This window comes from Blastomyces dermatitidis (assembly GCF_000003525.1).
Source record: "Blastomyces dermatitidis ER-3 genomic scaffold supercont1.10, whole genome shotgun sequence".
NCBI classification, from domain to species: Eukaryota; Fungi; Ascomycota; class Eurotiomycetes; order Onygenales; family Ajellomycetaceae; genus Blastomyces; species Blastomyces dermatitidis.
Window position 1 is genome coordinate 2,780,860 of NW_025544783.1, and position 117,275 is coordinate 2,898,134.

The 117,275-nt window shown below is 40.2% G+C and overlaps 19 protein-coding genes and 1 non-coding gene across 25 annotated transcripts; 8 read left to right on the forward strand and 12 right to left on the reverse strand.

The window, feature by feature from the left end:
- Positions 1-16,450: 16,450 nt before the first annotated feature.
- BDCG_17753 lies at positions 16,451-16,576 on the forward strand. Its single transcript has one exon. It is a non-coding gene; the product is annotated as a tRNA-Ser (tRNA).
- A 564-nt stretch (positions 16,577-17,140) lies between these two features.
- BDCG_08260 lies at positions 17,141-21,742 on the reverse strand (the record flags this gene model as incomplete). Of its 2 annotated transcripts, XM_045424036.1 has the most annotated exons (6): positions 21,144-21,742; positions 20,849-21,076; positions 19,847-20,260; positions 19,736-19,765; positions 17,657-19,651; positions 17,141-17,562 (listed from the first exon to the last, which is right to left on the reverse strand). In XM_045424036.1, the coding sequence occupies exons 3-6, from the start codon at positions 20,142-20,144 to the stop codon at positions 17,441-17,443; spliced, it is 2,445 nt and encodes an 814-aa protein (XP_045282477.1). In that variant the 5' UTR covers positions 20,145-20,260; positions 20,849-21,076; positions 21,144-21,742. The 2 variants fall into 2 exon arrangements, with proteins under 2 accessions (XP_045282477.1, XP_045282476.1); XM_045424035.1 differs by lacking the exon at positions 21,144-21,742 and having other exon boundaries at positions 17,441-17,562; positions 19,847-20,916.
- Positions 21,743-22,595: 853 nt separating this feature from the next.
- On the reverse strand, positions 22,596-26,300 carry BDCG_08262. Of its 2 annotated transcripts, none has more exons than XM_045424038.1 (6): positions 25,014-25,918; positions 24,625-24,939; positions 24,088-24,539; positions 23,836-24,007; positions 23,602-23,764; positions 22,596-23,525 (listed from the first exon to the last, which is right to left on the reverse strand). In XM_045424038.1, the coding sequence occupies exons 1-6, from the start codon at positions 25,117-25,119 to the stop codon at positions 23,147-23,149; spliced, it is 1,587 nt and encodes a 528-aa protein (XP_045282478.1). In that variant the 5' UTR covers positions 25,120-25,918; the 3' UTR covers positions 22,596-23,146. The 2 variants fall into 2 exon arrangements, with proteins under 2 accessions (XP_045282478.1, XP_045272845.1); XM_045424037.1 differs by having other exon boundaries at positions 22,756-23,525; positions 24,625-24,942; positions 25,014-26,300.
- Positions 26,301-37,169: 10,869 nt separating this feature from the next.
- BDCG_08263 (uncharacterized protein) lies at positions 37,170-40,223 on the reverse strand. Its single transcript, XM_045424039.1, has 3 exons — positions 38,574-40,223; positions 38,220-38,488; positions 37,170-38,128 (listed from the first exon to the last, which is right to left on the reverse strand). The coding sequence occupies exons 1-3, from the start codon at positions 39,017-39,019 to the stop codon at positions 38,061-38,063; spliced, it is 783 nt and encodes a 260-aa protein (XP_045272846.1). The 5' UTR covers positions 39,020-40,223; the 3' UTR covers positions 37,170-38,060.
- Positions 40,224-43,198: 2,975 nt separating this feature from the next.
- BDCG_08265 (uncharacterized protein) lies at positions 43,199-46,733 on the reverse strand. The gene is made up of 4 exons (XM_045424040.1): positions 45,895-46,733; positions 45,696-45,813; positions 44,116-45,630; positions 43,199-44,027 (listed from the first exon to the last, which is right to left on the reverse strand). Exons 1-4 carry the CDS (start codon positions 46,078-46,080, stop codon positions 43,264-43,266), a joined length of 2,583 nt encoding a protein of 860 aa, XP_045272847.1. The 5' UTR covers positions 46,081-46,733; the 3' UTR covers positions 43,199-43,263.
- Positions 46,734-46,871: 138 nt separating this feature from the next.
- On the reverse strand, positions 46,872-48,962 carry BDCG_08266. Of its 2 annotated transcripts, none has more exons than XM_045424041.1 (4): positions 48,790-48,962; positions 48,559-48,724; positions 47,782-48,447; positions 46,872-47,715 (listed from the first exon to the last, which is right to left on the reverse strand). In XM_045424041.1, exons 1-4 carry the CDS (start codon positions 48,828-48,830, stop codon positions 47,461-47,463), a joined length of 1,128 nt encoding a protein of 375 aa, XP_045282479.1. In that variant the 5' UTR covers positions 48,831-48,962; the 3' UTR covers positions 46,872-47,460. The 2 variants fall into 2 exon arrangements, with proteins under 2 accessions (XP_045282479.1, XP_045282480.1); XM_045424042.1 differs by having other exon boundaries at positions 47,180-47,715; positions 48,530-48,724.
- A 128-nt stretch (positions 48,963-49,090) lies between these two features.
- BDCG_08267 (G2/M transition checkpoint protein Sum2) lies at positions 49,091-53,205 on the forward strand. The gene is made up of 4 exons (XM_045424043.1): positions 49,091-49,392; positions 49,468-49,503; positions 49,566-49,809; positions 50,048-53,205. Exons 1-4 carry the CDS (start codon positions 49,370-49,372, stop codon positions 51,530-51,532), a joined length of 1,788 nt encoding a protein of 595 aa, XP_045272848.1. The 5' UTR covers positions 49,091-49,369; the 3' UTR covers positions 51,533-53,205.
- Positions 53,206-53,258: 53 nt separating this feature from the next.
- Positions 53,259-55,933, forward strand: BDCG_08268. 2 transcript variants are annotated; one of them, XM_045424045.1, is made up of 4 exons: positions 53,259-53,766; positions 53,981-54,144; positions 54,224-54,296; positions 54,461-55,933. In XM_045424045.1, exons 3-4 carry the CDS (start codon positions 54,244-54,246, stop codon positions 55,518-55,520), a joined length of 1,113 nt encoding a protein of 370 aa, XP_045282482.1. In that variant the 5' UTR covers positions 53,259-53,766; positions 53,981-54,144; positions 54,224-54,243; the 3' UTR covers positions 55,521-55,933. The 2 variants fall into 2 exon arrangements, with proteins under 2 accessions (XP_045282482.1, XP_045282481.1); XM_045424044.1 differs by having other exon boundaries at positions 53,981-54,094.
- Positions 55,934-57,174: 1,241 nt separating this feature from the next.
- BDCG_08269 (uncharacterized protein) lies at positions 57,175-59,012 on the reverse strand (the record flags this gene model as incomplete). The annotated part of the gene is made up of 3 exons (XM_045424046.1): positions 58,444-59,012; positions 58,038-58,256; positions 57,175-57,295 (listed from the first exon to the last, which is right to left on the reverse strand). Exons 1-3 carry the CDS (start codon positions 58,728-58,730, stop codon positions 57,175-57,177), a joined length of 627 nt encoding a protein of 208 aa, XP_045272849.1. The 5' UTR covers positions 58,731-59,012.
- On the forward strand, positions 58,249-61,551 carry BDCG_08270. 2 transcript variants are annotated; one of them, XM_045424048.1, is made up of 9 exons: positions 58,249-58,581; positions 58,643-59,073; positions 59,234-59,781; positions 59,925-59,958; positions 60,228-60,333; positions 60,459-60,494; positions 60,610-60,661; positions 60,763-60,821; positions 60,978-61,551. In XM_045424048.1, the coding sequence occupies exons 3-9, from the start codon at positions 59,720-59,722 to the stop codon at positions 61,172-61,174; spliced, it is 546 nt and encodes a 181-aa protein (XP_045272850.1). In that variant the 5' UTR covers positions 58,249-58,581; positions 58,643-59,073; positions 59,234-59,719; the 3' UTR covers positions 61,175-61,551. The 2 variants fall into 2 exon arrangements, with proteins under 2 accessions (XP_045272850.1, XP_045282483.1); XM_045424047.1 differs by having other exon boundaries at positions 58,643-59,781.
- BDCG_08271 (NADH-ubiquinone oxidoreductase 20.8 kDa subunit) lies at positions 60,047-62,518 on the reverse strand. The gene is made up of 4 exons (XM_045424049.1): positions 62,294-62,518; positions 61,954-62,181; positions 61,744-61,876; positions 60,047-61,652 (listed from the first exon to the last, which is right to left on the reverse strand). The coding sequence occupies exons 1-4, from the start codon at positions 62,314-62,316 to the stop codon at positions 61,554-61,556; spliced, it is 483 nt and encodes a 160-aa protein (XP_045272851.1). The 5' UTR covers positions 62,317-62,518; the 3' UTR covers positions 60,047-61,553.
- A 47-nt stretch (positions 62,519-62,565) lies between these two features.
- Positions 62,566-66,163, forward strand: BDCG_08272 (uncharacterized protein). The gene is made up of 8 exons (XM_045424050.1): positions 62,566-63,122; positions 63,178-63,200; positions 63,291-63,395; positions 63,447-63,656; positions 63,729-63,871; positions 63,941-64,545; positions 64,611-64,910; positions 64,972-66,163. Exons 1-8 carry the CDS (start codon positions 63,082-63,084, stop codon positions 65,564-65,566), a joined length of 2,022 nt encoding a protein of 673 aa, XP_045272852.1. The 5' UTR covers positions 62,566-63,081; the 3' UTR covers positions 65,567-66,163.
- Positions 66,164-66,242: 79 nt separating this feature from the next.
- On the reverse strand, positions 66,243-67,161 carry BDCG_08273 (prefoldin alpha subunit; the record flags this gene model as incomplete). Its single annotated transcript, XM_045424051.1, has 4 exons — positions 66,243-66,313; positions 66,394-66,511; positions 66,666-66,982; positions 67,107-67,161. 4 exons carry the CDS (start codon positions 67,159-67,161, stop codon positions 66,243-66,245), a joined length of 561 nt encoding a protein of 186 aa, XP_045272853.1.
- Positions 67,162-67,478: 317 nt separating this feature from the next.
- On the reverse strand, positions 67,479-69,717 carry BDCG_08274 (prolyl-tRNA synthetase; the record flags this gene model as incomplete). Its single annotated transcript, XM_045424052.1, has 7 exons — positions 67,479-68,866; positions 68,928-69,057; positions 69,116-69,195; positions 69,253-69,343; positions 69,398-69,438; positions 69,497-69,569; positions 69,631-69,717. The coding sequence occupies 7 exons, from the start codon at positions 69,715-69,717 to the stop codon at positions 67,479-67,481; spliced, it is 1,890 nt and encodes a 629-aa protein (XP_045272854.1).
- Positions 69,718-69,976: 259 nt separating this feature from the next.
- Positions 69,977-73,938, forward strand: BDCG_08275 (CCAAT-box-binding transcription factor). The gene is made up of 4 exons (XM_045424053.1): positions 69,977-70,794; positions 70,850-71,973; positions 72,041-72,581; positions 72,645-73,938. The coding sequence occupies exons 1-4, from the start codon at positions 70,024-70,026 to the stop codon at positions 73,566-73,568; spliced, it is 3,360 nt and encodes a 1,119-aa protein (XP_045272855.1). The 5' UTR covers positions 69,977-70,023; the 3' UTR covers positions 73,569-73,938.
- Positions 71,226-76,096, reverse strand: BDCG_08276 (lanthionine synthetase C family protein). Its single transcript, XM_045424054.1, has 4 exons — positions 75,545-76,096; positions 74,939-75,482; positions 74,781-74,794; positions 71,226-74,726 (listed from the first exon to the last, which is right to left on the reverse strand). The coding sequence occupies exons 1-4, from the start codon at positions 75,726-75,728 to the stop codon at positions 73,927-73,929; spliced, it is 1,542 nt and encodes a 513-aa protein (XP_045272856.1). The 5' UTR covers positions 75,729-76,096; the 3' UTR covers positions 71,226-73,926.
- Positions 76,097-77,877: 1,781 nt separating this feature from the next.
- Positions 77,878-80,774, forward strand: BDCG_08279 (uncharacterized protein). The gene is made up of 2 exons (XM_045424055.1): positions 77,878-78,709; positions 78,814-80,774. The coding sequence occupies exon 2, from the start codon at positions 78,948-78,950 to the stop codon at positions 79,827-79,829; it is 882 nt and encodes a 293-aa protein (XP_045272857.1). The 5' UTR covers positions 77,878-78,709; positions 78,814-78,947; the 3' UTR covers positions 79,830-80,774.
- BDCG_08280 (RNA export mediator Gle1) lies at positions 80,490-85,560 on the reverse strand. The gene is made up of 3 exons (XM_045424056.1): positions 84,291-85,560; positions 82,341-84,193; positions 80,490-82,159 (listed from the first exon to the last, which is right to left on the reverse strand). The coding sequence occupies exons 2-3, from the start codon at positions 83,172-83,174 to the stop codon at positions 81,365-81,367; spliced, it is 1,629 nt and encodes a 542-aa protein (XP_045272858.1). The 5' UTR covers positions 83,175-84,193; positions 84,291-85,560; the 3' UTR covers positions 80,490-81,364.
- Positions 85,561-85,937: 377 nt separating this feature from the next.
- On the forward strand, positions 85,938-93,245 carry BDCG_08282 (cell wall biogenesis protein phosphatase Ssd1). Its single transcript, XM_045424057.1, has 6 exons — positions 85,938-87,003; positions 87,204-87,507; positions 87,597-90,300; positions 90,370-90,729; positions 90,834-91,846; positions 91,944-93,245. The coding sequence occupies exons 3-6, from the start codon at positions 88,318-88,320 to the stop codon at positions 91,981-91,983; spliced, it is 3,396 nt and encodes a 1,131-aa protein (XP_045272859.1). The 5' UTR covers positions 85,938-87,003; positions 87,204-87,507; positions 87,597-88,317; the 3' UTR covers positions 91,984-93,245.
- A 52-nt stretch (positions 93,246-93,297) lies between these two features.
- On the reverse strand, positions 93,298-95,852 carry BDCG_08283 (ubiquitin conjugating enzyme E2). The gene is made up of 3 exons (XM_045424058.1): positions 95,442-95,852; positions 95,008-95,346; positions 93,298-94,881 (listed from the first exon to the last, which is right to left on the reverse strand). Exons 1-3 carry the CDS (start codon positions 95,442-95,444, stop codon positions 93,514-93,516), a joined length of 1,710 nt encoding a protein of 569 aa, XP_045272860.1. The 5' UTR covers positions 95,445-95,852; the 3' UTR covers positions 93,298-93,513.
- Between the last annotated feature and the right edge of the window lie 21,423 nt (positions 95,853-117,275).

Genomic DNA, 117,275 nt, shown 5'->3' on the forward strand with positions numbered 1-117,275 from the left:
ACAGTTAGTAATAAATATTGCAAAGACTCTGAAGAGTGAGTATTTTAAAAATACTGTAGCTCTGTAATCTTGATTTTTTTTATTTTTATTTTTTATTTTTTTCTTTTTCTTTTACTTTTTCTTTTCTTTTTATTTTTTTTTTCTTTTTTTATTGTGATTTTTTCTTGTTTTTGTTTTGTTTTTTGTTTTTTATTTTTTTTTATATTTTATATTTTTTTATAATTAAAATTACATAAATTATGATCTGTGTTCAGAAAAGTAATAATATTTAATAATACTCTCTATTGAATTTTCAACAAATGAGTACTATATTATAATATTATATAAGTAAGAAATGATTTCATAGTTCTATTTAATATCATTCTCAATAATGAAATCAGAATGAAAATGTAACTAAGAATTTAAATATATTTTTTATCTGAGACTAGATTTTTATTTGAAAAGTGAATCTGAGATCTTTAATATTTAAAATAATGTGATTTAAGATTAATGTAATAAATACAAATTATGATCAGAAGTAATACTTTTAAATAATATAATAACTATAAAGTTTGATTCTGATCTCAGACACGGTCACACAGTCAGTCTAGAAATATTAATATAAAAATATATATACATACACATAGAAAAATTGAAGAAGAGTGTGAGACTCACAGAATCAGAAGTCAGAACAGAGAAAATAGAGATAAAAGAAATGAAAGAAGAAGAAGACATAGAATTAAATAAATAATAACAGAAGTTACTCAGAGCTGAATACTTATAACTCAGTATATGCATAACCTTCTCTGCAGAGAAGAGAGAGAAAGTGATAGAAAAAGCTTAAGAGCAGAAGAAGATAGTCTCAGTAGTATTATTATTTTCAATTAAAATAATCTCTGACACTGAAGTAACTAAGAACTATTATTAGTATATAAAAGTGTAAAAGCAGGAATAACAATTACTGAATGAATATCTGTTAGTTTTAAAATTATACACATAATTACAACATACACAAGACTTCTCAGAAAGAGAGAGAGAGATATAGAGAAATACAGAAAGTAGAATATAGTATGTAAACAGCTCATTCTCATAATGACATCTCAGATAAGACATACAAGTCTCATACTCACAAGTGTAAAAGAGTATAATATTCATATTTTTATTTCTGAAAACACAGATATTCTTCATCTGTATCATGAAGTTAGATAATAAATATCAGAGAATAGATTAATATAAATTGATTATACTGAAGATATTCATCAGAGTGAATATACTTATAATATTGAATTTAACAGTTATAAAAAGTTTCTTGATATCTGTGAACATTATGAGTTTATATATAATAAAACTCATAATAATTTCTCCTAGAAAAATCAGTGTTAGAAGAGAAGAGAAAAAAGAAAAAACTTATAATCTTAATACTATTAAGAAGAGAAGTGATTCTTCAGTATAAATAAATGATTGTTCTATTACAAATATTTAAAATAAACATAATAATCAGTGTCTGTGACTGAGCTTTAAATAGTTATATTATACACTGTCTTTATGTAATAAATTATTCTAGAAATTAGTAAGAAGAGCAGAAGTGTATACACTGAGAAACATGATTTATCAAGTCTATACAATATCTTCTTGAAATGAGAAGAGCTAGTAATGAAGACAGCAGCAGAAGTAGAAGTAGCAGAAGTGAGAATCATGAGAATAAAGATAGTAGAAGCAGAAGAATCAGATATAGAGATAAGTGTAGAAGATTAAGAGAGAGTAGTTAGACTAGTCACTGAAATCATGAATTTCACATTTGATCTCATTTAATCTGATCTCATACATTTCTTAGTGTGAATCCCGCTGGGACTGACTATCAAAAAAACATGCAAAGTGACTATATATCAGATTTTAAAATGAGACCATGACTTGAAAAAAATGAGAAAGTGATCTCATTTAATCTCATTTAGTCTCATTCTTGACATAAAGTTACTATTTTTAGGCATTTTAAGGTTTTTTTTAGACTATTTTTAATTTTTTAAAAAGTAATGCTTTTTGATAATACTCAAATGAGATTTAAAGTCATTTAAAGCAATAAAAATAATTTAAATTGAGAAGTGAAAATCATGATCTTATTTGAAAAATGTGATAAGAGTAGACAGTAAGTCTCACTGAGACAGTATAAAACTACTCTCTAATGTTAAAACTGTGTAATGAGATCAGTTGAATTGATAATGAGACTATCAAAAAATCTGGTTCTGATCTCAGACACGGTCACACGGTCAGTCTAAGAGTAGTAGAGAAAGAAATAGAGAAGAAAGCAGTAGAGAAAGAAGTAGTTGAAAAGATAGAGAAGAATATAAGAGACTCAGTTATATATAACACAGATAATTTCTTTATTATTATATTCTTCAAGTTCTTAATCAATGATTTAATATTGAGTTTACTATTATCAGTGAATACAGATCTATCAATATATAAAGATTCTATATAAATAAAAAAAATATATCAGCATCTGTGTTCATATAAAATTATGTTAGAAAATACAATCAGAAGCTCACTAAGAAGAAAAACAGTCAAGAATATATAAGAAGATAAAGAAAATATATTATTTATAATAATATATTCTGATAATTATTAGAAGATAAACAAGTTCTGATTATATTTCATAACATATTATACTTACTACTAATAAACTACTCAGTATAAGCACTACAATGATGCTTATTATGAGAATAAGAGAATATTATCAGAAATATATACAATGTAATAAATAAACAGATAGAAAGAGTTAAACAGAAGAAGAAGTAAAAATCTTAAATAAGATAATAATATTCAATAATGATAATGATGAAGAAGATGATTGAAGAATGAGAAAAGTTAGTAAATAAGAAGTGTAATATAGTGAAAGTTTCTTTATAAAAGTGTATATAGAATACTAGCTGAATTAGAAATAGATTATATAATTGTAAAACATTAGTAGTAAGCTAATCTGTATGAAGCTAGAGTGTATAATATGATTATATAAGTATGACTGAATCTGATAGAGAAGAATGTGATTTAAAAGAATATATAACTACTGAATAATAACACAGCTAGACTAGCTGCTGAGATTATGAATTTCATATTTAATCTCATTTAATCTGATCTCATACATTTCTTGGCGTGAATCCTGCTGGGACTGGCTATCAAAAAAACATGTAAAGTGACTATATATCAGATTTTAAAATGAGACTATGACTTGAAAAAAATGAGAAAGTGATTTCATTTGATTTCATTTAGTCTCATTCTTGACATAAAGTTACTATTTTTAGACATTTTAAGGTTTTTTTTAGACTATTTTTTAATTTTTTAAAAAGTAACACTTTTTGATAATGCTTAAATAAGATTTAAAGTCATTTAAAGCAATAAAAATAATTTAAATTAAGAAGTGAAAATCATGGTTTCATTTGGAAAATTTGACAAGAGTAGACAGTAAGTCTCACTGAAACAGTATGAAACTACTATCTAATGTTGCCCCGGTGGCTGAATGGTTAATGCGGCCACCTGGTAGCACCTTGGTGTGGGAAACCAAGGTGTGTGAGTTTGAAACCCGCAGGGAATACATTAAATCCGGAACTCAAGCACCTCAGGTTTCTAATAAATACAGAGGTGTACAAAATCGCTCCAATAAAATTGCTCTATGTTCCTGGGCTGGGAAGTTATTATCGCATGTATCTAATTGTCACTTCTTTGTATTTTCTATGTTCTTGTTATCTTGGTGTGGTCTCAACACCTGTATTTCCTTCTGTATAATCAACACTTGACCTGTATTTAACATCACGCAAGGACTCATCATAAGCTCCGCTTGCATATGAGTATAATGAAAGAATAATAATAATAATAATAACTATCTAATGTTAAAACCGTGTAATGAAATCAGTTGAATTGATAATAAAACTATCAAAAAATCTGATTCTGATCTCAGACATAATTATATAGTCAGTCTAAACACAGCTGCTTCTGAACTTGCTTATAAATGTAAAGAGATTATAGTAGTCATTAGACTGACTGCTGAGATTATGAATTTCATATTTAATTTCATTTGATCTGATCTTATACATTTCTTGATATAAATCTCACTGAGACTGACTATTAAAAAAACATGTAAAGTGACTATATATCAGATCTTAAAATAAAATCATGACTTGAAAAAAATAAGAAAGTGATCTCATTTAATTCTATTTAGTCTCATTCTTGATATAAAGTTACTATTTTTAGACATTTTAAGGTTTTTTTTTAACTATTTTTAATTTTTTAAAAAGTAACACTTTTTGATAACACTCAAATAAGATTTAAAGTCATTTAAAGTAATAAAAATAATTTAAATTGAGAAGTGAAAATTATAATCTTATTTGAAAAATGTAATAAGAGTAGATACTAAGTCTTACTGAGATAGTATAAAACTACTATCTAATATTAAAACTGTGTAATGAAATCAGTTAAATTAATAATAAGACTATTAAAAAATCTGATTCTGATCTCAGACACAGTTACATAGTCAGTCTAGTAGCCATCAATTAATTTAGTATATAATATATAAGAAGTCAGTGTATATCTGTAATTATATACTGACTTAAGTAATCTTTGAATTATATAACTGTTTAATCTGAACTTCAGACTTTATACTATCTAGACTGATTATATAACTGTGTCTGAGATCAGAATCAGAATATTTAATAATTTTATTATTAATTTAACTAATCTTATTACACAGTTTTAATATTAAATAGTAGTCTTATACTATCTCAGTGAGACTTACTATCTACTCTTATTATATTTTTTAAATAAGATTATGATTTTTACTTCTTAATTTAAATTATTTTTATTGCTTTAAATAACTTTAAATCTCATTTAAGTGTTATCAAAAAGTGTTACTTTTTGCAGCATACATCACCTGTAGTGTATGCCGATCACGTATCGTACATGTAAAAAGGTAAATCTTGTCTTATTCTTCAAGATGGAGATGGGCGGACGCCTCTATATATATATATATACATGCTTGTTTGTTTATTGTGATTGACTTTTACAGAAGGAAGGAGCAGAAGTCTCAGAAAGAAAGAGACAGAAGTCTCAGAAAGAAAGAGATGAAAGTCATATAGAAGAAAGAGATGAAAGTCTCAGAAAGAGGCAGAAGCCTCAGAAAGAAAGAGGCAGAAGTCTCAGAAAGAGATAGAAGTCTCAGAAAGAAAGAGACAGAAGTCTCAGAAAGTAGTAAGAGTGAATGTCACAGTCTCTCTATCTGAAAAGAAGCAGATGCCTGAAAATGAGATGATGAGAAAAAAAGCTAAATCTAATAAGAAATGAGTTAGGCATTTTTCAGATGTGAGTTAATATTCTTCTTGTATGAGGAGCAGATAAAGGAAGAAGTTGAAACAATGAGATAATAATGACACAGTGATAAAGAGTCTGAGACAATAAGATGATAAATATCATAGAGAATCTTTGTCTTTCATGAATATCATACAGATACAATGAGACAATAATGAAACAAAGATAAAGAGTCTGAGATAATAAAATAATAGAAGTCATAAGAATGAATAAATAGATGAAAGATGAAGAACTGTAAAATACAGAGTGAACACAGACAAAAGAGAACAAGAGAATTGAAAATGATAAAGAAACAGATCTTCTGTCAGAAGACTGAGAGTGATGTGAGTGAATAATTTGTAAGTATATAATGTGATCAGTTATCTCTCTCTTCTTATTTTTCTTTTCTCTTTCTTATTATCTTTTCATCATTATTCTCATTATCATAAAAAATTTTCATTGAAATTCAGAGAACTTGCAGCAATGAGTTTAAGAAAGATATTCAGAATATCAGATGTGAGAGAAGTAATTGATCAGATCAATCATCTTGACAGAAGTGACACAAGAAGAGTATTGAAAAGATTATTTCAGTTATTAAGTCAGAAAGAGTGTAATGCTCTTCTTGAGACTGCAGAGAAGACAAATGAAATCAAAGAGTCAGAATCTCATTCTTCAATGTCTAAGATAGATTCAAGAAGTGATGAGAAAAAGATGATTGTGCCTTATCATCAGTCAGCTAGATTACATGATCAGGAAGCTGTGAATAAGTCAGTGAAGAAATCTGAGAGTGAAAGCTTAAAAGATTCAGATGTGACTGCAGAGAGATTTAAATGAAAGTTTATTACATCATTCATTAAGCTGAAGAACTCATAGTCTTCAAATACATGTGAGTTCTCTGACAGAGATACAGATGTGAAGACAGTGACTGAAGATAAGATGAAGTCAGTAGCTCAGATAGAAGTGAAAGTGAAGTCAGTGACAGAAGACATTTATAAGAAGAAAGATGAAGAGAAACTGAAGCTGACTGAAGCAGATAAATAGTGATGAAGAAATAGTTAGAAGTAATGTAGCACATTAGAGAATAATGTGCTGAGAAGAATGAGATGAAAGAGAGTTATTGAAGATGATCAGATGTCTTGACTGTGAGATATGACTTGTATGTACTGTCTGCATCATGATGATAAAACCAATCTACACTTTCAGAAGAATGAGAAGCCAGCCTGACTGAGTGTATCAATAATGCAGAATTCAACTGTAGAAGGACTTGCAGATACTGTATCAATTATTAAAAGACTCACAGAATACAGTGAGAAAATGCTGTTTGTGAACTGTGAATTTTTTATTCTGCTCAGTCAGCAGTTGATCAAGCAGCTGAAATGAATACTTATACAATGAAAGTTACAGTGATGAATGACAAATAATAACTTAATTACTCTGAGAATAGTTGATTTCAAAGATTCAGCTAATCAGAATGTTATTGTTCTTCAAACTTGTGAGAAAGTAGCTCTCACATCTTATCAGTCTTGTACAGCAGGTCACAGATGATTTAAAGAGTGTGTGATTGCTTCTTCAGATGATAATCAGACTTAGCAGAGACATAGCACTTATATCAACTGTCAGTGAGATAACAAGAATGTCTGCTGTTCTTTAAATTATTATAGCTGATATGAGTTTGAAAAAAACACTGACAATCTGCTGTTTGAGAGAAGTGTGCTGAGGTTTGAGAAGGCTGTGAGTATGAACAGAGATGACACTATCAAAGATAGTGATGCAGATAAAAATGATTTGATCTTTGTCTCTGCTGAGAAGACACTCACTTCATTGAAATGAAAGACCTTGAGTCTGATTGCTCTGAAACCTATCAAGCATGTCTGAATTAGTGAGAGAGATGCTAGTTCAACTCCTGTCAGAGTGATTGAGAATATCAAGATAAGCAGTGAGTGATAGTCATCAATTTTATCTTTCAGAGATCAGACTATTAACTGTATGATACAGAATCTAAAGATGTTGAGATGATCATCTAATCTTGATAAATATAATCTGAACACTGTGCAGGCTGCTTGAAAGAAGTTAGACAAGATTAGAGAATTTGCTAATGTGATCTCAGCTGCAGATGACATCATCAATGATAATCATTTCTTCAAGCTGTCTAGTGAGACATGCTTCAGTGATCTTATAAATGATGATCTGTCAGTGAACATTACATTCTGAGACATATATCTCACTAAACAGGAGATGAAGCTGCAACATGAGCTTGAGAATGATTGATAAGAGACTTGAGATGAATGTGACAGATAAAAGATCTCTGATTTTACTTTTCTTTGTTCTATTTTCTTCTTTTTTCTTTTTCTTCTGCAGTCAGTAGTTAAAAATAGTGATAATAGATTTTCTTTTCTTTTCTTCTTCTTCTCTTTTTTCTTATTACTTTTACTCATGACATTCTCTTTCTTGTCTGTTCCTCTTAGGCTTGACATGATCACCTGTGAGATCTCTTAATCATGAAGACTTTGACAAGATCTGGAGTATTCTCCGCGATCATGTTGAGAGATTCTCAGGTCAGATCTTCATATTCTCTTCACTTAATCTGAAGATATGTTTTTTCCCTCTCTGTGTGTTTGCTGATGATCTTTTTGATTTCAAATTGAGACTGATTAGTCATGATGACTGACTCTGAGAGTGAATGTTTGAGATCTGCAGAACATAGAAGTGTTTTTTTCAAATGAATGATAGAAATAACAGAGTGCATGCATCACTTGAGAAGAAGTAGTAGACAGAAGACAACATCAGAGACTTTTATAACAATCTTAAACAGGTCAGTTTGCAGAGATGAGATCTTTAAAGATTCTTGAACAGTATATTCTTTTTCATTCTTGCAGACCAGGTTAAGAAAGACAAAGTCACTCATCTTGATAACTGATTAAGTGTGGAAGTGATTGAAGAATTTCATCATTTTGACCTTTATAAGAGTGTATAAATCTAGAGTATTCTGCTGTACAGTGTCATGAACTGTGATGAATTCAGCTGTATCTGTCAGAGCTTCTTTATCTCTCAGTGACAGCTATCTCAGCTTGACTCTCATGAGCAATTCAAATGAGAAGACTATCACTGAGTGAGTGACTACTGAGTTCAGAGCTCTTTTCACCTGATTGAGTAGAGTTCTTCAAGATAATTCATACTTGTCTATGAGAAGCACTTGCAAGGTGATTTCAATAGTGAGATTGATTCACTCACTCTGATCATTTGAATGAGAATTGTAGACAGTTATCATTCAGCTCTTGATTTTCATCTGTTGAAGAATGCTCTTTCAAAATTGCAATGTGAATTTGAGATCTCTATCTGAGATAATAATCAGTGAGAGCTGTCAGTGACAGACTACTTCTCTATAGAACTCTTTCACTCATTATGAAGTGTCTTATTTCTCTTACTCAGCAATCAGAATGACAGCTTTTGAGAATTTATCTGTGACTGTCAGTATTGTATCACAGTCATTGCTTATCAGCAATTCTGTAATGAAATCAATTGACAGAACCTCAAATGATTCTTTTAAGAATGAGATGAGATGTGATTTCCCTCACTGAGAGTGATTGAGTGACTTAGACAGTTGATAATTGAGACAATGTAAGATGTGATCAAGAATTCATTTATAAGCATGAGATAAGAAGAAGAATTAATGCACAATGTCTTCTATTCAATGAAGACCTGAATGTTCAGCAGTATTGTGACATATGCAGATGAGATCTTCTACTAAGATCTGTGTAATACAGAGATGATCATTGACAAAGAACAGAAGATCATCTTGAAGTGTGAATGAATGATATTTTCTCTCTCACATCACTTTATAATAGATCTTTTTCAAGGTTGAATCAGCTAGTAGATTCTTACACAATTGATCTTTGATATCATTTGAGAGAGTGATGTCTATATTGAATACAGCAGTGATAAACTCATTCTTGATTTCATCAGCTTACTGAGTGAGTGCTTGATGTATCTTTTCTTAATTATCTTACAGAATCTCTTCAGAATTGTCTGTATGAGTGTGTAATTAAGAGAGAGTATTAACATTGTAATATAAAGTGTCTTTGTGATAGTGAATTTTCATGTATGAGATATACATGCTAAGGGTCAGAGCTTAATTCATTAATTAATTACTCTGATGACCTGTGACAGATGACTGAAGAGTGAATATAAGTACAATGTAATTGATCACAATGATGAATTCACTGTTAAGATATTAAGAAAGCTTTTTCAGAGCTCACATTAATTCTAAGCACTCTAATTCAGTCACTCAATATCATCTCTCTACTGAGTTCAATTGTCATGATAGAAATAGAATGAGCCTCTCAATCTCATCAGTGCTCATCTGATGCAGTGTGATTCCTATTCTGTGCTGTTTGCTAGAATTCACATACATGATGAATGATTGCTTGAAGTCAGAGTATACTCTTGTGAGAGTGTTCATTAAGGCCTGTTTAACAGTATTGAAGAAAAGTTAAGCCTCTGTGAGTAGAACTTAGAATTGCAGAGATGCTTCAAACTCAATTAATTTAATTCTTGCTGTGTACAATACTCTTTTCTGACCTGTTCAGAGGCTGTTGCACAGCATTCTGATTTTGAGTGTTTTCAGTGCTTCTATCTTATCTGTGTAGAAGTTCACAAAGTTACAGTAGTAGTTGAAGAGGCTGATAATCCTCTTCAGCTTCTCAAGAATTATAGAGAAGATCAGGTTTATGATAGCAGCTATCTTCTTCTTCTGAGTGAATATTCCCAGTCAGTCAATATGATGACTCAGTAAACACATAGAGAGATAGATGAAATGACATTTAAATAAGAACATCATCACTCTGAATATCTTGAGAGCAGTGAATACTGTCTGTATGTGATGAAGATGATTATTTAGTGAATGTGAGAAGATGATGATATTGTCAATATAGATTAAGATAAATTATCACAAGAATTGTATCAGTATCTCTTTCATACATTGCTGAAAGAATCTGAGTGAGATTGTCAATCTCATTATAGTAACTGTAAAGTGTTTGAGCCCTTGATACAGTGTGATAAAGATGATTTTGAAGTGATTAGAATCTTCTATAAGCTGTTAAAAGAAGTCTTGACAGATATTCATTGATAAGAACACTATGAAACTGCTCAATGACTGCAGAACATTCTGCTGTATCAGTAAAGAATACACATTTAAAAACAATTGTAGATTAATCTTTTACAAGTTCACAATCACACACAGTTTCTCTTTATATCAGATCACAAACACAGGGAAAGTGATAGAGTTCTTGATCTCAAGGGAAACTCTCTCAATTCTTTTATTTTGAACAAGTGAGTTCAAGATTTGATCAGCTGCTTCTCAATTTCTCTGTGAGAGAGAATATAATCACTGCTTCAGTCTGAAAAAATCATCTTCATTAATGAACTGTAGCAGCATCTTCACATTGTCTGAAAATAATTTCAGATTGAGATTAAAAAGTTTATAATATCAGTCAATGATCTTCTGAATTATCTTATGATCATCTGCTGCTCAGTGATCTGATATCTGTGCTTTGACTCACTCAGTAAGAGTGTCTGCTGTGAAAATCTGAAGAGAATTATCATGATCTTCTGTGTCTGTCAATAGAAATAATTTCATATACAAGATAGAAAACAGGAATGACTTCTCTATTAAATCATTATTGATAACATTGATATCTGCAGTACAGATGATAATTCTTTTTTACTTTCATAATAAGAAAGAGTTTCTACTTATATGAATAATATCTCTGATGATCTTGATATTTATAGCATATTTCTCATGAAATATAATACACTTATTATGAATATCAATGATGACTCTCACTGATGATAATATATCATTTACTATAATCATATTGTATCTGAGATATTGCACCAGGTGAAATTCACTCTTCAGATGAAAAAGAGTCTTATCATTCATCTTTAGAATAAGAGCTGTTGATATGAATAGATTCAATTCATTTGTATTCAAATCAACTTCTTGAATATATATATATCAGTCATGTAACAGAGCAGCTGACTGATATTGAGAAAAGAATAAGCTTACTATCACTGTATCAATAAGTGATATACCTGCATCTGTATCAATGCAAACTGAGAGATTGTCTCAGAGAGTATCAATGAGAATAATAAAAAAGATGTAGAATAAGTACTACAGTTCACTAATATATTCTCAATCACTTATGAGAATATCACATACTGTGATAGTGTATATATCAGTGTTAAATATACTCAGATAATTATCTGAGAGAGTATCTGTGAATAAGACAGATCTCTCAGTATCTGACTTATTATCTATTTTTCTAACTCACTGTCAGAATCTAGACTGAGATCTAGTTGTAATAGATTATCATTCTCTTCTCTATCACTCTCTCATTCAACTTGATTTACTAGGTTCTCTTTTCTGAGATAGTAGTTAGTGTAATGAGAGTCTCTGCATATATAGCACTCTGCTGCAGATGCTGATGATTTACTCTCTACATATCTAATCAGCAGTCTACTCACTGCAGAGATGCTTGTGAAGAGAGTCACTATAGAGTTCACAGCAGACACAGATAGCTTGATAGTTTTTATATATAATCTGATCAAGAGAGTCTGATAAGAGCAGTGATTATTATTTTAATCAATTCATCTAAAGTCTTATATATATTCAGTGAATTAAGTTCTTTAATCAGTCTAAGTATATTGAGTAACTGACTTATTATCTCTAATTCTTCTTCAGAAGTTATTCAGATACTTGATAAAAATAAGAGATGTGATTAGAGATAGATTTAACTTCAACTCTTCTTATAGAAGTCTCTTCATCATTGTAAAGTCAGAGATTGAGATGACTTATAGCAAGTTAATCTTCTATGAGATATACAGTGTTAATGACAGCTCATCTGACTTCTCAAAGAAGAAATGCAGTTCTTGAGCTTTTATTCAGGCTTTTCTCTTCAATAGCTGAAATTCTCATCTCAGCTCACTAATTATGATGAGAAGAGAAGTACTTATATTCTTTCTTATTTCTGTAGACAGACTGTTGTGTCATTCTAATACCTGTCTCTTTAAGTATAATAAAAAGACTCAGAGTACTGTATTCTCTCTCTTCTATATGATGATAAACTCTAGATGACTGATGAACATCATTATATCTGCTTTCATCAGATCAAACAGTATAATATCATCTGCTCTCAGTCATATCAGATATTCTTATTTATCATCTTCAGTGTAGCAGATCACATCACTGATTCATCATGAGAATGAATGAGATCTATTATCTAGCAGAAAGTCATCATGATTATAGATAAGACAGGCCTCTCTCTTTAAGAGTACTGTAGATACTTACTCTCTACAGACTTGATTCTCTTCTATATCATAGATGAAGTGTGAAATGTCTGTCTCTTATATGAAATTGAATCTATCTCTCATTATATTTAAGTGACAGATTCTGTCTCTGAATGCATCTCACTCAGCATCACACAGCTCTCTTAAGATTGCAGATGTCTGCAGAGCTCTAGAAGATGATTTGAAGCCTTCATCAAATAAGATATTCAGTTATCAGAAGAATTCAGTGAGAGAATCATCATCTTTAACTTGAGTCAGTTGTTTCTGCTGCTGTTGATTTTCATGCTATTACTCTTATCTCTGAGTAGTAAGTGCTGCTTTCTCTATACAGAAGTTGCTTTATATCTCTATCAGTCAACTTCTTTCATCTATTAAATACTGAAGATTGTTCTGAAGCTTATTAATACACTTATTAATAAGAGTGATACACTTATTCAGCTGATTCTGCTACTGATTAAGTCAGTGCTTACACTCATCTAGCTTGTTTTCTCACTGAGTCAGCTGAGACTTCAGTTACTTCAACTTCTTAATTATATCTAATACAGTGACTTTATCAGAAGAGACATGACTCTGATCATTAAACTTAACATAGCTTGAAGCTATTAATTCTCTTTCTTTCATATACTTTGTGACCTCTGTACAGAAAGTCTGTAGTTAAGAATTAATAATATTCTTTCATTTTATAACAGAAACTGAGTCAAGAGTTATCTTAATATTGTTATAATATCTGATAGACACTTTTATAAGAATGCTCTCTGTCTTAACACAGTTATATAATATGACTTAGTTCTTGATACTATCATATTATTCATTTATATTCTGTCAGATTTCTGTGATTATAACAGTGTGTTTCTCTACTGCTGTCTACAAGTAAGCACACTCAGTATCAGATCTCTGAGCAGATTCATAGAAAGCTCACTTCTCAGTGAACTTATTCAGCTCAGTGAAGTGAAGTAACTGATAGAAGCTGCTTTTAGTGAGATGTCTGTTCTGCTTCATTGCAGTGTGTAATAAATATGTATAGAGTAAGTCTATCACAACTGAACTGATTATCAGCTACAGTGTTAAAAAAAGATAGAGTAGTTAATCAGATCAATTATCAGTTAACTGAACTTTATTATCTATAACTCAGATCAATTATCAGTGTTATATCTTCTTAAAGATGAAAAGAATGTAGAGAAATCAATCAGATCAATTATTAGTTAACTGAACTTTATTATCTATAACTCAGATCAATTATCAGTGTTATATCTTTTAAAGATGAAGCAGAATCTAAGAGAACTGAGAATCTTGTTCTTAATAAGATATACTATCAAATTGCAGCATACATTATCTGTAGTGTATATCAATCACATATTATACATGTAAAAAGATAAATCTTGTCTTATTCTTCAAGATGAAGATGGACAGACACCTCTATATATATATATATACATGCTTATTTGTTTATTGTGATTGACTTTTACAGAAGAAAGAAGCAGAAGCCTTAGAAAGAAAGAGATGAAAGTCTCAGAAAGAAAGAGACAGAAGCTATACAGAAGAAAGAGATAAAAGTCTCAGAAAGAAGCAGAAGTCTCAGAAAGAAAGAGATGAAAGTCTCAGAAAGAGACAGAAGTCTCAGAAAGAAAGAGACAGAAGTCTCAGAAAGTAGTAAGAGTGAATACCACACTTTTTAAAAAATTAAAAATAGTCTAAAAAAACCTTAAAATGTCTAAAAATAGTAACTTTATACTAAGAATGAGACTAAATAAAATTAAATAAGATTACTTTCTTATTTTTTCTAAGTTATAATCTCATTTTAAGATCTGATATATAGTCACTTTGCATGTTTTTTTAATAATTAGTCTCAGTGAAATTCATATTAAGAAATGTATAAGATTAGATTAAATAAGATTAAATATGAAATTCATAGTTTTAGCAGTCAGTCTAGCACTATTTAATACAGTGACTTTTAACTGATAAGAACTATACTTACTTTCAGAAAGAGAGAATTAATATAATAAACTATATCTGATTAATTATATAGACTATTTTATTACACTTTATAGATTTCTACTAAAAGCTCTGATTCTTAGTTACTAATTAATTCTCAGTTTGAAAGCTCTGATATAAAGTTTCTATTCTTCTACTTTAAAACTTTATCTTATATATGTATAAATATTTACTCTGATTATTAATTCTTATACTTTCTCTTTTTTTCCTTTTCTAATGTTTTTTACTTTTATTATATAGAACCTATATCTTAATACTGATCTATTTAGCATAAATCTCTTATATAAACTGTTTCAGTATAATCTCAGTAACTGTAATATTTACATTTAAAATCTAAGTTAAATATATTTTTCTGTTAAATATAGAAGATGTTTTCTCTTTAATTATCTGTAAACTGCTATTTCTTAAGCTTATCTGTTTCTTTAGTCTTTTCAGTATTCTTACTCTTTTTCTTTTTAACTTCTTTTACTGATATTCTCTTTTTATTATCATTTAATCTAATAACTGTTTTGTAGCAGATGAGATCATTAATGAGATTATCAAGATTAATCTTGAAAACAGATGTCTTTGAAATTTCTTGACATAGGTTCTTAAGATAGATTTGAATGAATATTTATACATAAGTCTTCAGATTGTGAGATTTGATCAAGGATTCATTTACAACTGTAAGGTAAGAAGAAGGATTGGCGCACGATGTCTTCTGTTCAATGAAGCCTGGGGCGTCCGGCCGCATCGTGGCACAACTTACAAGCGAATGAGATCTTCAGCCAAGGTTTGTGTAATATAGAGGCGATCGTTAGCGAAGAACAGGAGACCGTCATGGAGTGTTGGCGCGCCCGCGGCGTTTCATGTTTTCCATCAGACAAGGGGACTATGGCATTCACTCTTGCTACTTCTCAGAGCTTCCGCTCCATCCTTATTCCCCTATCCCGTAGCTCCACCCCTATTCCACTAATTCTCAGAGCTTTCACTTGTTTCTTCTTTCACTCTCAATCACTTCTTCTGTTGACTCAATCATGTTAAATGAATAAGCATGTATATATATATAGGGACACCTGCTGATCTCCATCTGAAGGGGAATAAGAGAGATTTTACCACTTTACATGGACTATACATAGCTGGCATACGCTGCAATTCTACATGTAGCTGGCGTACGCCGCAATTTGGTAGCATGTCTAGTTAAGAATCAGATCCTCTGTCCCCTTAAATTCCGCTCCGCCTTCGAGAAGACGCAACACTGGTGACTAGACTGGGGCGTACGCCAGCTACGTGTAGAATTGCAGCGTACGGTAAAATCTCTCTTATTCCCCTTCAGATGGAGATGAGTGAGCACTCACTCCTATATATATATTCATACTTGTTTGTTTATCATGATTGAGTCAACAGAAGAAGTGATTGGGAGTGAAAGAAGGAAGAAGTGAAAGCTCTGAGAAATAGTAGAATAGAGGAAGAAGTGAAAGCCTCTGAGAATAGTGAAATAGAGGTGAAGCTTCTGAATAAGAGAAATAAGAATGAAAGTAGAAGCTCTGAAAAGTAGCAAGAGTAGATGCTACATCTGATCTCAGATATAATCACACAGTCAGTCTAACTGTATATCACTAGAATTATTCTGTGTTTCTCTATTTATACCAGACAGCACATTTTCTCTTATTTTAATTCAATATTTCTGTTCTGTAGTAGTTAAATTTACACAAAAATTTACTCAAAAGTTTGCCTCCCTCGCCACCACACCCAAAAGACAAAACGAGTTGGCAGAGCTAGCGGATAAATACCACTCAGCGGGCCCACAAGACATCCGCAACTTGACACGGTGGTAGAGTGGTTAATACGTGAGACTTGAATCCGCCGCAGAACTGTCGAGGTTTCCGCGGCCACTGGATACGATCATCTCATACCTTCGGGTGCGCAAGTTCGAATCTTGTCCGTGTCGATTCTTTTTTTTTTTTTTTTTTTCTCCTTGTCTTATTTATTTATTTATTTTTTTCACTCTATTATTATTTTAATTTATTTTATTAAAGGCACAGAACTGCTCTTTTCAAATTCATTCTGTCTGAGACTTCAGAAGAACTTTTTAAAAAAATAAATTAATATACCAAATACCAGTACCAACATCAATGCCAGAGAGTGTGTGGCAAGTAAGAACGCTCCCCCCCCCCCGGCCCCAAAAGAAAAAAGGGGGCAAAAGGGAAAAGGGAAAAGGGAAAAGAAAAGAAAAGAAAGAAAGAAAGAAAGAAAGAAAGAAAGAAAGAAAGAAAGAAAGAAAGAAAGAAAAAAGGACCATCTCTCTCCCCCTCTCTCTCGGGGAGGAAATTGAAGACAGAAGCCCCTGCCGATCTTGAGATTCGAGGCGGACGTCGTCTTCTTGAAACGGCCCCGAACCAATTCCCAGCTGAATAGACATAACGATGCAGATGCCGCGCCAGCCATTGAATTCATCACCAGCCTGACGGGGTAGTTAGTTATTCATTCTAATCGTAGCATAAGCTGTGCTGTGCTGTACTGTACTATAGTGTACTACTATTGCTACACGGAAAACTAGAGAGGAAAATAATAAAGTAAACCGATAATCTAACGGAGAAAGAGTATATATATATAGATATTATTTGGTATGCTACAATAAGATGTAAAACCTATGCTATGTACTGTTGCAGAGCAAGTCAAGCAAGAAACAAGACCAATGATGCCCGGTAGTGATATGCAATATTTATATTAATATGGTCATCATCACATCAAAGCCGAAAACCAAAAGACACAATCAACATAATCAAAACCAACCAACCAATCAGTCAATCAATCAATACTCATTCAACTTCAACACCTTCCCTACCAGCTTCCGCTTCGGAGGCTTATCCCGATCTCTATCTGCCTGCAGCCCCTTAAGCGCATATAGCAGCATCCCGGCATCGAAGAACCCATCTATATGTAAAGGAGTCCCCAGTTAGTATTCATAACAACGACGCAAAGAAGCCTGACAGAGAAGGAAAGAAAGTAAAGATTTTTTTGAACTTACATCCACCCATCCCATCATCCTCCGCCTCCGCCTCCGCACTATCCGTCATCGGCGTCTCCCCTCCCCTCCCCCCACCAACCACATGCTGCGGAGCAACCCTCACCATCCTTCCCTTTCCCTTCACCCGCTCTCCAAGCGTCACCGCCAGCGGCGCACTGCGAGCCTCCGCATCCATCTGCCGCTCGCGCACACTACTGGGGACGACGGGTTTGTGCTGCGTCGAGCGCAGCAGCTTGCGAATCTCGTACAGATACGCTTCGAGGGACTGGATGAAGCGGGTTGTCTGTCTATGCTTGGACGAGGCGCAGATGGAGATCGAGTCATCTTTGATGATGTAGCCGATGCCGAAGCCGTCGCCGGAGGTGGGGCCGAAGCCGAAGTGGCGCAGCGAGGGGTTGCCGCAGTTGGAAGTGGAGAGGATCGTGTTGTTGATTTTGTCCCAGCCGGCGTCGTTGAAGAGGGCCGGGGTGTGGGCGAGTTGTTGGAGACGGATGTTGCGCGAGCTGCTGGTGGAGTAACTGGAGGATACGCCGTCGCCAGATGAGGAAGATGGGCGGGAGACGGTGGTGGAGCCCTGTGCTGGTAGCGGCGAAGAGGGGTCGACCTTTGAACCATTCTCGACGGGGCTCGAATAGCCGTTCGCACTCGGTGGTCCATCATCGAAGGAGCGCTGCCAGAGGCAGTAGAGGGCGTAGAGATGTCGGTCTTGACCCTTGCCTTGCGAGCAGATCTTGGTAACTGCGGTGTGTTTTTCTGTAGCTTTTCGGAGGGCCGCTACTTTCTCCGCTGCGGGACGCTCGTCCCAGAACGTTCGCACAAACTCGACGGATTCGTGGGATACGGTTCTGACTGCCTCCGTGCGCCCGTGGAGGAAGAACTTGGTCATCGCTGGCTCGTACGTATTCTCTACTAGGCCGTAGAGGCCGTAGTAAGCGGCTTGGAACGCCATTTGAACGAATGCATCAGGCGAGAAGCCCATTGAGGTGATGAAATTCTTCCCGTAGCCGTTAAAGTCGAGGACTTGAAATTCGTGCTGATGTAATAGATCCGCAAGGTGCGATTCGGCGAATCGAAGGGCGATGCTGAGTTCCGGGCCCATGTCCCACTCGAGTTTGTGTGGGGTTGTGCTTACATTCGATGCAAAACTTTCGGGGCTGCGCTTTGATGGTGGAGGGCTTGTGGTTGCCCACAGACTAGGGGCCTGGCCGTTAATCGACCTGGCAAACCGTAGGATCGTGTCGGTGTAGACGTCACTGGCGAATCGGAGCACAGTATGACCGTCGACACCAGTATGTTCAAAGTTGATCCCGGCACTACCGTTCTTGCAGACGATGATCTGCAGCTTGTCATACCATCGGTTTGTGCAGGTTCCTATCTGTACACCTTTCACCACCTCATTGGTCCCGCATAGCATATTGGCGCATAGCTCAGCAGTGTTTGACGGTTCTGTAGAATCCAGACACAAAACAAATAGAGCAGTATCGACGATATTCAAACACTCCGCATTGTTAGATCCCGGATCTTTGGTCAGGATATCTCTCAAGCCTGACCAGATTTTCCGATTCTCCGTACTGAGCACGCCAAGCGCCCCCTTAGCAGCCTCCTGGATTGGCGTCTGCTCTGCATCTTCGATAATTACTTGAAGATTAAGAGAGATATCCCTTTCACTCATAAGAAGGTCATTATTTTCGTCAAGAACGTCGAACCAGTAAAATTGGCCTCGGCATAGGACCACCATATGTTTAGCAGCCGAATCTTGACCAATGATGCACCCATTCTCCGTTGGGACTCGTGCTGTGCCAAATAATCTCGAATATTGAAACATGCAAAGTGGTTTCCCACGGACTATATCGGGAGCCAACTCCTCTCTTCGAACAGCTCGAACGAACGATAGCGCGGACACTACCAACGACGCTGCGCGAGTGACCTGGTTGTTCCTGGAAGGAGTGGGATCATCCTCCAAGAGGAAAAATGGATTGAGATTGAGGACAACAGCTACCTAAGTGTTAGCCGCATATCTCTTCGATCCACGCCGCAGTACTGCCGAAAAAGAAACCATGTTTCCAGGAGGAAACTTACGATTGTCATAATTCAAATAAGAATCGTACCCTGAAAAAAATAGGTCAATAATTTTTCTGGAGTCGCCACATAAAGCAACAATAAATACATCGAATGTTAGAATAAACTCACAAAATTGCTCAATATAACTCGACTTCGACGTAGCATATTTCTTCAGCTTATTTTGTAATTCCGGGCCGTCTGTCCTGAGAAACTCGTGTACAGCGGCTCTCGTCTCCTCCTGCTCCCTAGCGGACTGTAAAGGAGCCAGACACTCCAGATATCTGGTGCATGTGGTTTCGAGATCTGGGATCGGGAGCTTGGGGAGCGAGTCTTGGTTTGCAAAGGTTATGCCTTTGTGGACCGTCTGAGGCGGGTTAGAGTTGGGATCCGAGTTGGAGTTGAAGTTCGCATCCTCCGCTCCAGCCATGGCGCTTCGAAGCGTTCCCTTGGCCTCCGAAATTCCGTTTGGAAGTTTGGGGTTTTTCGACTTTGCGTCTTCAGCCAGAGTCTCCCCTAAGGGTTTGGGCTTAGTAAAGAACCGGACTGCCAAGGTGGAGTATGACATCATTATTTTTTTCAACTGGTTAGCAAAAAGAAAGCGCTAGCATTAAACCAAAGGGGGGGGGGGGGGGTTCTAAGCGTAACGAGAGGCAAGGAGGGTGGGTATTGAAAGGAGTCGCAGGGCACTGCGGTAGAAATAGTGGCAATCTTGCAAACAATAAGACGGCATCGAGGCAGTTTAAAATTCTGGCAAAAGTAGAAGAGTGAAAAGAGGCAAAGTGGACATGATCCCTTTTTACAAAGACAGTATAAGTAAAGTGCCTGGTCCGGAAAAGATGGCAGATCCGCGATATTTTCTCCCTGTACGCAGTAGCCTAGAACCAGATGAGATGGGGAATAGAAAGTGGGAGAATGAAGGTCTGTGCTATATATACGAACAGCAACAAAGAGCGATACACTACTGGCGCTTCCCGCAGTTAACCCCACGACCTGGGAGAATGATACCAGAGGGCAGCAGCAGGCAACCCCGGAACACGTGAGGTTGGGGGAGGGGGGATGACGGGGCTGAAGGAGGTGCGTGGATGACGCTCAAGCCAAGCGGAGGAACCGATGAGGGAGGAGAGAGCTCACCTCTTGGGGAAGAAAACACCGAAGAGGACCGGCCAACGCTTGGGTGAGAGAGTCTGTGACCGACAAGATAACTCGACAAGGTGCGCCGTAAGGGGGAGGAGATAAGCCTGAGGCAACGCGCCTGGGGGTGTATCGGGGTAACGGATGGGATGGGTAGCAGTAGCTAGCGCAGGAGCGAAGTATATCAGACCAGCTCGCTGTGGAGCAAGCTTCACGAGGATGAGGAACCTATTCGCCAAAGTTAGACGTGGGACAAGTCTCATCGTTAGTTACAGATATGCGCGTGAGGTACTACGGGGTTGAGACTGGGAGCAAGAGTGCACTAGATGTTGGTGGTAACTAGTAGTTAGTGGTAGTGGTGTGTGGTGGTTGGTGGTGGTGGTGGTGGTGGTGGTGCAGGATGTGAGGAGTGAGTGGTTGTGGTTGTGGAAGCGGAGTTGAGGCTGCAAAAGCATCACACCCCGCCTGTCAGCTGCAGGTTCACAACTTACTGTGCCTACCTACCAGTTAGTTACAGTTCAGAACATCCCTTTGACAACGGATAGAGCTTAGAGGAGCAACAGAAGATCAGTATTATTAATAACGAGAGATTCACCCATATCTATGTATAAGGATCTGTCTATGAGAACTAGCAGAACAGATACTTGTCTCTTGCCCGCTTCAAATCCCCACATGCATATGCCAACTTGCCAAGCAGTACTCCGTAGGATCCTCTCCAAAGTCTTGGTAGTTAAGCACTAAGAATTTAAGGTGTAACTTTGTTACAGGCATAAAGTATTCCCATTCCCTTTTCTTAAGGAGGTTAATGTCTGTGGCACCTGAATAACCAGCGACAGCTTAACTAAAGCTAGCCTAAATCCCAGGGGCTGGAGAATGGAATGATAACAGTATCTTAAATTCTTAGCGCTAATCAAAACTTTTGAGAGGACCCTTGGATCCTTCGTATAATGATTGATGAAACAACCGACCTTTGAAATGAGCTTCATTCCCTGTGGTCGGATTTTCTACTCATTGCACGAGATTGAATCGGCTTAGTCATTATTCTACATAATTCTTTCTATATCATATTGTGGTTTTATGACTTTATGGTGGTTTTTTAAACCCACATAGTTACTTTCTTGCAAAATCCACCCACCCGCTGCTGTTAGAGGATGCGAATTCCCGCCGCTAAACAAAATCGCCCGAGCACACTCCGCCCTGCTTATTTATGATTATTCTAACTTGAGTAACACCCATTATTCTTGCTGCTGCAAGCCGGCAAATTAGCATCGTAGCACCGCACAATCCAGTTGTCACCACCCTTTTATCCCCGCCCGGCGCGCGCCCGTCCGTCCGGCTCGGGCGTGAGGAAAGAAAAAATGCGCAAATAGGATTTTGTGGGCGGAGCGGGAAGGGCTTCGCTTCTCCGGAGTGCTGCTACCTATTCTCAGCAATTTATACTGAGTACGGTAGTCCCCTCTTTTTGATAGGGACGGCCGCACTAAATTATAAGGCACGGCTCAGCAATTGGCTTTCCATTCATTAATACATAAAAAAAAACTGGAGGTAAAAAGTAGTGGTTGAGAAGAATAATGAAAATATAGAAAATCAGTTCTGCGGTAAGCTTGTCACAGTGGAGATCTCGTGGAACGGTGGAAGTGCTCAGATGTCCAGAGGAAAAAAGCTGAAATCTAAGCACTCATCACCGTGCACTATACCTTTTTTTTTTTTTTTTTTTTTTTTTTTTTTTTTTTGGGGGGGGGGGGGGGGGGGGATCTCAAGCCACAACCATAGCCAATTAGTTAGTGATGGAAAAAAAAAAAAAAAAAAAAGCCAACCGGCCGCATCATCCTTCTAGAACAATGAGGAACAAAGCTGAGACAAATAATCTAATTTATTTTTACCTTCTACGGTAAAAAAAACAAGGGGGGGGGTCCAATGACGTCTCCGGGAAAGTTGTGGAGTTCATTGCGATATAAGGGTTTCCAGTAGCGATCAGTCAAACACGAAACAGTGGTTGCCCAACTGGGTATATCAACTTTTAAAAGCTATAAACATGACGCCCCCGTCTTATCCAGATTAATCATTAACTGTAGATATCCTTCATATACGGCTAAATGGTATCTCAAATGTTATTAGAATATTAATGAAGGGGAAACGCCCGCTCAAAGCAAACAAGAAAGAAAGAAAGAAAAATGAAACGCCATGCAATGCAATGCAATACCGTGCCGCATACAGCAGCGCAGCCAATATGTAAAAAGAAAAACGGAAACGAGGTAGTAGAGGTAAAAAAATCTCCCAATAAAGCATTCCCGCCGATCAGGCAAGATACTTCTTCGTAAACACATTCCTCGTCCACCCGTCCTCGCCCAGAACAACCTTCCTCTCCAACCGATACCTGCCCAGCCGCGGCATCAACTGTGCCCAGATGAGCCAGTAAACGCCGCCGGCGAGCACAATCGCAATTCCCACGAGGCAGTGGAGGTAGTAAGGGAGCTCATCGTAAACGTTCTGGTCGCCCGTTGGCGGCACGAAGGGGGCGATGACGAGATACATGTTGCTGAGGAGGAAGAAGATTACCACCGGTAGCGTTGCGGAGACGGGCGGGTTCCAATTGTATTTGGCGCGGTTGAGGTAGAGGTGGATAAGGCCGGCCGCGACGAAGGTGTTGATTATGGAGAGGGGGTAGGAGATTACGCTGTGGAGTTAGGTGTTAGCTGATATACTTCATACTTCAAGGGATGGTGTCTAAGGGGCGGTTTCGTGGGACGGACTTAAGAATGAAGTTGTAGGCATCGCCCGGCGGAGGTGCTAACATGATAACGACAGAAACAACCCAGTGCTCGAACAGGCCTGCAAATGGCGCGTTGAAAGGTTTATTGCTCGACCAGAGTCGAGAGAAGGGAAGGATTCCCTCGCGGCCAAGTTCTTGAACCACTGTACATGATATTAGCCCCACTGTCTAAATTATACAAATTGATGGTGAAAGGTTCGGGGAAACGACATACAGCGGCCCTGCGAGAAAATGACGCTGAGCACGTTGCCGAATGCCGACAGCGCGACGAAGACGGACAGTGCTCTTTCGGCTTGAGGGCCGAAGACATTTCGAAAGAAAGATGCCGCAAGCACACGGCCGGAGGAAAGTATTTCTTCCTTTGGGACCGCAGCGAAATACGCAACCTATTCATCAACTGTGGTAAGCAGGGAAATCAATCACATTTTGGCGGAAGGGAGGGTTAGGGGAAAAGGACTCCACATACATTAACCAAGATGTACAAAATCGACACGAGCCCTAGCGCTAGAGGAGCAGCGATCTTCAACGTCCTCACTGGATTTTTCGTCTCGCTCAACGCATAATTGGCATTGCTGTACCCGATGAAGCTCCATATGACATTGTACAGCGCGGTGACCACTCCATATGCGCTTCCTGTGGTTCCCTCAAAAGCGTTCTCAAAATTGTTGGGCTTTTCGACTTTTAGCGCTCCCCCAAGGGCGGCCCAGCCGGCAACAACGATTACGATGATAACAAGGAGCTTGATTATGCCCAGAAGGTTCTGCAGTCGCAATCCCCATTTCATCGCAAGGCCGTGGATTAGAAAGGCGGCTGTGATGCAAGCAAGTCCGACGCCTCGCTGGTTCCATCGGTTTACCTCGATCTGGGCTGCGTGTAAGATGTACTCGCCAAATACGACTGAATTTGATCCTGCCCAACCTATTAATTAACTAGTCAGCAAGGGCAGGACTAGTTATAGGCGGGTGCCCTTTGTTTCGAGGACTGGAACGCTGGGCTCGCTCACCTAGCAAAACGACGTAGCCTGTATACAAGCACGAGGTGAGGAACCGTGGCTTTCGAAAAACATATTCCAGGTAGTTTTTTTCTCCACCGTTTCGAGGCAGCCCGGTTCCAAATTCAATGTACACCGCCATGCCCGCGGCCGCGATGATCATGCCAGCAACCCATATGAACAAGCTCAATCCAACACTTCCTGAGAGCGCGAAGATGCTACTTGGCGTGGCAAAGATTCCGGTGCCAACCATGCGATTGAAGATGAGAAACACGGCCGATGTGAGTCCGATCTGGCGGCGGGAGGAACTCGTTTGATAAGAATCACCTACTTAAAGACCTAGTCAGTGAAGCTGTACCATATTATCCAACACGTTCGTCAATTTCAAATCGTTCACTTACTGTCTGGCTGTCCCTCCTCACCGGTCTGATAGCCTTCATTGAGGCTCTCGTTGCTTGACGAACGCCTTAACCCAGAGGTTAACCAAGTCTTTTCACCAGGCGGCATCTTAGGTCTATAAAGTAATCCACGCGTAACGCTGGAATATTATTTGGGGAAACGAACGACGTGATAAAGCAAGTGAGATAAAAAATAATTATATATGTAGGTCTATAAAACAACGAGCGAGAAAAGAAACGAGCGGTATCTGATAGATTGATAAAGATAGACCTCATGCCAGCGTTCCCATCACTAATTTTTGAGGTATTTTCAGGAGAGAAGATGCAATAATTAATGCAGAGACGCAATATCGACCTATGAAGAAGTCTAGGGATAAGGCGTGTTTGAACCTACAGAAGGCGGAATAATCACAGCAATGCAGTTTGCACATCATCGTGCCCATATCCATATAAACCAAAAAATTCAAAAAATTCCAAAAAAAAGAAGCTTTCTGAACTCCAACATCATGATGTCGTGATTTAGAGATTGAAAAACGCAATGATTCGGTGGATGCGGACCACCATTTGCCCTGGTTTGTAGCTATCTCATTGGCCCGGGGGCGGGGGCAGCTGGGTCTGAAGCACCAGAAATCCACAGAATCAGGGGTCATCATGGCCGTGGTTGAGGCAAAAGTATCCAAGGATCCTTTTGTGTCCCTAGATAAAAATAGGAAAGGAGGCTGAAAAGTCAATAATTGCTTGGTTTTGTTTTGATATGAAATTATTTTTCTGATAGATTCTGAATATGTCCGAGGCAGGCGGCTCTTTGGTATCCTTCCATGATTCAATGCCCACAAGCCAGAACAAAAGTAAGGAGTAAGTAAAAAAAAGAAATGGAGAGGTGATAGAAACTGGCATCGATATCGCCAACAGAACCTATCGCTGACGTTGATAAAAGCTGCCAAGACAGGTAACTACCGATATTTTGACGAATTTGAGGTGCTAAAGGTGCTAAGCCTTGGCATCTGATTACAAGATATCAAGGGCTTGAACTTCACAATCATCGAAACTAACACCGTATCACAGCTACAAAAGATTGATTGACTTTAGGACCGTGACACAGATTCCCCTGTTATCAAACCCAATCTAAATGCACTCACTCAGGCCCTTGGTAACGGCTGTCAATGGCTGGCAAGTACTTCTTCACAGTTCCAGAACAATTACACAGAATACACTGCGTACAATTGCGTGACGTGTAAAGATACTAATTGATAAATAACATCAACAAGAGGACCACGGCGCCAATTTCCTATATAAAAATAAAGGGAGAAAATGCGAGAGACCTCGTCAAAAGAGCATGGTGGGAATTATATAGTGCGTATACCCGGTCAAGCCTTCAGGGTTGGTGACATCGCTGGAATCATCTCTGAGCTTAACTACGTCCATGACCTACGGCTTGATTCTGTGTGGTTGTCGCCTATCCTCCAGTTGCTGCAACTAGATATGGGCTAGGACCTACCCAATTTCTTTTCAGACCCATCCGCCCTATAGGACGGTGAAGGATGTGGGAGCCCTATGTTAACATAACTGGGGCTTGATATATGTTATGGACCTTGTCTTCACTCATACTTCTGATCAGGTTATATGCAGGCGTCTGTTTTGCTTAGCCTGTAGTCCATGTATATGTATGTACAGTACATCATGTTTCTCTTGATGATTTATCAAGCTGACCTTTCTGTTCAGGTAGCATGAATGGTTCAAGCAGTCGGTGTCCTCGCTGCACAATCCGTATATGAATTGGTGTATTTTGGAAAAAGCCCAAAATATGTCGCTGACGACTCAATAACTGGAAATCTCATCTCAGGGGTATTTTTTACTCCTCTCAATTGAGCATAATGCCCAATGTCCCTTCTAGAAAATATGAACGGCAGGATATATAGATACACCAATCCATCGTAAGAACTAACATGTTCCAGACTCAGCCTGGGAGCCCGTGCTCTTCATCCAACAAATACTACTACACCTCTACACGAAGGAATTAACCCGACCTAAATTGGGAGAATCCAAAAGCACGCGCAGAGGTACACCAGATTGTGCGTCACTGGCCTGACAAAGGAGTTAACGGGTCGGGTTCCCTATTGACGTGATCAACTTCATCAGCAAGGACTCAGGGTTCTCGAATGCACCGATCACAGACTCCTCCCAGTAGTCGTGGCAAGATGGTTTAATGCACTACTCCTACACACCTTTCATCTACCAAGGACAGGAATTAGATATGATTCAACTCAACGTGCCCGCCCGCCCTCCCGCAGTATTCCTTAACCACCGGGGGAGAACTACGCAACTGGTATGCGGATGAGGATGAGGCGGCGCTTCCCCCACACACTCACACGTTGGGAAGACTTTCCTCTATATCCGCTAGATAGCAAGGCGGAATTGTTGAAGTCTTCTGTGCCCGCTTGCAGGAGTGAGTCCCGGGGCGATAGAGCCGTGGGTCTGACTCCACGGTGATTTTAAGGGCTAGGATCCCTCCCGCCTGGGGGGAGGGGGGGGCTGATGTTGGGAGTTTGAGTGAGTATTGGAAACTAGTGGAACGGTTGTCGGGGGGGGGGGGGGGGGGGGGGGGGGAAAAAAACGGTTTCAAAAAGGGGGGGTTTGGGTTAGGGGATTTTGGGGGGGTTCGGATGATTGAAGGAGGAGGGACGAAGGTCCTATTGGGCCGTTAGTTAGTTAGAGGTGTTTGTGGTTGGTTATTTATTCTAGCAGATGGGAGATGCCTCCATCTACTTACGCCAGCAAAACAAACAACCAGCTACAACATGAGAGGTAGCATGCTCATGACATCAAACTATATCTTGCCTTTCTGTCCTCACCTCCATCTCTCCCTCCAGCTCCTTCTAACTACTAACTAACCATCCCGAAAAGACAGCCTATCAATCCGCATAACAAACCAACCACAAACACGAAGAGACAACCAGAAAAATCCAGATTCCCCTATACCTACCTACCTGCCCGCCCACCGCCCCTGGATATCTACCCACCTAAGTATACCGTGTCCACGACCTCATCATCAGGACCTTGCCCTGTCCAGTTAATTCTACCACCAGCCCGATCATTTAGCGCACAATAATAAGGGCCCCTTCTGAGCTCTATGCCGCGCCCCTCCCCCTCCTCCCAGCACTCAATATATTCTCCCGAATATCCCTTCTTTTCCCACAAGATTCTCGTGCCTTACGACCTTGAGCACAAAAAAAAAAAAAAAAAAAAAAAAAAAAAAAAAAAAAAAAAACAGCCAACGAAGAACCGAACCGAACACTTTTAAACTCAGTTCTCACTTCACCTTCACACGCTTGAAGGAATAGAGATCACCACATAACACCAAAGGAAGCCATCTCAATCTCAATCAATCAATTAATTTTTCTTTCAGCCTTATTTATCTCATTCCTCTCACATTGCTCAAACAAGAAAAAACACTTTTCTCTCCATGAGAGACATGTGACTTCCTTCCTGTATCCATACGGGAAGAACGTAGGGTTATTACACGACCGGATTATGGTTGTTCCACCATTTCAATCAGCGACACGGTCGCCGAGCTGTAAATCATAGTATAATGGTGAATGAATGATGGAATCACTGTAAATAAGTGATAAACTGAAAAAATCAATTATCATATTAGCAATGTCATCAAATTCAATCTACATAATCACTAATTCTTAAAACTATCTCATTTGCTGGTATCATTTTCTATTGAAAATCATGAACACTTCTATCTAAATTCTTCTGAATCAACTGAATCAAGTTTCTTTCATAGTCTTCATTTTCAGCTATGTTGCTCTCATTGATCACATCACTGAACTTATGAATTGAGGTTTACAGATTAGTCATGATCTGAGAGACACTATCATCAGTCATCTGATATTTGAAAGTTGAGGTTTTAAGATAATCAGATATCAGGCATTTGAAAGTCTATACAATTATTAATCTCTGAATAAATCTGAGAATCATTTCATCAACTCTAGCTTACTGTTTCAGTGATTATTTCATAAGTCTGAGAACTCAGAACACTCATCAGAGTCAGAAGATTGAAGAAGAAGAAGAGAGAAGAATTGACAGTGATAACAGAGAGATCAGTGAGAGTTGTAGAGAGAGAAAGAGAATTATCACTATTAATAGATTTCTTATCACTGCTGCTCTCATTGACTGTATTACTAAGAAGTTTGATAATTATTTCAAATTGATTTATTATTTCATACATTTCAATGAAAATGTGCTACACTTTCTCTCTGACACTGTTAATTAAGTTTGTGAGATTTTTCATTGCTGCTTTTTAACTCTTATAATAATTGTTAACTGATCTCAAGATCTTCTGCTGAATAGTAAGCTTTATATTTTCAATATTTAATTTTATCTTTTCAATAACAATTTTCTTCTTCTTCATAGCAATTTTCTTCTTTTTAATCTTTAATTTGACTCTTTCAATATTCAACTTAATCTTCTCAATTTCAAGTTTGACTTTTTCAGTGAAACTGATAGATGTATTTAAGACTTTCAATATAATAGCTACACTCTTCATTTTTTGATTTTCTGCTTTCTGTCAATGTGTCTTTGCTTTCTTGATTTGCTTGAATAAATCCTTCACTGTCTTCAGCATGACTGACTTAACTGATTTCTTCATAACTGTTGAAATGATAAGATAAAACTCATGAGTTCAGACTAGATTTTTAATTTCATCTTTGAATTCATTGAGACATATCACACAATCTTTCTTTTCATAGTTGCAGTTTGAATATGACTTTGTACTTTCTTCAACTTTGTCACAAACAGCATCAATATAACAGAGAAAGATATATAAGATGCAATGTTCACATATTATTAACTTGTCTGACTGATTAAGAGTTTTCAGTCTGATCACTGTCTCTTTCTCTTGTGCTTTTGCAGCTGCTGCATGTGTACACTTGAGAGTATTGCTGATTATTTGTACTGCTGTTATTATTATTATTACTGTTGTTGATGCTGTTGTTAATACTGTTATTAATGCTGTTATTAATACTGTTGTTGATACTGTTATTGATGCTGTTATTAATACTGTTATTAGTGCTGTTGTTGATGCTGATGCAATGATTCACTGATATTCTTACTGTACTGTGCACACACAGTATCTTATATTAGAACTTTTGATTCTTAAAGCTTTCTATTGCAACTGGCAGAATACTAATCTTACTGAAGATAAGAAAAGACTGAGTGAGCTGAATGAACTGATAAATCAATGTTTACATTGTGATATGATTGTGAGAAGAAAGAAGAAAGAAAAGAAAAGAAGAATGACAAGTTAACATTCTCTTTATATGTATTGTTGATTCTTTTATAATACTTTTATATTTTAGAAGACTTCTGAACACAATCAATCAGTACATCTGACAGATTCTATTCATATCTTATTTTTGAAACAAATACTTTCTGTGCAGGCTATCATTGAATGAACTACAGCTATTTTGAATATAAAATCATTTCTATTAATCAGAAACAAGTGTTCAATATACTGTCAGAAATATATCTACAGAATTTCAGATAAATAAGAAGATTTTCTAGTGCAGTGAAATCAGTGATTCTGCTGCAGTCATAATTATACAAATTTTAGAGAATATGATAATTTTCATCAGTGAATATCAAGACAGGTATATTCTAATTATATATATTAAAGTATATATTAACTAATTTATATATAAAACTCATAGAAAACTAAATATATTGAAATAGAAATAAGTTATGTCAGAACTCTCTGTATCACTGAACACTCTACATCACAGATCTGTCTTTTATCAGAAGTGTATCTGAAAATTTTATCTTTTTCTGCATCTTCTCTCACACATCTTTCATCATACATCTTTTTTTAACTGTCAGAGTATTCTGAATTGTCTCTGCAAAATCATCTCTGATAATTTGTTGATATTCAGAAACATCACTCATAAGATCTCAAAATGTCAGAATATCTTGTCATTGCAGCATAGCTTCAATGGAATTTTCATTTGTATCAGCATCATCAAATATTTTGACTTGAGTTATCAGATTTACATATATCTCTATTTTTTAGAATCAGTTTCTTGTTTCTCAGTCTGATGTTTTTCAAACTGATGTTAACTTATGTTTCATATATTATTATCCTTGCTCAGAGAATCAATCAAAGTCAATGATTTCTCATACTCAGTAAAAAACCAAGAAGAACTTTTCAGTGATAAACAAATCATAAAAATAGTCAAAGATTATTGACTCTTCATAGTAGTTATGTAATCTGATTATCACTGAACTTTCTCTGCTTTTTATCTTCTTCTGTTGAACATGATTCTATATCAATAAATGATTAGTTAAGTTGATCAGACAAGTTTTAATATCTCACTGAAAAGTTTAGATTTATCTAAGATTTCTCACTAAAAGATCAAGATATCTCATCAGAGGCTTGATATATCTCACTGAAAAGTTGAGATTTTTACTAAGATCTGAAATACTGAAAATACTTGCTTTCATTTCTTTCAATGTTCTTGACTTTCATGTCTTTATTACATTAAGCATTGTAATTCAGCTTGATGAGAATATGTATGAGATTTTATCCTTTGTTTTTATCACCTCTGTGACTGTCTTATTCAGATTGTTCTTTGAGAATGTAAGAAAATATATTCATCTGATTTCAACACAGAGCTTTTGTTCTGTCAGCTGAATTTTCTTCTCATACACTTCTATATCTGAGTGCTGGATTCAGTGACATCTCTTCAACAGATTACTGAATGTCAAGAATGGGTTTAATTCCTTGTCTGTCTGATATTCTTCATTGATGTCATTATGTTCATTCTATGATACAGATATATCAATATATGATTTCTTTTAAAATCAGCGATTTGTCTCAGTAAATCTATCAGATGAGAGAGTTCAGAGAGATCTATTAAACTGAGATCTATGATCATGCTTATTTTCAGAATTTTGATAGAATTTTGATAGTATTCTGATAAAATAATTGACTACTTGCAGGAATATAACAAAGAAAGTATGATTGTTAATATTAAGATAATATTTGTCACTGATTGTGACTAGACTGACCGTGTGACCGTGTCTGAGACCAGGACCAGATTTTTTGATAGTCTCATTACCAATTCGACTGATCTCATTACACGGTTTTAACATTAGATAGTAGTCCCATACTGTTCCAGTGAGACTTACTGTCTACTCTTGTCACATTTTCCAAATGAGACCATGATTTCCACTTCTCAATTTAAATTATTTTTATTGCTTTAAATGACTTTAAATCTCATTTGAGTGTTACCAAAAAGTGTTACTTTTTAAAAAATTAAAAATAGTCTAAAAAAAACCTTAAAATGTCTAAAAATAGTAACTTTATGCCAAGAATGAGACTAAATGAGACCAAATGAGACCACTTTCTCATTTTTTTCAAGTCATGGTCTCATTTTAAAATCTGATATATAGTCACTTTGCATGTTTTTTTGATAGCCAGTCCCAGCGGGATTCACGCCAAGAAATGTATGGGACCAGATCAAATGGGATCAAACGTGAAATTCATGGTCCCGGCAGCCAGTCTAATTGTGACTCTTATTGATATATTTCTTTTCAGTAATTCAATCTCATCTCTTTATTTTATCAAGATCACTTATTCACTTTATTCATATCTTTTCAACTATGCAACTTTTTTCTACAAATCATATCAGAAAGTAAAATATTGTGTCTGTTTAATTAAAATCTGAAACACTATCTGCTATCTGTCTCTAGACAAGAATCTGGGAATAATCAATTGAAATTTCAACATCAGAGCCTCTCTTTTCTGAAAACTACAAATGAAGATTTTACTGACAGTGATTCAGACAATGATACTCTCAGTGAAGAAGTATTGCTATTTTCAGTAAGTTTATCACTTTTAATGTCTCTATTATTATAAAAACTAACATTCTCTAAAGACAGAGTCATATAATGAGAATGCTGCTGATAATATTGAGTATATTGAGTGACTTTTGAAAGTAGCTGCTGAGAAGAATATTTTTGAAAATGATGATCAAGAGAATTCTGATGAGTCAGTTACTGATGATATTGAAATGCCAGCTGCTGATGCAATTGCTGTTACTATTACTGATTAATTTATTGATTCTGATCCAGCAATTGATATACCTCACAAATGCAGTAACTTTGAAATGAATTCATTTATTCTGACAATGAGACTCTGAGCTGAAGAGTCAGGTATTTTCTGAAAAAACTACAAATCACTACTGTAAATTCTGTGTTTATTGAAGAATATATTGCTGATAAGTCTGCTCTCTGAAGATCTATCAACTCTGAAAAAGCAATGCAGAGCATAATTTTCAATTTTATCAGTCAAGAAAACCTCAATTTCAATAGTATCATCAATGTAAATATCAACTCTGAGTTCTGCTCAGAAAAATCTTGCTGAATTCTTCATGAGATCACTCTACTTTCAAAATCTGATTTTCTTGATATCTGCTCTTCTCAAATCCTCAACTTTTCAGTGACAAATGTATATAGAAATGACAGAAATTGTCAACAATCTCACAGAGTTATGACAATCTCACAGTTAAGAGAGCTCTGTCAAATATTATTTCAGTGACTTTGTATGATATTCATTAACAAATAAACCTCTTTTTTCTTCTGATTTTATTTGATATCAGTGTGGGAATCTCAAATGCTACTACAAATCAGAGTTGAATGATATATCTTATATTAAGAGAGTGTGTTTTATCAGATGTGATTGTCAACATTCAGACATAAGGTCTCATATAATAGTTCTGAAAGTTCAAGAAGCTGTTTACTATACTCTGCAGACTGTACAAAGATTACTGTTCTTGAATTCATCATTTAGTCTCTTCAAAATAATCACAATGAAGAATGAGATGAAATATATCTTAATTACTTAAGTTCTTGATTAACTTGATATTTATATGAATACAGCATTTGAATCAGATTCTGATCTGTCAGTATATAAGAGTCAAGGTCAGTATTTTCTTCACTGAGTCATGAGAATCAAAACTGAAGTTGTTAAGATATAATCATATTGCAAATCTTCACTGATTCAGACTGAGTTAAAAATTACAGCACATGATCAAGATCTTTTGAAAAGTATATTTTACTCTGATATATAAGTTATTTCCCTGTCATATTAATTATTTATTAATGAATTTGATTTATATCAGAACATGTATTGAAGCTTGATAAGTTTTTATATGATTTCTGCACTGAGTGCTGTTGAGTACTTGAAGTGAAACAATATTTTTATTCTAATCTTTGATTCTTATGATATCAATTTTTCTGACACTGTTACTACATTGTCACATGACTTATCTACATTGAATTGTGAGAGAGTTATGATGAATATCAGTGAAGAAAAGATGAGAATTGTTGTATCTTGTATTGCATTTCTTAAAGATATGCTGCAGCAAAATAGCAATGCAGAAATCAAAGAATCAACTGCAAGAAGATCATGCTGAAGCTGTTTTATTAATGATAAAAATCAGTTAAATCTGAACTATAATCTACACAATAACAGCTGATTTTATCATCATATGTAACATCTTCAGTCTAAACTGAATGACCTACTGAATTCCACACATAGAGAGTAAATATGTCAAGAGCAGAGTATAACAGCACAGACAGTGTCTCTTTTTCAAATATATTTAAGTTTGAATTTGATCTTCTTTTTTTCTTCTGATTTATATCATAGTGAGTTCACTGATATATCAGAGATTTCACACTCATTGCTGATCAGTACTATCTTATTATTATATAATCAGTTAGAATACTTCTGAATGTTGCAGACATTCTCTTTTTCTCACAGTTGAAATTATCTACAGTCACTGATCACTCATCTCAAGAAGTATCAGCTTTAAAAACATGCTTGAGCTTCAATCATTATATCTCTTATCTTGCAATGTGAGCTCAGAGAGAAATAACTTAATCTGATAATTAAACAGATTATTTCTGCAGCATTTTCAGCATCAAATCAATTATCTATTAATCTTATTATTCAGATATATGCAGTCATTATAAGAAGTAATAGTCTATTAATGTCTCAATCTTCAAGAGAAAATGATTCTGAAGTGACTTATTAAATCATACTTACAGCTCACTAACAGTTATAATTTCTTATTGAAGCTGTGATAAGAGTAGCAGTGATATTTGAATCATTTCAAGCTAGTTCAGTTATTAGTCATCAGTTATTCTCTGCTTTAACAATGAATACAGTTACTACATATATCAGTGATTATATTAAAAAAGCAAAGCTTATATGATATATAAAGAATTGACTGAATATGCATATTAATTTACACTATATTAAGCTGATTAAAGAATATACTGTATCTAATAACTGCAATATTCTAATAGAGAAGAATAAGTATTAAGACTATAAGAATCTAGTGCAGTGAATAAATTATCAAAATATAAAGAAGACACTACTCTTGCAGAAGAGCTTTCACTGCATCTTATAACTAGTATTAAGAGATTCTTTTAACAGATCTGACTTATGTCTGATACAGAAGATTCAACAGCTATATACAGTTTGTTCAGCACTGTTTAATAATCTTCTAAGAATGAATGAAGAATCAGATAATAATAATAATTCACTGAACTACTCTATTAAGTTAGAGTTAATAAAAGATTATATTACTCTGAAGATTTTTAGTCATCTATTATTAAGCAAGATATCAGAGAAAGTTAGTATATAATTTACAAATCTCTTCAAGCTTGAATTACTTTATTCATTTCTTAATAATCTGTGAGAATTCTATGATACTGATTGAAATAAGTTCTTAGTTTTGAAACTAGATCACTGTCTGATTCTTTTCTATAATAAGTTAATATTCTCAGTTCAGTATATCTCTTCAACTAATCAATCAATCAGTTATTGACTTATTAATATATAAATCAGAGAGCATGTTCACTGAATCTCTCTTATAAAGAGAAATATTCTTCAATATCAGAGAGCTGATCTTGACTGAATTATAACTATCTTTATTTATAAAATGAGAAAGATTAAGTAGATTTTCTTTACACTTACTTCTCTATATTATATCAGACAGAATTGTCTGCTGAATCTGCTGATTTTACAAGAGAATTCTGATAGTTACACTATTATCAGACTTTCAGTGATTTAAAAGACAGCATTACATGACATTTCAATACTGAATACTGATAAAAATGATGATTATTTAATGTATGAATCTCAGACAATAAGATATTTACATTACACTTGAAATGTCTCATTTCTTTAGATAGTAATTTGATTTGTATGAAGTAGTTAACTAGTCTAACTGAATAGTATACAAGTATTGATTTTACTGACAGAACAGTATATTGTGGCTCACAGTATCTCAGTAGTATCTTGATGGTGGCATCCACTGATTACATGGTGACTGAGCTGTCCCCTGATGGTGTCAAGAAGTCCTGTGCCATTTCAACACCATCTTGATGTTTAATATTCAGTGATGTGTCGCTGAATATAATGGTGGAACATGTGTTACAATCGGCAACACGTGACACGGGTGGAATGGTGGATCCACGGTGTAATCACCGTAAATTAACCCTACGTTCTTCCCATATGGATATCAATGCTTCACTTCACATCATCAACAAATTGAGAACCTGGAATAAGTCACAGCAGATCAATCTCCATCAACCAACCAATCAATCAAACCACAGTCACAGCAAACATTTATTTAGTTATCAGACATCTCTCCCCTCCCTCTCTCTCTTCTCTTCTTTCTCTCTTTTGCAGAGTGAGACATCAAACAAAACATCAGAAAATTGTAAGGATATCTTGATCAGTGTGTTAATTTACTAATCTTGCATATATTACATGTCTGTTGTATTTCTAGAAGAAACACCACAGAACAATAATGCATCAGTAGAAACTAACATCTGAAACTCACTCACTCAATCAATGCCTTTGTTCCCGTCCATCTTACAGTTACAGCTCTTACCCCCTCTCGCCTCAACCCTACCTACCTCCCTCCCCCGCAACGAAACAAAAGCAACACCCGGCCCATACCATACCATACCATGTGGTTTGATTGGTTGGTTGCACCCACCAATGACATTCGCCGCCCCTTTTCTTTCTCCAGTATAAACCCTCCAACCACGCTCGAGAGGAGGAAAAAGGAAAAAGGAAAAGGACAGAATAATAATATAAATATATATATATATGTAACTAACTATATATGTCCGCGGCGGGAATATAAAAAAATAAAACAAAAGAATAAGAAAAGAGTAAAAAAATAAAAATAACAAATCATCAATCAATCAGTCGCAATCAACCCAAATTCAACCAAAAGCTCAACGCCACTTTGGACCTTTTTTCTTTCTTTCTTTCTTTCTTTCTTTCTTTCTTTCTTCCTTTCTGTTCCCTTACTCTCTCAACCCTCCTTTCCTTTCTTTTCTATTCCCCGTTTACTCCCGTTTACTCCCGTCATTTCCAATCTCATCCATCCCATCCGCCTCGTGGTCCCTTCCTGGAGCCTGGCCTCTTGCCGGGGTATTGACATTTCTTTCGTGCTTTGTCGCGAGGGGAAACAAAACAACGATGGGACCAGAATCAAGTTAACTCTCTTCTTCTCTTGTTCGTCCCATGGGCATAGCTCATTCCATGAAATCAAACAGTGATAAAAGAAAAGTGGTGAGGTTACGTTTTGTTCTGTTCAAGGAAGCCAGAACGGAAAAAAAAAGAAGGGAAGGAAGAAATTTTTTGGAAATGAAGACCGGCAAAAAGGTGACAAAGAGAATGGAAACCAAGGGAGACGGAAGAAAAAGGATAATGAACAGGAGAAAACAAAGCGAGTGAGAGGCAAGAAACGGCGGTAATGGTAAAAGAGAGAGAGCAGAAAGAAAAGTAAAAGTAAAAAGCCGAAAAGTTGACGATGAACGATGTAAATTGGATTGACGACGGATGCGATGAGGGAAGGAAGCTAGCCCCCTCCCGAGTTAAAACCACTACTACAATTTTTTGCAGAGAAAGAAAGAATAGAATCAACAGCAGTAGTAGCATCAGCAGAGGCATCAGTAGCAAATCTAAGCAACAGCCATCTGAGCACCGTTTGGCCGGAGGACGTTCTGAGCATATCTGCCGCCGAAGTTACCTGGGGAAGGGAAAAAAAAAAGGTATTCGTTAGCATACAATCCCCCACTCGAAAAGTAGACAAAAATGTAGAAAGGATAATTAAAACATACCAGGAGGCCCATAGTTGCAAACGGTATTCCAGCGCAGATGGTTTGAGCACTTGACAGTAGCGCAGCCGACAACGGTAGTGCCCTTCCACACGATCTGGGTGAAGTGACCCCATTTCGAGAAGTTGCTCATGTCTGGGTTGGCTTGGCCGTACATGCCAGCGAACAGGCCGGCCTCGTCGTTGTACATCATGTTTGTAATCATCTTGCCGATGTCCTGGGGTGGGATGCCGTAGCCGATGTTTTGGCCGTAGGACTCGCCGCCGACGGAGCTGGGAGAGGTGTCAGTTCACATTTGGCTTCCTTTTCTTTTTCATTTCATTTTTTTCCTCATTAGGGAATAAATTGTCTACTCACGTATCATGTTCGAAGACGCATTTGGAGGCAACGGTGTGGGCGTAGCTGGCCAGGTTGTTGGCCCAGGTGAGGGCGGGCGCGGAGTGGTTGGAGCGATGGATGTTGTGGTGGTAGAGCACCTTGGATTGGTAGTCATTGCCGTAGGTTGGGGGGGGAGGAGGAGGCTTGTTCACTGGCTCCTTTGGTGGTGGTTGAGGTTTGGGCTGGGGCTCGGGCTCGGGCTCGGGCTTGGGCTCGGGGGCAGGAGGGGGGGCAGAGCCCTCATCCTTGGGGGGAGCATCAGGAGCAGGCGCCGGGGGAGGAGTGGGAGTGGGAGTGGGAGCGCCGGCAGTTACGTATTCGGTGACGGTGACGATGGTGAGATCGGTCTCGTAGGCTCTGGGCAGGAGCGGGGAGGAGAGCGCACCGGCGGCCAAGAAGGCAGAGAGGAGGAGGGAGGATCGCATGGTTTCTAGTTTCTGATATTTGAAATTGTCTTGCTCTTTTTCCTTTTCTTTTTCTTCTTCAATTGTTTCCCTTCTACCCAAGTAGGAGAGATATCAATAGAATATAAAAAAAAATTGTCGGGGTCGTAGGGGACGTCGTCGTCAAGTCGTCGTCGTCGGGTGTTGGGGATATCAGCCAGGACAATATAGGGGGTCACGAAGGAAGATTTAGAGAAACGAAGGACGCGATAATTGGCGACGTTCTTTGATGATTGTCTTTCTCTTTTGTAATTTCACACACACAGATCAACTGTGAGCGATGAGAGGGGGGAGGTGAGGGAGAGGAAGACAGAGAGGGGGAATTGGACGGGCGGAGAGCAGAATCTGACCAAGGCAGACGGAAGAGAGTGTATACAAGTTTTCCTGGAGGAGGCAAGATTCTGACACACGCGAAAAGGAGTGACGAGAACAGCAAGGAGGCAAGCAGGTTGGCAGGCGCACTTTGAAAGAGCGAAAAGTGCACAGCAACAAAAGGATGGAAAGCGAAGAAGAAGAAGAAGAAGAACGCGGGAGAGCGGGCAGGGAAGAAGCCGAAAGGAGAGGCGGCGGTATATATGTAACTAAAGGAGAGGAGAGAGTAAGAGAGAATAATAGAAGAGAGAAGAGAAGAAGAGAAAGAAAGACATTACGCAGCGTAACTATGTCAGGAGGACTATAACTGGCTAATGTCCGTCGTCGTCTCCCAGCGAACGAGGGATGTGAAATGAGCCAAGCCCGCGGGCTGGGCTGGGCTGCGATGGGCTGCAACCGGGCTGCAACCGGGCTGTTCTTAGGGTGTTCTTAGGCTGTGATAGGCTGCTATCGGCTGCTATAGGCTGCCATGACAGGCGGGTTCCTGGTTCCTGGCAGCGTGAAACAAGCCAGGAGCAGCCCTGGAAACCTGGAAACCCCCCGTCCAGCAATAAATAATACTAGATACATCCATACATCCATACGTACCAACACGATGGGAACGGAAACACGAGGGATTGTTTCACTCTCATCAAAGTATACATCGTTTTCTCTTTATTAAACATCAAAGTTGACGCACACTATCATATTAATGAACAATACATACATACATTCCACTCGATGCCGGCATGGCATGTTCCTCCACATTAACTTAGCTCCTGAGATTGAGATTGACTCGGCGCCCGCCCATGGAAACAGCCCGTCTTAGCCAGGTACCGCAACCTTCTTGTATATACGGTACTGTGTCTGTACCAGGGTTTTCCAAGCGGCCTAGCCTCACACTAATCAGCCCCCGGCGCCCCACCGCCCCGAGCCTAATAAGACAGGCTACGTTCGTGCGTGCAGCTGCCAAGCGACACGGAAGATTAGCAGCTGCACGCCCGCTCACGCTTCCGTGGATATCAGATAGGGATTGGAGACTTCAGACAGATCAAGTCCTGTGGTGTGTGGAAGTCGAATACATATGTGTATATATATATATGCCTACAGCTTGATATCCTCGCTATTAACAGACATATGCTCATTACATCTACATGTACATGTACTGTGTACGTATACAGGATCTAGGTGTGTTCACAATCACCTGTCAGACTGATACATGCCTGGCCTGCCCCTCCCTCCCAGTCGCTGCAAGTCAGGGGCCTGTCTTACCCAGCTTTCCAGGACCAAGTCCCCTGCCAACCACGCCCTGGCTGCTGGCCCGTTTGCACCCACTGCCGCCCTCCCTATTATTGGCTGGCCTCGTTAAATGAGAAATGTGCTGGTCGTTTTTTATTTTCTTTTTTTGTTTCTTGGTTTTGGTTTCTGACAAACCTGTATTCCGTTTACGCAGTTTATTTTACAACTCCAACTGGTTGTCACAGTACTCCGTACGGAGTACAGAGTATGCGCTGGACCCTTGCTGTGATGTGATGACGGTGATGTGTTTCTCTGCCAGCCAGTTACGGAGTACGCTGTACGCAGCGCACGTGTACAGTCCAGTCAACACCGATCCCGACCAATCAAGTTAGCCTGTCCGTTTTCTCTCGTCTCATTTGATGAATAATGAATGTCTTGCATCTCACGCAAGTTGGTGGGATTTGAGATTTGTATTTTGGATTTGGAAGGTCTGTTAGTTTTGGCCTGCTGTTTTTGTAAGAGATTTTTTATCCAGTAACTTACAACCCATCTAATAACTGACTCCTTCCATCATATCTTCAAAGAGGACGATAAATAATTTTTCCCAACAATGCGAAACAATTCCCTCCTACTCCGTACGTACAACTTTTTATCAATACCATTGTCATGCAAGAGAAGAAGGGAAAAAAGCCGAAACGGCATTCGTTTGTCCAACCGCCCTGCAGCTCCTGTCCGTTTCAGACCAACAAACCTGTCCACGTTCATGGGATTTTTTCTTTTTTTCTTCTCTCTTTTTTTTTTCCCCCTTGTAACTAGTTAGTGGTGGACCTTACTTGCCCCCACCACCAAGAATTAAGATCAAGGATCTGGACTTCGATCTCGCCCATTTTTTTGAAACAATCCCACAAAACCATCCATATCCATATCCTGGGGAAATACTTCATTTTTAGTAGCTAGCTAACTTGCATGAATAATAATGGAGTGATGTATGTACTGTACATGTGAAGTACAACGTGTCAAGCACCGAGGAAACATAGAAGAAGGGAGATAAAAAAGAAGAAGCTGAACCTTCCATGAGCCGTCAGTAGTTATCCTTTAACAAGTTAATGAATGCACATATAGGCGTACGGAGTACACGTACAGTACATGTGCTACCTACCCTACCCGGCCCGACCGGGTAACTACTACTAGGTAGTTAGGGCCTACGGGCCTTTGGAGCCCCGACTGATCGCCATCATCAATCTCGTTTATCCACAAGAGAGAGATTAATTGTAGTTAGATGGATCGAGGAATTGGCCGAAATCTTGCCCCGTCAAATTCCTTGTCCTTTTTCCTCTTTTTTGCCTTTCCGGTGTCTGGGCCCGCGAATATACTGTATCATTGGGGTATGAAATTGTTGCTCCTTGCCATTCCCCTCGCCGTTTCAAATAACCTGGTTCTTGATCTTGCCTGGGATTATCTACTCTCTACGGAGTATGTATGTATATATACACACCAGACATCATCTCATCCATTATCACAATAGATATAGCGTATGCCATCTGTCTTCACCTCATCCCACAAATGTGAGACGGGAGATTGATGGTGATCATGGTGATCATGATGGCGGCGATGATGATGTGCTAATTGAGCAAGATAAAAGCCAAAGCTCGTCGACTGACCAGGCTAGACTAGACTTGCCTGATGGAGTTGAAAAGTAGTCATTGACCGGTGTAGAAAAGCAGGATGAAGAGAATGAATTAATGGAAGAACGAAATACTTCTGGTTCTTCTTCTTTCTTGCCTGCCTGCTTGCCTGCTTGCTCTCTGACCACATCTGAGACCGTATATAAACAGGAGAGGGGGAGGATTATGAGCCAAGCAGCCTACCCACAGATCATCTTTTTTTAAAAGACCTGGTTTTTTGATCAAACTCCCTTATCACAGCCAGGCAATGGATTCTCGACGATGCCAGAAATAATGAGGGAGGCATTCATTTACTGCAGCTTCGGATCTATACTTACCAGCAGCAGGATGCAGCGAATTTTTTACATTTGAGACAGCGCCCAGAGAACCCAATAATGCATGCGTTTTTGACAAGGATTAAGCAAGTTACAGTACTTGTTTGAGCAAACCCATGGAAAGAGATGATTAGGTAGTTAGACAGTGATTCTACACAACAACATGCGAGTTGAGAAATTATTGTACAGTACATACATACGTACGGATTAGATAGACAGGTAGGAGTATGAATACATATTGGAGTGGTTGCATCATCATGACATAGCGAACCGAAATAATCCAAACACAAAACCGAAAACTAAATAAATAAAAAATAAAAATAATACCAGGTTCAAACTTGTTGGTTAGGGGTCAGCGCTTTTTGTTCTCTTGCGTCTCACTTGCATCTCAAATCTCAAGTCTCGATATTTTCTCTCTCCCCTCAGCCTGCTAGTTACAGTTATTTTATCAACCCAAAAAGGAAAAAAGAAAGAAAAGAAAAAGAAGAGGGGTTGAAATGAGACCCAAAAAATAAAAATAAAAATAAAAATAAAATAATATAAAAAATTAAAAAAAAAAAAAAAAAAAAAAAAAAACCTCCAACTGTTAAACATTTAAAACATTAAAAGTCCGTTTAAAGCATATACAAACCCCCTTTTAGATATCAACAACCCGGCACGACCCCGCCTCGCAGACAAGCAAGTAATTCTTCCCAGGCCGTACATCCCTCAGTAAAATATTGCGTCTCCGCAACCAGCTGGATTTCCGCACGCTATCTGACACAGCAGCATCACTATCGCCGGCGGTACGTACATCGATGATAGAAACGGCCGCAGTGGACGTGGACGCAGCCGCCCCGGCCTCCGCGCGTGCCCTGCGAATAACCACCTCGCGCGCTAAGAGAGGAGAGGCCGTTACTACCGGCACGGGCACCGGCGCCGCCTCGCCCGCGGCATTCTCCTCCATCTTCATCTCGACATCGCCCGCATCCTCGCCTTTAGCTTCAGCGGCTTCGCCCTGATCACTCTGCCCAATCACGCCCACAATCCCCTTCACGCCCACCTCTAGCCCGACAATGACATCCAGCAGCCCGACGAAGAGGAATGGGTGCTGCATGATCTCCACTGCGAAGGCGTTGACGGTCTCCCGCGCCAGGCGCTTGTAGGTGTCGTCTTCGAGGAGGGTGGAGAGGCGGAGGAGGTTTTGCGCTATGACGCCGTTGGGTGAGGGGGTTGAGGCGTCTGTGCCGGTTTTGAGACGGAAGAGCGGGGCGGGGTGTGCGGAGGCTTGATGGATGGTTGAAGGGGTGGTGTAGTAGCCTGTAGAAGAGGATGGGGCTGGGGTGGATTCGGTGGTTATGCTGGTTCTTGGGGAGGGGGTAGGGGTAGGGCCTTGGGCGAGGAAGTATGTGTTTAGGTATTCTGATAAGGGGGGAGTGGTTGTTAGATTGATCAGTTTTGATAGGACCACATTATTTATATCGAGGGTGGGTGATTTTTGTGAACTTACGTTGTAGCTGCTCTGCAAATTGCAGATAGCCATCATCAAACGTCGCTTCGTAGAGATCAATAAGTCCAGAGGCGAGATATGAATAGTCGTCAGCGAAGCCGGGAGTATCCCCCCTCTCACCGTCGCGGTAGATGCGCCAGAGTTGACCGGATGCAGGGTCAAAGAGGTTCTGCCTGATAAACTTCGCTGCGTTCTCCGCGGCCAGCCTGAATTCCTGTGCCTTGGCTCTATCCACATTCTCAAGTACAACACTACATTTGGCCAGCGCGCCGATGGCAAGCCCGTTCCACGAGACGATAATCTTATCATCTAGCCCTGGACGCACCCGCTTGCTCTCGCGATATTCACGCAATTTCTCTCTAGAGGCCTTGATAATCTTAACAACCTCCTCCTCGCTTAATCCGAACTCCTTCGCAAGTTTTGCGGGGGTAACTTTGATGCTGAGAACGTTTTGGTTTATGAACTCATCATGTGGATCATTTCCTCGCGCGACGTTTCCATCTGGTAACACCCCCCAGTGACGAGCACATACGTCCGCATCTCGCTGGCCAAGAATCTGTTTGAATTCCTTATGTGTCCAGACGTAAAATGCCCCTTCTCTCTTGTCCGTGTCGCTCGGGGTGGGTAGGCTGTCCGCGTCTTCTGATGAATAAAAGCCACCTGTCGGTGACAATATTGGCGGACTTGTGATATATGTTGCGATATCATATATGGCACCCAGTAACTCCGGGTTGTGAGCAGAGTCAAAAGCGTCAACGTAAACATTCAGTAGCTGGGCTTGGTCGTAGAGCATTTTCTCAAAATGGGGTAGACTCCAGTCTGCCGTTACGCTATACCGTGCAAATCCATGTCCGATCTGGTCATGGATACCTCCCCGGGACATGGAAATAAGGGTTTTAGTAGCCATTTCAAGAGCACGGGAGCATTCATCATACCCAACAATGTCGGAGACGGCACTGGGATATCTAGAAAGATTAATCAGGAAGCTCAAATTGGCCGGAGTGGCGAATTTAGGTGCTCTGGAGAATCCCCCATTGACAGGATCAAACCGCGACGCAAAATGCTGATACGATTCCTCCAGCAGCTCAACCTCAAGATCCTCATCCGCATCCGCAGCCTTCTGCTTAGAGTGGGTACCCTCTTCTGCAAATTCACGGAGCTGCTTCGTAATATCTTTTGCACTTTCACGACACCTCAATTGTTGTGTCTGCCACACATCTCGCAGCTTTTCTAAGATGTCGATGAAGGTAACATGCCCCTCTCCGCCGAGTGCGGGCAACGTACTGGAATGTGGACCCGGCCAGTATGTGCCTCCAAAGACCGGTTCTAGATCCGGCGTGAGGAAAACGTTTAACGGCCACCCGCCAGAACCAGTGGTGGCCTGCACATAGTTCATGTATACTTCATCGATATCTGGGCGTTCTTCTCGGTCCAGTTTTATAGGGATAAATGACTTGTTCAGTATTGCCGCAACTTCAGGAGACATAAAAGACTCTTTCTCCATAACATGACACCCTAAGTCCGAATGTGTCAGTTACGTCGCTGCTTCCAGGGTACAATAACAGGATCGAGTTACCGACAGTGACATGCAGAATATCCAATACTCAGGAAGACCATGCGGTTGAGTTTTTTAGCTAAGGTAATTGCTTCTGAATCCCACATTTGCCAGGCGACTGGGTTATTCATGTGGCCGCGAACCTAGACGAAGAAATTAACACACTTTTTCTATTTGCGTAATAGCTATTCCACCCTTTCTCATAGATTGGTAGGTGTATTCACATAAGGCGATTTGCTCTGACTGAGGCGATTGACAAGCTCATGCGCCAGTCCAGTTCCCGCCCCCGCCTCTGATGCTCGTCTCTGCGATAAGGAAGCCATGCCGACGGTTGCCCTGAAGTTTCGTACAGAGGACCGTCTTCCAATTTTATAAAAATTTATCCTTGCAGCTGAAGATATAATGTTCATAGAACGGATACGTTCCCGTGTCAGTATATATGCGTTTGATCTGAGTGACGATTGTTTAGTACAGTACAATGGTTAATGCGGCCACCTGGTAGCGCCTTGGCGTGGGAAACCAAGGCGTGTGGGTTCGAAACCCGCAGGGGATACATTAAATCCGGAACTCAAGCACCTCAGGTTCCTAATAAATACAGAGGTGTACAAATCGCTCCAACAAATCGCTCTATGTTCCTGGGATGGGAAGTTATTATCGCATGTATTTAATTGTCACTCCTTTGTATTTCCTATGTTCTTGTTATCTTGGCGTGGTCTCAACACCTGTATTTCCTCCTGTATAACCAACACTTGGCCTGTATTTAACATCACGCAAGGACTCATCATAAGCTCCGCTTGCATATATGAGTATAATGGAAGAATAATAATAATAAATAATAGTACAGTACAATGCAGACAGGGCTTCAAGTGTAGGGAGTTGGCAAGGTGCCTCAGTGGAACTGAGGGGAAACTCGTATGTGGTTATTCTTTGTTTTAGCTGTACTCTCCAGCAACGTAGAAGTGCAAGATATAAAAAAAATGATAAGGTGAGGATATTCCGGCCCTCATGCCAATCCTATGCCTTGAGGACGGTTGGATGGCTCCGGCGAAAAGTGATGACTTGCACTAAGAATTTAAGCTGAAATACTAATACCGGCATTAAGTATTGCCGTTCCATCCCTTAATTAAGAGGGTGGGCTTATAGAGGCCAATGCGCCTAGCTAGCCCACTAGCTCACTGCCTAAATCCTAGGTGGTGTGGCCTGGAGATTTATTACACTAGTAAGCATATTTCAGTATAAATTCTTAGTGTGAGACAAAACTTTTTGCAGGGACTCGTACAGAGTACTTCAGTTTAGATAACAGCAACATCGGGCTGAGGAAATCCAATGACGGGAACTGCCCAACTGTAGGCTACTACTGGGGCAAAAGAGCTCAGTCACCACCAGCGCACTGCTGGTAGAAGGGCCGATCAACCCGGGACCCCCAACACCAACAGCATCCTAGCACGTGATATAAATTCTCACCCCACTGGAGAGCTTCAGGTTGCGCCCGAACTGCACAGGATACGATACCATATTAAACAGAATGAGTATTTGTATTTTATTCATTTCTACACAATGCAGCATGGATGAAGACCGTTTGATGATACCCTTGCGGGCTTGTACTGTGAGGCTTCCCCACCCACCATACAACGAATTGCTGTGTCTGATCAGAACATAGCTGTAGAAGAGGATTTAGTGCGTAGTCCACATAACAAGCATCTGGCGCAGGGATTCAACAGGGAGACATTAGATTTTATCTTTCCATTCATGAATATCTTTCATATTTCTTCACAAGTATTTACCGAAATCTAGTCGTGGCCCATCAATTCCGCAAGTTCTCTCTCCTCTTCCTCCGTTAATAGTGATGTAGGGATATCATTCACCTCTTCGTCCTCCTGAGCTGTACTTTCAGCCTTTGCTTTGGCCGCTTCAAGCTGAGTTGGGTCAAGCGACCACTGTCGTATCGTGGCATCAATGCTGATACTAACAACAGTTGACCCAACTAGTAGGAGCCCACTAACTTCTTCAAAATGGCCAGAGTATGTATGGTGCAATTTTCCAGTCTTCAGCCAGTTAGCAAACGAAATATACCTGAAAGGAAGACGAGAGGAAAAAAGCTGCTAACTCACCGCACGATTCCACACGCGCACTTCCTCATCCCGACATCCCGTTACCACCCAGCCGCCCCGTTCATGCACAACAACATCCCTGACAAAGTCTGGATGTTCTAACGTCATATCTGTTTTCCATTTCGACTCCCTAGAGATGCATTTGGCAGTTTTATCCGCCGAAGCTGTCCATAGGTCGCCATCTGCATCGAAAAAAAGCTTATAAACGCTTGTCTCATGTTCCAAGATTGGTTCTGAAAGGGACTGTTCCTTGAATGGGGCGGAAAGTGGGAAATGTCGAATGCTACGATCACTTCCTGAACTGAAGACAGTAATTCGGGTCGGGTCTTCATCGGAAACAAGAGGGTCGATGGCGAGGTGTAGCACTCCGCGGCTATAATCTCTAAAGACATGTAATCTTTCACCCGTGCGGATGCTCCAGATTATGATTTCACCATCGGCGCCGCCGGATAGGAGTAAATCCTCACCATCAAGCCTCTGGGATACGACGGTCTTTACGAAGTCGGCGTGGCCCTTGTATCTCTGTCTTAGCGTTCGCGAAGCAACGTCCCAGCTCCATATCGTCTTATCCCAGCACCCAGCAAAGATAGTTGTGCCGTCGGGGGAGAAGCAAATACTCGTTAATGGGGCAGTCGGCCCCCGATAAAGTGCTGTAGTTTTACCTGTCTTTTAACCCAGATAACAATCAGCTTCGAAGGAGGTTTGAAGACAATAAAAGTAAAAAATAAAAACACATCTCTACCCATACCATGACCAACACGGATTGTGCTCACCTACTTCAAGCACCACTTTTCTGAGAAGCCCTGCACTCTCAGCAACGTAGATAGAGGAGTTGCTGGAGGGATCAGCGACAATTGCTAGTAGTTTGCTTTGAAGTTTGATAGGGTCTCCATTCGAATTTTCTGATTTCTCAGCCTTGCGACGGATTTCCTCCAGAGAAGTGCTCGGGGGAAGTCAGCATCCTGGCCAACTTCAGCTGCGGTATGGGGGGTAGAAGGGAAGACCAACTCTGTCTGAAAGAAGTCATCCCGATGTGAAGACTGAGCCATCGTTGCAAAATAACCCTTCACCTAGAGGCTCACAAAGCCACCTGGGATATCCAGATTGTTAAAATTCCAGTCGAATTGTGTATCCCTCTTTACACTGTGAATTGAGCAATCTTCCTCCCGCCAGGACCCCGCTATATATGGACGTTAGAGAGACAAACAGTACAAACAGCGCTAGTCCTGACTAGGCTAGATCTCCAGCTGCTCAAGCGGCGCTTCCGCCTTCCCGTAGCGAGCCTTTTTCCACAACCAAAACGAGCTCTGCTGGATTTTCACTTCATCTTCCCATCTTCCATCTTCCATCTTCCATCTTCCATCTTCCATCTTCCTCTTCTCCTTCGCTTCCTCTATCCACACAACCTACCCCCATCTCCCTCCACCCCCCTTAATTCAGCTCTCAAATTCGCCTCTCTCACACAATCCCCTCCTGTTTTCATTACCTGTTGTCTTCTTCCATTGTTCGCCTCGTCGCTCCTCTGGCGTTCGAAGTACTGTTCTCTTTCCGCTGAGTTGCGCGACTACGCGCAGAACCTTCATTCATCATGGATATGAACCATTTCATAGGGTCCGTCATTCCCCGATTCCCTTTTTAATCACGCAGCTAAAGGTTCGGGTCTTGAAACTAACACGAGGCCGATAGACAGCGATTTAACTTGATATCGAAGAGTGATATTCGGTTCGAGCGGCTCCTTGATCCCGTTGCTGATCCGTAGGCTCTGGAGCTGACTGGTGTCACAGCTACGTTGGCACTCTCCATGAAATAAACCCAGAGGACTCTACCATTGCCCTGGAAAATGTCATTTCACACGGCACTGAAGGTAGACGTGGCAATCCTGCAGAGGAAATTGCACCGTCTACTAGCGTGTACGAATATATTGTCTTCCGTGGAAGTGACGTAAAGGATATTAGTGTTGCAGAGGAGCAGAAAGAAAACCAGCAACCCGAACCTCCTCAAGTGCCGAATGATCCTGCTATCCTTGGTGTAAGTTAAACCGTACTTTTACTTCCCTTATAATGGTGATTCGTCGTCGAAAACCCACCTAGCCGTTGATCTTATGATGAAACATTCCGGATGTAAATCACAGACCTGTTCTGAAAGCGCAAAACCCCATGTGGATTCTTTCCGTTGCCTTCCTTCTGATCAAGATCTTATGTTATTTATCTCCCTCTTACTACTGCTTTGGAGTCATTGATCCATGATTAACCAAAAGCATTGACAGAGTGGAACGCGACCAGCACCTGCCCAAGGGCCTCCTCGTGGCCAATCAAATCAGTTTCCCCCTCCACCCCCTGGTGCGCGTCAACCACCCCCTGGCTATCCTCAACAACCTCCGTTCCCCGGATATTATAATCCGTATGGGCAGCGGTTTGGCCCTCCCGGTTTTCCTCCTGGTCCTGGTTTTCCTAATGCTCCTTACGGTGCTCCGCAAGGATGGTATCCTCCTCCTGGCCAAGGCTTTCCACAGCCACCTGGTCAATTCCCACAGCCACAAATGCCCATTGGCCCTCCTCAACAGCCCCAGCAAGGACAGCAGCAGCAACGTGCTAGCGGTCCCCAACCTCCCCAGCCGCCAAGTGCACCAAAGCCGACCTCAGAGCTCCCTGTTGGTGACAAGGTGCCTGGCAAACCCGTAACTCCAGCCTCCACCAAACCCCCTCCCCCAACAGAACCAAAGCCCTCCACCCCTAAATCCACTGCTCCTACCACTCTCCCAACGATAGCGCAGAAACAAGCTGCAGCAGCTCCAGTAGCCAGTGTAGCGCCCATTTTGCCAGCTGCAGTTGCAGCTACACCGGCATCTAGCACCCCTTCCAAAACCCCACTTGTTGGGCCAAAAGTTGGAAGGGTTGTGCCTGCTATACCTATTTCAAAACCAGCTGTTCCCAGTATAACCGCTGCAACTGTTACTGGTACCTCAGGTAGCGCTACTACCCAGTCGCCTGTGCAAAATACCCGAGCTACGTCCACAGCGATGCAGGACGCAACCCGGGCGGCTACCGCTGCTGTGGCCGCTGCGATGGCCAAACTTCCTCAGCCTCCCACCCAGGGCTCACAACCGGGCGATCCAGCGGTTGAGACAGTAACCAAGAAGGTGAATGAGATGAAGCCGTTTGACGGGGATCGGGCTCCTCGTGGTGCACATCAAAACACTCGCGGCGGTCGAGGTGGTCATCGTGGAGGCCATCACCATCCCCAGCCTAAGAAAGTTGAAGTTCCCACCACTGATTACGATTTCGAGTCAGCAAATGCCAAATTTAACAAACAAGACCTCGTGAAGGAAGCAATTGCTTCTGGCTCTCCACTTGGGGAATCCGAACATCACGCAGTGAACGGGGCGAACCCTACTGAAGGTGCAGACAAAATTAATGGGACTGGAGCTCACGTAGCCTATAATAAAGCGTCTTCATTTTTTGATAACATCTCGAGCGAAAGCCGTGATCGTGAAGAAGGTGCGCGTGGCAAGACGAGTGGTAGAGAGTGGCGCGGTGAGGAGGAGAAGAAGAATATTGAGACGTTTGGCCAAGGAAGTATCGATGGTGGCTACCGTGGCGGATATCGAGGACGCGGAAGAGGTCGGGGCTATGGTGGACTTCGTGGTGGTAGAGGCGCCTACACTCGAGGCTACACTGGTGGACGTGGACGAGGAGGGTTCCGTGGGGGGAGAGGTGCATCGCAGGCCACCGGAGTTCCAACTTCGTCATAGTCCCTACCGTCTCACTTTCGACATTGTTCTCCCTCCCGCCAATGGATGATCCCGGTTTCTCAATGCTGTATCAAATCGGGATTCCCCTCTTGAACAACGTTTGCTACAATGCTAGGGAGAACAAATTTTTTCAATACTTGACGAATAGCGTTTCTTTCCTAGTGATGATTTGAAATTTTGGAACCTCAGGGTTCTCGCCTTCCTTTTTTCGCCTGTGATCTCCCTCGCTGACATTGAGAACTGTATTATTCCTTTCCCCCTTTCTTGTGTCCCTTCATTTTTTCTTTTTTCTTGGTGGTGTACCTTTAATGTCCTGTTGTCTTTGGGCTCCGTCTTACATGCCAAAGTTTTTCTGGCGTTGGGCCATTTCCAACCCATTTCCCATTTCCCATTTCCCTGGGTGGGTTTTCTTTTGTTCGTTTGTGCTCTTCAAAAACGGCATATTCGCACGTAAATTGTGGGCTATGTACTTTGTCCTTTAACTTACTTCTTATGGCGTGCTATGGGACCGGGGAGGTTTTAGCGATCTGCGAAATTGACGAAAGTTTTTTTTTTTTTTTTTTTTTTTTTTTTTGTTGCGAGGGAAGAAGAGGGAAGGACATTCTTCTTTGATTAACTATTATCATGGGATGTATTACCTACTTGCTATTTTATCTCCATTTCATGTGATCCTTTTTTTCCCTTTTTGTCTCTGATTCTAGCCACGAACTACCTGTGATGTTTTTCGATTCTTGTTCGTGTTTATTATTTTATACTCCCATTCGCTAGTTTGTTTTTTCTTTCTTTTTTATCCTCCCCCGTTGCATTTATTTGCGTCCTACAATCATCCTTTTCGTTTTCCGCATTTGTCGTGCTTGATTTTCGTACTCTTTGTTCTCATCCACCCCCCTTTTCCGCTATATGTTTGTTCATTGATATGGGATGTGTCTATGCATTCAGGAGGCCATGATACATTGTGTGGTCTGGTATAAATTCTCTCTCCATCCTTTCTTTCAGAGGAAGTGAATTGGGGCTGTTTTTCACTCACTACACTATTTTGTTGTCTTGGTGCATGTTAAAAAGATGTAATTTATACACAGACACAGTCACGAACACGGACACCACAACACCCCCTCCCCCCATTGGAAATTCGAAGAAAAACGAAAAATGCGGAGTCGATAATACAGATTATATATGAGCTTATGAGCCTAAACGAAATATAATAATCATAAAAGTGGCCATTGTAATAGGGGTGTGCTATTCGACTTCGACATGAAAGGATCTTTGATTCTTCCTCCTATGTATTTTTGTTGTACTTTAAGAGAAATATCTAGCTGGGTATTAAGACCCGCTTTTGAATGTGTCCTCTACGCTGTATAGTTATGCCAAGTTACGGTGTTGCTTGAAGTGTTGTGTGGGAAGCTCTGTTTCACATGCAGGCGAGCAGCCAGGGGTACAAACTCCCGGCGATCGAACAGAAGAAATACACCACTCTATAGCCGCCTTCAGCAAGTCGTTTTTTTCATAAATAGATGAGTACTAGTATCTTACTCTCTCCTGCTTGAATGCCATACGTATTTATACACATACTATCCATCTTGGTAGAAATAGCAAAAGAACGAAGAACAGAGTCACGATATTGCAACAGGTGAAGAAGTTTCTTGCCGGAATGGATGACTAAGCCGCGGGCCGCATGTCTGCTATTATTGAAGCCGCGGTTCGGAGCTGGAAAGTTTGGAGACGAACGCGGTTAACTTTCTGATAATCAACCCAGCATCATAATCATGAGCTCCTTTCACACTCAACACCGCCCCATCAGCCCTGCTGTGTCGTTGCGCATCAGCTACCAGCAGCCTGCCAGATGCCAGATGTTGCGGCTGCTGTCAGTTGTTATCTCTTGTTGAATCTTCCAGCGGCGGGTTGCGGATTGATTATCTAGGTAGATATACCGGAGGGGTGTGCTTCATACTATACCAACCTAGGGCACACAGGGGAGAAAAAGAGGAATGAGAGAGGATTTTTAGACGCGGGTGATATCTGTAGCTCTACTGTCATTTTCTCTTCTCGTCTCTTCTCTCTCTCTTTTTGATCGCTCTCTCATTCCTACCGTTGATATATAAACCTAACTTATCCATCCTCTCCTTTCGACTTCCCTTCCTTTCTATATCCCTCTCACCCCAATTGCATTCTTAATTATTCTTCTTCGTCTCCTCTACCCTTTTTATTTTGAGAATACACCATGTCAGACTCCGTCGGTAAGTCAAAAATCCCTATTTCCCATCAAAAACCTTGCGGCAAAATTTGAAGTTCAAGCAGGTCGAACATCGACAAATGTTCACGACGAAGCTAAACGCACGCGAGAGTCGTCCTGCCTCTGTATATTTATATGCAATTACACCCGTCCAGCAGAATAACGATGTCAAACTCGCTGATCAATGCTAACTATGTCTTTTCCTGGCCCCTCACTAGACCGAGTATTCGTCCATGCTCTCAATACCGTCAAGAGAATCCCCCGATCGGGGTCGGCCAGGCCACCCCTCCCCGAACGATTGAGGTTATATGGCTTATACAAGCAGAGCATGGGTACTTATCTCCCTCGCTCCTGTCCCCTATATTGTTCAGAGTTCGGAAAAGTAAATATAAAAAAGTTGCGGCGAAAGCTTAATGATGGTGACATATGAAAGTGCTGATTTTGGGTGGTCGTGATTTTAGAGGGCGATGTGGAAGGGGTCATGGATCGGCCTGTCGATGATGAAACGGATTTACATGCCGAGAGAGAGAAATGGTATGAGATGAGCATAAATTAACTGTCCTCCCTTGGTTTTTCTTTTCACTTCCCTACGGGAGGCTTTATTTTTTGCAATAATGACTATCTCTTCAATGAACACAGTATTATCAGCGCAATCAAAAGTGTGGGAAAGCTAACATATCAAAAACGGCTTCCATTAGGGATGCCTGGTACGCGCAGCGCCATCTATCACGCACCGAGGCAAAACGCCAATACATCACTGCTTTACTCGACACAATGAACAAATACGCCTCCTCAACGCCAGAAGCCCGCGAGCTCATCTCCGAGCTTGAGTTTGTCTGGGATCAGATAAAGTCAAACTCGTCCTCCTCCCACTCATCCGGTAGCCCCATCCACACCTCCAACGTCTCACAGCCACAACGTCAACCATCCCGTGTAGCATCCCCCACCCCGCCCTCCCGATCAAACTATGGCTCGCAATATGGAAGCATTGGTGGCCGGATATCGCGTGGCGAAGCGGCGGCGGCAGAGGAAGGGATGGAACGGCCGATATATGCTGGGCGGGATTCGAGATTGAGAGTTCTTAGCCCTGTTAGTCAGCCGGATGATGAAGTGCCAGGGAGCGGCCGGCGGAATTATAAAGCAGGCGACGAACACGGCGCTGGACCGGATGGGGACAGGCTGGAGGAAAAAGAAGACGAAGACGAGGAGGATGACGAGGATGAAGAGGAGTTTCAAGAAGCGCGGGATAGCCCTTTTGAAGACGACGACGACAATGAGAATGACGATGACGACGAAGATGTGCGGTCGGATAATAATAATAATCATAATCATAATAACGGTACCCAACAACAGCCCAGAGGAAGAAACCGAGACCGAGATAAAGATACCCCGAAACCCAAAGCCACCACTTATAACCGCCGCTGGCGCCGGCGAGTCGAGCAGGCCATGACGAAAATGACAGCCGAACTCGCGGCGATGAGAGAGCAGATGGAGACGCGGGCGATCAACAGCCGGCGCCGCTCGAGCCTGTGGGCGTGGATCAAATGGCTTGTGTGGGTTGTGGTGCGGCAGGTTTGCTGGGATCTTGTGCTGTTTGGGTGTTTGCTTGTGTGGATGCGGGTTGTGAGGGGGGATAGGCGGTTGGAGGAGAAGGTGAGCGGGGTGGAGATTTGGAAGGAGGTGAGGAGGAGAGTTGCGCTTGTTATTGGGAGGGGGGAGAGAAGGGGGTTGGGGTTTAGATTGGGAGGGTTTCCGTAGGTGGGGTCGTTCCTTATTTTTTTTTTTATTTTTTTTTTTTATTTTTTTTTATTTTTTTTTATTTTTTTTGTTGTGGGTTGGGGATGTGGTTTATCTCCTGCTACTTCGCAAGGGGTAGGTTGGGAGAAGGTATCCCTTCTTTTTCTTTTGTTCTTTCTCTCCTCTGTTTCAGCGTTTCTTTTCTTTTTTTTTTTTGAGGTGGGTGTATACGCCCACTCTCCATGCAGAATACACATATACATACTTTGCTCCCGCGGCGTTCTGCTTGATCTATTGTCATGATATTCATCTATACATTTATTTACAATACGTGCATACACATTCTCTTCCAATTAACTGTATTAGTAGATACATAATATAATATCCGTGGCCATCAATCTCAGAAATGATCTTTTCCACGAAAGAGGGGAAAAGATTTATCTAACAGTATCCTCACCGTCCGACTCTGCCCATCTGTCTGACATGCCATGACTCTACGAAAACATGTCTTGTTCTCTACGGAGTGTGAATGCTCAGAGCTCCTCTTGCTCATGCCTCTGATGGCAGTATATAATAATATGTCATCCCCAGCATCTTCTCAAGTCATGCAGCATATGTCTGAAGTTCAACTTTCAGCACATTTGATCCCACGGGCAGAAAGAGAATGAACCATGCCTTTGCTATTTGTTAAAACGTCCACAACAACGCCTACAGATCTTTTGCGGGCTTACTTTGTTGATTTGCCGTTAAACCACTCGAATGCCCTTTTACTCTGTTGTCATCCGAAATAACTAAGGTTCCTCTACTTAGTACGGTGGCCGGGTTGCAGGAATTGGGTTCTGAAATGCCGCAGCTTCATTTATTGCAGAGCTTCTGTTATGGATGGCGAAGGCGGCTTTGGAGCTACAGTATATTTATATTGTGGCGGACATATTGCTTGCGAAAACAGAATTTTCCCAGCACCCCCTGAAAATTAGTAGCAAAACACCACAAAAAAATCAAAATATCCATGTTTCTCTAGAATCATTCAATTATCGTCCAATACGCGTCTTTTTCAATCAATTATCATCCAAATACATGTCTTTCTTACCTTTATCATCAAATCCACATATATCAATCAACCCATTTTTCAATATGCCTCGCAACGCCCGCTGTCCTGCTGCTTCACAAGCCTGTACAAAGACTCCTACCCTGTGCCTCAGTCTCCCCAAACGACCTGTTTCAGAAGTTCTAGATAATGGAGAGGATCTGGTCAATGATGAGATGAAGGAGCAGATGGATGAGAAGGATATAGAGACTCAGTCTGAGGATTCTACATCTGTGAATCCCTACCCCTGAACCTGACATCTCATACAGATTGTATGAACAGGTGATTATCAATGAGATAAAGAACAAGAGAGATGACAAAATGATTAATGAGTAGAAAGAAGAAGAAGAATCAGAAGAATGAATCTACAACTTCTACAATCAATTCTTCTATACAGATCTCTCAAATGTCAGTGATTATATTCTCTCCTTCAGCTCTAACAGCTTCAACTTCATTCATATGACATTCCCAAGTGAGATAATCAATGTGATGATGATGATGATGATGAAATATATGATGGAGAGAATAGAAGAACTGAATTCACAATCTCATTATCATCCACATCCAGATCTGCTGTTGAATCCTCCATCAAATCTGCTGTTGAATCTTCCATCGAATCCAGTACTGATATATGATTTCAGCCTCGGAATTTCTCATAAGAGGATCACTCGTGTCTATCTTGTTGGGGGTTCGGCGTGTTATCCTCGCCCTATTAAACGTGGAAACATAAAATGAAAGAAATGTTAGCTGACGAGATACCGCGAGGTATCTAGACACGTCCACAGTGTGATGATGGAGGGGGCATTATAGCTGCTAAGCCTGAGATCCTGTTGCCCAACATATAGCCATGAGAGGAGACTTCAAACTGAATAAATCATTCGAGTCTCGGGTTCTTACCTTTGCATTGCTTGCATATTTAACTCTACGCAGGAAGGTTCCCAATGGCATTTGAAGATGACATGCAGGACGTCCTGAATTCGAAGGATATAACACAGAGCAACGAAATCCTTCGTTTGTTCTATAGATACTATCCACAGGCTAGTTAAGATATTTATATATCTACCTATGTCAGCTTTTATTTTTTTCAATGCCTCGAATCTGCATGTCTAATACTAAGCTCCGTTCTACGTGGATTAGAATATGGATGCACCGAGGGAACTGAAGCATAGAGAGTTTACTCCATATATAGAGCGCTGTTTTTATTGCAGTATTTACTTACTCTCTGCCTTAAGATACCAGAGCTCACGAGGAATATAGGAATAACTAACAATATATTGTAAATGTACAGTACTTTGCTAGGTTCTCTCGTCAGCGTGCATATACCGCGTTCCCAACTTTCAGGTTTACACCCCTGGGAAATAGTTGCTGTTATTGACATCCCCCCACATGCTTCAAAAAGAAAAGACTCTAAAGTATTCTACATAGCAGTCATAACTCAACTAAATATTTACTGCTCATCAGAGAAATCACTTATCACATTAATCTCCTGCCATGCCTTGAGATCAGTGAGAGTCTGAGAAGCAGGCTTTGAAATTTCAGCTATAGCATCACTGCCCAAGGCAAGTAGATCTCTCCCAGCAGCATGTCCTGAGGAAGTAACAACATCATAGATAATCTCCATATTCTTAACAGGGTTATCCAACTCTGCGGCATGGAACTTAGTAAAGCTGCTATCAGCCGGTGCATTGATTTCAGTGTAGTCAGAAATTCATTCAGTAGAACCGGTTGATGTGATTTTTGCATTGGGGTTCATCAGTTGAGACAGTGGCGGATGCCAAAGGAGGCAACTTCATCGGCAAGGCCAATCGCCAGCCAGCGCGGCTTTGGAAGCATTATATTATATAGGTTGCAGCTGACCATAGGATGCGAGGTCGCCATCGAGCCGATAGTAACCAGGGTGCCGGATTTCTTTCACATAGATACGGGAGCACCGCACAGAATCCATTTAGAGGGCCGAAGGTATTGACTTGAAATTGGCGGAAAGTGGCTTCGGGGGTAACCTCTTCAAGGATTCCTGTCTGAACATAACCAGCGTTGTTAACCACTATGTCTATAGAGTCGTATATCGTGACGATGTCTTTCATGGCCGCCTTGATTTCCTCGAGGGTCTGGTTAGGATCGAGCTTAGTAGCCGGCACCATCATCAAGCCTCAACTTCTCGGGGTTGCGGGAAGCAGCAATCACTCGCTGGCCGCAGCCGGCCGCATGTTTCTCAAGAACCCGGAAGTTGCACCGGTGATGAGCCAAACACGAGAAGAAGCCATGATAGGAGAGGGAGGAAAGAAATCTATTTAGTTGAATGGATGGAAGCAGTTGATCAGACGAGACAGACGAACTGGCAAGCCATTGTATTATATAAATGGCTTATCTCGATGCTGCCACCATTCGATCATCTGTCTCTTCTTTTCCTCTACCTTGCATTGTAGTAGCTCTATCGTCTTCATTTATTTACACTCTCCAAGCTTGATTAGTTATCTCTAGTGAGAGGTCAATGCTGGCAATGTCATTAAGTTAACCCTTCCACTGGGCAAGAAATCTGCCTTCACGGCTAATCCAGCCCTAGCTAGTCCATGTCAAGAATGGCATCTTTTCTTAATCATTCTATGAAATCTTGAACTTACTAACTTACATGCAGTTAGGTTAATAGATGACCAAGATCGAAGACCCTCGGTTTCTCTAGTTTTGCCTATCCGTTTCGCAGGGACCCGGTGCTATTAATGGATATCAAAACATTTCTTTGCTCGGCCTGCCGCAACTGGTTAGAGGTTTTGAATTGATAGATAAGTGAATGAATGAATGAATGAATGATACCTCCTCTGCACACCCAGTTTTGAATCATTTGGACAAATAGGAGTCGATTTTCTGCTTTGAAACCGAACCTCGGGGCCGCGCTTAGTTCGACCCCTCCACGCCGAGGGTGGAAGATATATATCTTAAGATATAATCTTGTTTACCCCCAGCAAGCAACCATATTGTGTGCTATAACCAACCTTTCTCTGGTTGGGTGTTGGGGTTTTTTAAGCCTTTTGTTGTTTCTTATATTTTAAACAACTACACATATCGCCTGCCTATACCATATCGACCTCGGGAGGAGGGGAAAAGGAAACCGGCGCGTGAGAGAAGATATATAAGAATGGCAAACGACGATGCTGCACGAAAGGAGGCAAAAAAGGCTGTTGAAGGCTTGGTTGAGATGTAAGTTGATACAGTCTCTCTATTTACAATTTTGGCCACGGTCTATGAGAATGGGGGTGTTAGGAGAGAAAAAGGGGAATCCGGGGGTCATGATACCCTACATGACCTTTGCAATATTTCAGCTGACTGACATCTTTGTTTAGATATCACGGAATCATGCAGGAGAAGAATTTTAGAGTCAGTTTTCTTGCCCAGTCCAACAAAAAAAAAAAAAAAAAAAAAAAAAAAAAAAAAAAGAGAGAGAATGAATCCCTCATGTACACTTTTATATACTCTCCTCATACCATTTCCCCTTAATAATTATCCCGTGACGATACCGTTCGTTGTCTCTAAACAGCCCAGCGATGCATACGCTATCGAAAATACTCCCTAGCAAAATGCTATACCTCATCAAAACCAACTAACTGACCATTTCCCCTTTTTCTTTCCTGTCACGGAGTATATAGGGCTACGATAGACAGCTGATGGATTCCCTGCGGGTCATCGAAGCGTATCCCGACGGCAGAGCCCTCTGGGAACTCCCCATTACGGACTTCTGGGCCAATATAAATGGTTAGGAGAACATGAATGATTTTGCATCTCCGTATTCTCTTTCCTCTGCCCAACCTACCGCATGTAGGATACGAGTATATAGAAGGGATGTGCTGAAGGAAAGTAAAACAAACTGGAGTTTATAGGGGTGATGCATGGCGGCGCTTACGGTGTTATATTTGGTAGGTTATTCTGCCTTTCCTCTATACATATATCTATATGTAGTATCGTATATCAGGCATTCTCCTGCCGAAGGTTTGTTAGTAGTCACCTAACGGAAGAATAAAACCCATCTAGACATGTGCACTGCCATCTCCATGAGCCCGATTTCGAAGGAGGGATATTGGGAGTAAGTACCTACATAAGTCCCATTCCCTCTCTGAAACAGAATAATTCGGCCGGCGTAGGATACCTTTTATTCTAACCGCTCCTGTTTCCCACGTCGTTTAGGTTCCTGGCTGGTGTCACGCGCTCACTCAACATCTCCTATCTGAAAGCTGTGCCTATAGGTATGTCAACGTTGCAGTACGTGTATTATGTATCATGTACTAGAGTCTATCTATGTGAACACATAAAACAGGCAAACCACCAAACAAGGAAAGAGAGCCCCTCTTTTTGATCAAGTTATTTAACACAACTGCCTTTTTGTTTTTTTACAAATATAGGTTCGACAGTCTACATCCGCACCAACGTCATCCAGCACGGACGAACAATGGCCCTAATAGGCGCCACGATGGAGTCCAAGGATGGGAAGATAATATATGCCACGGCGGAGCATCATAAGGTGCATACTCCGGCTCTACCTGAATATTCGCAGAGGCTCAGGGAGTGGTTGCAGAGGAAGGAGAAATCTAAGTTTTGAGGTATAGTGGTAGTGGACGGGGATGGTTCTGGATATACAGTAACAGGGTGTTCATATATTTAACCTTTCTTTTTCTCTGCACTTGGCTCTTTCTTTTGAGCTCCAGGTATAACTTTGCAGGTAGACGAGTAGAGGGCCCGATTTTCTGGTTTCTTCACTCTATATAAATCAGAGTATGCATGCTAAAAGGCTAAACCAAGCCACGAGCTCGCAAACGAGAATTGATGTGATGAATGAACTCGTATTTCACAAGAATGCAACCATGCGATCATTCCGAACCAATAATATATGTATATATGTACAGAGCAGACGAGATCCCTTTTGTTGTTTTTTTGTTTCAATTTTTCATTATTCTTAAGACAAAAAGTAAAAAGAAAATCTAATATTGCGGACCAGAGTAATTGGCGTAGATTTGGGACTTTCGCAGATGGACAGGTGTCTGGCCCTTGGGGGTATCGGGGATTTCTTTCTTTAGACCCTATAAGCGCGAGTAAATGTCAGCAATCGATATCCCGGTTTGTGCTCTATCCTCTTTGCCTCTCTGTTTGGGGCAGGAATGCAACACATACAAGCTTCTCAAACACGCAAGTATTTAGTGCGTTCTCAGCCCTCCGACATTGCCATAGGTGATGGTTATTCTGTTCTAGACATTCAAAATGCGTCTTGAATTGCTCGAGGCAGTTTTCGTTGATATCCTTGATGCTAGACGACAAAATCAAGAGAGCAAATTAGTCATAATACAACAAAAATTGCTCCCTCATGTCCACGCAAATACGTACACACTAGCCGCGCAACGGGTAACCTTCCGACCTTCCCTCAGACAGTCCAGCTCGCCCTTCCCGTTGGACTCCGTCTTGCACTTCATGTAATCGTCATTGTATGCCTTGCAGCGGTCGCCGATGAAGTACGCCGCGCTCATCAATGGGGCAGACGTGGCCCCGATCTCTTTGACCTTGGGGATGTCATCGGGCATGGGGGTTGTGTCGATGAGCACATGTTGGTTGAACCTATATTTATAAAGAAAGGAAGCGAATGAAATGGTTAGCCCTGCTATATTCGGGAACACTGAGGGAGTACTTCTGGCGGGCGCCCCAGTAAAGCCGCAATTGAGAGACGTACTGAGCTCCGCGGCTCCCAGACATGGTGGCAGACTATATGCCGTGCACGATTGGGGCTTTTGAGAATGGATGCGGGAGTGCGGGGAGGAATTGGAGGTTTGAATCGGCGGAGTTGAGCATTGGGGATGCTGCGATGCTTTTGGCGGCTGGAGCTAAGCGGCTGTTTGTCGGTCGGGTTATTGATATCCCGACCCCGAGGTACGGTAACTACGTTATTCAATGACCCTCCTGATAGATATAAAAGCACTTTTTTAACTTAAATCTATATTTTGTAGTAGATGCATCGTAATTATTGCCAAATCACTATATTTGGCTGTGTCTTGTATATATATATATATATGCCCCACGGAAGTGGGAAATTGAATTGAATAGATTGCTGCTTCATGTTTGGTTGGCAGTTACAACCTTTCAAAGGAACATGTTAATCAGGTGTAGCTGCGGCTATCCTCCACGCGTTGTTGACAGAGTTTCTACCCTGGCAACCTCTTTCGTTATTCTCTTCCTTTCACCGGTGGTCGTTTGTCCTGTCACTTTAAACTGTTACGCATCTAGACTGCTAGAATATATATTCACTAAGGGGTGATAGAGAAGATAACCTCTTCTCCCAACGTCAAGACATCCTGGGTCAAGGGGCTTCCGTTCCTTTTCCTGGGGACTTTCCCACAAGTCAGACCATAGCTGCTGGAAGAATATTTAACGGAATATTTTATTCCACTCGACCTACTCTTTCACTCTGTTATACCTTTTGGTCTCGATTCATGACAGTGTTGCTGTCACTTGGACTCGTCAATGGAGCGTTTTCTACACTTCGAACAAGATAAAATGGCGCAGTGAGATATCAACTCCCGTCCAATGGATATTTCATATGTACTAATGTAAAGCAAGATACGAACTGCGTGCCGCAAGAGGTAGGCGAATTCATTCATACCGTTAGAATTTGACTTTACCGCAGCTATATCTACTGGGTTCGTTGGACTCTGTCTGACTTTCTCGTATAGGGAGGTTGAATCTGGAGGACCAACTGGCAACGCCCCGGTCAACCAACCCTGTGAGACATCAAAATATCGGAACGGCTCCCCATCAACAAGGAATACCAAACAACGGTAAAAGGACCAGGTTTTTTTTAGAAGCCAAAGACTGATTAGTTGATATAGGACCATTGAATCACCGTGGTGATTCCTCAGCGCCAGGGCATAGAGGTGCAAGGGATGGGATGCATGGAGGTAGGGGTACTCCTGTCTGGGTTCGAGGCCGCGGCGCCTATCGTCCATCTCGAGCCAATTTTGATCACGCCAGAGGTTCAAATCACAGGCAGTACCCAAGCGCTCGGCCGGTTGATAATAGCGATAGCCTCCAACCCAATGGTAGGCTGTCATCCATTGTGCGAGAATAGATACATGGTACATTTTACTGATTGCTCGTCGTCATACATAAAGCCAGAAAGAAGGAGGACCATTTTGCCAAAATCTCGCGTTACGTCAAAGCTAAGGAGATACGCAATGATATTAACGAAAAACGCCAGTTGATGATTGAACAATATAGACAGAAGCCCGATCCCTCAATCAAAATTCCAGAGACGGTATAGTTTTCTATGTTTTTTATTTCGTCCTATATTGGCAGAGGGCTAATAGGTTGATGTCTCCCGTAGATGTTATTCCTTTGGCCAGATGATGAGCTTCCACTGGAGATGGCCCTTGGCAAAGACTTGGAAGCTCTTGATCCAATCCGTGCGGAATTTGGCTATTATATCTATCTGTATGATGAATCTCCAGACGGCCAGAAATACATCCGGGTCGACGGCGGTGACCACGGGAAAATTATCGAGATTGTCCAGCGGCTTCGCGCGAAGTGGGCTAATCTTCTCGCTGAAACAAGCGTTAAGACTAAACTATATCTTGTTCAAGCACCTACAGTTGACATCTTTAAAGCAGAAGTAGGCTTAATGAAATGTCGCCAGCCTGGTAGTCAGAACATCCAGGCGACTCCTTTTCTTTATGGAGCCAAATGGGACGACGCTGAGCTTGAACAGTGCCATCAGCTTCGTAAAAAGAACGAGCAACGTCTGCGTAATGCGGTGGACCAGTCCCTTGACGGTTTGCGGTTTCTTGCGGGTCATGTCCGGATGCGTATAAATTTCGGGAAATTTGTACTCGAGAATTACAGAGTTCCCCCGAATTCGAAAGAGCTGTATTCTTTTGAGGAATTTCGAAGTATGCTTTTTTATGCTGGAACAAAAGGTCGCCTAATTCCTGGGTATGTATCCTGGGGAATGAATGTTTGAGGAAGCTTATGCTAATCTCGCATCATGCATCTTCAAGGCTCGGTTTCAAAAGCGCTGACGGTGACCTAATGACTCGATGCTCACAAGCTTCAGACCTTCTTGCGCCGTTCGACCCACAGATAGAGTCTCTAGAAAACAATAAACCGCACTATGCGGTAAATATTGAATTTGAAGGCGCTAATAATGCACTGCTTCGTTTGGAGGTTGAATTCGAATCATCTCGTTATCGACCAAACCTTTTTGAGATATCGCATCGACGTTGGCTAAAGCCTCAAAGTGATGATGGGCTTGGAGAAAAGCGACCGCCGCTTCAGATTGGGGTTATCGACTTTGAAAGGTCTGTGTCTCTTGAAACAATTAGTCAGATATAGAATGTTATCCTAATGCCCTACGAACAGGTCCGACTGGCAGCTGGAAATCAAAGCTTTGGATTTCCAGGAACAATCTAACATTGAGCAGTCTCTAAAAAGCTTTGATCACTCTATCCAATTCAAGAGAGGTCTCACCGATGGACTTCGTGGTACCGCAGTGCAGCGTGTGACGTTCTCCAACATTGCGACTGTTTCCAAAATCACGGAAAAGTCAGCACTTAGATATCGTCTCAAGGGTACTAAATACATCTTCGAGCTTGCACGGTACGATACATATCATCGTGCCATCCGCCCAGGTCCGCCGTACATCGGTGATGGCAACAAAATGAACCAAACAGCCGAAACAACATGGGGTGCCTCCATTTTCCGCCAAGAATGGGATAACATGTTGGGACAGAATGGGAGTTTCCGAGTTGGGCAAACCGCCGACTGGAGTGCAAGTCTCAATACTTTTTTCCCTTGTCTGTCTGACGAGGATTCAACGGATGTCAACACTGGATTTCATCAGTTTATCGACTTGGTGAACAAGGTTGCGAAGCTTTTGACCCCTGAGAGAAAGAGCGAAGTTGTTGAGCGGGCTGAAACCACTCCTTGCGGAAACATCAAACCAGTTATCATGTAGAATGCGCCGAAGAAGTTCTAGGCCCAAGTTGCTGGTTCGTGAAGCAATTTGATTGCCCGTCACTGACCTAATGAAATGGATGAAGGAGCGCAATCCACAGGTTGTTGATGGTAATAGTTGCTTCTAATAAACATCAAAACAGATATTTTTACTTTGGTGGATGATACTTGGTTCCTCCTTCACAGGTTTTACTTTCTTTTCCCCCCTTCCCCTTACGAATTCATAAATTGTTGCCTAGTAGAATCAAACCGGGTTTTTGGCTTCACCATGTCTGCATTAATGAGTATGGAGATAGGGTCTGGAGTGCGTTTTAGTTATCAAGATTGTTTTTACTTTTCATGAGTGGGTTTTATTCATTTATGAGAATAGAACACCCGGTTAAGTTAACAAATGGTATGATCGTCCTGCCTTCATCGTAGCGTGTCTTGCCAAAACTTCAGTTCCCACTTGGAAAAGAAATTTCCCTCCCAGCTGCTTCTCATCCTATCCTATCGTAGGTGAGGAAAACGACACGACCTAGCTTTGACACTCTTGCCAAGGGCAAAGTGGAAATTGAAACCACAGTGATGTAAAAATTCTATTTGCCAAATATACTCATCAACCACATCCTGGTATACGATAGTCACAGGGTGGAGCTCATGTTGGCATCAACATTGGAACGGTATACTATGCCGAATTACGCATCACCACCGCTTCCTACGCCAGAGGGCCCTGCTGTGGCTTCACTAAGGAGTTTCTGACGGAGGACTGTTCGAGACGGTGTTAGACACGGGTCACAGATGGAAACATCGTGGTTCTCTAAAGAAGAAGGGTAAATGGAGACGGACCGTCCTCGATAACTCGTAGATTTTGGCTCTTCCCTTGAACGACCTTTTCCAACTCTCGTAGGTTCGTACCTAGCTCCTCGACCTTGGCATTGTAAAATGCAATTGCCTTTGATGTCGTCTACATTTTGGAACCAAACAGTTAGCTTTATTGTTGGCTCATACGTAAAGTGGTCTTTCTGCCCGCCGGGTACACCGCACCACACTCACCAAGCAGCGTAAAACTCCTAGGAAAGTAATAAAAGATATATGAGAGGGAAAAACACAAAACAAACCTTCTCGACATAAAACCCCGTCCCGACATCTACAATCACATTTTTCCTATCCGCTAATGTCCCCTTGACATACAGCGAGTTCGTCAACGGAACCAGAATCTCATCACTCTTCCCCGCGGTACCACCGCTTTTATTGTCCCCGCTGGCGCCCGCGCCGCTAGGACCTGCTACTCCGTCATTTATCGAGCGGATACAATCGCGGAACTTCAACTGTGCGTTTCGTAGCTTTGTGTGCGAACTTGTGAGGTGTTCTAGCTCTGAGCTGAGACGAGATTGGAGGGAGCGGAGTTGCGGGGCGGAGAGGGTCGCGAGGTCGACTAAGGGAGGTTTGGTATTTAAGTTAGTTTGGTTGGAATTTGAGAGGGAAATTAAGGGATTGCCTTTTCTTTTGGATTGGGGTAGATTTTTTTGGGCGGGGTGTTGGGTGGTGGGATGACGAACTTGTCCCCGGAGGAGCTTCGCCCGACTCTTGTTTTGCGGAAGGTTGTGAGGACATTGTCCTTCGCCTGCTTTTGTAGAGGGCTAGAGGAGGAGCGAGAGATTAACGGGAAAGTGACGGTCGATTAATTGATTTTGGCGGTATAGGGTGCTTGGTATGCATGGGTGGGTGGAAGAAGTTATTATTTTGTTGATGTGGTTTGGGGTTGTGGAGAGATGTTGACATCATGGGAGCAAATTAACTAGTCGCGAAAAAAGCGATGATAAAATGGAGCTATAAATACATAACGAAGTTCCACTGCGCCCCTAAATTAACACCCGCTATATAATACATTCTAGATAAATATTACTAGAAAAGAGAAAATTAATCCCCCTCTAGAGTCTATCAAGCAGTGATTTAGTAAACGGATGCAAATCTTGCAGCGATACCGTCTCCCGGAGATTGTTTAGGCGTCGGCACTGGACTTCCAGTTTGTTCTCCGTCTTCCACGATTTCCCGATGACGATTATTACAGGATATCCTATTAAATCAGCGTCTCTAAGCTTCCACGGAATATTCCTATCTCTATCATCAACTATCACATCAACGGCACCGATTTGCCTTCCATTTATATCGTCGTAAACCCTTTCAGCTTCCCCTTCCAGTCCTTTATCCGGGATGATTATGACCTCGAAAGGAGCAATTGCTCTCGGCCAGTTAAGCCCTTTGGAATCGGCCAGAGTGTCTGCAACCGCAGATATCATCCGTGAAACACCAATTCCGTGACATCCCATTTCAAGCGGAACCGAAAGAGTACTGGTATCGTCCGTTTTCGAGCCATCCTTCAACAACGTTAAAGGTACAGCCACGGAAGCGTTCAACACTTTGCTATATCGGGTCCCCAGATGGAAGGTATGTGCCAGTTCAATGGCAGTGTGGGTTTGGACCGTATGTTCACCGCACTTGGAACATCGGTCTCCAGCCACAGCGCTAATGCAGTCGAGTTTTTTATCGGTACCAGGGTGATGGTGCAACGATGAGAATCGTACCTTCAGTTGTTCTAAAACCTCCTTGCTGTGCCCAGCGGGGAGTGGAGGGCGATCGTAAACACGCACACGGTGGTCATAAATATCCAAAATGGTAGGCTCATTTAATTGAGCTGTAGACGCTTGTTTGCCTTCTTTGGTGATAGCTTGCCATTTTGTCATTGGACTGGTGACGCTTGTGTCGAGATCTACCCCTGCTGAGCGAGCAATTGTTCTCACAGCATGGGAATTGATATGTCGCTCCACTGGCTCGGAGCCCCCGCCCTTTATTAGATACTTCGGATAGAATACCCTTATGAGAGTATTTCCATCCTTTGAGATGCCCATCCACATGTCGGTTGAGATCGCTGGGGCTTGCTGTTCCTCTAGTCCAGCAGATAATTTATCTAGATTGGGATTTGCAGGCGGTGTAAGGTCTTCGTATGCTTTCCCATCGGAAAGCTCTTCGTTGTATACATTGCCACAGCTAGAACAGCTAATAATCGTGTCCTCGCCTTTGGGATTTGGGAGATGAAACTCATGACTTAAACTTCCTCCCATGTTGCCGGAGTCTGCAGTAGCGATCATGTAAGGTATCCTAAGCTCATCAAAAAGTCGTATGTAGGCCTTTTTGACAGCACTATAAGTTTTTATTGCTGTCTCGGGACTGTAGTCAAAAGTATAAAGATCCTTCATGATAAACTCTCTACCTCGAAGTAACCCCTGCCGCGGCCTTGGCTCATCTCGATACTTCCTACCTATAAATTGAATAAACATATATTAGCAGTAGGTGATGATTTAACATTGGGAAACACCTACTGATCTGGTACACTCGTAATGGAAGGTCCCTATAAGAGTTCACGGCACCTGCTACAAGCGAAGTAATTTCTTCCTCATGGGTTGGAGCAAGAAGAAACCGGGCCTCTTTTCTATCTTGGAATTTAAAGAACTAACGCTCAAATTTATCAGTCAGGTATCAAGGGTCGGTTTTTGGTATTGCACAATACCTCTGAATCTTTTTTCAGCCGACCGGATTTTTCCCACAAGGCTTGTGACGATATAGAAGATAGAGATAGCTTCGATGCCCCTATTTAAAGTTGTCAGCAAATGAACTGTCAATCATTGGACAAGTTAGAGATCTCACCAAGCGTGCGCATGTGTTTATCCACCAGACGTTCGAGTTTCTCCTGCACCCGAAGCCCGAGAGGGAGCATATGAAATACCCCTGAATAGGCCTGTCAAAGGGGTAAATGAGAGAAATTCGCAACCTCAATGATGCCAAATCTCACCTGGCGGAGAAAGCCACCCTGAATCAATAAATAGTTTGCATCTACGAGAGAAATGTTTAGTCTATGTCACCAAAAAGTCAACGGGAGTCATAAACATACCATGACTGCCGGGTTTTTTGGCTATTCCTCCCGTTGGGGTCCAGAAGGCCGAAAGCCTACTTCTCCCATCACTCTATAGCTAATTAGCTTGACAGGGAGGTTCAAAGACACTGAACGATTCTTATTCGACATACATAAAATCTACGTTTGTGAAATTGCAAGCATGATGTGGAAACGCGCCGAGAGTGAGGTCCGACTCTTGAAAAAAATATCTTGTTCATAGGACTGGATTTAACGAACGTCTCAATATTACAAATTCATGACATGAGCATGTATAGAAAAAGAACCGAAAAGGAAACCGATCGAGATAGAAGCCAATTTTTATCGTTCGTCCAAGGCTTCTTGAAGCTCTCCCGATTATGTCTCGCAGAAAAATTGAATGGCCCGTGCTTTGCTGTCGGGTTTCGGAAAGAGTTTTTCCGGAGGCCGGTAACTTATCAAAAAAAATAATTTAGTCCTTGGAAAATATACAGAAGAGAAGGAGATACCATAGTAATTCTGTGCGCTATTCAGCCACAGCATTCACAATGGGGAAGCCAAAGACAAAAGGCCGACGATTCTCTGCAAATGAGGTACCGATCGCAGCTGCGGAAAAGCCTGCTAACTCCTCTACTACCAATACAGATTCACTTCCAGACTTGTCTACGGGCGTCCTAGCCAACCTAACGAAACGCATTGAACAAGGTTTACAAGACCAGAAATCCCAGCCGCGAAAGGAGCCAAAGGCGACCGCGAGTGAATTGAAAAAGAAGAAAGATGCTCGTCCGCAATTCGAACGTAAACCCGACAACAAAAAGGGGAAAAAGCGGGACAGGAACGGGGAAGTTATAGCCCCTCGAGTAAGCGCGAAGGGAAAACCTGGGTCCAAACTTGACGAAGGAGGGGCCCACGGAAGCGCATTAGAAAATGAAATATACTCGATCGGCGGAACTAAGGAGGACTACGATCTCCTTGCTGGCATCGATTCAGATTCGGAAATGGAAGTCTTTGAGGATACGCCAAACAAACAAAATGGGAAATCAGTTAATGAGAACACTCTACGCAAGGATCTAGAAAAAATGCTGGGCGCAGATAATCCATCCCCAGCGTCAAAACCTACAGCTAAAAAGGCTAACGTTGCGAATCCTATTCACCTTGCTCCCAAGCCGGCAAAGGAAACCAAGCCACCAAAGGATATCCAGCCTTCAATAGAAACCCCAACGCAAAATACTCTGAAGAAGAAATCGAATCCGAACCAGGAGGAGGTCTCCGGTTCGAAAAAGCTAACACAGCAGCATAGTGCACGATCATCCAATTTGGTTAGTTTTACTGCGCATACGTCTCCAATCTGGCTCAGAACTAATCTGACCATAGGTTATCGACCCTCGTCCCGATTGGTATTCCATACCACTGCCTGAAATATCTCTAGAATCACCGAAGAGTAGCGGTGTCGCCCGACACATCTTAGATCGTGTCCAAGAATATGCTACAACGCTACTTAACTCGGAAAACCAAGCCTTTGCAACATCGCAGCAGTCGTCCTCATCCTACAAGTTTTATTCCACTATCGTTTCTTCCGGAACTTTGAGTGATAAAATCTCAGCGTTAACACTGGCGGTGCAAGAGTCACCTCTCCACAATGTAAAAGCATTGGAGAATCTTATTGCGCTTGCTAAAAAGAGAAGTCGAGCGCAAGCTGTTGAGGTTCTCAGATCCCTCAAAGATCTATTTGCCCAAGGCACCCTTCTCCCGAGTGATCGCAGACTAAAATCACTGGCCAATCACTCGGCGTTGCTCGCTGCGTTCGAAGATGTTCCTGGTAACTGGACTGCTTCAAATCCCTTGCCCAAGGGTTTGGACCGGAGCCACCTCATTGTGTGGGCCTTCGAGGACTTTCTGAAGGAGCAATACTTCGAGGTACTGAAAATCCTCGAAATTTGGTGTAATGATGAAATCGAATTTTCGCGATCCAAAGCAGTAAGCTATGTTTACGAGCTCTTAAAAGAAAAGCCAGAACAGGAGTCCAATTTGTTGCGCCTCCTGGTCAATAAACTTGGTGATCCAAACAAAAAGATCGCTTCGCGGGCGTCTTATCTTCTACTACAGCTTGAACAGTCCCACCCTTTGATGAAACCAATCATAATCTCAGCGGTCGAATCAGACATTCTTTTCCGACCAGGCCAAAGCCAGCATGCAAAGTATTATGCAATAATCACCCTCAACCAGACAGTCTTGAGAAGTGGCGAAGAGGATGTTGCGTCAAAGCTCCTCGATATATATTTTGGTCTTTTCGTTGCTCTGCTGAAGCCGACCAAGGATTCCGCAGGCAACTCGGAACATAAACATGGGAGACACGATGCAAAATCTAAAAAGCGACGTGGAGGCGCCGCAGTTCCAAAAGGACAGGCTCAGGAAACTGAGTTGCGCGAGAAGTTGATTGCGGGCGTTTTGACTGGCGTCAATCGAGCTTATCCGTTCACCAGCTCTGATGTCGAAAAGTAAGGATATCCGCCAGCCTGTTATCTTTGATCAATGATGCTAACCATTCTTTTTTTTTACTGGCAGGCTTTCGAAGCATATTGATACTTTATTCCGTATCACCCATTCCTCGAACTTCAACACTAGCATCCAAGCGTTGATGCTTATCCAGCAGCTATCGTCTTCTCACCAAGTGTCGTTGGACCGATTTTATCGAACCCTCTATGAGTCCCTACTCGACCCCCGAATATCCTCCTCGTCAAAGCAGTCGTTGTACCTAAATCTCTTATATAAATCTCTAAAGACTGACTTGAATGTCAGGAGAGTTAAGGCTTTCGTAAAACGACTGGTTCAAATCCTATCACTACATCACCCATCTTTCATTTGTGGCGTGTTCTATTTGATAAGGGAGCTGGAGAAGGTTTTTATAAATCTCTCCACGCTCATGGACGAACAAGAAAACATCGAAGACGACGACGAGGAGATTTTTAGAGATGTTCCGGAGGATGGAGAGCAGACCGCGGAGCAAGCGCCGGAGCAGACCGAGAAGAAAAATGAAAATCGATATGACCCTCGTAAAAGAGACCCCGAACATAGCAATGCTGATAGAAGTTGTCTCTGGGAACTGGTAAGTATCCCTCCCTTCCCTGCCTCGAGCTCCTTGACGATTGTCATTAATAATCAAATATAGCTTCCCTACGTTTCTCACTTTCATCCCTCCGTTTCCGTTAACGCTTCTCATCTACTGCACCACGAACCTATGTCTGGCAAGCCTGATCTTTCTATTCACACTCTTACACACTTCTTGGACCGATTTGTCTACCGTAATCCCAAGGCGGCTCCCAGTATGCGTGGGGCTTCCATTATGCAGCCTCTCGCTGGAGGCGACAATAGAGGCTTACTAGTCACATCTGGAGGAATGGGCAAGGCGCAGGAACCAGTTAATAGGGAAGAGTTCTGGAAAAGGGAAAGTGACAAAGTTGCTGCTGAAGATGTATTCTTCCACGAGTACTTCAATCGCATGGATAAGGATAATGTGCGCAAACTGAAGTCGAAGAAGAAGACTGGTGCCCGGGATAAGGATGGGGCTGAGAGTTATGATGAATCAGAGATTTGGAAGGCTCTTGTTCAGTCTCGACCCGAGCTTGAGGGCGATGGTGAGAGTGACGATGATATCGACGTCGATGATTTGGCATCCGCCATGGGTGATGATGAAGATGAGCTTGATGATCTTGATATGGATGATATGGAAAGTGGCGATGATGACGAGGATGAGGAAGGGGTAATTTTCAATGATGAGAGTGATGAGTCAGGGGTTGAGGTAGAGCAAGATAAAGGGCATGCAGCGGAGGAAATCGACGGTTTCGAGGGCTTTGGGGATGAGGATGCATTCGATATGGATGTCTCAGACGAAGATGCATTCCGAGACAGTGATGACGATGTGCCTTCTGACCTGGACAATGGGGTTGAAGAGCTACTCGCTGAAGCCTCGCCCAAAGGAGACAAATCTACGAGTAGACAGAAAAGGAGGAAACTCAAACACTTGCCCCTTTTCGCGTCTGCGGATGATTATGCTGCATTGTTGGCGGATGATGGCCTAGACGATGGCATGTGATCGTTATCCTTGGGTGAGGTATGCATGTTCGATGGTTGGCATTTTTTTGATAGAGCCTCGAAATTTGAAGCTATTTTTATGATTTGCATTACTTTTAATATATTCGTAGCTACGTAGTCCAATTTTTGCAGAAACGTACATATACTATCAGCGACGGAGATTTGACACCCTAATTTCGAATTTCCCGTTTTGAGGTATCAAGCCCCATTCTTTGTGATCGAACCACCCAACAACATGTTTTGAACAAGGCGGGAATAGTAATAAACTTGCAGTAGCGCCTCCTGGAATAATATTCATCACATATCAATCATAAAATGTCGAATGAAACCAGAAAAGGAGAATTACTTTCCACGATTTATCAACGCAATCCTCCCAGCGTAAGGCCAGGAAACCCCAACTCATGCTGCAAATGAATAGAAAGTAATTCATCCCTTTCTATCTCTTCAGACGAAATACCACTGCTTTTATCGACCAACTCCTGTTTCCTCAATCGGGCTTTAATGACCACACACGCTTCCCCCCATGTAGCGCAGGTGCCCGCCAACCCTTCAAAAAGGCTATAAGGGGTATCTGGCAAGCGAAATTCGCGTTCGTCACGGAATTCACGGTGATGGAACGGTGGAGTTTTTCGTGCGTAGAGCAATAATGTCAAGGCCCTAGAGAGGAAATAATCTGGCGTGAGTTCCTCCTCTGCCGAAGCATCAGAGCCAGTTCTATCCTTGAACGAGAGTTTCGCTAGCTCCGTGCGTTCGTTCCCGTATTCAAAGCTATCGTGCAGTAATAACAAGGGCCACGCATTTCCCGCAATGCCGTGGCATATTCCGCCCCCTTTGAACAGTAATCCTCGTTCCCACACTTGCCTACTTCCAATCCGGATGGCTTTGTCCCAGTCTGGCTCCCAGAATGAGCGCATTAGCTGGGTGCTGTTTCGCGCCTGGGCAAGGAGGATAAGCATTCCCGGGGAGCCATGGCAGATCTGCACGTAAGAGGCATAACGGGAGGATGAACGGATGGGAAGCGAAGAAGGGAGATCGCCGCCATTCTCAATAGTAAGCTTGCATAGCCCACTTATAGTTTCAGCAATAATCGGTAAGTGGTTAATGGTGCCGTCGTCAAGCTCGTCAGGCTTGCAGGCGAGAAGAACGGACAAAATACCAGCTAAGTTGATATTAAATTACATTTTTCTCCAACCAAACTCGGGAGGTTGCTTACCTATCCCATGGATTCTGCGTTTTCGTTAAAAAAAAAATAAAAATAAAAATAAAAATAAAAATAAAAAATAAAAAATAAAAAAAGAAAAGAAAAGAAATTAAGACTGGGTGGGTGTATATCATATTGGGAGGGGGGTGAGATGTTAGGAAGAAACTCACGCTCCGAGATAATATTTGTTATGCCATGGCCACATGAGTGGCAAGACATCCTGATCTCCGTATGCATCCTCGTAATCAGTAGCACCTACCCTTCCAGACTCCAGGATAATAGTTACAAGCCTCGGGATCATTGTGAAGACAGGGGTTAACGCTGCAGTGTTTTCCTCGTCTTTGCACTGTTGTCGGATCTGCAAAAGCGCCAGTAACAACCCAGCACGTCCGTATAATGCTTCATCACCGCCTAGGACTGTTCCCTGTTTAATAGCGAACTCTGTGGCGGTTTTAAGTATGTCGATGTCAAGGGCAGACGCTTTCTGCAAAGTAGGTCCGGCAAGGGCTGCGGAGACTCGGAGGACGCAAGCGCCCAGAGTAGATGACCCAAGCGGTGATAATCGCCCAGGCCTCAAGTGACTGGTCTCTGAAACACTGTAGCTAATTCTTGAATAGGCCCGTTCATAAAATCCTGATGCTAGGCGCGGGGCTTCCTCGCCGTCCTCAACATAACTCGCTTGTTGCTGGAGACGGAGAAACATAAGAGCAACCCCTATTTGGAATGTTCAATTCCAGCTCCTTCTTTTACATGGGTAAAATCAGGTGGGCGCATACCAAGAGTCCCATTGTAGATAGAACCAAACGCATTCTTGTCGTCGGGAAGCGGTTCAGGGACGTTTATCTTGATAATGTCTGTGGCGCGCTTCACAGCCCCTTGCAGTTCACGAAGCACTTGGTGCAGTACCTCATCATCTAAGGTGATAAGATCAAGCTGATTTTCATAATATTGAGGGGCCATGATGAACGACTTTAAGCTGAGATTGATGTTTAATTAAAAATCTATTCAGCCATTATACTGATGTTCTTGGGGAAGTTGTTGCGGTGACGTCATTCGTTGTAACTTAACTACTCAATGAGTAACAGACGGCAAAATGCCTCACATATGCGTCATCCATCCCGCGGGCTGTTCTGGCCATATGGGCATCAAACAAGAAACCAGGTATTCAAATGAACCGTGTTCATTGCAACAAGCTTTACAATTCACAGGAAAGGTGATTATTTCAACCAGCCCAGGCGCTAGACCTCTTTTTGGAAAGTTTAGCGGCTGAATTATGGGGAGGAGGGATTCGGATTTTGACTCGATTCTCTGATTTATATCAAATCAGCATTGTCACGGATATATTATAGCTCAGTCGGAAAGTCTAGGCGCTGTCCACTCAGCTAATGTGCGTTGTAATAAAACAGCTCACCGTGTTGGTGTTGAAAAATACCCTCCCCTCCATCCACTAGTTACCCCGGCGGCAGGAAACTTGGCAACGACTCTGCGGGGAGGTTAATAGAGATCTCATCGAAAAAGATGGTAAGATCTGTTCCTGCAGACCGGCGGCAAGATAGAACACCTAAAATTTCTACATTATTACTATTCTTTTTACAGATCTCAACAGATTATGATGAATCCAAACCGATGGCAACCGGACCGATTAGTTAAACCATCATCCGCTAGTTTCATAACTTCGCAGCGCAACAGAGCACTTACCTACGGGGTCACACACTCACAGAATCACTTTTAGTCACTATCAACCTTTGCCAGGGGCCAATGGACGGCTTGTCCATAGCTCTGTTTTACAATTTGGTGTTGAACTACGCATGGCGAAGTGTAGAGAGCAGAGGGTACTACACAACAATACCATTTCAGACACCCTCATTATCCCGTGCGACTGTACCACACCAGTCCAACTACAGGCTTGATATTTCCGATTACTGTCCTTCTATCTTCTTTTGCTCTCCCTCGTCAAAAGTTAACCCGAAAACCTCTCGGATAACTCCTTCGTCTAACAGGCAAAGCGAACCAAAGTACCCCTTTGCGTTCACGAGTCACCAATATTACAAATATTCAGTTTCTAGCTGCGGTCTTCCCAAACAGCAGGAAAGATATCTTTCATGCTGCCCATCTCTACGATTGATATATTTTTCATCTCCCCTCGGCTCTCAGCCTTGAGGGGACTATCTACTCGTCAAAACGGCGTCAGATCTAGAATCAGGTGTCACCACGCCCCTACTCAAAAATGATAACCTGACACGTTTCGACGGCGACGATGATGACGACGATAGCAATGATTGTGATCATTTTGTGACCTCAAAACGACGGCGGAGAGTGAGTAAATATGCTGGGGCGGCTGGCTCTTACTCGTCGGCATCAAGCGACATTGTCTGGGGCTGGCACGGGTGGGCAGGCTTTATCCTCAACCTTTTTATCATTGGGATTGGATTTTATTTCCTAGGTCCTGGAACTTATGTGAGTAGGCAACTCTTCTCGATCTTGTTCTTGGTATTTAAAATTGAACGGAAGATGCTAATGCCTTTGAAATTTTTACGCTTCTGTTGAAAGTGTTATTCTTAAATACCGGCAGGGGGAATTTGGGAGTGCATTTTCATGTACGGATAGAGTATGAACGCTGAGTTCCAGTGCATTCCACTGGTTTGAGTTGGCCATTTCTGGCAATTCTCATGTCCAGGGATGGAGGGTTGTGTGAACCACGGAATTATGTATTAGATTTGATTATTAAAGGTAGATACATAGATCTAGTTTCTCGAAGATTAGAAAAGGGTAACATAAATGACAATGACATGCAACAAACAAGTGTGCAGTGGCCCTTATTTTACATTTCAAGAGTACACAGCAATCACAAGAACAAGAATAAAAATTATTAGGATGTTCAACGAAATATCATTGCAAAATTGAAGCTCAATTTATTGCCTCAGTAAATTATGTGATAATTTTATTATTCTACCTTCTCTGTTCAGAAACTGATTAATCTGAAGAGGCCTCCCACAGACAAGTGGGAGGGCGCATGGTTAATTAGGGCTAACGGCGCTAGTCGTGGCCCGCTAAGTTAGTTATAGCCGCCGATATCAAATGCTAAAACTAAAACATTCAACATTCTTCTCTTCCATCTCCTGGCTTCCAGGATTTCACTGACTTCGACGGCGGTTGAAGTTGCTCCAGCCTCTGACGGCATCTTTCTATGCATGTTTCAACTCATCAACTTCCCTGTTTACCGTTAAGGTCTTCCAGCCGGAGACAGCAAGGAAATCATGCAAAGCCATGATTGGTTCAGTGTAGTGAAATGCTAGATCCAGATTTTTATGATTGCAAGATAAGTTAGTTCATTGGAACCATGTATATAGATAGAAGGGCATTCTCGGCCTCAATTCCCACATCCCCATCCTCGCTATGAGCAAATCGCTATCATACATTCAGCCACCCAGCTGAAATCCCCGCCTCTGCTGCACGGCTCTTTCCCGGCACCCATCAGGGAATCACACATCATGCACAGATGCTCGGTCCAGAGCACTAAGTAGCCTGATAATTTCTGAATCTGTTGGACGCATGATGCTTGCCGCGTCTTTGCGTTGGAATTTATCCGTAGAAATTGCTCTACACTTATTTCTACGCCATGCAGCGGGCAGGGCATGGTACATACACCAACATGGAAATGTCCGGTGTTTGATGAGGGGTGGTTTCTTCTGGGTTAGTTTAGAAGGGTACGGGAAGGAGAGTAACACATTTTTTTCCATTTCCTTTCCATGTCCGTCCATTTCTTTTCCATTTCTTTTCCTTTCTTTTCCTTTCTTTTATTTCGTTCCCCCGTCGTTGCCTGGGTCAGGAATTTGAAGGGTGTGAGGGTTATGAAGGACACATCACGGAGACGTCACTGTGAATCAACAGAGACTTAAACCGAAGACCAGACGCATTGCAACAGTGGCGTTCATTGCATGGTAAGCCATTCCAGTAATATTCGGCAACGTTCAGCGGAGATGTGAAGAACACGTTCTTCGATCCAGATCATGCAGTTTGTTAACATTTGACATGCCATATATAGGTGCAACAACAAGACCCGACCGTTCCCTAGCTCACAAACCAGGGAGGAAGACATTTTATTAGTGGAGGGCTAAGCTCGAGGTTATCAGAGACTTTTTATGTTCATTCTGTCCCGTTATTCGTATTCCGGCAGCCATGGAGTGCATCCCGTGCAACCAGCGATTTAAGAATGAAACGGCTCTCGAGAAGCATATTAAATACTCCCCAGCCCATGCTCTGAAGTACGACTGTAGCAGCTGCAGCCGATCATTCTCCAGTCAAAATGCCCTTGGACAGCACATCCGAGACTCTCATCCTCTGAGATACACCTGCAACACCTGCAGCCGAGCATTCAAAACTGAGAATGGCCTTGAACAGCACATCGAAGACTGTCATCCTCTGAAGTATGATTGCAACAGCTGCAACCGATCATTCTACAGCGAAAACGCCCTGGCACAGCATATCCGGGATGCCCCAGCTCACAATCCGAAGGGCAACAACAAATCGTTCAAAAATAAAGCAGCTCAAAAGCAGCGTATCCAAAACTCCCCAGCTGATGCTCAATCGTACAACCAAAGATGGTCCATGTATCCAACGCACCACGAGCATGTATCAAGCTTGCTGGAAGAGGAGTACCTCCATTTCGACTTCCACAACGATGACAACGCCGAAGGCTGCATCAGAGAGCACGACACAAATATCATGGGCCGATTCACCTGCCACAATGACTCGTGCGGCACGGACGGGTGGTCAAGTAGACAAATAGCCATCACCATACGCAAGTACCCTGGGAACAAATACAATGCGAGGGTATATCATCAACGCTGTCGGCGCTGCGATTCTCTCAGCAGACCTGTTCTTGACGAGTCCTATGCAGAAAGAGTGGCGTATCGTATCAAGAAATGGGATGGTATTTTTATGGGTGCCCCTCCTCCTTATTCGTTTGAAAAAAACGGTCCTCACCACAATGATCTGTGTGAGGGATGCAAGGATGGTCATTGCAACAACACATTGTCATCGTGGAATTCCTTTAATTAGGCGAATGAAGTTCGGTCCAGTGGTGTGCTTTGTTATTTTTTCCTGCTGGACTTTAGTATTTACTTCTGCGGTCATGATAAATACCACCAGGTGTAAAAATTCTCGTGGCGGCGCTGAGATCGTTGTTTCTTGATTCTGCCATTTTGGACAGATAAGCCATAATGTTTCGTCGAAAATGTTCGTGTTGTCGATGTACAGTACATACATAGTTACATCTTTTCGAGCTAAGAAGTTCGGGCTAGATTTGCGTCGATTCCATTCACCCGCAAAATCGCATTTAGATAACCGCTGTTGTGGACAGCTCAAGGGATTCCCTACTCAGAGAAGCAATTGGTTCAGAACACATATCGAAAGCTGAGTCTCTGTGTCACATAGCTCTGTGGGTTGCGATTTGAAGCACAACGTCCGGATGTTTGGTCAGGTCTCTCCCATGAATGTGTGTGGTGTAGCTAGATAAAGAAAGCAGCCAAATGGTTATTGGACATGACTTCCTTGATGCTTGAGAACAATAGTAGTTATAACGTCTTCTACGGCTCATGGTCCCTCATGTAAATATTGTGAATGAGCTTGGTTATGTTTGAAAAAACAAGTGACCAATTGAAAACATTGTAAGTGGAGTTCAGCACAGCCTAAATCTCTGCATAACTTCATGATGACCTCTTTCTCTTGAGTGTTGTCAACGAGAATGTACTACTAATTTCTAGTAGTCTTCTACACTTCATAATGCAGAGGATATGATACCCTTCTCTTCATGCATATGAAGTGATTCCGTACACCAAGTATCTTTCTTATATTTCCCTTATTGCTCACATTACCAGATCTGATCTCTCTCAAACTACTGCTCTTCGAGCATTTTCCCTTTCGAGACAGAAACTATAAGATACGCCTTTAACTTTCATCTATTCCCACCAACAATTGCTGAATTTGATTAACTAGTAGGTGGAAATCGTCAGAAAGCTTAAAAGTAACCGGTTGGATCTTTTTAGCTTTTATTGCTATATAATTTTAATTTTAATTTTGCCTTTTTTGTTTTTATCTTATAGTTTTTATCTTTGAACTGAGAGTCTACATAGGCTATGGTATCCATGAGACCGGTTGCTTCCAAGTAACGGACATGCCCAATACGGGTGTCTAGATACAGCAGTTAACGCTGCTATCTTGCACTGGATCCGATTAGCATTGGTACATGCACAGTACTCCGTGGATGTACAGGTAGATGTTCTCCAGGTGTGATATCGCTTGCTCTCCTACGGACCTCCGTTAACTATCAAGGTTTGTGCTAAGCTATCTAACACATAATGATGAGGGAAAAATATCGGGTGCGGAAATCATCCAGTAGTCCTGTAACAAATCACATCCCGATGAGCTTCTTCTGGCTCTATGGGAAAGGAGATAAAATAGATGGAATACCCGTCCGCTAAACACGACATTAAAACACCACCACATTCGCCATCTCCACTCCTAGTTCGTAAACATGATCCAAAAAAGAAAAAAAAGAAGAAGAATTGAAAGCTACCATCTGGCAAGCCCCCCTCTTAAAGCAAAATACACCTCTCCCTAACAAAAAGATCTCTCAAAATCTCCACCCCTGCCCTCGCCGCCCCCTTTTTCCTCTCCCCCAACCCAGCCGGAAACTCCACAACAGCCCTCCGCAACAACGCAAGCCCCAAATCCCCCCAAAACCCCACAATCCTCACCGCAGAATGCCTCAGCAGCGCACTCAGCACAAGCAAATGCGTATCCTGCACTTCACCAGCCGGGACATTCAAGATATTAGCACACGCGGACCAAAAGTGCGTGTTCGGCACGGGGTTCTTGCGCGTCGTCTTTGAGAAATTCCGGAGCGATATCGCCGCAAACCCGGCACCGAGGCCGATCATGCGCTCCTCGTGTGTCTGCGGCGATACGAAGCGTCCGGGCGATTCACCGTCACGCTCTCGCCACCATCCGACGGCCAGCTTGCCATCGCTCGTGGCCTCGTTGCCATAGAACCCCCACAGGACGGGGCAGATGGCATGGTATTTTGCAAGTAGGAGGTCGATCATTGAGATGCCGTTGTAGGTGAAGGCTTCCATGGAGAAGATTTGGGCGGTGAGGACCCCTAGGGGCTCGGCGTATTTGGGCGTTATGCCGGCTTCGGCGATGAGTTGGGCAATTATGGCCTTTGAGAAGATGTTGAGGAGGTAGAGGAGGAGGGCGGGGGCTTTGGTTTCGGCTTCGTTGGTGCCGGCGTTGAGTTGTTGCGGGGGGAATGCGAGGAATTGGCGTATGTCGACAGAGGGTTCGGTGAGGATTAGGGCTTTCTTGAGGACTGTGGTTATTTCGTTGGTCTGGCGATTTTAATTTTAGCCGAGGGGGTGGTAGCGGGCGGGTTCGTCAGTTGAAGAATATAAGGGAAAAAGAAGATCTCGTAGATGAAACGTGATGCGTATGGTGTGGTATGACGAGTCTTGGGCTAGATCGAGCAGGATGGGGGGAATGGGGTTAGGGGGTTCGGGGGAAAAAACATACAGGAGTGCGGTTTGCGACCTTGTCATCCACGACGAGCTGGCCAACGCATTTCTTTATCGTCCGGCGCATGTCACCCATATGCTGTTTCAGAATTGGATTCTTCTTCGTTTCACCGACCATGTACTGTCGAAACTTCTTGAGATGCTGATGCAGCTCTAGGTATCGTTGATGCTCCGCGATTTGTTGGGGAGTACGGTGTGCGGCTCCCAGGGCTTTTGTTGCAGCTGACGCTTGATCTGCCTCCTCCTCCTGCTGCTGCTGCTGTATCTGTTTGTTCTCTGCTGCCTTGGTTCTGGCCAGCTCCTGCGCAGCTTCCTCCTTTTTCTTCTGTTCCTGCACCACGCGTTCCCGTTCCTGTTGAGCCTTTGCTTCCTTCGCAGCCTTCAGCGCCTTTTCAGCCTCCTCAGCCTTCCTCCTCTTCTCCTCTTCCTCAGCTCTCTTCAAAGCTTCCACCCGCACAGCCTCCTCCCGTTCCCACCGTTCCCTCTCCGCCTTTTCCCGCTCAATTTTCTCCCTCCTCTGCTTTTCCAGCTCCTCTTTCCGTCTTCTTTCCTCCTGCTCTGCACGTAGATGGAGTTGCAAAGTCTCCTCAGCCTCAAGCCTAAGAGCATCACGCTTGGCAGCTGCAGCTGTCAGAGCTGCATTGTGTACCTCTTCCTTCTCCCGATCTAGACGGTCTAGCTTTTCATAGAAGGATTTGCGCTCGTAGGCCCGTACTTTCTTGAGCTCGTTGTTGTGTAGACGGACCTGCTCTAGGTCTTTTGCAAGCTCTAGTATAAGCTGCCTCGAGGGGCTATCCGGTTGGCGGGGAGAATAAAGCTGTGGTCTACCCATGGTGACAGGAGTAGTGGAGCAGGGAGTGGTAGTAGTGTGACGTTGTTATATACGCGAACAAATATCCGGATGATGAGGTCGCCCCGGGGGGGAAGAGGAAATGATTGTGTTTCCCTATCTGATGCCGCACAAGCTATTACTACAGATGATCAAATCTGTAAGTTACAAATTGCAAGAGTAAGCGTCGCTGCCCGTGTGTTGTTCGAGAGTCGTTGCCAGAACAAAGAAAGTCCGTCGTAAAAACCGAACGCTGCCAATTGAGCTGTACCCCTCGAATATTGAACAAAGCCTTTACTCCCCACCTCAAACTACAATAGGATTCGGGAGAACCTATTCCCATCCAGGGAGCAAACTCGTTTTCTTCTGTTTTTGCAGGAAAATAGCCTCTTTCCTCGCTTCCAATGGGCGCCTGGGATCGTGGTGGTGATGCAAACGGATAGGGCGTCCGCTCTCAAACCAACGTTTTAAAAGTAAATCCGTCAATTAAATAAAACTCGACTTCCTCCCTACCCTACCTAGCCCGTCACCAATTAATGACCACCCACTCTCTGTCTCACTAACCCACAGGAAGATTTCGACCTCTCCCACTATGCGGGGAGTTGTTGCCCACAGCAAACACGCGGGCAGACGGAGCAGGCGAAGTCTGCTTTCAGAGTCAAGCGGTTGCAATCGGTATTGGGAAACCGATTCCTGGTTACGGAGACGTGACACGGGATTTCGGTAGTTGGCGGAGGCACTTGGCACGAGGGATTCAGACGGGGGAGCCTGATTATATGGTATAGTATGGACGGTAGTGGGGGGATGTTGCCGTTGCCATATCGCGCTGGAACTCCAGCTCCTTGATAATTGCAATGCTATGTAAAATTGGCAATAACGGCTATTATTACGCGAATGTATGTACTCACCGCAGGAGTTATATTCGTAAAGATGCTGGGATTCCTGGAAAAGGGTTCGCTGTTGTGATAATTTAGCGGTTGGTCGAAAGCGCTCGCCGTCATCGATCGTTTTTGAAGCTGAGGCTGAAAACCGGATTTGTTAGACGCGCGTTAAAAGTGGCTAATGAGATGGGATGGATGGACTAGTCATTTTTTAAGCGGCGGGTAAATGGGTACGTACTCGTGGAGATTCAACTGAACAGAAAATTACTTCTGTTATTCCGAAAATAACATAATAGACCTGCTGGGGATAATACAATATACAATAAATGAAAAAGTCAAAGGAACGGGGAAAAGCAAGGTTCTGGGTTCGACTCTGGGAACCAAACTCTCAATGGGGACCGCCAGATGGGCACAGGAATGTGAAGGAAGGTCTGGAAAGCTTGGGGGCTTTCTGACCCTTGGTTGACAGATGGAGAGCCAGGAGGGTTGTCTAGGTATATAACGGCTACATGGAGCGTCCAGAGTGGAGTGACGGCTGAAGTAGGTAACTTTAGCAAAGAAGGTTTTCGTAGTTCTACGGTTACAATTTTCCTGGGAGTAACGTGCATCATACCCAAGTAGGTAGCTCGACAAGGGTGGTGATGCTGGTAATGGTGATATGGCAGTATGGCAGTTGGCAAGCCAGAAGAGCGGCAAACTTTCCGCTGCTGGTGTTGGTTAGGGCTTCTTATTTCAATATTGTATGTTTTTGTGCTATGTTGGATTAAATATAGAGCTCAGAGAGCTCCAGAGCTCCAAAGCTTACCGTTAGCAGCAAGCTCCGTCTCTTTCCTTTCCTCCTTGTCTTTCCCCTTCCGCTCTTATACGTATCTTTTTTTTCTCTTCCCTTTTCTTCTCCTCATACACGCCGTCTTGAAAGCAGAAATCTCTTTCTTTTCATCACTTCCAACCCACGTCCATTCATCTCCTCCACGCCCATTTTGCCCGCCGGCCTATAGCTGTCGCTTTTATGCCCTGGCAAGTCGCCACCCTCCCCTGTCAGCTCTCTCGCAGCATGTGCGCCAACCTACACCTATCAAACCTCGTAGCTATTTGGAAAAGAAACACACATCGTCGATTCAATAACTGTTACTAGCTCTCTCTCTCTCTCTCTCTCTCTCTCTCTCTGTCTCTCTTTGTTTCCGTCGATCTCTCAACACCTTCATCTCACCCTCCGCCCCTAAACTGGGTTCGAAAAAAAGCCAGGTGTCTCCAAAAGGACCAGTGCTGCAATATATGAAACCTCCACTAAACAACCACGACCCCGAAAACACATCCTATCCCCCTCCCTCCTTCCCTCCCTCTTGAGAAGTAATAAGTAATAGTAAGGATCAAGGACGAGGCAACGGAAGATCTACAAACGAATACCTCAACGCCCATCTCAGACTACTAGGGTGATATTTGCATAAGCGATACCAGAGCAGGTGAGTCGTGGGAAATTTTATATATGAGAAGGTTGAGGCTTAAGCTTCCTACCTATTGCCCGCTCTCCTCTGCATATCTGCATATACAGAGTACTCGTCTACACCCGGAGAGAAGACAGACCCAGTCTAGCTCCTTGACCCCGCCAAACCATTGGTGAAAAGCATCCGCACTCCAATCAGCGCTGGGACTGTGGATTGTGTGGCTGCTTTTTTGCTTTCATTTATCCCCCCTCCTTTTTGCTCGCTGGTTTGTGTCTGCAGGCGGCTAGTCTGCCGGCTAGTGCCAACCATTTGGGCCATTATTTGGCTGCTGCTGCTGCTGTCACTTCCCTGTTGGCTGGCTTCTTCCCTGTCCGTTCGCCCCATCGTCTGGTCTCCGCCATCATTTCACCCCGTCTCGTCTCACTCTGCGTCTTCTGCGTCTTCTGCGTCTTCTGCTTCTTCTGCTTCTTCTGCTTCTTCTGCTTCTTCTGCTTCTTCTGCTTCTACTTCTGCTCGTCTATATCCTCAACCTCTCCTTCTCCTCTGCCATTCCTGCTTCTTGTCTCCCCCCCCTCTGTCCCTCCCTCATCCTCTAGATAATTTTTATCACCGCTCCTTTCTGCTGTTTCCTCGTCTCCCTTCGCTCCCTCCATCCCCCGCTATCCGGGCTGTGGCTTCTAGTCCTCCTCTCCTTCTGTTTGTTTGTCTGGTGAAACTCCAGCAGCAACTCTCCCTCCAAATCTATCCCCTCCCCACACACCTCTTAAGCTGGTGTATTGCTGCTCCGTTGTTTCTCTGCCTCACTCTTCCATTAAGACGCCACTGGTACCTTCTCTTGGCCTCGTCTTCTTCTTGTGTAGCATCCAAATCCAGCCGTCATCTGCTAATCTCAGCCCGTTGTCAATTCGTTTCTGCAGCTCCTGGCCTTGGGTTATTCCTCTCTACATCGAATTCCAGTCAACTTCGAGCAACTTTTCAACTATACCTCTCCGCCTATCGTTGCTTGTCTGCAGCAACCTCTCCTAGGTCTGCCGGCGTAATCACCATCTCGCCGTCTCCCCGGCCGTCATTCTCGTCGTCTTCTTGACGCCTCCATTCGCCCTTCTCCTCGGTCTCTCCTTCTAGCCACCAGGTGCTCGTCCCCTCCTTCCTCCTCTCGGCTGATTGGAAATCGATAAACAAAAACAAAATTATAATCTGGAAACACAAACAATCACAAGAAACAACAATAACAATAACAAGAGCAACAAATAATAATTTGGTTTAAAAAACATTTCCCCAACTACGCTGCTGGGTTCTCGAGCCTCTCCTTTTTATCTACAGAGACGAGATACTTCCACTTCTACAACTGCAATACTTTTTTGCCACCCCACCCTGCTCCTATCCATTTATCATATTTTCGAGACTGTCTCTTCCCTCTAGTGAACCTTTGGTCTACAGGTGGGCCAGCTTCGAAATACTCATTGCTCAAAAAGCTTCGTTCCATCGCTTGAGTTGATATTCTCTGTAAGTGAACTTGCGGAAAAATACGCTAACTCCCCGCCCCACCACAATCTCTCCCCTAAACGTTCTCCTGTAGCTCCATTTGTTCTCTCCTCCTCCCATCTCATCTCATTCCCCTCCTCATTCCTCTGCTATAAAATATTGGCCCAATCTTATTCCTCTGTCCTCAACTGACTTGCTTTTGCGTCTGGAGCTTGGATCAGCCACGTCGCCTCAAAAGCTGCACACCAAGCCTCGTTAAGCATTGGCTAGCAGCCCAAGTTCTGGTCATTAGCCGTGGTTTAGCCTCCCTTTATCCACATCGATTCTTTTTCTTGCCGACGCATCGTAGCACCCACGCTCGCGGAAGTTAACTCCTATATAATATTCTGTACGACATAATCTAAAGCCCTTGTGCTTTATCAATCTCAACCATGGATCAGCAAGGCCAGTCCATCCCCGGCCCTGCCGGTAGACGCCTGCACATTGCCCATCGGAGAAGCCCCTCAGAGCTTACTCCCCTAATGAGTACGTCTCAGATGTTTTTTGTGATTTATTTTATCTTTTCCTCTCTCCTGATAGTGACCCTATGTTCATTTGCTTATGTGTATACACAGTGGAACAACTAGCTTTACAACAACAGATTGAACTACTCCAACAGCAGCAGCAGCAAATTGCTGCCACCCATCAGCAATACGTCAACATGGGGCTTTTGCAACCGCAACAGTCTCTCCAACATGTGGCTGCCTACTCGCCAACCATGCAAACTCAGGGGCTTCCTGGTGTTACCCATAATAATTTTCAGTTTCCCCAATCTCAACAACAGCAGCCACAACATATGGGCGTACCCTTAAATACCCAAAATCAGCCCTCCCACCGGCGTAACCAGTCTGCACTTCCAAACGTTGGCATGGGACCCCCACCTGCGCCTTCTTCGGGTGCAGCCGGTTCTAATTACGATTATAACCTTGGTCAAGGTCAAGGTCAAGGCCAAGGCCAGGGCCAGGGTTCGTCTAATCAGAATCGTGAGAATGGCCAGCCATCTCGTGGTCGTGGGGGTGCTCCTCCTGGAGGTGGCCATCAGCGCCGTCATTCACTGGCTCTCCCCGAAGCGAGAAAAGCTGCTGAACTCGCCCAGCAAAAAAGGACTACATCTGGATTCCAATTCCCAATTCCAGGTGCCTCGGGTGCTTCTAGCACGTCCAACCAAGGTGAAGGTTCTCCCACTGAAAAGCCTTCCCAGCCTGCCTCGTCCTCCCCTCACCTCCCCAAGGATTAGGTGTTCAACGGGCTGGAAACATTCGATCTGGTCCCCATACGCGTAGTCAGTCCTTGGCCATGGGCAGCGGCCGCAGTGGTGGAACTTCGGGTGGCAGAGGTGCTGGCGGGTTCCAGTTCCCACAATCAAGTGAGGGATCTCCAGCACCGGATTCTTCTCGACGCTCCAGCCAGCCATCGCATGGTCGATCAGGCTCCCGAAACTTCGATAGCAACTGGCGTCAACAGAATACAAACCAGAATCAAGGGCAGGACCAGCAACGAGCTCCCATGGGAAGCTTTGGCCAACAGCAAGGTGGAGCCAACTTTCAACCAGGTCATCGCACACGTGGGTCCGTGAACCAGTCGGTCGGATCACTTGGTTCCTTCCAGTATACAGGTCAACCCCAGCTCATCCAGCTCCCTCAGGGACAAGTTGTCATGGCACCCCCGCAAATGTTTGCTGGTCAGCATCTAAATCCTCTTCAAATTGCCCAGCTTCAAGCGATGCAAGCAAGCGGTCAGCTGAATGTTCAAAATCTAGGTCTGCAAGCCACACCTCAGCATGTTGCCCCCCAGCTGTCTGCTCAGCAACAGCAGCAACAGCGTAAAACACTTTTTACCCCATACTTGCCCCAGGCATCACTGCCTGCTCTGTTGAACGACGGTCAACTGGTGGCCGGTGTTTTGAGAGTCAACAAGAAAAATAGATCCGACGCTTACGTTACTACGCCTGACCTTGATGCAGATATTTTCATTTGTGGAAGCAAGGATAGAAACCGTGCCCTTGAGGGTGATCTTGTTGCTGTTGAGCTGCTGGATGTTGATGAAGTATGGAGCCAGAAGCGAGAGAAGGAGGAGAAGAAAAAACGCAAGGATATCACGGAAACCAGGAGCGGTAGCACCGCCGGGATGGATAAGAACGCTCGATCTGACTCTATTACTAATGGCGATGCTGGACAAATTGCGCCCGATGGAAGTATTCGACGACGAGGCAGCCTCCGCCAAAGGCCCACTCAGAAAAAGAATGATGACGTCGAAGTTGAAGGTCAGAGCCTCCTTCTCGTGGAGGAAGATGAAATTAGCGATGAACATAAGCCACTCTATGCTGGTCATGTTGTCGCTGTGATCGAACGTGTTGCTGGCCAGATGTTTGCCGGCTCTCTCGGCCTTCTTCGGCCCTCCAGCCAGGCTACCAAAGAGAAACAGGAAGCAGAGCGACAGGCAAGAGAGGGCGGTCATTCTCGTCATCACCATGACCGTCAACAGGAGAAGCCGAAGATTGTGTGGTTCAAACCCACTGACAAACGTGTTCCTTTAATCGCGATTCCAACCGAACAAGCTCCCCGCGACTTTGTTGAAAAGCATGCTGACTACGCCAATAACATATTTGTTGCGTGCATTAAGAGGTGGCCCATCACATCTCTTCATCCATTTGGAACACTCGTTGAACAACTTGGTGCCATGGGCAACTTAAAGGTGGAGACGGATGCCTTACTCAGAGACAACAACTTCGCCTCTGATGAGTTCTCTGAAGCTGTGTTGAAGAATGTTGGCTTCGAGAAATGGTCCGTAAAGGACGAAGGCGAAGCCTTGCTGGCTAATAGGAGGGACTTCCGGGATGAAACCACTTTCACTATCGATCCCAACGGCTACAAGGAATTGGACGACGCCATCCACGTCAAATCACTCTCTGATGGGAAGGTGGAAGTTGGCATCCATGTGGCAGACGTCGCTCATTTTATCAAGAGTAACTCGCTCGTTGATAGAGAGGCTAAGAAGCGTGGTACTGGAGTATACCTTATGAATCGTGTGGTTAACATGATCCCGCCTCGCTTGGCGACTGAAATATGTTCGCTTTTGCCTGGCGAAGAAAGATTAACCGTCAGTGTCGTCTTCCAAGTGAATTCCGCCACCGGCTCCGTGGAAGGAGAACCGTGGATTGGAAAGGGGGTAATCAAGAGTTCAGGGAAACTCACGTACGACGAGGTGGATGCCGTCCTTAGCGGAAATTTTGATGTTGAACTCCACGGGGCTACTGTGGAGGATATCAAGACTTTACACGTGAGTGTTAAATATGGGTTACCCGACTGACAAAACTTCCTTTACTAACTAATGCGGGACAATATTCAGGATATTGCCATTAAATTTAGAAGAGCGAGATCTGGCAATCGGTCCTCCAATATACCAGCTCTGCGACTCCTCTACCAGCTTGACGATGAAAATGTCCCAGTCGAACAGAACATTTTCGACACCACACCGGCCCACGAACTCATTGAGGAATTAAGCCACAAGGCGAATTCCTTTGTCGCAAAGAAACTCCTGTCTGCTCTTCCGGACAAAGCATTCCTTCGCCGCCAGGCACCACCTAACTTCCGACGGCTGAAGACTTTCGTTGACCGGATGACGAGACTGGGTTATGACATCGATCCTACTAGTAGCGGTACACTCCAGACCAGTCTCTTCCAAATAGAAGACGTTGATATTCGCAAGGTATGATCTGAAAATTCTTAGCCTAATGCATACATACCCAGATATATTTATATATATATCCTCTCAGGGAAAATCTCAGCTGCTAACAACTATTATCTCCGCAGGGAATGGAAACACTGCTTCTGAAGGCGATGCAGCGTGCGAAGTATTACGTTGCAGGAAATGTGACAGAGGATCAGCGACAGCACTACGTTCTTAACTTGCCTGTATACACTCACTTCACCAACCCCTCTAGGCGCTACGCAGATATTATCGTCCATCGACAACTAGAAGCAGTACTCTCCAATGTTGAATGTACGGATGACGTCGAAATTCTTACCAAAACCGCTGAACAATGTAATAATAAGAAGGATTCTGCTCAGACTGCTCAGGAGCAAAGTGTTCACATCGAATCCTGCCGCGTTATGGACAAGAAACGAAGTGAGATTGGAGGTGACCTGATCAGCGAGGGTATTGTCCTCTGCGTTTACGAATCTGCTTTCGATGTCCTCATTCCAGAATATGGCTTTGAGAAACGTGTCCACTGTGATCAGTTGCCATTAAAGAAGGCCGAGTTCCGTAAGGGGGAGCGGGTTCTCGAGCTATACTGGGAGAAAGGTGTCCCGTCATCCGCTTACATTCCTGAGGATGAGCGCCCCAAAGCTGCCCAGAGTACACGTGCTGCCAATGCTGCCGCCGCCGCTCGTGAAGCGGAGGCTGCAAGGGAACGAGCTCGCGAGCGAGAGGAAGCTCAGCGGAAACAAACGGACACCGGTACAATCTCAACTGATGATGTTGACGCTCTCTTTGACGACGATGAGGATGAAGACGACGATATTTCCGAGGCCACGGAGATGGCTGCAGGCGTCTCGCTTAACTCCCCAGTGGATCGGTCTACTCAAAGCATGCCTCCCTCTCCTACAAGGAATGGCCACGTCCAGCAGACCCCTCATCGCACTCGTTCAGATCCGAAGATCGCAAGTAGCACTGTTGAAGCTCCCGAAACCAAATTGACCAATAAAGAAAAGTATCTCAAGCTTTTCAAGCTGCGGGAGGAGGATGGTGAATATATTCAGGACGTCACTGAGATGACTAGGGTGCCAATCATTCTGAAGACAGATCTGACCAAGAGTCCACCGTAAGTTTTCAATACAGGCCCTTAAATAAAAAAAAAAAAAAAAAAAAAAAAAAAAAAAAAAAAAAAAAAAATTCGTCTTGCTAACTCGAATGCATAGGTGTCTCACTATTCGCTCCGTAAACCCGTACGCTCTTTAAATTGGCAACACAATTAAGGATACGTTCGATAAAACTATATTTTTTTACAATCCGCTCATCCACTTATTCTATCCTTATTTAGCTCATTGTTATTGTTACTTCCGAAATCGATTATCTATTCGTGTCGTGCGCGTCTATTTTTTATGCATCTCTTCCCATGCATTTATTCCGACACTCTCCTATCGCTGTGGCGAAGTGTCACTCCTTTGTCGAAGCACAGTTATTGAAGGAAAAGAATATATATATATATATATATTGATTCTAGCGACTTATCAGTTCGGTTACTCCTTGCCCGCGCCCCTTTCTAGTTCCTAGTCAGCATTTGATTATACATTCATTTCCATCGGACCCTACCCGACTCGATCGTTAGACTATTACAGGGACTCTCACCTGTCTATGTTGTCATTGTGCCTCAATATCCACCCCGCTACTAGGCATCATATTGGACTGGTCATTTTCATTTTTTATCGTATTGAAACGAGCTTTAAAAAAAATATTCATGTCAGCGGTTCTAGCCTGTTGTGGCTATGGAATGGAAAGCACAGGCGAGAAGGGAAGAAAGAAAGGAAGAAAAATTGTTTATTTTCGGATCACGTCCCCTTTTTCTAGATTGATTGAAACAGGGGAAAGAGGTTGTTGCTTTTTACAAGATTGTATTGATTGGTTCCAGCATATGCTCTCTGAAGGCAACGGAACAGTTTGTTGTTTGAAGAGGGAAACGAATGGAAGTGAAAGGGATATCAGATTGAGATGAGTTGAGAAAAGAAGGACTTATAAGTTATGCTCTTATCTGTTTTCAGTGTCTTGCATTTTTAGTTTAGCGTTTGTGCTTCCTTTTTCTAGGTTAGGAGCTGGTTTTATATTTACATTTTTATTTTCTAATTTTTAAAATTATTCTCTTTGCACAAGTTGTGCTACTAATCAAAGATAGATTATATTTATATAAAGCTCTCTCTAGACCGTGTTTGAGACACTCCCGATAATAACACTCACTTGTTAGAGCTCATCAAGTTGCAAGAAAGATTGAGCTGGCATTCATTCATTCAATTCATGTTTTCTATCATAATCATGTGTATCATAACTACAGTACATAACCACTTAATCCGCAAAAAAGTAGAATCATCAGCCTCGGCCTCAAAAAGACAAGAGAAGAGAAAGAGACCCAACCCACTTACTCCCCAACAAAAGAAGAGGCACTCTTCCCTTGAAGAACAAATACCAAAGGTAGACTAAGACAGACAGACGCCCCGCCAAAAAGAGCAAAAAAAAAAAAAAAAAAAAAAAAAAAAAAAAAAAAAAAAAAAAAAAAAAAGAAAAAAAACCAAAGAATCCGACAGAAACGAGAATAAAGCCAAATACAATGAATACAATGAGCCGGCGCGTGCCTCGTGATGCTTGCTGGTGGTGATAGAGGTGGTAGGAGTGGGAGGGGTCCCTTTGCATATATATGTTGCATGTCTGGGCAGAGCTGGAATGTGTACATGTACACGTACAATATTAATTGCAGCCTACAAGCTGTTGACAACTCCTTTACAACCGCCTCAACCCGACCCGCGGCTTCGCTTTGGCGGGCGCGGAGGAAACCCTCCGTGCCGTTATATTATTATTAATATTATTAATATTATTATTGCTTTTGTTGTTGCCATTCGTATTCGACGATTTGGGTACGGATATCGACGATGGAAATGGCGGTGGCGGTGGTGGTGGCGGTGGGGGGAACTTTTGCTTCTGATTTTGCTGCTGTGATTTGTTATTTGCGGTGGTAGTAGTAGTAGTAGTAGTAGTAGTAGGAGTAGTAGTAGTTGTTGTTGTTGTACTAGCAGCGGTAGGAATGATAATAGTGGATGCCGTAGATGCTTCATTCTCCTTGCCGTCGTCGCTGGGTTTCTCGTTCGGCGGTTGTAGGAGTGGTTGCGGTGTTGGTGATGGTGATGGTGGTGACAGGCTAAGTATTGAGCTTTGACTAGAACCGGCCCTGTCAACCTGCTTGCCGCCGTTGCCACGAGATTCTTTGTTGCTGTTGTTGTTATGCGCAAGGGTCGAAACTGGGTCCCGGTAATCCTCCCGTATCCGACCGGAAGCGTTGACACCTCTACTCAGTACTGAGAGTTTGAGAGACTTCCGGGGTGGCAGTTCCAGCTGCTGTGTCCGAATCTGCTGCTGCTGCTGTTCTTGTTGTTCCCTCGCAAGGGCGTTTGCCGCGATATTCCGCTCTGAAGGGGTCAAGCCGTCGTCGTTGGAATTTGAACGGGAATGGGCGTTGTTCATATCATCATCATCATCATCGGCGGCGGCGCCGGAATTTACCAGAACAAACTCAGGTTCACTCGGGCTCGCGAGGACGGCAAGTGGACGTTTCCCCAGGACACCTTTCCGCGAACTACAAGGGCTTATGGCTACCAGTGAAAGTGATAGCGAAGGGTCATTTTCCTTGGACGGGCTCCCGGTATCTTCGTTATCTGATTCATCTTCGTGAGGTTGTTGTTGTTGATCTTGCATGAAGGGCGACGATGACGACTGCAATGACGACAGTAAACCATGCTGACAAGTCTGTTTAACCCTGATATCTAGCTTTTCTGTCCGCAGGCTGCTTTGTTTCCGCTGTGTAACAGGCTTCTTCATGATCACGGTCGACACGGACGAGGTGCTGGCCGTTTTGCGTGAACCGATTGCTGCTGCTAGGCGATCTTCGTCTTCCGTAATAACTATGCCACTTTCATCTCCCCTCCTCTTAGCCTCCATGACAGCATCTTTAATGTCCTTGGGTATTGGCGCATGGATGGAGGTCATCAGCTTTGCCTGACGCGCGAAAGCTTCATAATCGTCTCTGAGGAGGCTGCCAGCTGCAGAATTCAATGCGGAATCCGGATTGGGGTGTATCAGGAGACAGGATATCGTCTGCGGTGGGGGTATAAATTGTGAGTGAGCAGATCGGTGCAGAAGAAGGTATGTGTTTCCCCAAACGCGTTTTTCTACAAAAATATAAAAAAAGGAAACGGCAGGTGGAGGGTTAAAAAAACATACAATCAAAACATCCCTCAACGTCAGCTTCGCCTCCCAATCTCTCTTTAGAGTATCTACACAGACCGCGCCGGTTGACTCATCGACATTTGGATGCCATATGCGCGTCTTAAATGCCACTTTGGGAGGGTTCTTGGGATAATCCTCAGGGATGCGCAGATGTAATTGCCAAAGACCCTGAGAGTAGGGAGTCCCCTGCGGCCCCGTAAGCAGGACGGTGAGCTGAGTGAGGTCGTCTGAAAATGATGAAGAAGTGCTCGAAGGCGGGAAGAGGTAGTGGGGTGGTAGGCCGCCTCTATGGAGAGAGGCATGGTCTGATGCCAGCCTTCGAAAGCTGGAGGCCTGTAGATGCGTTATTTTTCGAGTGCTTTGTTGTTTTGATGTGGGATTATGAGTGATATAGCAATGGGCTGGGTTTGTTGGTTGAGCGAACTCACCATGCTGAATGCGCTCTATATAAGCCTATATTTATCCAGTGTAAACACGACTACGTAGAAAAGCTACCTATAGATAGCAGAGTTCATATGAGAAGGGTTGAGGAACGCGGGCACCATACTGTGACAAGGTGGGTGAGGAGAGCAGATGGAAATGAAGTGTCCAGGAATTACAAAATAAAAAAAATAAAAAATATAAGCATAAATAATCAATCCCAACTCTATGGCTGTTAGCCTTGGTCTGCGATGTTTTGACGCTGATAAAAGAGAGGAGCGATGCGGCTGAGAGAAGGGAGAGAGATACGCTAGGCCCGATATGGCATGGCGCAGGTAAAACAACTCGTGACCTGGCAAGCCCTGATTGGGATAGTGGCAGAAAGTATCTGCAGATTGATGAGACCGCGTTCAGTGAGAAGGATTGGGTGAGGAGAGTGGATAGCTATTATTGTACTCCGTATTGCTAACCAGGTGGCGTTGAACGAGTTGTTGTTCCTGCATGCTGTGATACTTTTGACCGCTTTCTCTGGTTCACAGAAATTTACCAAGTCTAGAAACCACTTGCCGAACAGAGGCTACGGCTGCTAATATTCTGAGAGCGAAGTTATTATTGTAAGGAGTTGAATCGTGAACATGTCTGATTTTACACTAATAACAAACCAAGTCTATCAGGAAAAAAAAAAAAAAACGTCAGTCGTACTTAGGAAATCACCAAATGAAAAAGAATACCATGGCCAACTCAACAGAACGCCTGATGGATACCAGGATGTAATTAAAAATTAACACTGTAGTGTGGTAAGGAAAGGAAAAACAGTCATTGATTTGTTGCGCTGCCTTGTCCCGGCTAAGGAATTGCCTTTCCGGATTCCCTGGCCTGTTCTCCTTCCCAAGTGTTTGCTATACAGACGTAAACGTAAAAGTAGAAATTAAAAAAGTAGGTTCGCCAACTAAGCCCAATACAAAAAGACAGGATTGTCAGTTTTTCCACCCGGTTGTCAAATAGGCCGGCTTAACTGGGAACAAGAAATATTAAGGTATGGATTTCGTGCACGCAGACTCCTCATTATTTATTAGGTTCTCCATTTACAGAAGAGCAGCGAAGAGAGCTGCAGCAAGACCGAGTCCGAAGGAAACGCTGACAGAGAATCCAGCGCCCTCAACCGGGGGGAAGGATGGGACTGAAGGGTAGCCACCAGTGCCAGTGGGTAGGGCGCTGGATGGGGGAGCGCCAGTGGGGTAAGTGGGAACATCGCTTCCAGTAGGATACTCGGACTTGGTAGGCTCGGGGTGTTTGGTTTCAGCCGGGTAGCTTGAAGTAGGATACTCGGACTTGGTAGGCTCGGGGTGTTTGGTTTCAGCCGGGTAGCTTGAAGTAGGATACTCAGACTTGGTAGGCTCGGGGTATTTGGTCTCAGCCGGGTAAGAGGGCTCCGGTGGGTAGGACTCCGAAGGGTGAGAAGGTCCAGCGGAATACGAAAGCTCCTGAGAGCTATATCCGGCAGGCTGTAGAGAGAAGTTGTTAGCTTTCTTGCTGCTTTTCACGGAACCCCTTTGCACTGTTGTGGCATCTCAAAAAAAAAAAAGAGTACTTACAACTCCAGCCTGGACGGAGACGACGAGAGCCGAAACGGCAATGGCGACAACGGAGAGATGCATTTTTGAAATTTTGAAATCAAGTTTCTTTGTGTGTTTGTGTTGTCGGAATTATGGCCAAATAAATAAATGGATTAGAGCGACCTTTGAAAAACGAGAGGCAGAAGAAATATTCTTCGAAAAGATGAGCAAATATTATTTAAGTATGATAGATGATCTGGAAGAAGGAAGAGTCAAGAAAAATTTGGACAAGAGAGGGAGGGGAGGGTCCAGGAGAATATATAGGCATGCAGGTTGGGCGCTGTGCCCGCCCACGCTCCTTTCTCTCGTCCCCCCCCCCATAACCCTAACCCCCCCCTCCCTCTCCTCCTCTTTCCTTCTTGCCGTCACACGGAACCTAAGCTAGTTCGCAGACACAGAAACACAAAGAACCAGAAGGCTTGCCAGCCAACCCTGGATCTGGATTCGAATCTGGGAGGCAAGGCAGAGCGGATCCAACCTTGAGTCTTTTTGCCAACTTGCCAGTTGGAACCCCTGTTAATGCATTGGTACTCCGTACCCAGCCTGCAACTACTTGTTAGCTCCTTGGCCCAACGCGTGTTGTTCAGTGGTCATGCATGAACTGTGGTCGTATTATTTAATTATCAATTGCGATGGCTGGAACAGTTGGAGCGGGAGTTATGTTATGCAAAGGAAGGTTGAAGATCAGAGCGCGCCGGAGACCGGCGTTCGGCAAATCAGACTTCGCAGTTCCCTGGAAAGGCTTGCCGCGGCCGCGCCGGCTAGCGAAAAATTGGGGTTGCCCCCTGTTTGGCGTCTCGGTTTGTCTTACTCACAAGTCACCCGTCACCAGCCCAGTCCTGGGCGGATGATTTCATTGATTGGTGATTGTTGCCGGCAAGAACACGCAATGACGAGTCTTCTGTTCTCTTTTTTCGTCACCCTTTCTTTTTGACTCGCTTGCTTGCCCTTTTGTTTTCTTTATTTTATTTTATTTTATTTTTTTTGAAAAGTTTGGGTCCGATACTTTCGGGCCCGAGAGCCAGTCTCTTTTTTTTCACTCCCATAAAAAATACTCAAAGACTGGCGCTGGTGGGTGGACACCTGGAAGGTAGTTACATCACTATTATCTTGAGTTAGTCGTCATCATAAGCCAGCCATGCTGGCCTGTACTCCGTACTCTGTACTCCGTAGCAGGTGATTCGATGAGGCTTTTTTTTTTTTTTCTAAGCAAAAATACTAATATTCCAATCCCGTCCGTCTACGGAGTAAACTTTCTCCCACAACCCATGAGATGTGTAATGACAGCTCGAGGAACCAGAAACGACTGATGTCTACCAGTATAGCTTATCCAAATGTGCACATTTAAAAGTATATGTCACCCGCCAGTTTCCAGGGCTCGCAGCCTCGCAGGGCAACAACCACTACTTTTCAAAACTGGTCCGTAGTTCGTTGAAGGCAAATTAGAATTGGATCGCGGTGAGCCCCATTATTAACCCAATTGCCCCCCCACTAAGCCGAAACACCGTCGTCTTTGCCTCTTCTCTTTGGTGAATCCCCAGCGGCTACAAAGATCCAGGCATGGCCTCATGGAAAGGGTGGACCAGAATTCTCAGGGCAACGCCAGCGAATTTCTTTACGCTGCGTAGGCAGAAATACATTCCTTATACATCACATCGCCGAATTACTACTCACACCAACCAACTGATTTATACGGAGTATATGAAATAGCTTGGGAATTGCTTTTCCGTTAATTAATACATAAAAAACTTAAAATGTAGTGTGGCTGCCATATTTTCAATTGCATACCTAAGACCCATTCTGATCGGTCAGTGAGTTTATCACATCAACTTGGAGTCACATGACTTGTGAATATACGTTGGGGGGTCCCGCGGTTGGTCGGCCCTTCTACCAGCAGGCGCTGGTGGTGATTGAGCTCTTTTGCCCCAGTAGCCTACAATATACCTTACGGGAAGAACGTAGGGTTAATTTACAGTGATTACACCACCCGTGTCATGTGTCACCAATCATAACACATGTCCCATCATTATATTCAGTGACATGTCGCTGAATCTTAAATATCTGTCAGGTCACGTGATCTGACTTACTAATCCTTCCACCATATAACTTCTCACAAGCTAGCAACCTTTTCAATCAAGCAAGCTTTACACCTTCCACAGGTTATGAGACTCATTTTGTGCAAAAACACTGCCAATTCGGGATTTCTTGTTAATATAATTATACTGCTTCATTTGATACACTCATCAGCTGTTAAAATCATCTTATTTAATCAGTATTAATATATTTTAAGATCTTGTTAATTAATAATACTACTGCTTGCTTAAAAAGAGACTTGCAGAAAACATATTACATTTGTAAAAAAGTAAGAAAAAGAGAATAATATTGACAAGGATTTAATAAATAAATATCAAGATAGTGAATTCAATACAATCTCACTTATATACATGTTTACAATCTTGTATTTTTTTCACTGAATCAGTTACAGTTAAACTGACTGTGTAACTGTATCTGAGATCAGAATCAAACTTTATAGTTATTATATTATTTAAAAGTATTACTTCTGATTATGATTTATATTTATTATATTGATTTCAAATCATGTTATTTCAAATATTAAAGATTTCAGATTCACTTTTTAAATAAAAATCTAGTCTTAGATAAAGAATATATTTGAATTCTTAGTTATATTTTTATTCTAATTTTATTATTAAGAATAATATTAAATGAGATTATGAAATCACTTCTCACTTACATAATATTATAATATAGTTGTAAGAGGCCTACACTGAATAGATTGATATAATATTAATAGATTTTATATAATAAAGAGAAAAATATTAGAGAAGAAAAGAAAGAGAAAGTATAGAAATTAGTAATTAAAGTGAATATTTATACATATATATAATAGTGTATGCAGTGAAGCTTCAGAGTGAAAGAATCTATACATGTTTATAACAGCTGAGAATTAATGATCAAGAATGACTGAGAATTGAAGTGTATATATTTAAAAGTAAAGTGAAAGAATCTATGAAGTGTAATGAAATAGTCTATATAATTAATCAGATATAGTCTGTCATATTAATTTTCTTCTTTCAGAAGCAGTTCTCATCAGTCAAGAGTTACTGTTTCAGATAATATGAAACTCAGAGTTCAGATCAGTTAATTATAGCTAACTTATTTCACAAGATATTATCAGTTACAGCTGCAGAGTCTCTTATTAAGAATATTCTCAATCTCTTACTCAAGCTTATTATCTTCTTCTATAATGTCTGATAACTGTTAGTTAAAAGTCAGTTGAGAAGAGAACAGATCAGTAATAAATCTTAGACTGACTACTGAGATTATAAATTTCACATTTAATCTCATTTAATCTGATTTCATACATTTCTTGATGTGAGTCTCATCAGAACCAAGTCTTAAAAAAATCTGAAAATGAATCATTTCTGAGAGAAATGATGTGAAAAATAACTAGATTTAATTCAAGAACAGTGAAATGAGAGTAATTTTCTAGAATAAACTGTGAAAGATAATCATTCTTTTAAAATCAGAATAAGACTGAGACTGAAGATTAAAATCAGTCTTATTCAGTTCATTCAGTGATTGCTTATATAATCAGAATTTGATAATAATTATTGATAATACTTATAAAACAACTAAATACATTCTTGTGTAAGTTTATTCTTCACTTTCTCATGAAAACTATACTTCTCTGATATACTGTGATCAGAGATATTAAACTGTCTGATAATTTCATGTTTTACAATCATAAGTTTCTTGATTATTTCTTCTTATAATTGTTCTCAGTAATAGTGATAAATATCTTGACTTGAGTTGAACTTTCACTTTATTCTTATCTCTGTTAATGAAATTATCAGAATATCACATATCATCAGTATAATAGTTGAATATATACTCTTAATAATTTTTTATAACTCTAGAATTGATTTAGTATGTAAATTTATTGAATCATCTTGAAGATAGCAGTCAAATTCAGTTTTACAAGCATGTAGATTTGGCTGATTTTCAGTTATAATTAATGTATATTAGTTCTGTTTCAAAGTTAGTATTATAGTTCTATATAATATGAAGTATTATCAAAGATCATTACTTATTAAAGAATTGTATTTCACTGTCTTCATATCTCAAACATCTGCTCATTCAAATCTCTGATAGTTGACATTGTAGTAGTCTCAGATTAATTTAACATATAAGTCTTATTTCTTCTCTATTCAATCTTGAGAAGTGTAGATATTAACTCAATGAGAGAAATCTAGTAGAGCTGCTATAGCATAGTACTCTGTAAAAGATTGTTCAGTTTTACTGTAGTAATGTATCAGTTTATCTCTTATAGTAATAATAGCCTGCACTATAGTATTATCTCAGACTGAATTTCTTTTTAAGTGATTCAACTGCTTCTCAAGATAAGTAAATAAACTGTTATACACTTATCAGACTGACTGCAGCATTAATGTATAAGTGATTGAGACTATCTTTATTATTTTATAAAACTGAAACAGTAAACTAATCACATATTTCAACTGAGTTCACTTCATATCAGAAAGTTTCAATCTCTGAATCTTTTCTCAGTCAGAGTATTATACTCAATGATTAATTATCTGATATAATTAAAGAGTCTGAACAGTTATCTTATATATTAAACTTCACTATATTCTAACATTCTGTATCATATTCAGTGATGTGACTGATTTATTTATTTATTAAATATTATAAAATCATTATTATTATTGAGAAGAGATACAAATTATATTAACAATGTTTTAAATCTATGATATTTAAATTATTAGTCAATCTATTCAAAATTAACAGTAGTATTATCAAAAAGTATTATTAAAAAGTAATATTAAAAAGTATTGTCAAAAAATATTATGTTTTGTAAAGTGAATATAAAAGTTACTTAAGTAATCACTTTCATCTCAATATTAAGATTCTTTATCAGTGTTTACATTATAAGTTGAATCACATGAGTAATACAGAGAATATGACCTTGTTTATCATTTCAGAAATGCAAAGTCAATTTTTACTTTAAGCTCTTCATCATAGTATAGTTATTCACAGCATTGTTAGTTATAATTGTAAGAAGACTGAGACTAATATTTTAATAGTCATTTTTTTAATCACAGTTATTAATATCTCTGTTATATAATTCTTAGTATGACTACTGATCAATGATTCAAATTCAATTAATATCTCTTAATAAGTTCAGTTCTCATCAATGTAATAATATATAACTCTCAATCACTGACTCTTCAGTTTACTCTTCTTTCTTTTCTACTTCTTCTTCTTCTTCTTCTTTAAATCAGAAGAAAACATATGCTCAAGCAGCTGAATCTGCTGTCACTAAACCTGCTGTCTCTAAATCTGCTATCTCAAAACCTGCTCAAAATTCTGAGAAAACTGAGAAGAATACTGCTCATACTTCTAGTAATAGAAGAGTGAAGAAAAAAATGTAAAAAGAGAAGAATCTTCAAATCTTCAGAAATAGAAGACTTATTCTCAAAGTCTCAAATCAGAATATATTACAGAGAAATAAGCTAAACTCAAACCTTATTTTCAGAATTAGAAATGAAATCAATCAGCAGTTCTTTTCTCAGTTAATAACTGATATTGAAGTTTAAAAATCAGTTATAGCTTCAATTGAGTCATTCTTCATTGAAAACTTCATCATTCTGATCACAATGTCTGAATTCAGTGCAGAATTTCCTATTCAGAATGAGAATCTCTGAAAATCAGCAGTAGAATCTTTGTTAGACACAATAATTCTATCTGAGAGAGATGAAAAGTGAGACAAATTCATTCTTCATAATATTTCAGTTGAAATTTTTGACTGTGAAGAAGAAATACTACTTCTCAAAAATAAATTAGAAGAATACAACTTCATTCAACTGAGAAAAGAGCCTGTATAACTAAATTCAATTGAGTTCAGACAAAGCAGAAGAAATGCCTCTGTTCTAGTATATATAAAGACACTTAAACAGTCAAAGATCTCTGAAGTAAGAGTAGCAGGTTTGAAAATGAGAGTTCATGAATACAAAGACTCAAGAATGAATCTCAAAGCTCAAACACAGTGTTCAAACTGTCAAAGATATGAACACTTTGTAATCTTCTGTTTCAGAGACTCAAAATGTGCATTCTGTGTCAGAGATTACAAAACTAGTGAGCATAAATATGAAACATGCTCAAAAAGAGATGAAATATGTCAACACACTCTGCTTAAATACTCTAATTGCAAAGAAAAACATGCATCTAGCTCAAAAGAATGTATGTTTACTTCAAGAACTCAAAAGAACTGAAGAAAAGATGAAGCTTAAAGTAAATCTAGAACTGAAGAGAATAGTCAAGTCAGTAAACTCACAACTGCAAGCTTAAAAAGAAGAAACTCTCAACTATCTAAATCTTCAAACTTCAATTCTTCAGCTAAATGTAAACAGAATTTGAATTCTCAAACTTCTGTTAAGATTAGAGAATTGAGAAATAACTCTGATAATAAACTAGATATAATGCAAGCAGTTGAGATTTCTACTTTTCAGAACAGTTATAATCTACTATCTGATGATAGTGATTAGATTCTACTCTACTCTCTTTTAGTATGAATATACAACAAAAACAATAAAAAAAGTTTAAAAACTCTTCAAACATCACATTTATTCAAAATAATGTGAATAGAACTCAAATTGCATTTATTCTTGTCTTCAAATTGCATTTGAATAAAAAGTTAATTTTATACTGCTTCAGAAGCCGAATTTTGATGCTGAGTAAAAATATGTCATTTCTTATTCAAGCTACTACTGCTTTTTATCTCAAAAGTCTGAGATAAAGTCAAGAGTAGTGATCTATAGAAGAAAGAGATCAAGATATTAATTTAATCTAAGATTTGATATCATGTCTGACCCTGATATTCTGGTGAGTGATATTATAGATAAAGAGAATGAGTTTGATACTATACAGCTTATAAATATCTATAATGAAAAGTCATTGAAGAAAAATAATAACATCTGAACAATTAATAGAGAATTTCTGAACATAACTTTATGAAGAAACTCTATAATTACAGGAGATTTCAATACACATCATTTCTGATGAAATTCAGAATGTAAAAGAGCAGTAAGAGCTGATAATCTGATTAGATGAATCTTTGAGCATTTAATAGATTTAGTTAATAAGTCTGATCAATAAACATTCTTTAGAAAAGACATGAAATAGAAATCTATTATAGATCTAATCTTCATATCACAAAATCTAATAGAAAAAAGACTTGTAAACTGATTTATTAATTTAAATGAGACATCAGGATCAGATCATGAGATTATTCAATTTAATATTGAACTGAGTGAGAAATAAATGAGTGAAAATCCTCTTCTCTCTAATCAGTTTAACTTTGAAAAAGCTGACTGAAAGGCAGTTGAAGAAAGTATAAAACTGTTAAAATCTGAAAGACAGAGTGAGCTGTATTGAAACCCTGGTCAAGATATCTCAAATGAAATGCTTGAGAATAGAGTGAAGCTCATTACATTTATTATTCTAGTAAGTGTTAAAGATAATATTTCAAAGAGAAAGTCTTCTAAGTATTCAAAATCTTGATAAAATGAGAATATTACATCTAAAAGAAAACAATTGACTACTGCTAGAAGAGATTGAAAGAATAATATAATTTCTGATAAAGAGTTTAAAGCTGTCAGAAATGAATATTTTTCAGATATTAAAAAAGCTAAAATAGACTACTGAAATAAATTTCTTAAAGAAACACAAGAAAAAGAAGTTTTTAAAGCTTTTAACTATACTAAAATAAGAAGTGTAGCAAAACTTCCAACCTTAGAATATAAGTTTCAGAATGAATCATATACAGCAAACTCTTTTGAGAAAAAATGTCAAGCTTTTATAAGAACTCTCTTTCAAAACTCATCAGATTCAGATTTAGAGAAAGAGAATATATCATATCTTAACTATATTAATGAAAATGACTGGAAATGATCTGATCTTACTCAAGATGAACTAGAGTCAGCTATCTTCTCAAGTTCAGTAAAGACTGCTGCAGAGCCTGATTCAATTAATCACTTGATTATTCAAAATACATACTTCTACTTAAAGAATGAATATTTTGAGCTCTTTTTCAATCTCTTAAAAAATAAATATCATTCTGAATGCTGAAGAGAAGTCACTGAAGTAATTCTTACTAGACTGATCGTGTGACTGTGTCTGAGACCAGGATCAGATTTTTTAATAGTCTCATTATCAATTCAACTGATTTCATTACACGGTTTTAACATTAGATAGTAGTTTCATACTGTCTCAGTGAGACTTACTGTCTACTCTTGTCACATTTTTCAAATGAGACCATGATTTCCACTTCTCAATTTAAATTATTTTTATTGCTTTAAATGACTTTAAATCTCATTTGAGTGTTATCAAAAAGCATTACTTTTTAAAAAATTAAAAATAGTCTAAAAAAAACCTTAAAATGTCTAAAAATAGTAACTTTATGTCAAGAATGGGATTAAATGGAATCAAATGAAATCACTTTCTCATTTTTTTCAAGTCATGATTTCATTTTAAGATCTGATATATAGTCACTTTACATGTTTTTTTAATAGCTAGTCTCAGCGGGACTCACGCTAAGAAATGTATGAAACCAGATTAAATGAAATCAAACGTGAAATTCATGATTCCGGCGGCCAGTCTAATTCTTACAAAACCTAATAGAAAAACTTTAATTTCTAAGTCATATAGAGTAATATCTCTATTGAACTGTCTAGAAAAGGTTTTAGAAAAGATAATAGCTACTTAACTATCTTTTATAAGCTCTATAAGTGATTCTCTTTTATTCAGTGAATAAATGAGAGATAGAAAACAGTGTTCTGTAATTAACACTGTTCTCTCAGTTGTTCATGATATTCAAATAGCAAAGCATGAGAGTCTGGTCTCAACTACAGTTTTTATTGATATAAAAGAAGTATTTGATCATGTTTCAAAGTTAAAGTTAATTCAGATATTGAAGATATTAAAACTGTCACTTTCTCTAATAAAATGAGTTAACTATTTTATATCTAAAAGAATTATACAACTCTTCTTTGATGGAATGAAATAAGACAAGACTGAGATAAAAATAGAAGTATCACAAGAATCTTCAATCTCACTCATTTTATTTGCAATATACACTGTATATCTATTCAAAAATAGAAATATGAGAATAGTGCAATCTCTGAGTTATATGAATGATATTGGTCTAGTCTACAGCTCAAAAACTATCAAAGAGAATTTGAAAGTAATTGAAGAAGCTGCAAAGGAAATCTTTGTTAGAGCAGATATCAATCAAATTCAATTTAATATGAATAAAACTGAGTTAATTCATTTCTTTTCTAGATTCAATGAGAAAGAACTATCTCTAACTCTTTTAAATAGAGAGATTAAACCCAGTGTAAATGTCAAATGATTAGAAGTATAATTAAACTTCAAGTTGAATTTTAAATATCACATTTAACAAAGAACTGTCAAGGCAGAAAGACTATTGAATAACATAATCAGACTATTAAATACAGAGAGAGATGTATACTTTCAGGTTATGAGATAGTTATATATAGTCTGTATTACATCAGTAGCTGATTATGAAGTTCAAGTTTGATGAAATAATCAAGAGAATTTCACTTAACTCTTTCAAAGTCTGCAAAACAGAGTCTTGAGAAGAATTCTGAAAGCATTCAAATCATCTTTTATTAAAGTAATGAAAATTGAAGCTTCAATTCCTTCTCCTGCTATTAGATTTGAAAAGACCTGTATAAACTATGCTCTGAGAGTTGTAAAGATAAGCTCAAATCATATAATCAGAGAAAGAGTCTCTTCTTCATTTTCATCAATTAACTCTGAAAATGAACTGAATTGAAATAGATTTCTTGATTGAAATGAAAATAATTCTTCAAAGAAAATGTCTTCTCAACTGTACAGACTATGCTCTCTGATTAAAAATCAATTTTCTTCTTTAAATATTGAAAAAGTTGATTATGAGAAGTTATGTCTCTGAAGAGAAAAGCTTGAATCTCTTATAGACTTACAAATAAGTGAACTATCAAAAGAGAAAGAATATGAACAGCATTTGAAGAGAATTTCTATAATCAATATAAAAGACTCTATTCTGATTTATTCAGATAATTTAAAAAATGAGAATTTGAATAGATTAGATGCAGGCATTGCTTATACTGAAGATAATATCAATTTTATCTCAGATTTCTGAAATCTAGGCTGTGAATCTGAAGTCTTTGATGCTGAACTATTTGTAATAGTGAAAGCTTTCAAACTCATTGAAATAAAATCTCATAAAAGAGGAAATTATTTGAAAGAGACATGAATATTCTCTGATAGTCAAGCTGCTTTAAAAAGACTTAGAAATAGTCAGATTTATAATAATTAAATGAATCTTGAACTGATTCTAAACTCTGTTTTGAAAATTTAAAAGAGAAGAATATCAAAGCTGATAATTTATCTGCACTAAGTTTCTACTCATATGAATATTTATGACAATGAATTGGCAGATTCAGCTGTAAAAAAGAGTGCAGAATTAAGCAGATCTATTCAAAAAATTATATTCTGATCTTTTATAAAGAGAAAAATAAAAGAATCTTGTTTAGACAAGTGAAATAAAAGCTGACAGAAACAAAAGAAGAGTATATATTATTTAAGATTTGAAATAAAACTCAAGTGAAAATCTTGTTCAATTAAATGTAAAAAGAAAATATTCTCATCTATAATACAGCTGAAACTAGGACATGGCTATTTCAAATCTTATATATAAAGATTTAATGATAGATTTGACTCAATAGAATACTCATTCTGTAATACAAATGAGAATTCTGAGTATATTGTAATACACTGTGTATTATACAATAGTCTCAGAGCTAGATTGAAAGACAAGTATAATCTAAATCAATTAAATATAAGATTCTTATTCTCAACTGAGACAGGAATTAAATACTTAATAGACTTTTTATCAGAAACTCAAGCAGCTATAAGAAAATGACTAAATTTAGAATTATCTGAATATGAAGAGGAGAAAATTAACCAGATATAGTCTGTTAACACAGCTATATACTATCTTTTAATAATTTGTTTTGTTACAGTCTTTCTTTACTTTATCTTTTTCTTTCAATTTCTTTCTGTCTATCTATTTAATATGTCTATCTTTAAGACTGTGTTCTCTTTTCCTTTGTCATGATATTATCAAATGATTTCAAAGTATCAGAAGATGTTAAAACACTGTAATTTGTAAACAGTTTTTGTATTCTGAGCTGGAATTTTCTGATTTTGCATATCTGAAATTGATGAATGTATAATAGTTAACTTTACAGATATAGGAAAAACCCTGAGAACTAAAAGTTCTCAGATAGATGTCATAGTCTCTGACTGCATACATCTATAATTGAAGAATAATAATAATAATAATAATAACATATAACTCTTATAAATGTAAGATTGTTTATACTAGTTCATGCATTCACTGTGAGAGACACTTTTTGATAATTCTTCAACTCTGATTCTAGATGTTGTATATTAACTTTATAGTGTGTCTTGAGATTGAACTGAAGACAGAATCAATGTGAAATATGAAGATTTAAATTAAGCATTTGAAGAAGTATTCAGAATTCAGAGTTTTCAATTGATTGAAGAGAAAGATTCAGAGATATACATATATAAAGTAATTATTCACAGAAGTTATTAGATGAGAGTTATGAAATCAGAGTACTGATACAGAGTTGTTTTCACACAATTTTCTTTAAATTAGAAAGTTAGTATTATTAAAAATCATTATCTGATAGAGTAACTTATCAGCTTAGTAGTAATTTTCTGATTATTTTTCTTTTATTATCTGCATTCTGATGACTTCAGATGTCAGAAAATTTCTCTAGAGTTATGATCAGTTTATGATGAATATTTCTGAATAAAGTTGCAGTAATTGTAGTAGAGAGATAACTTTTCAGTAATCTATAATACAATCTGTTGATAATTATTTCATAGTTCATCTCAGTGTTTGTGTTGAGTTTTTCATAAATTTCATGACCTGGAATCAGATGTGAAGAATGAAGTGATTATTTATTATAATTGAAAGAGAGTATTCTGTATTGAATTGTAAATAACATAGACTTTGTGATTCACAGTGATTTCTTGAAGAGTTTGTGAATCTTCAATAGAAGTAAAAGAAGTGAAAGAAGTGAATTCAGAAGATATGATAATAATTTAAGAAAGATAATAATTTATTTTCAATAACTAATCACTGATATGTGTAAGAAGAATTAATATAAGAGAAAATAATCTTATTTCTTAGCTTAGTTATAATTTTAGTACTAACTCAGATTGAATATTATTAATATATAAAAGTAAATAAACAATCTTGATTAATCTCTGTCATATTTCTTGAAATATATTAATATTGTGAAAGAGAGTGTTACTAAATTACATTATCAGATAATATCATTAAAAATATATTAATATTATGAATATCAATGTTGAAAAAATGTTGATACTTATACATTATAGTGATTTGTGAATCATAATAGTTAAATATATATATATATATATATATTGTTTCTGACTTGATTACAACTTGTACAATAATTTTTAAAAACTCAAAATTAATTTCAATTATTAATAATTATAAACTTATAACTAACTAATATAAAAAGAAAAAAACTTTTTCTACTTATTATCTTTCTTCTCTTTCTTATTCTTCTTATTATTCTTTATAATTCACTTCTTCTTCTTCTTCTTCTTCTTCTTCTTCTTCTTATCTGAGATAATAATCATCTTAAAATCTCTCTCTGCTGTCTTTTCAGAGAAGAGTTTTCACTGCTCTCTCTTAGCTAGATTAATCTATATCTTAAAATCCCGCATTTTCTGATCTGCTGTCTCAGGTTTCACTTCAGTGATAAGTAAATTGACATGCTCAGAGAGCAGAGCTGTCTTCTCAATGTTTTAAATTATGAAGTGCATTTGAGATTTGAATAAGATTTCAATTCTCTTCTTCTCTATCAGCTTCTGCTAATTAATTACAGAACAGAAGTATTATCACAAATTATTATCTCTTAATAAATAAAAAACTTATCAGTTTTAACTTCTTTATCTTCTACTTTAATTCTCTCTCAATCTTCTTCTACTGCTGCTTATTTACAGTAACACTCTTCTTCTCTCTTTCTCTCTTTATCTTAATCTCAAATCATTCTCAGAACTTCTTCTGATTTCATCACTACTGTATAAGACTCTTCACTGTCTTCTTCTTTAATCTCTTACAAGTGATGCTATCTGTATTATTTCTATACTTAGTTCAGTCTAAATCTATTAGAAGTGTTACTTAAAATTGTTATTATTCTACTCTCTTATAAAGCCTTTTCAAGATATTATAACATATCTTATAATCTGTCTCTTTTTATTTAAACATCTTCTTCTTCTCTCTCTTTAATCTGTGATAGCACTCACGTGTCTTAATAATCCGCAGAATCACAGAATATTTGAAGAGAGATGATATAATTGATTTCAGTGAGTATTGAAGAGAGATAAAGACAGAAGAGACAGTCAGAAATGATATAATAATAATAATAATAATAATAATAATAATAATAATAATAATAATGATAGTGATGATAATAATGATAATAATGATAATAATGATAGTAATAGTAATAATAGTGATAATAATGATGATGATGATAATAATAATAAAAGAAAGAGTGCATTGAAATATATTACTGACTTATCAAATATAAAGAGACTTAAAGAAAATATTAACAGCTTTCAGTGATATACAGAAACAGCTACAGTATTGTATAGTAATATCATCTTCATTCAATGCATGCACTATTAATATTCTTTATATACAGTTATTATATAATCTGTATCAGAGATACATGCAAAAAACAGATCTTTATTACTAGAATAAATGATTATAATAATTCTCTATTTTCATATTATAAAGATAAGTTATTCTCATTTCTTTCTTCTCTCTTTTCTCTTCTTCAATCAATCACTAATTTCAAGCTGGTATGAAAACTATTAAAACACTCTCAGAAATTCTCAAATTGAAGAGTATAGACTAATCAAATTTCAAATACAGAAGAAATCAAATTATCTTCTACAGATTCAATTATTCATTTTCTTCTTAAATAAAACAGCAGTCATGTCTCTTCTCCCTCTCAATTAAACAAAACATAGCCCGTGAAAAGTGAGTATCACATCAGACTATAATAATTAATATGACTTCAGCATGCAGAGTTATATATATACAGCACATGCTGAACTGAGAGACTGTATGAATTGTAAATCAGCAGCAGCATCTCAGAGAGAGCTATACAGTGTGAAAAAGCTGCAACTCTCAGTCACATGCACAGAGAGTGAATTATCACAGTAAGTGTATATATATTGAAGTAATACTTTTTAGTAATACTCAGTCTCTGATATGATAAAAATAGAGTCTCTTCATAAGATTCATTTCTATCAGAAGTCAGAGAATCTTATATTTCTCAAGATTATCTTCATACATCTTGTCTATGAAATTGATGAAGAGAATCATTGATTTCAGTATTCTGTTCTTGATATTATTCAAGTGACAGCAGAGTTTATTCTGATCACACTTTTTAAGTATATATTTTCTAATTATTCACATTTATATAGATATAGTATATATCATATATACTGATTATTTATTAAATGATATTAAGATAATGACTTATCACAGCTGTGTATAGACTGGCCGCTGAGATCATGAATTTCACATTTGATTTCATTTGATCTGATCTCATACATTTCTTGGTGTGAGTTTCATCAGAATCAAGCCTTAAAAAAATCTGAAAATGAATCATTTCTGAGAGAAATGATGTGAAAAATAACCAGATTTAATTCAAGAACAGTGAAATGAGAGTAATTTTCCAGAATAAACTGTGAAAGATGATTATTCTTTCAAAATCAGAATGAGACTGAGACTGAAGATTAAAATCAGTCTCATTCAGTTCATTTATTAATTACTTATATAATCAGAATTTAGTAATAATTATTGATAATACTCATGAAACAACTAAATACATTCTTATATAAGTTTATTCTGCACTTTCTCATGAAAACTACACTTCTCTGATATACTGTGATCAGAGATATTAAACTGTCTGATAATTTCATATTTTATAATCATGAGTTTCTTGATTGTTTCTTCTTATAATTGTTCTCAGTAATAGTGATAAATATCTTGACTTGAGTTGAACTTTCACTTCATTCTCACCTCTGTCAATGGAATTGTCAGAATATCATGTATTATTAGTACAACAGTTGAATATATACTCTTAATAATTTTTCATAACTCTAGAATTGATTTAATGTGTAAATTCATTAAATTATCTTGAAGATAGTGATTAAATTCAGTTTTATAAGCATGTAGTTTTGCCTGATTTTCAGTTACAATCAATATATACAAGTTCTGTTTCAAAGTTAGTATTATAGTTCTATGTGATATAAAGTATTATCAAAGATTATTACTTACTAGAGAATTGTATTTCACTGTCTTCACATCTTGAACATCTGCTCATTCAAATCTCTGATAGTTGACATTGTAGTAGTCTCAGACTAATTTAATATATAAGTTTCATTTCTTCTCTGTTCAATCTTGAGAAGTGTAGATATTAACTTAATAAGAGAGATCTAGTAGAGCTGCTACAGTATAGTACTCTGCAAAAGATTGTTTCATTTTACTGTAGTAATATATCAGTTTATCTCTTACAGTAATAATAGTCTGTGCTATAGCATTATCTCAGACTGAATTTCTTTTTGAGTGATTTAACTGCTTCTCAAGATGAGTAAATAAACTGTTATACACTCATCAGACTGACTGCAGCATTGATGTATGAGTGATTGAGACTGTCTTTATTATCTTATAAAACTGAAATAGTAAATTAATCACATATTTCAACTGAGTTCACTTCATATCAGAAAGTTTCAATATCTGAATCTTTTCTCAATCAGAGTATTGCACTTAATAATCAATTGTCTGATACAATTGAAGAGTCTGAACAGTCATCTTATATATTAAACTTCATCATATTCTAACATTCTGTATCATATTTAGTGATGTGACTGATTTATTTATTTATTAAAGATCATGAAATCATTGTTATTATTTAGAAGAGATACAAATCACATTAGTAATGTTTCAAATCTATGATATTTAAATTATTAGTCAATCTATTCAAAATTAACAGTAGTATTATCAAAAAGCATTATTAAAAAGCAATATTAAAAAGTGTTATTAAAAAATATTATCTTTTACAAAGTGAATGTAAAAGTTACTTGAGAAATCACTTTCATCTCATTCTCATCTCAAGAATCAGTCATCTCATTATTCTTTATCTTGATGTTAAGATTCTTTATCAGTGTTTACATCACAAGTTAAAACACATAAGCAATACAGAAGATATGACCTTATTTATTATTTCAGAAATACAAAGTCAATTTTTGCTTCAAGCTCTTCATCATAGTGTAGTTATTCACAGTATTATCAGTTGTAATTGTAAGAAGACTGAGACTAATATCTTAATAGTCATTTTTAATCACAGTCATTAATATCTCTGTTATATAATCCTCAGTATGACTACTGATCAATGATTTAAATTCAATTAATATCTCTTGATAAGTTCAGTTCTTATCAATATAATAACATGTAACTCTTATAAATGTAAGATTATTTATACTAGTTCATACATTCACTGTGAGAGACACTTTTCAATGATTCTTCAACTCTGATTCTAGATATTGTATATTAACTTTGTAGTGTATCTCAAGATTGAACTGAAGACAGAATCAATGTAGAATATAAAGATTTGAATTAAGTATTTGAAGAAGTGTTCAGAATACAGAGTTTTCAATTAATTAAAGAGAAAGATTCAGAGATATATATATATAAAGTAATTATTCACAGAAGTTATCAGATGAGAGTTGTGAAATCAGAGTACTAATACAGAGTCATTTTCACATAATTTTCTTCAAATTAGAAAGTTAGTATTATTAAAAATTATTATCTGATAGAGTAACTTATCAGCTCAGTAGTAATTTTCTGATTATTTTTCTTTTATTATCTGCATTCTGATAACTTCAGATGTTAGAAAATTTCTTCAGAGTTATAATCAGTTCATGATGAATATTTCTGAATGAAGTTACAGTAATTACAGTAGAGAGATAACTCTTCAGTAATCTATAATACAATCTATTGATAATTATTTCATAGTTCATCTCAATATTTGTATTGAGTTTTTCATAAATTTTGTGACCTGGAATCAGATGTGAAGAATGAAGTGATTATTTATTATAATTGAAAGAGAGCATTCTGTGTTAAATTGTAAATAATATAGACTTTGTAATTCACAGTGATTTCTTGAAGAGTTTGTAAATCTTCAATAGAAGTAAAAGAAGTGAAAGAAGTGAATTCAGAAGACATGATAATAATTTAAGAAAGATAATAATTTATTTTCAATAACTGATCACTGATATGTATAAGAAGAATTAATATAAGAGAAAATAATCTTGTTTCTTAGCTTAGTTATAATTTTAGTACTAACTTAGATTAAATATTATCAATATATAAAAGTAAATAAATAATCTTAATTAATCTCTGTTATATTTCTTGAAATATATTAATATTATGAAAGAGAGTATTACTAAATTATATTATCAGATAATATTATTAAAAATATATAAATATTGTAAATATTAATGTTGAAAAAATATTGATACTTATACATTATAGTGATTTGTGAATCATGATAGTTAAATATATATATATATATATATATTATTTCTGACTTGATTACAACTTGTACAATAATTTTTAAAAACTTAAAATTAATTTCAATTATTAATAATTATGAACTTATAACTAACTAATATAAAAAGAAAAAAACTTTTTCTACTCATTATCTTTCTTCTCTTTCTCATTCTTCTTATTATTCTTTATAATTTACTTCTTCTTCTTCTTCTTCTTCTTCTTCTTCTCATCTGAGATGATAATCATCTCAAAATCTCTCTTCACTGCCTTCTCAGAGAAGAGTTCTTACTGCTCTCTCTCAGCCAGGTCAATCTGTGCTTCAAAATCCTGCATTTTTCAATCTGCTGCCTCGGGTTCCATCTCAGTAGTAAGTAGATTGATATGCTCAGAGAGCAGAGCTGTCTTCTTAATATTCTGAATCATGAAGCATATTCAAGATCTGAACAAGGTCTTAATTCTCTTCTTCTCTATCAGCTTCTGCTAATCAATTAGAGAACAGAAGCATTATCAAAAATTATTATCATTTAATAAATAAAAAACTTATCAGTTTTAACTTCTTTATCTTCTACTTTAATATTCTCTCAATCTTCTTCTGCTATTACTTATTTACAGTAATACTCTTCTTTTCTCTCTCTCTCTTCATCTTAGTCTTAAATCATTCTCAGAACTTCTTCTGATCTTACTACTACTATATAAGACTCTTCACTATCTTCTTCTTCAATCTCTCACAGATGATATTATCTGTATTATTTCTATACTTAGTTCAGTCTAAATCTATCAGAAGTGTTACTTAAAATTGTTATTATTTTACTTTCTTACAGAGTCTCTTCAAGGCATTATAATATATCTTATAATCTGTCTCTTCTTACTTAAATATCTTCTTCTTCTCTTTCTTCAATCTGTGACAGTACTCACGCGCCTTGATGATCTGCAGGACCGCAGAATATTTGAAGAGAGATGATATAATTGATTTCAGTGAGTATTGAAGAGAGATAAAGATAGAAGAGATGATCAGAAATAATATAATAATAATAATAATAATAATGATGATAATAATGATGATAATAATGATAATAGTGATGATAATAATAATAATGATGATAATAATGATAATAATGATAATAATGATGAAAGAGAGAGTGCATTGAAATATATTACTGACTTATTAAATATAAAGAGACTTAAAGAAAATATTAACAGCTTTCAGTGATGTACAGAAACAGCTACAGTGTTACATAGTAATATCATCTTTATTCAATACATACACTGTTGATATTTCTTGTATATAGTTATCATATAATCTGTATCAGAGATACATGCAAAAAACAGATCTTTATTACTAGAATAAATGATTACAGCAATTCTCTGTTTTCATATTATAAAGATAAGTTATTCTTATTTCTTTCTTCTCTCTTTTCTCTTCTTCAATTAATCACTAATTTCAAGCTGATATGAAAACTATTAAAACACTCTCAGAAACTCTTAAATTGAAGAGTATAAACTAATCAAATTTTAAATACAGAAGAAATCAAATTATCTTCTACAGATTCAATTATTTATCTTCTCTTAAATAAAACAGCAGTTGTGTCTCTCTCTTCTCTCAATCAAATGAAATATAGCCTGCAAAAAGTGAGTATCATATCAGATTATAATGATTAATATGACCTCAGTATGCAGAGCTGTATATACACAGTGTATACTGAACTGAGAGACTGTGTGAGTTGCAAACTGACAGCAGCATCTCAGAGAGAGCTGTGCAGTGTGAGAAAGTCATAACTCTCAGTCACATGTGCAGAGAGTGAATTGTCACAGTAAGTATATATATATTAAAGTAATGCTTTTTGATAATACTCAGTCTCTGATATAATGAAAATAGAGTCTCTTCATAAGATCTGTTTCTATTAGAAGTCAGAGAATCTTATATTTCTTAAGATCATCTTCACACATCTTGTCTGTGAAATCAATGAGAGAAATCATTAATTTCAGTGTTCTGCTCTTAATATCATTCAAGTGATAGCAGAGTTCACTCTGATCACACTTTTTAAGTGTATATTTTCTAATTATTCACATTTATATAGATATATACTAATTATTTATTAGATGATGTTAAGATAATAACTTATTACAGCTGTATTACTCTCACTGTGAGAGATACACAGTTGATAATAAATATTGTAAAGACTCTGAGAAGTAAGTATTTTAGAAGAGCTGCAGCTCTGTGATCTTGATTTTTTTTTATTTTTATTTTTTATTTTTTTCTTTTTCTTTTCTTTTTTTTTATTTATTTTTCTTTCTCTTTCTATCTCTTTTTTTCTTTCTCTTCTTTTTTTCTTTCTCTCTCTTTTTTTTTTTTTTTTGTTGTGATTTTTTCTTATTATTTTATTTTTTATTTTTTTATTATTTTTTATATTTTACATTTTTTTTAA

Coding starts and splice junctions, on each gene's coding strand:
- BDCG_08262 (XM_045424037.1), bottom strand. CDS start 25,119: ATGCCGCCTGGTGAAAAGACTTGGTTAACCTCTGGGTTAAGGCGTTCG. Junction 24,540..24,624: donor AGGCTACGTCGTTTTGCTAG/GTGAGCGAGCCC, acceptor GTTAATTAATAG/GTTGGGCAGGATCAAATTCA. Junction 23,526..23,601: donor GCCTACAACTTCATTCTTAA/GTCCGTCCCACG, acceptor CTAACTCCACAG/CGTAATCTCCTACCCCCTCT.
- BDCG_08263 (XM_045424039.1), bottom strand. CDS start 39,019: ATGCGATCCTCCCTCCTCCTCTCTGCCTTCTTGGCCGCCGGTGCGCTC. Junction 38,489..38,573: donor TGCGTCTTCGAACATGATAC/GTGAGTAGACAA, acceptor CACCTCTCCCAG/CTCCGTCGGCGGCGAGTCCT. Junction 38,129..38,219: donor TTGCAACTATGGGCCTCCTG/GTATGTTTTAAT, acceptor TCCCTTCCCCAG/GTAACTTCGGCGGCAGATAT.
- BDCG_08265 (XM_045424040.1), bottom strand. CDS start 46,080: ATGAACATTATATCTTCAGCTGCAAGGATAAATTTTTATAAAATTGGA. Junction 45,814..45,894: donor GTCAGAGCAAATCGCCTTAT/GTGAATACACCT, acceptor TTCTTCGTCTAG/GTTCGCGGCCACATGAATAA. Junction 44,028..44,115: donor ATTTGCAGAGCAGCTACAAC/GTAAGTTCACAA, acceptor CCCCCTTATCAG/AATACCTAAACACATACTTC.
- BDCG_08266 (XM_045424041.1), bottom strand. CDS start 48,830: ATGGCTCAGTCTTCACATCGGGATGACTTCTTTCAGACAGA. Junction 48,725..48,789: donor GATGACTTCTTTCAGACAGA/GTTGGTCTTCCC, acceptor ACTTCCCCCGAG/CACTTCTCTGGAGGAAATCC. Junction 47,716..47,781: donor TGCGCGTGTGGAATCGTGCG/GTGAGTTAGCAG, acceptor AACTGGCTGAAG/ACTGGAAAATTGCACCATAC.
- BDCG_08267 (XM_045424043.1), top strand. CDS start 49,370: ATGGATATGAACCATTTCATAGG. Junction 49,393..49,467: donor GATATGAACCATTTCATAGG/GTCCGTCATTCC, acceptor CGAGGCCGATAG/ACAGCGATTTAACTTGATAT. Junction 49,810..50,047: donor ATGATCCTGCTATCCTTGGT/GTAAGTTAAACC, acceptor AAGCATTGACAG/AGTGGAACGCGACCAGCACC.
- BDCG_08268 (XM_045424044.1), top strand. Junction 54,095..54,223: donor CTTATACAAGCAGAGCATGG/GTACTTATCTCC, acceptor TCGTGATTTTAG/AGGGCGATGTGGAAGGGGTC. Junction 54,297..54,460: donor CATGCCGAGAGAGAGAAATG/GTATGAGATGAG, acceptor GGCTTCCATTAG/GGATGCCTGGTACGCGCAGC.
- BDCG_08270 (XM_045424047.1), top strand. CDS start 59,720: ATGGCAAACGACGATGCTGCACGAAAGGAGGCAAAAAAGGCTGTTGAA. Junction 60,334..60,458: donor CTTCTGGGCCAATATAAATG/GTTAGGAGAACA, acceptor TGGAGTTTATAG/GGGTGATGCATGGCGGCGCT. Junction 60,495..60,609: donor CGCTTACGGTGTTATATTTG/GTAGGTTATTCT, acceptor AAACCCATCTAG/ACATGTGCACTGCCATCTCC.
- BDCG_08271 (XM_045424049.1), bottom strand. CDS start 62,316: ATGTCTGGGAGCCGCGGAGCTCA. Junction 62,182..62,293: donor TCTGGGAGCCGCGGAGCTCA/GTACGTCTCTCA, acceptor TTATAAATATAG/GTTCAACCAACATGTGCTCA. Junction 61,877..61,953: donor ACCCGTTGCGCGGCTAGTGT/GTACGTATTTGC, acceptor TTTGTCGTCTAG/CATCAAGGATATCAACGAAA.
- BDCG_08272 (XM_045424050.1), top strand. CDS start 63,082: ATGGAGCGTTTTCTACACTTCGAACAAGATAAAATGGCGCA. Junction 63,396..63,446: donor ACAAGGAATACCAAACAACG/GTAAAAGGACCA, acceptor TAGTTGATATAG/GACCATTGAATCACCGTGGT. Junction 63,872..63,940: donor CAATCAAAATTCCAGAGACG/GTATAGTTTTCT, acceptor TGTCTCCCGTAG/ATGTTATTCCTTTGGCCAGA.
- BDCG_08275 (XM_045424053.1), top strand. CDS start 70,024: ATGGGGAAGCCAAAGACAAAAGGCCGACGATTCTCTGCAAATGAGGTA. Junction 71,974..72,040: donor ACCAGCTCTGATGTCGAAAA/GTAAGGATATCC, acceptor TTTTACTGGCAG/GCTTTCGAAGCATATTGATA. Junction 72,582..72,644: donor GAAGTTGTCTCTGGGAACTG/GTAAGTATCCCT, acceptor AATCAAATATAG/CTTCCCTACGTTTCTCACTT.
- BDCG_08276 (XM_045424054.1), bottom strand. CDS start 75,728: ATGGCCCCTCAATATTATGAAAATCAGCTTGATCTTATCACCTTAGAT. Junction 75,483..75,544: donor TATCTACAATGGGACTCTTG/GTATGCGCCCAC, acceptor CATTCCAAATAG/GGGTTGCTCTTATGTTTCTC.
- BDCG_08279 (XM_045424055.1), top strand. CDS start 78,948: ATGGAGTGCATCCCGTGCAACCAGCGATTTAAGAATGAAACGGCTCTC.
- BDCG_08280 (XM_045424056.1), bottom strand. CDS start 83,174: ATGGGTAGACCACAGCTTTATTCTCCCCGCCAACCGGATAGCCCCTCG. Junction 82,160..82,340: donor AGGTCGCAAACCGCACTCCT/GTATGTTTTTTC, acceptor TAAAATCGCCAG/ACCAACGAAATAACCACAGT.
- BDCG_08282 (XM_045424057.1), top strand. CDS start 88,318: ATGGGCAGCGGCCGCAGTGGTGGAACTTCGGGTGGCAGAGGTGCTGGC. Junction 90,730..90,833: donor AAGACGTTGATATTCGCAAG/GTATGATCTGAA, acceptor TTATCTCCGCAG/GGAATGGAAACACTGCTTCT. Junction 91,847..91,943: donor GATCTGACCAAGAGTCCACC/GTAAGTTTTCAA, acceptor TCGAATGCATAG/GTGTCTCACTATTCGCTCCG.
- BDCG_08283 (XM_045424058.1), bottom strand. Junction 94,882..95,007: donor CGTTGAGGGATGTTTTGATT/GTATGTTTTTTT, acceptor CCCCCACCGCAG/ACGATATCCTGTCTCCTGAT.